Below are 144,179 nucleotides of genomic sequence, written 5' to 3'. Positions count from 1 at the left end.
TATGCTTCCAAGGCTGTCAAAACCAGGAGCTGTTAGAAATCTTGCTCACCAGCAATTTCCAGCATGATTTCTCACTGAATAAATTTAATTCAGAGTCAATTCCTAAATTATAGCTTGATAAAACATCCGTAACAAATATAAAATAGCCTAAAATCTGCCATAAGCCTTAGAATTACATTTTTCATGGAGCAGTTGGAATGTCCAGGCCAACATGAATATACTTTCTTGTGGAGTGTCTGTAAGTTGGATTGAAGATTAGCTAAAACTGGCCACACATCTTTCAACCAGGTTCTGGAATTTGCTGTATCTCTGCAGCAAAATCCAGAGCACTGCAAAAGGGATGGGCCTTAGTAGTTTCTCTTTGAGTCCCTGTAAATAACAGTTATCTTTCCATGTGGAAACATGGAGCTTTAAAAATGGAAGAGGAGAAAACAGAGGTTTTTCCTATAGTCCTGGCACAGGTGTGGTCCCACTCAACATCAGACCTCCCACATTCCCTTCCTATCTACGTACAGATGTCAACAGGAACAACTTACTATCATATTCCAATAATACTTCCAAAAGTAGACAAAGAGCCTGACTCACTCCCCTCTTCATTCAGTACAGAAACATTCTTGCTGTAAGGTTTGGTTAAAGGCCAGTGTTTACAGACTTTAAAACAACAACAACAACAACAACAACAACAAAGCCATTATCTGACTCCAGCCACAGGAACATCCTGAATGCTAAACACAGTGAAAAGGGGCATCCTAAGAGCAATAACATCTGCTCTTTAGAAAGTGACATTTTTGTGCCAGCAACACAGAACATGAGTGAAATGGAATGGAAATGTCACTAATTTCATGTTGACTATGGAGAAGCTCCCAAAGTCCCAAATTCTCCAAGCAAACCCGTACTTTAAGCTCTTTATTTCTGACTTGGAGCATCCTGGTCTAGTGGAAGGTGTCCCTGCCCATGGCAGGGGCTTGGGATGAGGGGGGCTCTAAGACCCCTCCCAACCCCAATGATTTTAGGATTCTATGATGTCAAGCAGTCTGGCTCTAAGCAAACCCAGCACCAGTTCCTTGCGACCACCTACAGCAGCTGAAATATCACTGCTTTGCTGCTGATGTCCTCAGCCAGGTACAAATCCATCAGAGGGAACAGTGCATTGCATGCTGTATGGAGGAACTATCATTTCTGACCATGCCCCATTTCCTTTCAACAGGCTCTGGATAGACTTTCTTTCCAAAATGAAGATTCCAACCAATAGGGATAATCACACCTATGCCACACCTATGGAAACCAGGGACATGGTCCCCCTGAACACCAGCGCCACTCTCCAGACTGGGAATAAACATCCCCAGATGCAGAAGCCTTAATAATATTTTTAATATAAAAGTATAGCTTCGCTTCCTCTATGCTACTTAATTCTGCACTGTGCTCATAGGGTTCCTCAGCAGGGAAGAGGTCAAAGAAAATGAGATTTCATTCAGGGAATCGTTTCATTCTCACGGAGTGTTTTACAGAATGGGACGGAAAAAGATGGAAATGGATATTCCCAGAGGACAGTGATGTAATACTCTTGCATGGACTGATGAGTATCTCAAGAATACAATCCTAAGCAGGAAATATTAATTTTTCTCTGGCTAAACTTAAGTGGTTACCCTTTTGAGGACTATGAGATCCATAATTCAAAATGAGATTTCCTTCACGTTCATTTTTTTCTTCTTTTAAAGTAAAAAATGCAAAATAAATATTTAATATCTGTTGGACTCAATAACCTCAATATTTGCAGATTTCCCATGTTCACCAGCACATTTCTGAATCTATCACTTCATACTAGCCCCAGGAGAACTGCCATACCCTGCCTTTGAGGTAGCTGAGGGTGCTCACATACCTTCACTGCAGCTTTGATGGCTGTCTGGTCCCTCACTGAAGAGGACAAGAATTTAAAAAACACACTTTATTTCCTAAGAAAAATCTATTTCACAGAGGGGGAACTTAGGGTATGGATTCCCTATAGAAGGAGGATTTAATTTACAACATGCCGGTTCAGACAAAACAATCAGGATTCTCTATATTCCTTTGTGGCAAGGAGCTAGAAAAATGGTTAATCAAATTTAGAGTCAAGAACTGGACTCTCAAAGTTCTGATATAGTTTTTCAAAATTAGCATAAAAATTAGACACTATTAAATCCTTTGTTTCTTAAATTGACGTGGGCATAACAGACTGCCATTTTTCCTTGTTCCTCTGACTAAGAACTTCAGAAAGACTCAAGCAAACAAGGTGCTGAGAGCAGGACCTGACCTGCCAGGTGCAGGGATTCTCCAAGCAGCAACACTACACAAACCCCTAGTGCCAAAGCTCCTTGGTTTCCTTGGATGCAGCTCTTCAAGGGGCATTTCAGGGAATGTCTTCTAATCTCAAAGCAAGAGAAGAATCAGATGTAAATTGCTTTGATTTGCTGTTATGGCTGCTGTCATACAAAAAAACGATTAGCATACCTGCAGAAGCACTCACCTCCCTAAAACTGGGACATTCCAAGTCATGGTGTTCAATTTAAGGATATTCTGAATGTTCCCTTCAAAATGCAAAAGACTGGTAAATATAATCATGAAATGCTTCACTTTCTGTACAGACAGACTACGGGAGATGGGAGAAGTTCACCAATTCAACCAATTTTCCTCAGGTTTTCTAGCCATGGCTCCACACTGCTACCCCTTCCCAGAAACTCCAGTGTGTTGTAGTGGAAGGAGAGGAAGGAAAAATCTGGATGAATTAAAAACCCAACTAACTAAATGAAAAAACCCATCCAACAAACCACCTAACACACTAGAAGAGCCCTCCTTCTGCTTCTCCTGAGAATTCCATAACGAAGCAGCCAGCACACCATATCCTACTCCTGGAGGACTTTCTTCTCTCAAATTGTGAGATCCCCTTTTACCTCCTTCAATGAAACAGCAGATCAGAAAGGATTACCACAATGCTGCCTTTCAAACTCTTCTCCCAAAAATGGGGAGGAAATGGACATTTTTTGGGAATGTCAGTCACTTCTGAGAAAAAGTAATTCCTCCCTGATAACATGCATTTAGACCCTGATGCAATTAAAGTGATTACACGTCCACAGCTCCTAAGTGGCCCTGGAAAATGGACAGGTCTGTACTTTCTGAGAGAATTCTCAGAATTCTGAGTTTGGTAGGAGGATACTCAAATCCAGGAAAAATGAACCAGTTTTATACTTCTGAATATAGTTCCAGAAATTCTGAGATCTCTAAAATTAATAGAATTGTTTGTGGTTTCTACAAAAAAAAAAAAATCTTAATTTATAACAGTTAAATTCATGTACAGATACTACTAAAAACAACAAAACTCCTCCATCCAAAAAATAGAAAAAATAATGTTGACATTCAAAACTGAAAAAATCAAATTATTTAAAACCAGATGAAGTGCTTTTAAACAACTTTGGGAGCCGTGGTTTTTTTATCTCTACAAGCCTCTAACACGGGAGGTTTGCCTGTGGTGTGAGTGAGTCCCTGCAAGTCAGATTTAGCTGCAAGAAATTCGTGGAGTTTAGTTGCTTATCTTAGATTGTCCAGACTGCAATGGCCTGGAAACACACAAAGCAGTTTTGCAAGATCAGATTTTTCAAATGAAAATTCCAGTACTGATTGTGTTTCAATCTGGCTGGAAATCTCTCCAGCACAGATTCTTTCATACTGGTTTAATAGTTTCAGCTGAAATCTGGAACTTTAAAAGGGTATTGCAGAATTGAAAATTCTGCTTGAAAATCAGAAAGCCCTCAGATTTGGGTGTGATCTGAGCGGTGACAAAAAACCATACAAAACTCATCTACTTCCCCGTATTTTTTCCTGTCATTTCACTTCCAAGCTCTGCTTCAGGATTGAAGAATTTATCTTAACACTGTGATGCCATTTCCCACCATAAATATTGAAAATATTTCAGACCCCAAGAGCTGTCAGCAGACCAACAATCTTTTAAAGGTAGGGCTGAGAAAAATTGGCAGTCCTCAACGTAAAACCTCTGTAAGTATCCTTAACAGTATCTTTTTCCCATGTAACAGGATTCTACTGCATCAGAAGAAATTATTTGGAAATTATACACTTACACACAAACAGAATCCCAGATCATGGGGTTTTTTCCGTGATTCATGAAAAAGAGGTCAAAATGAAAAGAGGGTATTTTTGACTTAGACGCCTCAAAAAGCCTGCAGCAACCAAAGGTGTCCAGCAACAAAGAATCAAAGTATTCTCTTTGCTGCAAAAATATGAATTCACAGGCTTTACTGAGTAGGCAAAGCTGCATTTCAAGAGCTAAAATTTTACTGTACCTTCGGAAAAAGGGTTTCAGTTGCACAGGGTTACAGCCAGCTCTTTTCATCTCTGACCCAGAAGGCACAACTCCATAATGGGGCAGCTGCCAGAAAAAACTGCAGAGGCAAGAAATCAATCCATCAGGATTCCAGGAAAACACATTTTATTCAGTAAATAGCACTGTTTGCAAGCCTCCTTTCAAATGATGAAGCTCTTCTCTGAGGATATGTACAAGTTACACATGCACCTACCAGAAGTGTTGGAGAAACTTGCCAAACTGTATTAGAAGATATGGCTGAGATAATTATTGAGCAAACCCATCTTTAAACCATCTTTGCAGCACAGAACACATCCGGTGTCTTCCCTGTGCATAATCCCTCCACCTGCTTCTCATCTCTCAGGGACTCCTGGGCGTGTGACAATATAAAGAGTGAGTAGGAGCGAAGGCAGGGCGTCCGGCAATCCCAATAAAACCCAAGCCCTGGAGACACATTCCTTTGGACAATTTCAGGACAACTATTAATCTGTAAAGCACAACAAGACGGGCTGTGCAACAATGCAACAATCACAGAAGCCGTTTGAAAAATCCACTCCTGCATTCGTGAACACCAAAGTGGCAAAAAATAAACAATAAACTGCTACTTAATAGCTTAGAATATCTGAAGTTAGTATTTTAGAATATCAAGCAATTTTTCCAGACTGATAAACTACTCATCAGCCAATTTTTATATGTTTTGCTGGAGACAAAAGTTCAGGCTGATTGGGAATATGCGGAAGAAGGGCAACAAGGCTCGTGCTCTTATAAAGGAGAGTTAGTGAGATTTTAAGTCTTCCCTAAGTATTCCATGAGGCTGGATTTTATTGTGTTTAAAACAATACTACTCCATTAGCATCTCTGGTTTGGCAATACAAAGGGCTAAGGACTGAAAGGGCACAGTTTTCCATAGGAAAGTAGGTACTGCTGCTCAAGCAGTGAAAGGAGCCTGGTCCACACCTTCCGCAGTGCCTGGCAGCTGCTGGAAAGCACCCAAATATCACCTCTCACTGATGCAAATGGGCAGAGAACACAGCAGCAACATAAACAAACCATCCTTGAAAAGCTCCCCAACACGCAGCAAAAAAATGGCCGTTTTTTAAATGCACAAACTGATACCAATCCACAAGAGTTTCCCTTTCAGCAGCTGCCAGGATAAGTTTCCCCTTTAGGCAAATGCTCCAAAACCGGAGCCCATTGTCCATGAGAAATTGCAGCTTGACTTGAGCACACAGTGAAGAAAAAAACCCAGAGAATTCTGCCCAGGGAAATTAATCATTCTCAGCACCTCTGCAGAGCCAGTCTATCCCTTCAGCCCTGACCTACATACTGCACACACAGCACTTCAAAACAGTCTGACATTTAAATCAAAACTCCTCAGCTTCCCGCTCCCTCCCTGCATTCCCAGCGGACGAACGGCCGATTGACTGGCTGCCCTTGAGATAACGGTATTTAGTGGTGCCCCAGAACACCTGCAGTCTCCTCTGGATTTTTTGCACCTTGGGATTGTCCTGAACTGAAGACTGGAGATGTCACCCAGTGGGGAGTTTGTTACACACCAATGGTGTTTCAAAGCATATAGGAAAGGTGGTGGGCAATGGACAGGGAGTATTTAAAAATAATCACAGAGTCCTGGAATGGTCTGGGTTGGAAGGGACCTGAAAGCTCGTCCATGCCATGGGCAGGGAGGGACACCTTTCACCAGACTAGGTTGTTCCAAGCCCGTCCAAAGCAATGGCGTCACACCCACCTGGTTTTTTTGAGTTTCCTTCAGAAGAGGGGTTGCTCAGACGAGAACTTCACCATGCAGCACAGAACCCCTGCAAATTGAAACAAATTTTCCAGTTAAGGTAAAGCAAAGCTGATCAGGGAAACTTTTCCTGATGAATAAGTCAAAGATAATGGACACAGGACAGAGGGAATTAAGTTAAAAGACATGAGGTTTTTTGTTTAGAAGAACGGCATGTGTCAGAATGTTGTTATTTATAGTTCTTTTTTAGTTTTTCACACTAACACAGTAAAGTTACTTATTTAAAATCCCATGTCTTGAGCACTTTTGAGCAGTAGCAGAAAGACACATCATCACTCCGAGCAACTGGTCTTCCAAGCTACAAAGTAACAGCACTTACAGCCGTGGTTCTGCCCACAGAGGGACACAGAAGATACATCGCGACGCGCAGAGGCTTTTTTGCGGAGGGAGGGGGAGTGGGGTGTGTCTCTTATCAATGATGAGACAGTAAAACTTTACACATTTACATTTCCAACTATGCCCACTGCAATATGAAACAAGTATTATCCCAGTGTTAGCGGGGAGAAAGGTCCACTCCTGGGAAATCACTTTTGCTTCCTTTCAGTTAACTGCAAAACCCATAATGCTGAGGCCCATAAAAATGGCATGGAACAAACAGTAGAACATCATGGAAGTGTAACTGTTCGATGAAGAACAACTCCAGCCAGTGTGGCTACGATTGCACACTTTTCCACTGTAAAAAAGAGGAGCCCATCCACATTTTGTAACTCCAGGGGGGATGAGTTCCACATTTCCAGGATTCCCCAGAGCCATAAGCAAGTTGCCTTCACCTGAGGCACTCAGGAGGCAAGGAAAGCTCCTGTACTAAATGATGTACCAGGAGCTTGGAGAGAATCCAAGAATATGGAGTGTTTGTCCAATGCTCTGATCACTCACCATCTCCCTCTTGGTTATCATTTTATTCTTACACTGCTGTTTTGGGATTTATTACAGACTAATTCCTATTGCTTTACCTTTAACTTGCAGAGAGCACTGCTAATGGGCAAAACTTACTGTACCTACAGAGGCTGTTTCCTCTGCTGTTCCACACCCCTCTCCCACAAAAAGAAAGCATTAATTGAAGCACCAACAGTCAGAGCAAGAGCAGTATTTTCCAAAACTGTTTCATTCCCTTCGTTTCACCACTATTAAAAAACGTGTGGCACACTCCATCTGCAGCCCTTGAATTTATTACCTTCCCCCAAATTCTGTGCTGTGAGGAACACCAGTGTGAGAGCCCAGAGTTTTCCTGATATGGAGAGGGGAGAACATGTGCTCACCCAGACCTAGTGCCTACCCGTTCCTGATTGTCCGGTGAATGTTCCAGTGGGAAGCACTGCTTTTCCATGATAGTGGGATCTGCTGTGAAATTGCTGTATTCACACGAGCAGTGACCTTGCAAACAAAGCCTGGAAAGTGTACAACATCCTATGTGCAACATTTTCTATTAAATACCTCAGGATGAAAGCACAGTAAAATGAAATTTCTATAAAGAGTTGTGATTTTAATAATTTCAGTTACTAAGTTCAGTTTTCTGGAGATTTGGCAGGCTTTCCTGGAGTATACTGGGATATCTGAAACCTCTTTTGTTCTCTTTTTCTATTTTTTTTAACTTAGCTATTTGCAACCATCAATGAATAGTGGCAAAACATGGCATTTGGAATTAACCCTGAAATCTTGGAATTGTCTGCTGACCAAAAAACCCAAAGCAGAATGCTTCAGTCTTCAAGCAGAGTATCTTTAATCCTCTTTTAATAACTAGGTTTCACTGTGTCAACGTATTACATTATATCATATCAACCCCTTGATGGCTGACATGCTCCAAGAGCACAAGCGCAAGGTTTTTTACTTCAATGTTTCACAAGAATTTTATGTGTTCATTTTACTGGAATTTACATTAATATCTCTCATTAATTACAAGTTATCTGCTCATTGCAGAGCTTACAAATGGTCTGGAGGCCACAGACCCAAAGTTTTGTGATTTGAATAAAAATAATAAAAAATGCACAGTATCCCTGGTTTTTTTCCAGCCATCAGATGCCTGGATCGGCTGCACATTCCAACACTTTGGAAAGGAGATTCTGCCTCATGTAATAGCTAAAGGAATGTTCCAGTCTCATTGCTGGGGAGGGTGCAGAGGGACGAATGTATTTAGAAAACAACTCGAAGACCTAACCTGTCTATTTTTTCATGAAGTCACCTAAACCCTTGTGTCTCCTGGGTATGTTTTAATCTCCAGGCAGCACAGTTCTGCTCTGTTCTAAGGTGGAACCCCAAGTATTCCAATCCACATCATGCTGCTCAGGCAGCCAAATAGCAGGGAACAGGTCCAAAGCCAGCTTCAATCCACGATTTTAAGTGTGCCCATCACCAAAACGTAAATATAATGGGATACAAACTGCCCTCACTCACCTGACATTAGATATTCCTGCTTTATCTAGTACAGCTATTTTTAAACAACTTTTTATTGAAACAGACTTCTTATCGATAGCAAAATGCAATGATCTAAATAAAATGTGCAAAAAAATAGGCTAAAAATCTGAAAATGCATTCCTTAAACTGCCAATTATCAAGATTTTTGTCAAATTCTGGTTTAATTTGTCTAATTCTGTCATAGTCTGTTGCCTTTAAATGCCAAAATCAATGGAAATTGCCTCCTAAGAGCAGAAGTTCTAAGAGATCAATTCATTTCATCCTTACGCACAATAGGACCTTTTCAACAGACCTATGTAGTCTAAGAGGAATGAAAGCAAGATGTTGTTCATGGGATTTAATAAGGCTCTGAAGAAATTATGAAACCTTGACAAATCAAACAATTAATTAGATTGTGCAGGTTTGAACACCATCGCACAAAACCTGTTCCTAAGGATCTCATTTCCTACCAGATTTGCTCCAGCAATGACGCAGAAAAGGTTATCAATTTCTCCTTATGCTAAAAGCCTTCTCAAATGTGAATCCAGGAGGAAAGATTATCCAAACTGAGTGAAAGCCATTTTTAGGGAGGACGAGCTTGTAAACTTTACCAAGTTCACTATACAGGACCCATGACAGCGGTGTTCCAGAGAGCACCTCTGCAAATATCCTAAAGCCAAGAGCAGGTGTTGGGTCTGGGAACACACTCATGAGGGGCAGACATACTTTGTCCATATCTGACCTGCCATCCCAGCTCCTGCTTCTCCAGGACCAACAGGAAGAATGCCTGAGAGAAGCAGGACTGCAGACAGCTCGCATGTTTGCAATAACTTTGGCAACAAACCTGCAGTCTGAATAAAATCTCCCTCAAGCGCAGCAAAAGCCCCAAAGACTCGGGGTATCGGGAGAAGAGATGCTGGTCCCACCTTTGCTGGGACCTTTTCCTGTGTAAGGAACATGAAGACACCAAGTCTCCAAATGTCACTCCGGGACTTTATGGCAAATTATGAATTGGTTTGGTGCTCAATTTCTAATGTAGCAGAGAAACAAGGTATTTGTATTAAAACTTACATGCGAGCTCCATTTCCCTCTTATAATGTGTGATTCTTAAGTATTGTTAAAGGTCCTCACCGGTTTGCAGCTCTGTTCCAGCTCCATCACTGATCCCACACCAAAGGCACTGGTGTGTGTGGACAGACCACGGGCACACCAATGGAGCAGGAATTAGCCCTGCCCTGATTCTCCTCACACTTCCAGCAGCCAGATGCAGCTCCACACAATTTGGCACTGCGTGCTACTGGGCACTGTGCATGGCTCATGGTGCCACCTGGGCTGGCCTAGTTTGCACTGGGCTAGGAAAATATAATTATCATATTTTCCAGCTTTACTCGAGCTGATCCCCAGAGTAGCAAAGTTTCCACATAAAGCAAACAGTACTTTTTCTTTGTATCCTGCCAGTCCTTGCAAATGGTACAGCTGAGAGCAGGAGTGTTTAAGTGATGAGAGTTCTTCTGAGAAGAAAGGAATAATTTGCTACAAACCTTTTCATGTTTTACCTCAGGCTGGTGTCAGTCTTAGGATAAACAGATGCATCAATCTCCCTAAATATAAAAGTAATGTGCATGAAAGAAGCATATTTTTAATAGTTGAAAGCTGACAAAGAATTTACTGTTTATAAAATAAGAGGCATTTTTCTTGTATACCTGAGAGAAATCAACAGGAAGAAATAAAGACCAGCCTAGTAGTACTTAGTATTCACAGAATGTTTTATTTCTTTGCTCTCTAAGGTCACATTCCCAACAAAACCTGAACTTCCAGTTGACTGGACTTTGCAGAGGCTCATGAAACTCAAGGATTTTGATTTTAAGCAGTGCTTAAACCAGCTGTACACCCTATGGAAGAGTGGGGGAGATGGCTGACCCAGGGTGAAGTAACACTGGTTCTCATCAAGTTTAATTGCCAAAACCATCTTGCACATATCAAAAAGAGAGAGGAAGGAGAGGTCATCCTTGGGCTCTCCCATCTGCTTTTCCGTAAGACTCCTACTTCCTCTTCCAAAGCACTGCACTGTCTCACTTTCCTGCTGGGCTCCAGCCCCAACAACTCCACCAAAGAAGGAGCTGCTGAGGGTGTGCAGAACAGGGGGGAGTACCACCAGTCACATCATCCCATGAGGACTCTATCCTGGATGCACAGTCAGGAACACATCCACCAGGAGATTGGGGGGAGAAACCCACTACATAAATGCACACTACTGTGGCCAGTGTTTAATTTCAAATGGAACATATTTTTCTAAGAAATAACTGAGGCACTGGGGAATGCTGGAATTAAGTCAGAACATGAGATTCATGGGAAGCTTGCCAACCCTAGTAGCAATCCGAGTGAAGGCCACATTTGGCATCTAAAAGGATTGTTTTTCACTCTGATAATAGCAGCGAAAATTGGTCCATCAAGTCCAAACTGGCAATGGTTCTCATGGCCCTGGTGGAACAGACTTCTCATGGTCTGTGAATGCAACGCATGCTGAACTGACATTTGATCCCACCTCCAGGTCCGACACAGAAAGTTAAAAGCCTCCCATGTGGGTCTTGTTTGAAAAGATAGACGGAAAGGCAGGGGACTGAAGAACTATGTATGAACAATGATGGGCCCCATTTTGAGTTAGAGACATCCCCATATAGCTGTGGTACAGATTCACAATGGATTTACCGTTCCTGTTGAACACTAGCTGCCACCAGGAAAAGAGAAGAACACAGTATGGGCCTGGGCCGTGATGGAATCCTGCTATGGGCTGGATCACACTTCCTGGGATTGAGTTTGCAATATAGGAAAGCAAAGTATAGAAAACAAAAACTAGGTGTGAGAAACGGTATCTGTTTTCCATCAGAAAGCCAACCAATGCCTGTCACTAGAGCTGGTCAACATTCCCAGGAATTAAAATCAGGCCCATTTACAAGCAAGAAACAAACACCCGACTCAGAATCAGATATATAAGGTTCATAAACACAGGTGTGGAGGGATTACTGCACAGTTACAGGGAATTTCAGGAGGACATCCCAAGAAGCTCTTGTCCACAGGAGAGACATGATAACTGTCAATATGGACATTCCCATTTCATACTATCAATCAAAAAAAACCCAACCCTGAATACTTATCCCTAAGGACACGTGGCTGGCTCATGGACACCGCAGCCACATCAGCTCAGTTGCAATGAATTTTCAGGATGGAAACAGCCAGATTTCTCTCTTCCATCTTTGATCCCTGTCTTGGGGTGACTGTAGGATACTGTATTCCCTATCGTCTGCCCTATGCCAGACATGAATCCTGTGCCTGTGTCTTTAAGCTGGGTCTGAGAGAAAGGGAGGGGAAACAAAAAAAGGGAAGATGCTTTCCCTTTCCTTCGGGCCCCCACACTGGGCGCCAAAGGCACAGGATTCATGTCCGGCATAGGGCCAGACTGGAAGCTGGAAGTTGCCTGTGAAGTGCAATGACATGAATGATATGGTTGTCACTGACAGCTCTCTCATTTGATCTTGGTGATGTAAGGCGAGACTGAAGTGGGTGCTGCCAATGCTACAAAGCCACATTTTGAACCTGTTTTTCTCTTACAAAGTCAAGGCAGTGCTAGATTCCAATGGCATGGGGCCTTGTCCAACCCTACATTCCCTGTGAGATAAGAAAGGCATTGACTGGGCTTTTAAAATATACACATGGAACTGCCCAGATGCTTCAGCCAAGAGAGCAAAAATGAGACAGAACCAAGTCCTGTTTGTCCATTCACATCCCATCACAGAAAAACTCCCTATCCAGACACACTGCCTATTAACCTAGAACAGACAACTGTGATCCAAATGTCATTTCAGCAGTCAAACAGGGATAGAGCACAAATGATCTACAAAATGAGCTTAATGCAGATACACATTTAGTCACAGCTGCTGTTCAGACTAGACTGGAAGAAATCCAAAAACCAGAAGGAAGTGAGAGCGTTGGTAAATTAGAAGGAGAGATCAAGAGCTTGCTTCTGTGAAGAAATCCCAGCTTTGAAATCCAAAATATTTAATACCAACTACCAATATTTCTTCCAGAGCAATGGGAGGCATCTATAAAGAACACCTGGAGTCTTTGTAGACCATCAAAAGCACAACACAACTTCTGTGTGTCCTTGAACTGAGCCAGCAAATCACAAAACCATGAGCTCGTGCTTATGGTGGCTGCTCAAATTATCCACAAAATCGGAGGCTTTTTAGAGTGAAGAGGAATATTAGTGACTGAAATTCGTACAGATGGAGCACTGCCCATCATATGGGGGAGGATTGGGGTCAATCTTGTTAAGACATAATAGGACTTTATTCATTAGGGATGAAAAGATTCGGCTCCTACCATTATAAGAGAGGATAAGTGCAGCCGTGGTTTAACCAAATTCACAGGAGGTTGAATAAGGCTGCTGAAACAAACTAGACAGCCAACTTCCAAGGGCTGCTGGAATATTTAAGATTCCACCTCGCCTGGAGGATGGATGCCTGCAAAACATAAATGCAATTTCTATTATGAAAAGGATAAAATTTCAAACTGCTGCTGGCTTATATAAGAATTATGGGGCCTATCAATCCATATCATGAAGGCGTAAGCTGATCACCAACCGGGATGAGGAAAAATCCCCTCTGCTCCAAGCCCAACGCAGCGATAGTGCTGGATAATTAACAGGATATTGAGGAGAGGCAGATTAACACCTTGCTTTAAAGCATCCAGAAGTGGGATATTAGGCCAGATGGACAGTTATCTGCTCAACTAATGCAACTTTTCTACTCTTAGAAAAATACACCATTGCTCAACAGAAATTCCCAATTATTCCTGGGTTTTGTACCATATGAATCACTAACCACTTGAACCACTGACATTTCAGTGGTTTTACTACAATCTGTGGCTCCTGCGATGTCTCAAGGTCAGGATCTGTCTTGCCACCCTCACTAATCACAACTGCAAACCAGGGAACAACTGTCTCTGATTGCTATGGCAAAGCCATAAACAGATTACTGAATTCCAGGATGCAGGCCTTCTGAAATCTGTCTGGATTAGGGTACATTACAGTTGCTGCTATTCTGCTCCAAAGAGCGAGCCTGAGTTGTCTAACAGAGAAAAGTTGCCTTTTTTTGAGATAGTCATGTCAAAGAACTTTGAGAGAATAACACACAGCAAGTATTCAGCACACACTAAATTATTTTGGCAACAAAACTGATGAAGAAAAACACAATAAAAATGCTACAAAGAACTTCTCCGAATGTTTCTTTGAAAGAATTTGTATGCAGCCAAGAGCTGCTGATTCCACACCAAATTCCTAGGCCAACCTTTTATTTCTTTCATTTTCTAAATATTTTATTGGTACCTCTAAATTTTCAAGCTTTTTATTAGGCAAAGAGCATGTCTTGCCAATGACTTTTCCTCTACAACTCTGCAAGTTTTGTTTCCAGTGTTTTACCATTATTTTCAAGTATTTTAGGTTGCAAGATCTTCAGATTTTGCACCATTTAACAGTGGCAAGTCTCTGCTAAATGCCTGATACAGCAGTGAAACAGTTATCAGCTTAATTATCAACACCAAGACTGTAAGGGAAGAGTCACCCAAGTAGAAATGAAAACCACCTACCTCAGAATCCCATGACTGCTCACCTGCACTTGGTACCACAGAAAGCAACTGCAGTTCTTGTTTCCTAAAGGAGAAATGTGTTAAAGATTTCCAATTCCACCTTTTCAAGATGGGAGAAGCTCCAGTAAGGTTGATTCTTTCCAGAACCATCTCACTAATGTTATTGCTAATTGTCACCTATTTCCTTCATGTTCATTTTAGACAACTGAAAGGAGCGATTCTATGTTTTTAAAAGACATAAATCCTTCTTGGCTTAAATCTTTCTTGGCTGTTCAGTTGCAATGACAATTTCCTATACATGGGTTTCGAGTGGTAATAAAACTACAGTTCATCAAGACTCTGGTTTAATTTTTCCCCAATAATGTTCGCCTTTAATTCTGTATGAAACGGGACAGGAGTTTTCAAGCTACATTTGTTTCTGGGAAAACTATTTTCTTTTCCTTAGCACAAAATAAATATCTACTTACTTCTATTTTATCTGAAAAAATGTTTTCAGAAAAATGCTTGGGAAATATTCAAATAATGTCATGTAATAAAACTTTACCAGGATATCCTGGAAATTTTAGAAAGCTCCAAGCTGTTCTGGGTCACACAGCGTACAGCAGGCTGTGAAATGTATACAGGGAAAGGCATCATGTATACAGTACTGGGAAAGGTTAGCTTTTAACCACTGTGCTGGATGAGCACAGGACAAGCAAAATTGATTTCAGAAGCTAAAGAGATGAAGTCACGTCGCACTTGAGCTGCACTGAACTTCCTCAGCACTTTGGGGAGCTGTTCTGACCAGTCCCTAAGCTGTGTGTGCCTTCCCTGAAGCAGTTCAGAAGTTCTTCACAGGACCAAAGACATGCTCATACATTCCCTTGAGATTGGGCTCAAAGCAGTGGAATTCTCCTCCCTCCCCCTAAAGCCCTGATGTACAACAAATGACATCTTGCAGGGTTGGGAAAAAATCTTTTTTACCAAACAAATCCTATTGTTTGTTTGATTCTTGTGGTTTCCTGATGCTGGCTGGAGTTCGGGGACAGCAGTAATTCCGTAGGCTCTAAATCAGCCAGTTGGCTGGCTTAGAGGCTGCTCTTACAAGGACACCAAGGAGCCTCTAACCACATTCTAAAGCAGAAACTCTTTCACACAAAAAAAATCTCAAAAATCAAGAATGCTTTCATTAACACCCTGTGTGCTAGTCTGAATTCAGACTCTCTCAAGGATTAGGAGTGCCAGTACAATTCCACAGCAAATGCTGGGAACCACCCCAGAAAACTCTGTGCTGCAAGTTGATACAGTAAATCTGTAAATTCAACACATCTAAACTCAAACTTTTAGTTATGCAATAATATAAGCTGCAGAAACACTTTCCCTGGAACTGTTCAAGGCCAGCTTGGACAGGGCTTGGAGCAAGCTGGTCTAGTGGAAGGTGTCCCTGCCCATGGCAGGGAGGTGGAATGAGACAATCCTTCAAGGTCCCTTCCAACCCAAACCATTCTGTGATTCCATGATAGAACTTACTGCTTACATTTCCTTGGAACTTGCTAAAAACCAGAAGAAGATGGTATATGTTTTAAAATTGGGTCAGCACAATAAATACTAAGTTAGGCAAACGTTAGACTAACCAAGAACTTGAGTCTGCTACCCCCCAGACCACGGTTATTTTTCTAAAGAATTGTTACTTTTGGAAGCACTTATGACGCCCGTCATATTTTTCGGAAATAGAACAACATTTCTTCTATCCTTTATTGGAGGAGACAAAAAATAACAATCCTAAAGAGGTGTGGCCATTAAAAATCATCTGCTATCTTTGGCCAGAGTGTGAGGAGGCAGCTCCAGCAATCAAGCCAGGTCCCCAGGGTAGAAAGAAGAATTCTGTCTCTTATCCACGTCCCAGGTTATTCCAGATCCTGAGTTCTGGCAGATCTAGTAAAAAACTGCACTTGATGACACCTGTAGTTTTGAAGCCAAGTCTTCTCTCTCTGCTACATCATAACTCTCCATAGCAAGGAGAAATTCCTGACTCTTCACTGACATATGGCATTTACTTGTCACCCACGGGCACACACATGGCTACTAAATCATCTCTAAGGTCCCTTCCAACACAAAACCAGCCTATGATCTTAAGAAATAGTTTATTTTCTACAGATATGTACTGTACTGCTATTAAAAAAAAAAAAAAATATATATATATAAACAAAATCTCTCCCTGAAATCCTCACTCAACTACAGGCTTATGCCAGCTATTGGCCTACCAGACAAACATTGCTGAACTACTTCTAAGTTTTGAACTGTATTCTGAACCATTTTAAGACATGTAAATGATTAAGCTTTACATCATAAGATATATATAAAGAAATACAGAGCACTTTGTATCTATTTTCTCCCCTTTCAATGTATATCAAACTGTTCTTCATTTCCAACTTTTATTATCTCCCCTCCTTTTTCTTAAAATCTGCAAGTCTAATTCTCAGGCAGGTTCTTTGTCCTGCTGAAGTCAGAGAAATATACTGACTAAAAGGCCCTTTCCAAGCTTCTCATTCCCCATTAGCTGCCGTAGCCTTCCCCCCCAGATACTCATTTATTTACAGAGACATGTGAATTACAGCACTTCACAATGCTTTAAATAATTGTTACTGAAGAGACATCAGCCAGACAAAGAGCTAAAACCTTGGCTAGGATAGTTCTGCCTCGTCATGACAAGATTTAGTTACTGTGTTCTTTCTGGACAGTGGTAAAAACTCAGAGCTGGGGAAGGATGTAAATATCTTGTCTGGCTGACCTAAGTACTGATGTAGAATACATTTGCTAAATGTTCTAGCAGAGGTTAGAAAATTGCTTGGAATGGCTTGGAAACTGCTCTGAATTAGAGGCAGTTGGTAGAGAAACAGCTTCATGATAATCAAAAAAATATTTACATCCTTAATACATGGAAACACATGGAGGATGACTTGAGAAGTAAAACCTGCAATTTCAAATTTATTTACTGACCTGACTGTAAGAGACTGCTTTTTATTGCAACATTCACAGCCAGATGACACGCATAAAAGAAGAGCATGTGTCAGCACTTCCTCTCCAGATGCTTTCTGTCCCTGCTCACCTCTTGCCTGGCTCCCTGCCTATCTCCTCGCTTCCTCGCACCTGAGACAGTCTCTGCATGGCTTTCTCCCCCTTCTGCTGCATCTTCCAGCCCATCCCTTTTCTACCTGAACAAACACAGGTAATTTCCATTCTGCAGACTGTCAGAATATCTACTGATTTCTCTACTTGTCTAGAGCAACTCAGCCGGGAAATTGGTCTTGGATGCACCAAAATATCTCCAAAGAAAGGCTATAAATCACGGTACTGCTTTCTCAGATACAGAGCAGACAGCACTGAGGCCTCGTGGAATGAGCCTGTTCTCACCTCAGCATAAGGGCTTAAGAAACCTGGGTGATAGTTTGGATAACTGGGTACATTCCTGAAAATGCCACTCTAGCACGAAGTGGAACTTTCTAGAGGCTCTTTTCTTTCATAAATATCACACACACCTGCTGCTGCAGAGGAGACTCAGGTCGTCGAAGGACTAGTACATGACTAGCAATTGTCAAATTTGTGCGATTATCCAGCAACCTGCACCAATTCCGCAGTTTGATTTTCTTCAAAGCTTGGCAGCAAACACAGACTACTCAAGTATTATGTTTCAGGGCCTTCCCCCACCCCTGAGGGATAGAAGACCAGGACCATGACACTGACCAGTGAACATCTGAATTGCAACAATCAAGTGTCCTGGTCATTGTTTAGAGCCAAGGGGTGCTGTAGGCAACCAGAGGAATGGCTCAAAACAGCCAGGTGGGAAGTGAGGCGGAGGGGAACAGGGTGAGCTCTCTGTAGGTAAAGGAGGCAAGCACAGCCACTCCCCTGCGCCTTTGAGCCATTGTCAGCCTCCCGTCCACACGCCATGGCAGAGGATGACTGTGTCGCCTGCCCCAAAAAGGCAGATTAATCTGTGATCTGCCCAGAAACGGCCATGACTGACCCACGGCCTACTGAGAGCCCCACAATGGCAGCGACTGACCCACAGACTGCCCAGAGCCCCAAAATGGCAGCAACTCACCCACAGGCTGTCCCAAAATGCCAGGAACTGACCCACAGCCTGCTGAGAGCCCCAAAATGGCGGCAACTCACCCACAGACTGCTGAGAGTGTCAAAATGGCGGGAACTGACCCACAGCCTGCTGAGAGCCCCAAAATGGTGGCAACTGAACCATATACTGCTCAGAGCCCCAAAATGGTGGGAACTCACCCACAGGCTGTCCCAAAATGCCAGGAACTGATCCACAGACTGCTGAGAGCCCCAACAAGGCTGTGACTGACCCACGGCCTGCTGAGAGCCCCAAAATGTCAGGAACTGACCCAGAGACTGCTGAGAGCCCCCAAATGGCTGTGACTGACCGACAGACTACTGAGAGTGTCAAAATGGCAGCAACTGACCCACAGCCTTCCGAGAGCCCCAAAATGGCAGCAACTCATGCACAGACTGTCCCAAAATGGCGGGAACTGATCCACAGACTGCTGAGAGCCCCAAAATGGCGGTGACTGACCCACAGCCTATTGACAGCCCCAGAATGGCTGGGACTGACTGCTTGGGCCCCACAGTGAACATTAAAATGCAGCCGTGCCTGGAGGAAGCCCCACGAGAATAGAACAGATAAAAGGAAATGACACATGGGTCCAAAGTCTCCACTACCCTGGATTTAATAGCAGCTGAGACCACACTGAATCCTAGCATGATCATGATATACTATCTCTTTCTTTTCTCTCTTTCTTTCCCTCTTTCTTCTCCTACCTTCTCCTTCTCAAAATAATACTGTAAGCCAGACAAAAAAAATCCAGTCAACACCTTAGTAAGTGCCTTGTTGTGTCTGGATAAGTTAAAGTTGGCTGAGTTTAAGTTTGCTACATTAAAGTTTGTGAAGCACCTTACTTTGCCTGGATGTTGTTTTTAAATTTGCCAAGTAACTTTGTCTACCTTTGCAAGTTTGCAAGTAAAAGTTTGTTACTGAAACTCCTGAGAATTTGGTTGTTTCTCTGTACACTGCCCAGAGTAAATCAAACTACATTCCCCTAAACCCACCGAGCAGGTTAGGGCATAATAATCTTTAATTCTGAACTAGTTCCTTATAAAAACAACCAACCAACCAAACCAAACCCAGATCCCACGGGAAGGAAATGTCATCTTTTAAATGGCTTGTGATAAATAACTGCTTTTTATCCCACTCTAGTGTTACCAGGTGCATTATTCCTGGCTCATTTGTGGCATGAGGAACTTAAAAGATGGCTTAGCGGTGTCCTTGTCAGTGCTGGGGCAACAGGTGGACTCAGACCTTGGAGGGCTTTTCCAATCTTAAAACTCTAGGATTCCATGACCAAAAAAGTGTATTTCCCATGTACTCCTTGGGAACCCACCTTCAGGTTCCTTTGGGCAGGGCTGCCTTCTCCTGAGCACTGACTTTGTGCTTCCAACCAGAGTTCTCCTATACTCCAAAACCCCCCAAAGGCACTGCAGGAAGAAAAAAAGGCAAATTACTTGCAGCTGGGTCAGAGAAGTCTATGAAACAATAAAAGGCACTTCATCCTATCAGCTTTAGGAGAAAAAAAATTAGTGTTTCTGAGAGAAAACAGTTAGAAAACACTGATGCAAAAAAAGTGGTTTTGAGGTGCCACAAAATATTTGGAAAGTTGCTTGTTTCAGTTTGAAAACTCCTGGAAGCGTGACAGAGTCCAACAGATGTGCACATCTGGCAATGCAGTGTGAGCTCTACCTGCTGACATACCTGTGCCAGCTTAGCCCACTTTCAGTGAATAAAAACAGTGGAGAAATGAAGCAGCAGGATCATGTGCAAGTGATCAGCCAGGATCATGAGCAAGTTTCACTGAGACTAAAATGATGTAGGTTGCTTTTTTTCTTCAAGAACTCAAATTCTCTCACCAGAGAGAAAACCAGACACCCTGATTCCTTCAGGAATAATTTCTCTACCTTATTAATAACCTTAGCAGGCCAATTAATCACCACCCAAGGAAGAACCTTTAAGAACAGTGAGTACTTTCCTCCCTCCCATCACTTACCACAATACTTTGCCTGGGATTAGTTCCATTTCAGCAAAGAAGTGTCTGAAATTTGGAGGTCAAGCACATAAAAGTCTAAGCTAGAAACCAAGTTTTTTACTAGAGCTTTATATTAGGGCCTAAAATCAAAAAGAACCATGAGAACTGCAGTTTTTCCAATACACTACTAGTATGGAAAATTCGAAAAAAAAAATTCAGGAATGCTTATTGAAAATCTTAATTTGTTTTTTCTAGACAGTAAAACAGTTGGATCAAGTGTTGCTTACGAGACAATCATCTTGAAAATAAATCTGAGAAACTCATTACAAGAAAGCACTTAGAAAAGGGTTGAGAGCAATTATCAAAATTTGCATTTTAGAATGGAAAAAAGAGGAAAAATATATGAAGTATTTTGAAGCTGCAGTTTACCTTTCTTTACAATAGCAGTTTTCCCTTGCAATTCTAGATAGAGACATGAGTTTCCACTACAATACAGTTAAAAATCACAATTTTTTCCTCTTACAGACAAAAATCACCTATTAAATCAGCAGCAAAATTGCAGATTTTCTTAAGGCTCGCACAGGTACAGAAAGATACAGAGAAAAGTGTGTGTGTACATATGTGTATGTGTTTAGGCACTAGAATATACTTACTAGGCCAGTGTTTTCAAACTTCATTTGAAGCCCAGCCATGTCCCTCTCAGCAGTAAGAAGCTTTAGCCTCCCTCCCAGGATAGGCTATTAAAAACAGTGACATCTCTTTGCATACAAACAATGCTGGAATGCTCACCCAGCTGAGGGATCCATTTTCCTGAGCACTCAGACGTGGCTAACGAAGAGCTTAATTCACCCCAGGTATAACTGCAAGGACTGCAACAAGAGAAAAAAGGCCGAACGTGTTTCAAGGTCAAAGCAGATTTTTTCAGAACTTTACAGAACCACTTTTCCCCATCACCTAGGGTTTCTCTCACATGAAAATATCACATCTGCTTTGTTTTTCCTTTTTTTGGTTTTTGTTTTTGTTTGTTTGTAGTTTTGTTTGTTTTGAGGGTTTGTGGGGTTTTTTTGATTTTTGTCTGTTTGCTTGTTTGCTCCCCCCCCCCCCAAAAAAAAAAAAAACCCCAACAAATGCAGCAGTTTTAGCAGTTAACTCTCCTGGGATAAGGGACAGAACTGACTATTTTCTGGCCATATCAAACATGGTCCAACTGCTTCTCAGTTTGGAGCAGTGGAAATGCTCTAATGTTACTGAGGTACCCAACAAGTGGATCCTCATTTCTCTTAATCAGAAAAATCCTGTGTGAGTAAAAAGTACTAGTCCTGAGAAAGAAGCAACGGAGTGACAGAGCAGGCCACCCAGTCATTTGGAGCATTACTCCAGAACTACTCTCTTAAATCCAGGCATCTCACCAATTTCTTTTTTTTTTTAATTTTCATTATTCAGATCCCCTTCTTTGTGTCATTTGCCTCACTGCCCAGGTGATCTCTCCAGGAGAGTCCACACACTGGCACACGGTTGTTCATCCTGGTTCCTGCCATGTCAGCTATCCCTCCACGGACTAATGTCCCAGCATGATTCAGGAAACCTCTCCTAACAAGACAGCTTTGACACAACTCCATCATTACACAATAAAACACACTTTTTGTTTTTAAACCAGGGCTCACATTTGCAGAGCACAGGATCTGTCAATAAAATGGGGTGATAAAGCAATCAATATCATTCTGTCCCAAAGGAAATGGCGAGGAGGAGGAAAATAAAATTAAGGGCAGCTTTCCTTTGAGTGCTTGTATGATACCTGAAATCTTTTGGAGTCGGCCAGGGATCTCTCCCTGCTTCTCAGCAGTGTCCCTGATTCTCCTCTTCCTTCAGCTTTACATAATCCAAACATGAATTCCATGCCCACACTATCAAATAATCACGTATGAAAGGGTGAGAAAGAGCATTTAATGTATAAAAAAATCTCTCTGGAGGGACATTTGATTTTGTTATTGCTTGAATTTACATGAGGAAGCTCAGGAAAATCAGCCTCCAAACCACCTTGATGCATCTGGCAGGAGTCTGTCTGCCTTTCTAGGGAAAGAAATCAGTACAACTGTTTGCTAACCTGATGCTTTTAATGTGAAATTTACCAAAAAGTGAGGGGTTTTTAATGGATTTGAGAGAAGATAAATGCTTTTGGGAATTTATTCACCTAGCAAGTATGAGACAAATACAGCAAACACCAAAATACTGTGGAATTTTCAGTGAAGAGAAGCAGCTACACACAGAGAATACAGGGCCTTCCCTCATATCGGGCATCTCCACCAGGTTGGCATGCATGAAAAATCCCAACAGCAGAAAGCTGGAGTATGGAAGCTCAGCCAAATCTTACCTCGGTCTACATGAAAACCTAGGGTGCTGGGGTTTGGGATAACCCTCATTAACAGGGGGATGGGGCCATCAATGGAAACTAATCCATAATGCCTGTCTCTACCTTTACGTGATGCTGTATCCAGACTTTTAAAGCAATTTCACTCTTGAGAAGTCAAGAGGATCCATGCAAAAAATTTAATACTCCAAAGAGGAAAAAAATTGGTGCTGTGCTTTTTCAACTTGCCAAGTTAAAGGAATGTTATTGAGGACTCTCTTATATAAATGTTCCTCGACCTCTGAATGAACCAACAGGTCTTAAAAACTGCATTAGCCAAAGCAAATTCCCACAGCAAATGAAACATTTAGCCCAGAGTGCATTGGATTTTTCTACAAGCAGCACAAAGAAAACTCCAAATGGCAAGTTAGTGTTTCCTGTTTGGGTCTAAATGAGCCCCATAAACTTGTGATGAGCAGCTGCCAGCATCTAGACAGTAAAACTACACCACACTGATTCCTCCTGGAAGATGGAGCTTAAACTGATGGGAGCAGTTTAAGGCAAGAATGGAATGCCTGAAGTCCAGATTGCTGCTGAACAACCTATTGCTCCTCAAGGAAGGCAGAGAGCATTAGGAAAGCCATCCTAGAACCCCAATCAGGATCTCATTCCAACTTCATCTCCTACAGCATATCCAAGAGCCTCATGCAGTCCATAAACCTCTAAACATCCATTACCCCGTGCATTGAGGCACAGCTGCCAGGAATGAAACTGTCTGTGGCCATTTAACAGTGACATAGATACACAGGCATGAAGAAAACTGCTCTGACACGTTCAATCCTGCAATTTAAATGCTCAGCTCTGCAAAACAAGGGGCTTTTAGCAGTTTTTGGCAAATAAATGTACATCCTTAGGTCACATATCCTCTTTATATCTGGATACAGATAAACATGTACTCTATTAAATAAGAAAAGTCTAATTCAATGAAAACCAACCTGTACCTGGTTATTAAAGAAGAATTTTGCTATCATCCAGATGCACTGATCCAGGATGATCGTTGTATGTCTCAGGAGGTGAATTCATGTCACATATAACATTAATGAGGGTCCCTGAGTAAATTCCTTAGAGCAAAAATGTCTTCTGCACTCAAGAAAACAGCTCTTAGGAGTCAGGTCCTGTTGTTTCCAGGGTTCAGTGAGCTCCTACAACATGCAATAGAAAAACCTGCCTTATGGCTGTCCTTGGGGTGTGAAGGAGCACAAAACCAATAAATAAAACCTGCATTTCAAAATTCCTTAATCAGTTTTGTTTATACTTCCCTACACAAAGCTTTTATGGCATGAGAATCAAGCCTTTGGGGTGGTATATCCTTGGGTTTACAAAGATATTCAGCATTCCAACATCCAATTTTAGTAATAAAAGGCAACAGAGGCTGCAAGCTTGGAACAGCAATTAAGCTTGTTTGCAAAACAAAGCAAGAAGTCCTCATAAAATAAGCTGTGGGAGTTTAATCAGTGATAAAGTTCAGACAGAGCTCACACAGTTGATCCATCAGAGCTTTTCTTTTGCAATTTGAAGGATATTCTGAACTTGAAGAGACCTATGATGAGGAGCAGATTATTTGCTCAGCTTCCTTCCATAAACCAGAAATATTTAGATGGAAACAGCCAGAAAGGATCCTGCTACGCATGCTGGAATGCTTAGCCATAACCCGTACGTTATGGAGAGAAACAAGTGTTTGTTGCTAAATCATTCCAGTATTTTTGGCAGTCATTTTACAGATAAAGCAGGAGACGTATGCTTCCAAATCACGGCATAAGCCAAGGGATTAAGAAAGAAACAATCTTTGTATAATTCTACTCACAGGAGGAAGAAAATGGAGAAAAGGGAGAAAAGAAGAATGAAATATTTATTCCACTGAAATCGGCCACAGAATTCCTGCTGGCAGCAGCAGGTTTGAGACTTCAAAGACTCTCTCTGAAAGGATGCATTTAGATGGATTCAGTCAAATGAAGCACAAAAATCAACACACTTGGCCAAAATTTGGAAAAATTTTGGCCCATAACAAGTCCCAGTGATGCTCATCCAAAGAGCAGTGAGGAAAGACAGAAACCAACCCAAATCCAGGAATGCTGACAGCACAGGAACATGACAGCTCCTTTGCTCAGCCCTGAACCACAAATCCGTGTTTTGCATTATTTAACAGCGTTAGAACATCCTCTCACCTCACAGAACCTGAGGGAGAAATATTATAAAAGGCTAAAGCACCAAACAGATTTCATTTGGCCAGAATAATGGAGTTACTTTTCCCCATATTCAGTATCTCCCTGCCTTTAGGGTTTTTAGAACCTGTTTAGTAGTCAAGGCCTCACTTCTGCAATTCGGCAACTCCCAGATTTCAGTCTGATTTTCCACCAACATCTTCAATCCAAATTTTGCGCTGCCACAAGAGCAAACAGCTTGTGACAGCAAATAACATGATCTAGACTCACACCCGAGCCAGACTATTCTTATTTTGGATCCAATCCTTGGGGAGCTGGCAGCACTGGAAACGCAAACACGCCGAAGCTCCAAGCTCTTGCGGTCTGTCAGCTACACTCTGTTCCAGTTTGACATGCTCATGTCAACATCACCATGCTGCAGCAAGGGGAAACACTGGGAAATAACTAAAACATAGCACTGGGAACTGGAGTTACCTGCAGAACCAGCTGTCAATGTACAGGTATGCTGCATTAAAGCAGTTTAAAGCATCACTGCTCCTATTTCCTCCCAACTTCTACCATTAGTTCACTCTAAACAATCTGCATCTGAAGGGGAAAAGGTCACCATATATTTTTTTTAAAATTGCTGTCATATGCACAGTCAGTCTCTGGGGACTTATTGCTGAAGTCATGACTCTGAATATCTCCAAACAAAGCTTATCTCTTGGCCTTCCAGCAAGAGCATTTAAAGTGGAAAAATGCAAGACTAGCAAAGCTTTTATTAGCAAATTAATCTGAGCTTGTTTACTTTGTAAATACAACAGAATTATTAGTTGCACTCTGGAGCAAGCACTTGGGCAGTAATGAAACAAAAACCATGAACTGCACAGTGATTACAGGGGAAAATCAGGGACTATTGGCAAACAGCCCCACTTGGGAATCAATGGACCCACTTCCAGTCCCTCCCCATTTCCCTTCTGACAAAGCTGCACCTTCTCCACTTACAAAAGTTAATAAGGACCCAGTGCTCAACTGTAACTCTGGCAATGCATTAAAGAAACTCCTGAAAATAAGAAACAGAAATATTTCCAAACAGCTGAGTGAGTATCAAGTACCTCTTTACAGACCCTTCAAAAAAAATATCTTGTTTCATTACGTGGCCAGCTGGACTTTAACAAAATGCACAAAGAACCTGGGTTCTAAACTAAATCTAAATTAAAATCCCTTTAGCTGTACCCACAAGGTTTAGGCTACATTGATATGAAAATTCCAAAAACTTCCTCTCTGACAACTTTTCATTTCCAACTCTTCCTCAAAACAGCAATAACGTGCCTAGAGGACTGCCACTATTTATATTTTACTAGATATACTTCCAAGCAACTGATTTCCCCCAGTAAAAGATTTATCATTTATTTCTAGACAGAAAGGGCTCAAGGTCAGGAATTCGTCCAGAAGAACGTGTCCTCTGCCTGCAGCAGCTCCCACTAAGGTATGCTTGATAAACCTCTGTCAGCAGGACAGAGGTCAGTTTTCTGTTCAAACTCAGGTGCTGAAAGAAAATCATTGCACTTGAGTGTTCTGGTAACTCCACTAGACTTCTCAAATCAAATCCAGCCTTTCAAAACTTCCAGGAAATCCATATTTTAAATGTTATCCTGTCAGAAAAAGTTCACAGTTCACCATTTTCCTAAATGCGTTCCTAAAGTGAGAAACACGCACAAGGACAAAGGGGAATCCATCACATCCCTCAAACAGGAAGAAGGACTAAAGCCAGGCAGATGATCTCCCCTGCTCAAGTTCAAGTATTTCAAAACTTACCATGCCTGAAGATTCCTGGCCCAGCTCAGGTCATCTTAAAACACAAGAGTGGAAAAGCACTTCTTGGCTTGCTTTACTTGGCTGCAAGAGCACGTTTTAACTACGATCCAAAGACCTTCTTGCCCTCTTGCACTTCCAAGGATCCATCATTTACCACGGGTTTGCACTCTACCCCCTCTGGAACAACTGCACGCCACTGAACAACAGTTCCCCGGAAAGTCAAGAAAAATACAATCAGGCCCAAACTCCTGAATCTGAAAGGACCTTTCCTCAGGAATGGATGATGCCGAAGGCTGGCATTTGTTTCCAATTAACATTCTTCCCGTTACAGCATGTGTGGTAGCCATCGACACTCCAAGTGGCTTTTCAACCTCTCTGTCCCCTCCATTTCCCCCATTTGAGCCTCGGATTCATAAAACCAAAATCAAGCTTGTGACAGCATCCCAAGTTCTCAGCTGTTCTCAGCAACAAGTACCAAACCCATCTTTTTACTGCTCAAGTGTGGATACAGGATTTCCCTGCAGGAAGGCAGGATACTTGGCACAGGGCAATGTTTTCCCTACCTGTCTCCAGGCCTGAAAAGGGCAGATAATATTAAGCCTCAGAGAATACAGCACAATACCCCTTATTTTCATGAGGGATTTGAGTCCCAGGGATTCTGGGAGCTGGAAGACTTCGTCCAGAAGCCCAGTCCCTACAAATAAGGCAGTAGTGGTCTCTCCCACTTTCAAAGAAAAGTAGGGGATTACATTAAGTAAAACAGGTTAAAAAAGAGTTATTTACTATTATTCCAATTGCAAAGTTAATTAAAGCAATCAAATTATGAACAGATTATGAACATTATCAACAAATGAGTCCACAAAGCTCAACTCCTTAAATAAAGGAACAGATGGATATGTGCACTCACCTTAATGATGAGCCTAATTTACAGAGGCTTCTTTAAACACCCCTACCCAAACCCGAAGCCCGTAACACCACAGTTGTGTGCAGCAAAAATGGATCAAAATCATCAAGGTGCCAGTGATGTAAAGCACCAATCCCTTACTCTGAATTTTTTTGTGATCCCTGAAACTTAGAAAATAGAGCAAAACATCTCACATCAGGAAAGCAGCAGCTGCTGTTGCTTTTAGCACTATACGGAGCTTCGAAGGAATGAAGATCCTATTTATCATTAGAAATCAGTCAGATTAATTAAATACAGGTAGGCTAATAATATCAAGTGAAAAAAGGAGTCCTGCTGCCAGCTGGCCACATGGCTGCACAAATGGAGGGCTTTGCAAAGACAACCAGGGATTGTTCCAACACCTGCCCGCTTCCCTTTGGCGTCCTCAGCCGCAAAGAGGGAGCAGCAAGCTCAGCAGTGTTGAACACTGGGTTACTTCAAAGGGGCACGGCAGCGAGGTGGAAAAGAAGTGTACACTGTGAAGGACAGCCTGATTAAGTTCTGAAACGGCATCAAGACGAAAGACAGAGAAGAAAAATATTTTAGTCCAATGCTTGCCTGCCTGCCTGTCCTGGATTTTAGAACCTGGCAGCCCTTCAGCTGACAGGAGCTGGAGCACCCCCGTGTGCTCCACGTGAGCAGCGCACTCAACAGTACTTCAACACTTTTTTTCTTTCCAGAAATCATGGAACCATGCCAAAAATTACACTTAGCCCTTGAAAAAAATTCTTGCACTTCAAGGAACCCACCCTAGTAACTGAGCTTTGGATGAAGAGTTTGGATTCCCCGCTAAAACAACCCCAAAGAACAACCAGGTGGACTAGCAAGGTGTCAAATTCTCTGGCAGACAGCAGCATCCCCTCCAGCACCCTGTAAAAGGTGTTGGATCATACTGACATCTCATTCCTGAATGGGACAGGGGCCAACTCACCTCACCTAGAGTATTCCAGGCTAATAATCAGATGGAAGTTAGGAAGGAAACTGCCCTCCTTTCTAAAACCACAATTCTTTTCTTACTACTGGGTTTTGGTCATTTACTTAGAATTTCTTTGTTTTCAGCAAAGCCAGAACAGGAGGCAAACAGGAGAGGTGGAGACAGAGTTAAGCCAAACAGGGCTATAGATCACATTACTTAAAGTGTCATGCACAAAGAATATTGTACAGGCTTTTTTAAGACACTTCAGTCGGGTTTCTCAGAGAACACCTCAAGAGGTATTTTTTTTATTTCTTCTCCAGAAACCTCCCTTGGCCCTTCCACAGTCAACAAGGACTCATTCGACCTGATACACATCATTATACGTATCTTTGCTCCATCTTTGTCTCATCAACATGGAAACTGAAAACAAAATAATTACATCACCATGGGAAGGCAAACAGCAAAGCTCCAATCCTCTTTGCTAGAAACAGCATCAAACACTGAGACAAGGATTTTAGGCCAGACGAAGTATTTGAACAGAGTCACTACTATGGCTGAGAACAGAGGTAAGCTTCTGGGTAAACAAAAGCCCTTTTTCTCCAGGGCACAACCACCAAAGATAAGAAGCATCACAGCCCTACTCTTGAAGTTTACACTGCATCTTCGAGACAGAGAATGAAACATGTATTCTCCAGCCAGGATATTTCAGCACTTCTGAGTTCTGCCAGAACAGAACCCATTCAGGGAACATCTACTTGCCTGATTTCAGTTCCTTAAGTTAAGTCTCCCTCCTAAGTACACGCAGTGTTACAACAACCCTCTTCCAGACCTAAAATAATGCTGTAAGAAATCCACCACCAAATACACTCACTGGAGAAACCTTACTCTCTTTTAACTCCCACTGGCAGGTCTTGGATGTAATTTTATAAGGTAAAAAGTGTGTAAAATAAACATACATAAATGGAGAACTGCAAATATTACAATCTCCTGCACTGAACATCTGGGGTCCTGACAAGAGCTGTGAGGCATTTTTTTCAGTGAGCAGTTTCACAGCCCCCTTTATGCTTCCTAAGAAATCTCATGTTATATTTTTACTACACAAAAGACATAGCTGTTGTCAGCCTGCCCGGTTCACAGGCTGGGAACGTGAGACCCTCTCAGGTGAGACTGCTGAGGAAGGAGAGGTGACTTTCCTCAGCACTGCATGGAGCACCAGCTCCCCCTACCACCAGCTTCCCAGACAAAAATTCACTCCTTTTTGCAGAGTCTTTTTCCAACACCTTTGGCTGAGGCAAAATGACAATACAACATTCAGAGAAATCAGTAAGGCCCTTTAAAAAGCTAGAACATTATCCTACCTGCAATGCAGACCTGGAAAGGGCTTTGTCACATACATTCTGATCTCCTTACCTGCGGATTTTGAATTGTTAGACACCATTAGATGAGATGCTTTTGGCTGTGTTACCTTCAGTTTCACACCTGTTTTGGGGAGGGTTTTTTTTGGTATAAGAATATCCTGGCAGCATCCGGATATAACGCTATCACTGATGTTCTGAGATTCCTAACAGTGAAAACAGTGAAAGACATCAGTGAAACATCCCCACAGGTAAAGTGAAGTGTTATTAGTACAATGACATCTGCACTTTTTCTTCTAAACTGCTGATTTTAGTCAGAAGGTGTATCTCAGCCCTATCTGGAAAGTTCCACTAGGCTATCACAACAATTCAAACAAATGCTTCCAAGTCTGCATTAAAAATTCTGCTTCTGATTTTTGTTAGTTTACATCACAGTAGTAGCTTGGAATCTTATAAAAAGTTCAAGTAAATAATTAATTCCTGATAATTTTAACAAAAAAACCCCCTGAACTTCTTTACCTTCAGGACTTACAGTAAAAAAGAGGCACCGTATATGAGTCACGGTTTTATTTAACACTCACCTGGCCAATTCCTTACGATAATTCAGGAGATAAACCTGGATTTCTGGACTATTGCAACTGCAAAATGACCACACTTGAAACAAAGCTACCCAGTAAAGACACATTTTTGCTGACCAATCCTTCTTTATGGCCAGCCAGTGTTTTATTTGGAAAATAAATATACAGCAAATAAGTACATCTCACTGAAACAGCACTACTTCATTCCTGAGACAGCTCTTCCTGCAGTTCAGTGTCATTTCTTGAAGCTGTACTTAGCAGCCAAGGCAGCCATGATGTCCCTGTAAGGAGTATCCGAGTCGGATTTGGTCCTTGGGATGCAGCACAGCCGGCGGAAGGTGGGAGAGCGCAGCAGGAGGTTGTGGGAGAGTCCCACGAGGCTCGAGGACAGCCAGTACAGCGCCATGGACTGCAACAAGACAAGCACAGGTCAGCTTCCTGGAGGCAAGGAAAACAGCAGGTTTAGGCAACTCCTCCCGAACCACAGCTGTGGGGTACTCCCAGGTATTGATAAAAATAACTCACCTAAAACACTCCTCCTCTCATTTGCAATAATGGCTTCCACGTGAAATGTAACTGTCTGTCTCTGAACTCTTCGGGGGAAAAGTGTCATCTACACTGAGGCTTAACAGGTCTTAAATTAATTCATATTAAACTTGCTTCAAGTTCTGTATTTGAAACTATCTTTGAATGAGCCAAACAACCAGACACTTTGTTTTTGCAAGAATACTCTGCAGTAGAAAACCTGGTAAAAATGAGAAGTGTTTGAAGAAAGATGTGGAAAAGTTCCTAATTTAAGAACTACACTGGTTTCCACTTAACAAACATTTGCCTACGTGTCTTTACATAAGTTTTCCTCTCCTTTTTCAGACTACACGAAGGACATTAAGTCCTTTCAAGGTTGCAAACTCTTCCCTCTTAAACAAAAATATTCCAAAGGCATCAAGATTTAAACATACATATAGACAAAACATGTGATTTGTTTTCAAGCACACAGCAGCAGCAGCAATACGAAACACACGAGGCATTCAGGCTGTCCTTTAAGCACCGACCAGACCAGCCACAGGTGACGTCCCAGAGGTGACCTCGGTACTTACAGAGGGCACCGTGGCAGCAATAGGGATCATCACCACAGACACCACGCGGAAGAAGTTCGTAACAAGCTTCTGGAACCGGGAAACTTGCGGGTTTTTTTGGGAAGCAAAGATCTGAAAGAGGAGAAACTCACAGCTATAAACAACGTCTTTTTGAAATGACCAGACTGAGGATTAACACCCAGAAAGCTCATTAGAGCAGCATTCTAAAAGAAACTTTAGTCAAGACTAAATATTACTGAAGCTCAAGTAGATCTGAGACATGTCACATCAGACTTTGAGGTCTCTGAACAAGACACCTACGCATTAAAGTACACAGAGCAAACAGATTATTTTTCACTTCTGCCCAGTGCATTTAAAGCAGTGATAATCTGCAGCCACCTTTATGTGTTAGCCCTTTGCAGTCACCACTGTTGGTTTATTCCACCAACGTACCTCTACCACCAGCAAATTCACCAGCCCCAGGGAAACGGGCAAAATCCACGTGGAATCGGGTGCCGTGAGGTCCGTAAACCACAGTGCTCCTCCTGATGAAAACTGTTCTTGTACTATAGGAAACATTTCAAGAAAACACAGAATTCAGTATAATTTGCTGTCTCAAGTGAGCCAGAACTGTACCAGGGGTTAAATCATACACCCAAGTTTCTAGGTATGTTTTATCCACATGAGAAATATGATTAAAGCAGAAATCCTTGGTTAAACACTCTGCTACCAATCTGAGTATGAAAAGTGGGAGATACAAGCTGAGACCCATCTTAGCTCATGACAGCCACTGAAAGGTAAATCTGTGATTAAAAACTACTTTGATCTCAAATATTTTACAAGTCAATGAGAAAAATAAGAATGCAGTAACTTACAGTGTTTATTTCCTGATTTTGAAAATACTGTATTTTTCTTAGTAACTCTGTAACTAGCTACATTCTTGCTTAAAAGAACAAACTGTGAACTCTTGTCTAAAAAATTGGTATATATTTTTTTTTAATTTAAAAAACCCTCACACATTCACCTTGTCTACAGTATTTCACATGAAAGAAAAAAAGACAGACTAACAGTGAGTGTGCTGTGGCATGTATAATATTACTTGCTAAATAGGATTATCAGACTACATTAAGTTTAAAACTAATTTCAAATGATATTATCTATTATTTATATTAATTAATTAGATTAAGTTCAAACTATATTAACTTTAAAACCTTAGTAGCTGACTGTTCTTATGTCAGCTTGTACAGCAAGCTCAGGACATTGTGCTCTTTAACCAACAAGGTGTCTGTGGAAGCAGTAGGTGAATAAAAAGGGACAGTGAGAGAAGACAGGTGTCCAGATGCAGCACCTGCTGAGCCCAGGGCACCGACGCTGCAGTTGCGCAGAGCCAGGGACACGCACACCCACATGGGGATCTGCACCCACAGCAGCAGAGTGGCTTTGAAGGGGTGGCAGTTGTCCCGGACGTACAGCTCCGTAACAATCCTCCGCATGTTCTTCGTGAAGTGAAACCTTTCGGAGAGGAAAACAAAAGTTCAGAGCTTTGAAATGCGTAATGCCTGAAAGGGAACAGGATAAATAAATTGTAGGAGGGGAAAGAAAATCTAAGCTTTGGGCAATGGCAGAATCTTCCTGTAAAAGTGTTGTTTGTGGGATCTTCCTTCCTGCCAAGCCTCATTCCGGAACGGGTTCAGGAGGTGTGTACAGTCCCCCTCGTACCTGGCCACCTTTTCAGACCACCCCAGCTGCTTTCCACGCACTGAAACTTCATAGCGAAGGCGCTTGGCGAGTTCCTTAATCTCGGGCTGCAGGTTTTCCAGCTAGCTAAAGGAAAGGAGAACTGTTTGGGCACAGTGGCAGGTAGCAATCGCCTCCTCTCCTCACCTCTGTCATTAGTAATTCAATAGCTGAACAAGTTATTACGCTTATTAAAATATCACTGTAAAATTTAATAGCTGTACAGAAATTAAACATACACATTGCCACTGGATAATTTAATTCCTCTACAGGTATTACACACATTAACTACCCTTGTATGCCAGCACAGGTATCAAACATATTAATTATCACTATAATTTAATACCTGTACAGGTATTAAATGCCTGTGAGGGACAAGACATCTTGTCAATGCCTTGTTCAATATCAATGAACACCTTTTCTCTTCAAACGAAATAACCACGGGAAGGTAACAGCGACAAGTGTTACACTGACAAGTAATTACAGTGACAATCAAAGATACTCCCTTACTACTGCATGAAATGAAAACAGAATTTCAGATTTATCTTTTTAGATTTTATACTTTTTTAAGAAGAAAATGAGTACTATCACAGCTGAAATCAGGGCAATTCTTAACAAGTGTCTTTTTGCCTGCAATCAGGACTTGTGATCAGCTACTTCACTTAAAAAGACCCAGCTTTAATGCCACCTCAATGATAAAAATAAATAAATGACAATAATAAAAATTAATAACAGCCAAATATATATAATAACATACAACTATATATAATAGAAAATGTGTATAATATAATGTATTATTTACGATATACTACATGCAATATATAAATATATTGTGTTACACATGACAGAAATCTATAAATAATAATATAGAGAGAGAAATGAAATAAAGAGTAATAAAATGAAGTCCATCAGGACACAACTCGGCAGTGAACAGTCACTACCCGCAGCATAAGAGACCCCATTATTCGAGAGTGCAATAGACGCTCACTTTTGCAACCAAAACATGCACAAAATATAACGAAATTCTTTTAAAAAACCCGAAACGCCCCTAAAGCCGCTGCAATAAAAGAACTGTGATGTTTATTCCGCGGCCTCCTCAGTCCTTCCCTCACAGCCTCTCCCCGCCTCAGAGCCGCCCGCCCCTCCCGCCCCTCAGCGCCCCCTCAGCCGCCCGCGCTCCCACCTTGGCCAGCAGCCGCCCCTGGTGCGCGGCCAGCGGGAGGGTGACGGCGCTGCGCAGAACGGCGGCCCCGCAGGCGATGGCGGCCCAGCAGGGCAGCCCGGTGGCCTCCTGCAGCGCCGCCAGCCCGCCCTCGGCCCAGTGCACGGGCGCGGACCGCGCCGCCCACTCGTACCAGCCCTCGGGGCCGCCGGGGCCGCCCGGCGCCGCCGCCGCCGCCGCCGCCAGGGCCGGCGGAGCCCGCGCGCCCGCCCGCGCGAGCCGCCACATGCCGACGGCTTCCTCCCGTGCGGCGCATGCGCGGCCCGCGCGCCGCCGGAGCGCGCCACGCCGTGGCCGCCATGGCGGCTGAGGGCACGGGAAGGGCAGCGAGGGCAGGGCAGCACCTCGCTCCATTACCTGCATTATATTGTAACCAGACTGGTACGGGCTGGAATGGAAATTAGAATAGTCCCAACGCCCTCCTGCCATGGGCAGGGACACCTCCCACCACACCACGGAACGCGCGGAGTTGGAAGGGAACCGCGAGGATCAGGGAGTCCAACGCCTGGCCCCTATACAGGACATCCCCAAGGATCACACCACGGGCCCGGGAGCGTTGTCCGAACCCTGCGTGAAGGGTCAAGGTCTTATCCAAACTGCCTTTGAGCCCTTTGAGCCCCAGGGTTGGGGCAATATCTCACCCCTCTTCCAGGAAATATTTCTTCCCAATATCTAGCCTGTTTCCCCTTTTTCCATTTGTACCCATTACTTCTTGTCCTATCACTACAGTTCTGACAAGGAGAAGTCTTGGGCGTGCTTGTTGGCCACTTCAGATACTGTAAGGGTGCCATGACGAATCTACACAACCTTCCCTTCTCCAGGCTCAACAGCCCCAACTCTCACAGCCTAATAATTACATTCACGAGCAATTAATCATTAACGAGCCGTTCTCATTCCACATTAGCAGTGTTCTCCTGCCCAGCCAGGTTCTGAACTGTGTCTCCTTACCCCTTCTGTGGCAAGGAGAGGTCAAAATCCCCCTTAGACCATACACACTCTGCACCGTGCTCTCTTCCTCTCCATGTTTGTCCTAACCCTGGTTCTGTTCCCTTTTCCCAAATAAAGAGCACCTGCCAGCTCCCAAAAGAGTACGTTCCTTGGTTTATTGGACAAATAAAAAGCATTACATTGTGGAAAAATTAAGAAAAAAAAGGCTCTGAGAATAAAAATGGTTCAGTTCCCCCACCCAGGATCTCCCGTGCCCAGCCCACTGCCACAGTGGTGGCATCAAGCCTGCGCTACCGCAGGCATGGACTGAACTGTCAGGTCAACGAAATACTCCGGTTTCATGGCTGTAATAAATAGTGAGCACTACTTCTCAGTGGGATTCGTAATTAATAACCCCAAAAAGCACTAAAGCCTGCAGCAAATGATCGTAGCAGAGGGGAAGGGCACTACACCCACACCACGGTAAGGTGTGAGATGGAGTTTCAATCCTTTTTCTGAGCAGTTCCTCACTTTGGAATTAATTTTGCTACCACCACATCTTTACGGGATGTATTTCAGGTGATCAGGCAGCTGGAAAAAGGAGCTTGCTTTTATTCAGAGCAGCACCTAATGGCAGGTACACAGACTTGGGTATGCAAAAGGCTTGTGGACACCTCAAGTATCACAATAGTTAAAAGGCAGTAGTTTCTGTGGGCATCTGAGGTGTTTTTTCCTGGTTTTCTAAGGAGGAACCATAGTAAAACCAAGTAATACTTCTTAAATCCGAGCTGTAGATCTCCTTTAAATGCTCTGTATGGGAACTGTACAGGGATCCTGACTGAATCTGTGTCACTGCTCACCCAGCCCAGCCTCAGAGGACCACCCCCCCCCCCCGCCAATCTCCTGCTACTGCTGTCCACAGAGGTGACAGCTCCTGACAATGTATAAGGGAATTCCCACTTGGACTTCTCCAAATAAAGCTTGACAGGGCTTATTCTGGAACAGACCTGCATTTTGGAGCCTTTAGCAGGGAAGCTCTCCCCAGTTGTCAAATAGAGAACATATGTATTCCCAAAAAAATCCAACACGCATTTGGAAAACGCCCTCTGATAATGCCTGGGGTGTTTTTATAACTTACTTAAATTACACAAGTAGAAAAGTTATGCTTATTAATAGTTTAATGTATGAAGGAAACATCCAGATTTCTGAATATGAAGGTACATATCTCACATTAATTTAAGTCTACATAAAGTAGAGCCTCTATAACTGACATATTGAAATTTACTTTCTGCTTAGCCATTTGTTATGTAAACAATTGTACATTTATTTGCCATTCTAAAACTTCAGGATCAAGTTTACATAATTTTGCTAAATTTCTGTGTTTGCTCAGAAGCAGTTTACAGTACTAAAACCAACCAGCCAAAGAACAGCTTCAACAGAAAGTTATGTCAAAAAAAAAAAAAAAAAAAAAAGGAGGAGGAAAGGAAAGAAGAAAGTCTAACTAAGTTGAAACATATGATGGTGGGGAATGGGTGGTCACAATGTTCACAGAAAAAGGTCAGTTAGTAAGTTCTTCTGCAAAAAGCCTACACACTTCAGTCAAGCACATCAGTAGAATGATCTGGGAGCACATAAACTGTTTCTGCCAATTGTGGTTTCCTCTGCAAGGAAAGGAATCTCAAGGCCAGCACGTTGATCCCACTCAGCCCAGTTGGTTCATATGCACACTGTTCATGTGAGGTGTCCAAGTTCCAGTCCACACCTGCAACAGAAACCTGCATTAACACCGTGCTTTGGGCTGCTCCAAGCAGGGCACAGCTCACAGGGACACTGTAGGCCTCACGGTTTTCCCCGTCCAGGATAATTATCAGGGCTCTGTGTGTGCAGCAAATGATCTGCAAGCCCAGTTCCCGAAGCCTTCAGCTCCCAGATCAAGAGACTTGCTCTGCTCTTGACCCTGAGTTCAAACAAACAAGAACTTGATTTCTGCTGCCTTATTTTCCCCTAACACCTTCAGCTCTGGGGACAAGTAAAGCTTCTTTGGGGGACAAAGTTTCCTCATTAAACCAGAAATCACCTCGCAGAGATCAGAAGACACATCAGAGCAATACCTGAACTGTGGCCGAACCTCCTCTCCCACACACCTATGGCCTGCCAGAGCTGGGAGCTGCTCCCCACAGCTTGGATCATTCCCAAGCAAATTAAGCCCAGAAACATCTTTATTTAGTAACAGTGTAACAGAGCTCACTGTCTAATTAAACATAATCACAGGACATAATCTAACCAGAGCTACTAACGTTCCATTATAGTATTAGTTCCTGAGTACGAACAAGAGGTTTAGGGGGAATTAATCCCTCTGCCTAAATTATATTCAGTGGACAAGCCAGGCAAGATCAGAGCAGCAAAGAGCTACTTACTCCCTTCCTAAAGAGCTGCTCTTTATGCCCTTCCTCCGTGTGCTCCTAACACAGTCAGGACATCCTAAACTACAGAGCCCAGCAGCAGTCCTGTTGCTGTATTCCCTTCTTGGGAAAGGAAAGCTTAACTAAGAGCACATAAATTGGCTTTTCCTATGAAATTTTGCCCCAAGGTTTCTTTTCCCAAATGCACAACTGCACAGACAGGAATCATGATATATTTTGAGTAAAATACACAGTCCAAAAAAAAAATTGAACAATTACCGTCTGAGGCCCGTTGTTTTCTGTGGAGTTTGAAACCATCTTTATCAGCGAGTTCCAAGATGGGTCAGCAGCATGAGGCCCATTAAAGATGGGGCCTCCAGTACCATCTGTGATGGGGGCTACGGGAGGAATTATGGCGTTCCCATACACAGAAAAAGGCATTCCCTGAGGGGAAGGAAAAGAAACAATCAGGATGCTTTCACGAATGCTACTACAGACAGAAGGACAAAAGGGGGTTCATGCTGCGTATCGGGTCCAAGAAGGTCATTACCCCAACTTTTGGGAAGTCCATGTATCCTGCAGGGACGGGCTGATGGAATGTACCAGAAGGCGTTACGATTCCCGTGCTGTCTCTCTCCATGGCTTGGTGCGAGAACACGCCTGGATCAGACATGGGCCTGTGGATCATGTGGCTCCCCATTCCGCTGTGACACCAGTCCACTTTATCTGCCAGCACAGAGACACAGCGTCATCCACAACACCCCTCACCGCCGCTTTCCAGCCTCCAAGCTTGCTCACCCCGCAGCTCTCAGGCTTCCACCTGCACTAGAGCTCAGGAGCACAGAGGACAGAAGATAGCAGAAATGGCACCTGCAGCCCCCAAGCCAGGAACCCTGAGCCACTGCCAGGAGTTTGGAACAATTACCTGCAACCAGAGCGCTGCCCCTGCAACTTTCCTCCATTTCAACAGCAAAGCTGGAATTTGGGCTAACTCTCCCTCCTCCAAAACCCTCAGATTCTCCAAAAACCTCAATTCCTCGTGCCTTTGGTGCTGTGGAAAGCATATGTGCACTAAGACGACAATTTGCTCTACTTCACTACCGTTCTTCCATTAATTATTTAATATTCTAAGGGACACGGAAGTATCCGTACAAAGCATAACCAGAAAATGACCAGCTGCAGACATAGGCTCATGTTCTAATTCTGCGAATTCACCAGAGGCAGCTTGGTATCAGTGCTACAGTTCAAACCCCAGACATCCAAAAATCAAATTTTCAAAACAAATCGTAAGAAAACTGTATTTGGAGAAGGGGTACAGAAACATTTCTGAGGCACCCTAACACTCAAGTAGAGAAGAGCCAATCCTATTGTGAACTGAAAATCAAAATGTTGAAGTAATTAATAAAAGCAGAAAGCAAGCAGCATTCCAAAAGCCAAGACAGGCACGAAGGACTTTTCCAGCCACACAATGCAAATAAATACTAAATTTTTAAAGCTTTATCTGGGAAAAGACCACTAGCCAAATAAAAAACGGGTTTGTATTTGGGGAAAAACCCGAGCACAGTCAGTCAATTAAAACCTTAAGCTGTCTGCACTCAGTCAAGGGGCAGAACAGATTGCTCTGAGAGGCGGAGCAGTTCCCATCCTTGCAGGTTTTCCAGAGTAGATTGGATAAAGCCCTGAGCAACACAAGCAGAACTCATGGCAAACCCCATTTTGTGCAGGAGGCCGACAGGACTTCCAGACATCCAATCCAACACAGTCTCAATATTCACACCCCCCATCCCAAGCAAAAAACCAAAAGAAATTAAAAATCAACTCAGCACAAAAAACTCCATCAATATGAAAAAAGTTCATCAGTCTCCCAAAACTTGCATCCAAGACTCCTGACAAGTTCAGTGAGAAAAGCCATAACATCACTGACTGAAATTCTTAGTAAAATTCTGAAGTACTAAATTGTGTGTGACTCCAGGAGAGCCAAGAGCCTTGTGCTAGTAGAAAGCAAATGGCTGGAAAGAACAAAGGAAACCCAAATGTGGAATATTATCACTTTATAAAAACACCATCCTCAGCACAAAAGGTTCTACTTTAGCTACAAATTAAATACTAACTCCTACTGTACAATCAATCTCTTTATCAACAAAAAACCCCAGACAGTTATCTTGTGACACCTTAATTTCCCTCCTCCTAAATCGAATGATCCCTATAAACCCTGTTTTTATTTTTCCTGTTCTTACTTGGAATACCGTATCTTCACAGCCAGGACATTTTCAGAAACCCCTGAGGGTTTCAGAAACCTTGTTAAAACAAGTAAGTGGACCGGAAGGCAAAGACAAGTCCCTGCTCCAAATCCTTGGGAAAGAACATTTCAGTATTTTCAGGCACTCGCTTCTGCATCCTCCCGTGCTGAAGACAAGTTTGGCAAACACAATGGTGTGATCAATTCAAGTGCATCTATGAACAACACATACCTTGACTGCCACCTATACCTTCGAAGGACCAGATGCCACTATGTCCCACTGGGGCAGCCAAGTTGCTCCCAATTACGGAAGGAGTAGACGTTCCAGTTTGTCTAATACGTGCAGACCGTTCAGTCCCAATAGGAACAGGAACTTTTCTGTCCTGAGAAACGTTACTGGGTTTTTCTGATCCCAAGGACACTGCTGAAGGGGTGGGAGAAGGTGCTCGTACTCCAGAAGACACGGACTGAGCAGGAGATTCTGCAAGGAGAGCAACAGGAGCACTTAGTGATGGCAGCCAGATCCCACAAACCTATCCTTCAGTGTCCAGCAACTGACAATGGGCAGCTGGTTAATGCCAGGTTCATCCACCTCAGGATAATTTTATTTCCAGATCACGGAGATACTCACCATTGATTTAGTCCCTTATATAAAATACTTATCATGCCCTGGCAGCTCAGCCACTGGACACACACCACATAACCTTAACTAAGCACCACTGTCTATCAGCACAGAGCATTTGAGGATTATATCCTAAACCAGAGCTGAAATAAGCCCACATAAAACCATGTTTCTGTTGGGTTTGTTTTTTATTCTTTTTTTTTTTTTTTTTTTAAGTCTTGCTTTGTTCCCTGAAAGGGTTTTTTGTCATTATTTTTGCCAATGAAACAGACTAACATGTTCCCTAAATAAAGCCAGCACTTAACAGCTTATTTGTTTTCTGTCCAAAGAACTCCAAACTGCAGGGGCCAGAGGTGGAGGAAGGTACCAAAACCTACCCTAAGGATTTTCTCCCGGAATTCCTTACGTGGTTCTGCGAGACAGCTTTATTTATACAGCAGCTTCCCGCTGACCAGAACTCACCATTTGATGCTGATGAACATGGAGGCAATAAACTAAGAGGGGAAAAATGCTGTCTGTTAAAATTAGCAGCTGCAGGCGCTCCACCCAGAGGTGTGCCGGGTGCGTAGATCTGTCCTCCCGACAGGTTCGAGGCAAAGGTCCCCAGGTGTGTAGAAGAAGGTGTTACAGAAGCATAGGGAGAATCCATACTGACAATACCTACAAGAGAAAATGGGCACAAGTGACTCCCAGAACTCCAACATCTCCATCAAGAGGTGGCCCGTATCATGGAAATAAAAAGGAAAAAAGGGAAACTTAAATCCAATCCATCTTTGGGGTTGTGTGTTGCAATTTTCCAAAGGAAACTGGAGTATTAACCTTCACACTCAGCAAGTCTATTCAGTTTGTGGCAGTTGTGCTGTATACATAAATCAAGAATGATTCTCCTTTCATTAACACCAAATGTCACCAAATAGCCAAGATACTCAAAATACAAGAATTACCGCTCCCTTTGTGTCCTCTTCAAGGAAGAAAGGGAAAAATAAAATCTTAGGGATCTAAGACTTACTCTATTGTGTATCTTAGGGGCATACAGGGCCGTAGCCAAAATGCTAACTAGTAAGTATATCAAGATGAAAAAATTCAACACCATCATATTCGCAAAACAGGAAAAAAAGTTCTGTCATATCTCTCAATCCATTAACACCTCAGTGGTCCTACAAAAACAGGCAGAGATGGTCCACACCATGTGTGAACGTTGTGGAAGCTACAGAACAGGTTCTGTGACAACCCCTTGGCCTCTGTTTTGGGCAGAAAGCTCAACACCTCACTAAAAATTTCAGGCAGTGAAGGAAATTACATTTTATGGATCAAATTTAGTAATTAAGACAACACACCTCTTGTAAGTTACAAGTTCACATCAAAACACCACTCTTTTTACCATCCTAACCCTTGGAAGATGCTGCATATTTTTCTGCAGCCTCAGGACAAGGTATCACAAACTAGAACAGTCGCTAGCTGGTAGGGAAGGAAGGTGGAAGTAAGAGTGTTTTAATTATCTCAGCTATTACAGGAGAACAGACCGGAACAGCAAAAATCCTATTTTATCGAGCCCATCAGCTGCCAAATTGTTACTAGATTTGACAGGGCACTTAAAATGAACTCAACTTGACCTAAAAAACATGAGAATAAACTGTATTATTATGGTATGGACACAAGCCAAAAACTTACCTGAGGGACTTGGAGCTGGCCTCTGTAATGGTGGCCTGAAACCTGGGGCTTTGGAAGTGTCAGACTGATGTAACGGATCTGAATTTGGCAAAAATGAGGACTTTGCTGATAGCATGGATTCTGGTGTTGTCTGAGAGGAAACAACAGACCCACCCCAGAAGGCATGAGCAGATGTGGGGCTGTTCTCAAACAACGTACTAAAGGGCCCAAAAGGCAGAGTAGCACTGAAGTTGTTCCCCATGGGCTTGTTCGCCGGGTGGGCCGAATTCTGAGAAGCACTTTGTGTACTTAAGGTAGAAGGAAGCTGCACTGAAGAAGGAACGCTGTGGGGCCTTTTGATGTGGTTAACGTTGAGGACTGCGACAGAGGAGTTTTGCACAGGAGCCGGATTCTTGTGGACGCTGCCGGTTCCATGGACAGGCGGTCTGATGGCCGGGGTTTCCATCTTGGCTGCGGGCTGAGCGGACCCCATGGACGCCTGGGACACGGGGTAGGTCATTGGAGCATTGCTCGCACCTACCACGGGAGCAGATGAGCTCGTTGCTGCTAGATTTGGAGGCACAACCATGCGAGGATCTGGTGCAGGAACCTGAGGTTGCTGGAGAGGGGGCCTGGCCTCTGGCAGAGGAGCTCCCGGGGGCTGCTGATGAGCGGGATGCACAGAGGAGCTGCTGGTCCCAGGATTGGGCTGCCTGCTGCTGGTCGAGCCACCCGCATCCACTGCGGGCGGGCTCCCCGCTTCCGGCTCAGACGGAGGCGCACCTTTATTGGGAGACGCAGCCGCGCAGTCGGAAGGACTGCTCCTGGAGATGCCCGCCGGCTGCGCAGGAGGAGAGGGAGATGAGGGGGAAGATGCAGGGTAGTGTTCTTTGGCAGTAGGAGTTGGATACGTGGCGTTCGTGGGCGCTGTGCTCGTGTTGCTTGCTGTGGTTGTCACGGTGGTGGTGGTGGCGTTGGACGTCTTCACCACTGTGACAAACAGCTGCCTCCTGACCGAAGGGGAGCTCGGGCTACCGCTCGTGGAAGATCCAGGCACAGTAGAAGCCACTGAAGTTGTCGTTGCCGTGGGACTCGTCGTCAAAGAACTTGCTGAATTCACCTGAGAACCGCTGCTGCTCTGGCTGTTATGGCGAGGCACCATGTGAGGTTTCGGCGAGTTCGTAGCTCTCGCAGGGCTCAGCGGCCTGACGGGAAACGGACCCCACGTGGACTGAGCTGGTGGGAAGGTACCTCCGAAGTGCGTCATGGGCAGCCGAGGCGGACGTATCTGCTGGAAAGTCTGAGCAGCAAGGAGCGCGTGTGCAAACTGCGGAGGAGGATATGCCAACGGAAGAGAAACTTGGAAACCAGGCCGCACGTTGTTCACGGGGTTCTTAATGCTTTTGTGAGTGGATGCTGAGGAGATTGCAGGCACGGTGAGCGCGGAGGCGCTCTGAGATGTCGACGAAGCAGCTACGGTGGTCACTTTGATGCCCACGAGAGAACTGTTAGCAGCTGTAGTGGTGGCAGGTGTTGAGGACCCTATTTTGGAATTTACAGTCGAACTTTTCAAACGGTTCTTTGGAATCAGTTCATCGATTTCCTTATCTGGATCCTTAATCAGAGCATTGATCAACTGTGTGGCCTGTCTGGTCGATTCTGTGCCACCCCTACAAAAAGGAAGGACAGGAAAAGTGCATCTAAAGCATTTACACACATTATAGCCAAGGACCTCCCACACATGATCCAGCCTATCTTCCATCACACTAACACAAACAGAAAAATAACCCTCTATCCAAAAAACTGAGCTTGGCACAGTCCTGCTGCAGACAACTACTCAAGAAGTTCAAGCTGAAAATTCCAAATCCCAAAAAACTCAAATGGATAAAACATTTGCTTCCCTCAATATTCCTTCATATTTCAGCAAGTCTAAACAAGCCCAAACACAGAATCCCAACGTTTATGCTTTACCTTATATCACAAGCTGTCTTTTGTACCTGTTGGTGGTTGTACTGTTTCCCCACCCCATTCGTCTCCTCTGCTTTCAAGTGATCTTCCAAGGAACAACCAGATCAAGCCTTTAATCTTCCTGTACAGACAAATGTTCTTCAAGGAGAAAATACCCACAGGAGGGAGCCAATGCAGGATCCTGCTCACCTTATTGTGATTATTCGGTCTCCAGTTTTATCCTTCTGTTTGTCAATGTCTATGTGCGCTCCCGTGCACTCCCGGATCGCGTTGATGTTACATCCTCCTCTGCCAATAACTCTGGAAATCACAGTTGATGGAACAGAAACCTTCTTGGATCTATATAAAAAGGAAACAGTATTAAGTGGGAAACACTTCCATGGCAAGAAGCTGTGGGCAGGTTGGTCAAAAGAATTCCATGTTTTCCAATTCAACCTATGCAACAGCACCTTTGTGAGATCTCAAATCCACTAAAAGAAGGTCATTTAGTAACTCCAGGGAAGGCTACACAAAGGACAGCATCAAAGGGAATTAGGGGAATATTTTGCTTACCTTCTCACAACTTCCTTCCAACCTTCTTCCCTTTTCTGACCACGTTTAGGACTAGCAATGGTTAGCTTTCCATTTGGAGAAGAAAGGGGAGAAGGAGCGGATTTTGTGCAAGTAGACAAGGAATTATTCGTCACTTCATTAATAACTTCAGACAACCTGCAAAAGAAATTAAATGCTGTCATTATGTGGGGGGGAAAAAAAGGATGACTTACACTTTGCATACACGGTCACAGGAACTTACTTGATGGATGACTTGCCAGGGACTGCTTTCCTCTCATCCTTTGGACAAGTGACGAGCACCGACGGTTGCTTTTTGTTGCTCTGTGTGTTAGTGACAGCTGTGGAAGAATGATTGTCACTTTTGTGGCTGCTGTTGCTATTGCTGCTCTCATCGCTACAGCTGGAGATCCTCATATTGTCACTGTCACCACTCTCACTAGTGCTGCTGCTCTTGGATTCCCCATTCACCTTCTCTGGTTGGCTATAGGAAATCGGAAGCTGATCATCAAATATAATCTGAACATTATCAGGGGTTACTTTGTTTTTCCTGTTTTTCCTCTTGGAGCTTGTTGTGGTGATGGTGTTATTCCTCTTCCCATGAGAGCCTGCCAACGTTGTCCAGGTTGCAGATATACCTATGGTGGTGGTGGTGGTAGCACTGGGAGGCTCCATTGGGACCTCGGGATCATCTGATGGAAGAGTAAAGACAAAGCAGGAATAATTTAGCTGGTTTGAGGAAACTTGAGTATTTTGCTTTCCAAATCACACCTGTCCTATCAAACAACTTAGAACTAACTTTTTTACAAAGCTTGACAACGCACACAAAACCCTTGACTATGCAGAGATCCATAAATCTATTACAGTTGTCAGCTCATACAGAATTTCATTCTTTTCTTGGAATAATGCAGTAATCACCTTCAGCTTTTAATTTTTCTTTCTCCTGAGCAGCCTGAAGTTCAAAATTCTCTTTATTTTTTGCTTCTATTTCTTCTAGTTTTCGCCTTTGTTCTTCTTTTTTCTTCCTCCTTTTCTCCTTTCTTTTCTCTCTTTTGGCAGCCAGAGCCAGTCTCCTGCTTTCTTCCCTTAGCTACAAGTCAAGCACATGGAACAGCATTACAGGGTGTCCCATGCATTTCAAGAAATCCAAATGCTTTCTATTTCCATGGACTTTCCTGTTTTATTTCTACTACAGTATACAGTTTCTAGTAAATGAGTCTATTTTCTTACAATTTTGGTCACAAAACAGGGTTTAGACCTAAGATCCATATGAGTATGACTAGAAAATGCCACACTCATTTTTTTTGACAGAATCATATTCAGAAATCCTTCTTTTGGTACAAGACTGGAGAATCCTTCTTCTGGTACAGAGTAAATAGTTCTATTGGCATTTTCTGATCCAATGTCTCTGAATAATATCAAAGTTCAAAGATTACTTGAACAACAAGATGCTCAGACACTCCAATTACGGTGAATACACACACTCCTATACCCCAATAACTACTTTTACCGACCTCATCTTGAAGGAACTCGAAACTGGAATTTTAAGAGAGAAATACTGTCAGTTGCAACTCTTTCCACTTGCCTTCTCCAAGTCCAGTTCCTCTAGCAGAATGCTTGCGTTTTTGTTGGCTTCCGCAGCCTGTCTATCTTTGGCTTGAACAATTGACTCCATACACAGGTGGCACTTCTTCAGCATCTCCTGAAATGACAAAGGACATCGAGTACAAAGCGCCACGTGTTCTCATATCCTGCTGTTTTTCCTCAACAATTCCAATGGGACTCATGCTTTGGCTGAAAGCTGGTGGCCAGTGAGCTAAAGAGAATTCATAACATTGTCTCTGAAGCAGAGACACAACACTGTTCCTTCTCAAGCGTTTTCCTCCCTCCCATCTTACCTTATCAGTAATGGTTGCTATGTATCTCATGCACTCCGAGTCAGATGGGAACTGGTTTACCTCTTTCACCAGGTAACGCACCACTTTCACATGACCCTGCAAAACAAATTTCAAGGTCAACATTTTCTATCAGACCAGCTGCCTCTGCTTTGCTGACAAACACTTCAGTCCCAGCACTCCTTGCAAAATATTTATTTTCAACTGCTCAACACATGAAGCTCTCAACACTTTTTTTGAGATCTTTCTCACCTTCTGAACTAGTGAGGCACATTTCTGACACCAGAGAAGGCAGATAATTACCTCTTGTCAGGTTGCCCTTACTCCAGAAGTATTTTCACAAACTTTTGCCTTTTTCGGGGCAGTCTTCAGATCCCCAGCTCTTAACAGCTTAACAGCTGCAGGCTTCTACAGTCATCTGCAATTTTTCCAGTACTGCAGCACCTCAACTTGCTAACAAAATCATCTGTAGACTCAAATCAGGCTAAACTGCACTTTTTTGGACCAAAGTCCTCATCCTCTCCTGCATAAGGAACCAATCCTATTTCCTCCCAGTTCTATCAGACAGAAACTCGGCAATTTTCACCCCTCACACTCACCAGAACCAGCCTCACACTACACTGCCTGTAAAGCAAATTCCAATAAGAACTGAACACAGATATTACACAGGTGACACACATATCTGTTTCTGAAGATTCAATGCCAAGTATTCAAATTAACCGACATATTATTAAATATGTAGCTTCTGTCAGTACGTTCTACTTCTAAAAGCTGTGTAGGGATGATCAAGACAATCATAGTTAAGAGCCAAGCTGAACTTCACATTCTACCTTTCGGAAGGCTGCCATGAGAGGAGTTATTTTCCTGTTATCAGCTGCATCCACATCAGCTCCAGCCTGGACCAGCAGTTGGACAACATCAAGATGGCCCCCATTTGCTGCCAGCCACAGTGGAGTATTCCCCTTCTTGTTCCGCACGTCGATGTGAGCTCCCCTACAAAACCAAATACATTCCATCAAAACCCTGCATGTGGGCAAAAGGAAGCACTCTGACCCCAAAAAGAACTTCGTTTGAGTAGCTGGGATAAATTAAATTATGTAGTAAAAGTCAACAGACACAGAACCTTTCCTTTAGTGTATATTTGGAAATATTGTTGTATACTGGGAAAACGAAGTCTAAATCCAGCCATATTTTTCTTTAAGTTGCTCACTTGCAAACACAGTACCTGCTAATGAGAAGCTCACAGAACTTGTAGTGCCCTTTGTCTGCTGCAATGGTTAAAGCTGTATCTCTGGATGACGGTACTGGGGGAGCGTTGACATCTGCACCTTTGTCCAGCAGGACCCTGCCCACTTCCGCATATCCCCCAGAAGCTGCTTCCATTAATGGTGTGAGACCAGTCTGGAACAAGCAAGCAGGAGAAAGAAGCCATTAGTGGGGGGCGAGGGGCTTACCTGAGATCTGGTATTTATTTAACTTGCAAACATAATGCATTACTGTCCTTATGCTTGTAAGCACCTGAAGATGGATCAACACCTTTTTGAAGAAGCACATCTTTTGATGAGCTTTGCAACCACCAAAATCTTAGCCCTTAAATGCAGCCATTTTCTTCTATACAGTATCTGGTTCAGTTCGGTTAACTGGACTAGAGAACTGAACTAGAGAAGGTGACTTGCACAAAGGCAAGAAAATCAGGTAACAACAGACACACGATGACTTACAAGCACCTCTTTCTGCAGACCCCTCCAGCTGTTTGCTCTTTACCTTGGCTCTGTGTTCAACGTTAGCTTTTCTATCAAGCAGCAGGCTGACCACCTCAGTTCTTCCTTGGAAACAGGCCAGAGTCAGAGCTGTATTCCTGTTGGTCTCAATCTGGGCATTTATATCAGAGCCCATGTCCAGTAACAGCTTGACAGCAGCAGTGTGCCCATTCATGGCTGCCAGCATCAAGGGAGAAATGCCCAATTTGCTACCAGTTCTGAAAGAGAAGGAAGAAAGAACCAAAACTGCTCTAAAGGTCATTTCAGAAATGTGATTATTATAAACTTATGAAGGCAGAGGACTTATGCAAGACTGAAAAATCAGCTGCACACTAACATCTGCTGAGCCTACAAGGGGTTCTCCACAGCAGCATTGCTTAGGACAAGTACTTCTACTTAGAAACACCACCCATGTTACTTTTTGATTGCTTCAAATTGAAGGGCATCTCTTATGAGGAGCATAACTTGTGCTTGGCCCTTTCCTTTGACCTGTGCAGCTCACACCTGAGCTGTTTTCCACCTCCCAATGGATGCAAAAGCATGACATAGATGCACACACAGAGAGTGAACTACACAGGGAAAACCAAGGGAACACACACACTGTCTTCACGTCACTCACAAGCGAGCCCATGAGATAATGGGTGAAAAGAGAACTTGCCTGGAATTGATTTCTGCCCCAGCATTCAGCAGAATCTTGATAATGTTCACGTAGCCACCTGAGGCGGCGAGGCTCAAAGGTGTGTAATCAGACACGTTCCTGTGCTCCTTGTTTGCCCCTCGAGCTAGCAGCAACTCCACCACCTGCAGTGTTTCAACAAATAACATCTGGTTTTCTCCCAAACTTGCAAATCTATCCAAGACAAATGCTTTTCAAACCTAAATAATCTGTTGGAAGATGTCAATGGTAAGAAAGCCACTTTAATCAGTTGCTTCGCTACACCCCTTGCCTTCATGACCGGATGAGGCAACAACTGTGTTCCCACAGCCAGTGTAAAACTTGCTTTAAAAAAAAAATCAATCATGACTGCTGATTAGTGTGCTTCAACCATTCATACCAAATTGAACAGCAGAGTAAGAAAAGGCAGATCTCTTTATGATTATTTCAGCTGTCTTTAAAGCCTGCCAAACCAGAGATTCAGCTTCAATATGGTGCACAGAGTACTTCTGCTTTTTGTCCTCTCCTGCAGAGGATGTGACAAGAAACCGAACTGTCTAGCAACTTAAAATCACAGTGTACCCTGAGGTGAAAACCCATGGTGTCACTGCCAGTGCAATGTTAAATTTGCTTCTTTTTCAGGTTTTAAGCATTAAAAAAGTTTAGATTAGACATGCACAGCTCTCCATCAGAATGTTTTCCCATGAAATCACAGAACAAATATACTGTCAACCCCAAAAATTTGGGCAGAAGGGTATTCTGACATCATCTCTGCTGCCCAAAGCCCAGCGTTTTCCCTTTTTTTTCCCCCCCAAAACTACGATATGGCTCACATATGGCACCCATTTGTGTCCAGCTACTGATTCTCAGCAAGAACACTCATGGCATTCACTTTCATATCTATACCTAATTATGCTGGTAAAAGTCCCATGATGGGGCACTAATGACTACACTCATGAGGACACCTGCACAGCACCAGTCAAGTTACCGAAATAGAAAAGGCAATCTATGAACACATTGTGATGTCTAAATTGGAAAATGTGAAGCTCTTTGCATCTTTTTTAAACACACATCCTGTGTGACTGTCTCTTCTCTGGAAGATTCCTGTACTGTACTAACACAATATGTCATTCACACACTTCTTCTGAAGATTTAAGGTTTACTTCACCTCTTGCCTCCCTCCTGAACAAGCCAAAGACAAGGGAGTGTCCTTGGTTCTCTCGGACTGGGCTTCAATATCAGCTCCATTATCCAGTAAGATTTCCACAACACCCACATGGCCAGCTGTAGCAGCCAAAATAAGCGGAGTAAACCCTGAAACAGAAAACACTGTTTGAAGAGTCCACGTTCATAAGTGACATGAGTAAAACCACCAGAAAAGCAAGCCTAAAGGTTTCACATGAAGTCTAGGCTTACTGGAGATTTATTTAGTGGGACACACTGGCAAAGCAGACAGGGTTTGTGTACTGCCATGGTGAGATACCCACCTTTCTTGTCCCTGTGTTCAATGTTTGCTCCTCTCTCCAGCAGGGTTTGTACCAGTTCTTCATGGCCACCAGCACAAGCCAGTGTCAAGGCTGTGTCATGGTTACTCTCAGTCTAAACCAAACAGACATACACAGAAGATAAATACTTGCTCCTTCAAGTACAGCCCCTGTTACAGTGCATGTTAGCCAAAACATAATTACACCCATGCCAAAGCAAAAAGCTTCGATAAGCTAAGGGCATGTTTATTGATGCCCCCACAGCTACCTTCTGTGTCCAAGTTCATGACAGGATTCTACCTCTCAAGGCAGCTCTGCTGGGATATTTAAGAAGAAATCCTGACAGGAACTGAAGATTCTTCAAGAACTGAGCTCTCATCTATGCTCTGTTAACCAGATTAACTTCTTTACCACTGCTTGACTGTGACCTTTAGATGGTATAATGAAGGTAAGAATTCTGTCTTTAATTCTTAACACTTCGGTTCAGCCAAAGGCTTCATCACAGCAGAATCCAAGCCAAGTACCACAAGCAACTAAGTAGCAAAGGCTGATTTTCCAGAGGTTTCTCTCCTTTTCTCCACAATGATTTCCTGCCTCTCCTCTACTCCGTGCTGCCCAAACCTTAGTCATGTCATGTATAGCCCAGAGCTGTGCATAGATATATGCCAGTTAGTATGTGTATGCTTTTTGCTGATGGCCAGCTAGCTCCAAGTCAACATAAAGTTGCCCTTTTAACAATAATTTTCATTACAGAAAAGCCTTTCCCTTAGTGGAAGTGAGAGCTTAAATTATTTCCTCCTGCTAAAAAAATCACAGCAATTATTAGTTTCAAGACTTTCACACCTCTGTGATCTCTGGCCAACGATTTGGAAGCACAACCGAAAACTCAGTGTGCAATGCTTTACAGCTTATTTTTGTCTTAGGATATCAGGCCAGAAAACATTTAATTTCTGTCAGCAGACAACTCTGCTGTTTCTCATAATCACACTGACAACAAAGGAATAAGAAATACAAGTGTTTAGTCATTCAGAGACTTTTTTTTTGTTTGGCGAGAGCACAGAGGAAAGTGGGTTGCGACTCTGGGGTGTTGTTCTGGCTTCCTAAAAGCAGCAAATCCAGTCCCCAGACCCCAATCCATTATACAACAGAGCTATTTGCCACCACTGAATTATTCAGGATGCAGAAAAAAACTAGCTTTGTGCATCTGTGAGAGTGGCAGGCTCACCTGGGCATCGATGTCTATAGCAGGGTAGATGGGCAGCATGGCTGAAGGAGAAATGATGGGACTCGGAGTCGGCGTCTGAGGTTGGGACACTGAGGTTGCAATGCTGTGGGTAGGAGTGTTTGACATTGCAGATGCTCTTCCACTCACTGCTGTTGGACAGAAGAACCACACTTAGTCAAAGCAAAACACTTCCCAAGTGTAGCGTGACAATAAAGGGACAGTGGGATGAACTCCCATCGACAGATGGAACTCCTTAAAAAGTGTTGTTTTCCACAAATATATATATATTCCACACATTTAGCCAAATCTTTGAACCTTTAACTCTTAGAATTTGAGCTATGAAAAAGGTTTACTGTATTCAATCAAAGAAAAAGTTTAAGTATTAGATTGACATGTTTTCTACAAGCCCACCACAAGATGATTTTTTTTTTTTAACCCGAAGATCTTTCCTACAACAAATCAGCCATTATTTGGACCTGGAGTTCCATACCTTTGGAAGCAGAGCTGCAGAACAAGTCCAACCAACGGGTATCTACGCAATTTTTCTTAAAACAGTTTGAATGTTTTAACGTAGAAGTCTGTCCAGCCTTCACCCCCACCCCCCATAAACATAAAAAAAAGCAACAGGGCAGGATGCTGACACGGCAGAATTTGCTGAAACCAGAGAAGTGGAAGCTTTGGAACAGCCAGTGTGCAGAGAGTTTGGTCAAGGTGTTAGGTAAGCAAAGGTAACACTGCTCACAGTGATGACAGTGTATGGACACGACACACATAGCACTGACTGCCGCACTCCCTGAAATTCATTCTATACATGGGATGTTTAGAAATACAGACCAAACTTGAGTCTAAAGCAGCCTTTGGGGAAAACACCCATTTTCCTACTTTGCCTCAGAAGAACTCAATGGTTTTTTCCCTGTCACTTCTCCAGTGTTTCTCCAGCTGTTTCTCAGGTGTGACAGTGAAGTGAAGGCCCACACACTTCTGTCCAGTTGACAAAAGCACTTTAAACTGCAAAATGAAACAGTTTTCCAACCAACGCCACAAAACCTGAATCCTAACAGGCCCAGTTGTGTGCTCCCACCATTGCAAGGCAGCTGTGTTTTACATCCATTACTAATTTAATTTCTGGATTTCCTACACAAAATCCCAACAAAGAACCTAAGAAATGGCACCAGCAGAAGCAAAGAACACCCAGCTTCTAACACAGAAAAGTACCATTAACCTTATATTTAAGAGTAAGTCAGAATTCAGAACTCAAACTCCCTTGATCTGTATCTTTGGGTGCCTTTTGAACACTTATCTCACAAATCACACAAGGTATGGATTAAAATAAACATACTGAAGATATGCCCAAATATTTTGACATAAAGTCAAAAACAGCATGTGTTTTAAACAGTTTCTAAGAATTCCTGCTCAAGTCCCAAAAAGGGGACTGGGAAGCATCTTTTGTATTACAGGAGACATTAGTAAATTCTCAGACCAAAAAAAAAAAAATCAAGTTAGTTAAGGAGGTCTCAATTCAGGTAAAGTCTACTTTTTATATTTGCAGTGAGGGGAGGAAAAACCAAACAAAAAAACCCCCCAACCTCCCAATCACCACCCGCTCCCCCCTCCAAAAAATACAAAACAAATGAATAAACCCAAAAAAGAAAGATGTGTGCTTCAGCAGTAATTCACAAATTTAGTTCATATCCCTACAGCAGGAATCACTAGGACATAATATTCATTTTTATGGGTAATCAGTTTGATTATATCTATTTCAACATCACCTGTGTGGAGTTCAAATTTCTACCGAACATGCCAAGGGTGATGAACAGAATTTTTATGGTGCCCAAACTAAAATATTCAAAGTTTTCAATAACCCAAAAGGTTTTCACAGCAGTCCTGAGCACTGCGAAGAGTAACCAACTAGCATGATTCTCCAGGCTAAACACACTGACAATCAAATATTTATCTTTGCACTCTGGTCCTTGTCCTGCTCTAATGGACTAGTGGCAGAGTGAACTGAAGTCTGTACTTCACCACGGAAACATCATTATTTCATGCCTGGGATAACCAAGTCTTCAAAGTTAGTTCACTATTGGAATATTTTAGTACATACATGACTTGGTACAGGACCGCCTACACCACAATCACGTTGGGAAATGAGATCAAGCTTCTTGGTTGGAAGACATCACCAAGCACCATCTGACTGCTCCAGTCTCAGTCTCAGACATTTGCTGGGCTATCAGACAATCAGTTTTGTGCTTACTGATATTTGGAACAGTGCTGCTCTTGATCTTGCTTTCCTTCTGGCCATACCTCAGCCCTCTCTTAGCTAAATGAAGAGAGAACACCCTGAGAGCTGCTCCCTCCTCCCTGTGCTCACTGGCCTCACCAGTGTGACATGCCCTTGGCTTTCACCCTTGTAATCCCCACTTCTCTTCATGTGGACATCACATGTCTCACAAGTGCTGTCTGACTGTGGGCACAGCATTGTCCTTATGCACTGATTCCTCGTCTCTTGTAATGTCAACAGCAGACAGCTAAAAACTGTTCCACATTACACACCAATAAGCCAAGATGAGGGATGGAATAAAAAAATACTTTACAAGAAATGTACGAGACATCTCAGCTTTTTCCAACTGGTTTCAAGCCAACTCCACAGGCTTGTTCTACATCAGTTCCTTCTCTGTCCCCAATTTCTCTGTAGTATCCTCAGTTATTACAAACTGTGTTCCTGCCACACAGGATTAAAATCACGATGGAGCAGTTGAGGTGCAGAACATGCCTCGGACTTTTAACAGTCCAAGTTATGTTCTGAATTGCAACACAAACACACGGCTGCTGCTGTGCAAGAAGGGCTCCATGGATGAAGCCTGAAAACCATTCCACACCTGTAGTCTCTGTAGTTATTAGCTAAAAGTATGCGAAGTCGCCTAAGGCAGGTCAGCCCCACATAAAACCAGCTCCTGCTCAAGTCCCAAGTGGGACACAACCTGATTTGCCTGCGATGCTGGCACTCTACTGTTATTTTTTTCAGTATTGAGTCTACAGCCAAGGCAGACTCTTTCTCATGCATTAATTCAGACAGCTGCATTTCGAACCGATTCATCCCACAAGGTAGCTTCCAGGAACGCATTTTATCAAGTGCTTCAAGATTCTTGAAGTTCTTTGTGAAGCTCTGTGACTGGACAAAATCCTTGGAATAGTTTCCACTTTATAAAAAGGTTGCTATTAAAAACAAGGTGTCTTTTTTCTCTTTAGATCTTTACCACACCACTTAACAGATGCAACGTTTTCATACAAGACTTACATAACTAACCCCAAAAAAAAATTTCTTTTTACGAGCCTCATAGCAAGCAAATAGCTTGCCCAACATCTGAAGCTCAAGAGCAAGCCTTTCACTTGTCCTCAATTCCAGCAGGATCATAAAGGAGCCCAAAGGTAAAAAATGAAGGATTATTTACTACTTACTCATTGTTTTCAACTAATTAAGCACAGAGATGCACATTAAATCAAGTCTGCACAGTCAAGGTGAAGCTTTGTTTCTGTAACTGGTGCTGTAAACGCAGCTCTGCAATGGAACTAAACTCAAGGCATCTCAGAAACAAGAATTTAAATCCGTAAGAATACTCTAGAAGCTTCTCTCAAAGCAGTACATGGAGTTACTGATCAAATACTTAGCTGCTACTTAAATGTTCTGTGTTACACTGAGGCCATTTCTGCTCCACATTAAACCGGGATGTGTGGACTCAGGCTGACACTGAAGTTGTATACTCAGGTCTGTGTCTGTTCTTGCTTAAAAAAACACCCTAAAATCAGCCACTTGACAGAAAACGCATTCAGACTTCCTTCCCAACTGCATGTGTGCACGCATGTACTAACAAGTGGGGCTGAGCAGTACCAAAATATGCACTTAAATTCACACTGGAAATACCTGACTGCCCAAAAAGGCGCACACAGGCATTTGGTTACGCAGCACGTGACCTGAAATCGCACCTTCTCAAGATATGACGTGCAGTTAAACACGTCCCAAACATCCTAACTCCATGTTTAACTTATATTTAAACACAGCTCGAGTGCATTGCACAGATTCTTTATTAAGTTACCAAGAACTGCAATCATCCTAGCTTTTAAATTCATGTTGTCCTGTATCCCAGCAGTTCCACATGAGAAAAATCTTTACTGTCACTGCATGATATATGTCCTTTTATCTACTTTTTCATGCATACATTTGGTTTTTTATCCACTTCCAATCTTTAGGTCTATGCTTCAACTCTTATTAACACGAGATTTCCAGAAAAGTTTCTGTCATCTTTAATGAAGCTTTGCCTGGACACCAGGTCACTGATCAGGTGTCTCATTGCAAAAGTGGTGTTCCAAGTACTTGAAAAAAATCACCACCTGGTAGTTTTAATCATTTACCATACCTTCCATTGACTCTGTACCACTACTGTACTCCACATCTTGCAGTATATGCAGGACCAGCTCTGGACTAACACCTTCTTGGAGACCTGCTTTCCCTCTAGCACACATCCCTCATCCTAACATGCTTTGGAAAGCAGACTTGTTCAGACAGACAGCACTTGTAAAAATGACAGTGCATCAGCTTAACCAAGAGCATCTTGGTCCTTTTTCATCAAGTGACTTTTTTAAGACCATGTGCTACCAATTCATCTGTGTTCAGCTAAAGAGTATTCCAGTGACTGCTTCAGCATGGAAAGGGGAGGAAGCACAACTGAGTGAGGTGTAAACTAAAACAACAGTGACAACTCACATTTAAAACCTGCTTCATTCTTTTATTTCACTGCTTAAGGCCTTAGAACATTCATGTCACTGGTTAAAGAATTCTCCGAAGCGATGACAAGAATTTGGTAAGGCTAAACATGTTTTCTGTTGGCAGTCATTTTTATGAGTAGATGTTTCAAAAAGTCATAGGATTAGCACCTTTTTTTTTTTCCCAAGCAGAAGTAAAAGCTTCCAATAAGTAAGACTACAGAAGGCCAACCAGAGCAGCTCTTACTCTGAAGATAAATCCACAGGTCCCTCACACATTATAGGCTCGTTGTGGTGCTGCAGTTGCTCAGCCTACTGCAGTCAGCTCTCAGCTAGTCCAAAGTACTACCCAGTATCATCATGGTGCTATTCCTGAGCTACAATCAGGTCAAAATACAACTAACACATGAACTCCAATACATGCCTCCCCAAACTATGAAGAGTCAAAAATGCCATTCCACCATACCAACCTGACCAACAGGCACCAGTTAGCTCACCCTGCGAATTGAAAAGTTAAAGCTAATTTTCCCAGCTCCTCAAGACAGGGATCAGAGGGCAAGTGGTACTTGCTGTAGAGCTCGCGGGAATACACAAACACACACACACACATATAAAAAGAAGTGGACATACCCTCAACTGGTCAAGCAAATATTATACCTGCTCATAACAATATAAACCCACCTGCCATGATGTCATCCAGCGTGTCATTGAGCGTCTGAGCAGGGCTGGCTACCATTAACCCTTGCTGTGTTTCTGTCAGTATTCCTTGCCCCAGCCCTGCTAGTTGTGCTTGGCCCAGCACTGGCTGTCCAACTATAACACCTTGCAGTTCTGTAAGATTTGCGATGGACCCTGGAGGTAAGGAACCTGCTGCCAGAGGCAAAGCTTGTGGCATGGCCAGAGGCTGAATTGGTGCAAAACCCGTCTGCGCAGCAGCTTGCTGAGGGTCATCTTTAAGCAAGATGGGGTCCACTTGCTGCAATCGTGCATAGTCTCCCTCTGAGAGTTGTTCTCCTACCCCAACGGGAGTCAGCAGTCCCAGATGCTGGCAAGACTGTTGCTGCTGCTGCTGCTGGAGCTGAATTCTTTGCGCTTTTACCTCTAGATATTGCTTTTTTAGCTGCTGCTGAGTTTTCAGCTGTAACTCTCGCTCCACTTTCTGCAGTTCCTCCAAAATCTTTTGTTTCTTCTGAATTTGTTCCTCTCTCGTTTTGTTCAGCTCCTCAATCTTCTCTTTGGTGAGCTGGTCAGCGTGTGCCAATTCCAGGGACTGCAGCTGAGCGTTCTTCTCTATGGCTTCTTTTATCCTCTGCTCCAGCTCTGTCAACTTGCCCTGAGCCTCTTCTACAATGCTCTCTGGAGACTGATTGGTGATGTAACCCTGTACATCCTGGTTGTTTGTTGGCAAATGACTGCTGGACTTTTGTTTAGAAGCAGCTGTGTGAAAAAGAAACCCCCTCAGAACCAATGGAAGTGCATACGAATGGCATCCTCATTACAGAGCTACTGCTGGGCCGCTGCGTGGCCGGCTACGCACCAGGGCACAGCACCCACAGAAGGTCAGCGCGTCCCGAAGGCCCTCCAAGAACACCTGCCAATTTGTACCCAGCAGTCGGATTGCAATTTAACAGGACACACTACTGCACATGCATCCCACATATCCCTGTGCTACGGTGACAGATCTACTCCAGCAATCGTTATGCTTTTGCCAAAGGAAGCGATTGTCTCGAGCCGCTGTTACCGAGTGCTGCTACAAGAAAACTGGGAACAAAAAGCAAGGATATGCTGTCTCTTTACTTGGTGTTTTGCATCTGGTATGGTGTTGGGACATAAACATATGCTGACAGCCCTGAAAGCGCAGCCCAAGGGATACAAAAACATCTCAAGGACTGGGACTAGGCCGCCGGTTTTGCAACCGACCTGGTACATTTTAAGTGCTACACTTTCTAGAACTAGGCATCCTTTCGCTCCAGGTATCCAGCTTTGCTCAGGTGACAAACAGTGCCAGAACCCAGGATAGTCATTTAGATTTAGCAGGATCTAACAGGGTGTCTTTAGCCACTACGTTTTATCCATAGTAGACATGATTTTGCCTGTTTCAAAACTCAGCTCTCTGCCCAGGCAAGGCAAGTATTTCAGCCTTCCTGCAAGAACAAGCGATGGACTAATCCAATTGGTCTTTTATGCAGAAGTCCCCAGTAACACAGCTGACATGCTCTGCCATACCAGGTGGAGAAGCAACAATCGGTTAATTTTGAAGGGCGATAGGCAAATCAAAACTCAGGATCTGAGGCAGTGGAGGTGCCCAGTTTCTTCCAGCCATCCTCGCTGTATCTCCAGAACAATACAAGTGTACACACAGGATTAATTTTAGGACATGCACGCCTGTATTTCCTACTGCTGATGCTCGATAAAAATTGGTTTTTGAAGAGAATTCTTAAGTACAGAAAGCACTGTCAAAATGGCGAGAGCAAAACAGATGCAAATTTAGTCCTAGGAGGACCTGAGCCTAAAGATCAGACTAAAGATTTTATTCCACAAAAAAATTCCGCCTTCAATCCAATTAGTCAAACCCACTCCCAGACTACTACCCTAAGGAAACACAAGTTATCAAATCAACTATGATATGGAGATTAACATGGGTTTTGCAACTTCCATTATCCAATTTCTATAGACTTCTGGGTGACATTTTGCATTAGTTCAGTGTATCAGACTAGAGATTTTAACGTATTTACTTAGGCAGATTTCTTGACGTTTTATGATTACAGGGTTAGATGACTGATACTTGGTAGATAAGCAAACTCTTAAAAAAAAAAAAAAAAAATTGCAGTTTCCTTGACTGAATCCATAAACACTCTTCATAGGAACTACCCTGCTACAAGTGCAAGCCACTATGCTCTACCTAGGAAGGATATTTAGAAAATAAGCTCCAGAACTACGACTGACCTTTATTTCTGATGGGAAGGGTTGTGGCGACATTAGCAGGGGGTTTGTCAGGCTCCTGGGGTGGGACGACCATGGGCAGCGCCTGCACTGGTACTCGAGGAGCCTAAAACGTTGGATACTAACAGATTACTTTTCTCATATTCTGTGCGAGTTATAGTTCAACAGAAGGTAAACAAAATCGGTTAGAAAAGTAGACTTCAACGGTGACTAAGAACATTTAATAAAGTTTTTAATATGCTGACTTCAGTAATTAACACCTAGACATCATGTGATCTCCACATACTTTGCATTTTTAAGCCAAAAAACTACTTGCCAAACTATACTCGGCACGGTACGGTGTTATACTGTAGTACAGCAAATACAAGCCACAATGGGCTATAAATTCAATTCTGAAGAGTCTCATTTAAGCAGACCTTTGCACTTACTCTTTTTTTCCACCCTCAGTGTTTTTTTCCAATAACATTTCAAGAACAGTAAGAATGATGAAAGCACTACATCATAATGTTCAAAAGTCTTCCCCATTTCCATTACAGCTCAAAGTAACCTTCAGTGTGCTCATCTAGAGTTTATGACCTGACATGACTGACTCTTCTCTCACCTTTAAACTCCCAAGTAAAAAAGTGCAAAAAAGCCCTGCAGATCACCAGCCCTGAAATCTTACCCTGTTTAGATCATGGGATGGTGGGGTCAGCTGAGTGGCATCGGGTGGAGGAGCAGAAAGCAAGTTGTTTGGGTAATCTAGAAGGTAACAAACCACGCTGGTGTGACCACCTTTGGCTGCCTCAATTAGCATAGTTGATCCATCCTGAAGAGGGAAAGATCACAGTGTTAGAGAAGAGCATCATCAAAGCAGCACTGACATCATCAAAACAACACTGCAGCACTCTGGGAGACACAACACAGTACCTATGATGACTGTTTTCTGCTCTAGTAAATACTCCATCTCCACAAGTTCACATCAAAACTTAAAGACTTGATGAAATATTTTAAAAAAAAAAATGTACTTGAAAATTTTTTTTCCTCTTCCACAATCAGGACTTTACAACTGTAGGGCAGTCTTTACATTCACAGTTATCATGAGACCTGCACTAACTCCAACAATATGTACGTGAGCAGAATATCTGCTTGTGGAAACTTCCATTTAAATCATGACAGGTTGGATGAGTTGCAGAGAATCCAAAAAGAGAAAATTCAGTTGAGTATCCTCAGTTTTAGAGGAAAATGAGGCAGCTGAGGGACAAACCTTGAGTCTGTGTGTGGGATCAGCACCATGAGCAAGCAGTAGCTCCACCACTGCCAAGTGACCTCCGGCACAGGCCAGCGACAACACTGTGTGATCGTTGTTTGCTGTGGTCCTGTTCACATTTGCTCCTGCAAAACCAGAAGGGGAAACATCAGCTAAAACAGACTTCAGTGGGTTCACCTCTATCAAAAGTAACAGAATTAACTACTCTGCAATCTACACAGGGAAAATTCCATCCTGCTGGATCGTCCTACTCCGTGCAAAGCAGGGACAAGAAAACTCATGAGAATCAGCCCAAGAGAGACAAAATGGAAATTTCAGGTTTGTATCAAAACATCAAGCAAGCCATAGTCAAAACCTGGAAATCAACAGTCACTTGTAGTTCAGCTCCCAAAGAGAGTGCTCCAAAGCTGCACCAGGAGCATGGAAAACCCAGTGATCCCTACTACTGCTGCTTTTACTAGGAATTAAAGACTGAAATACACTGTTTTCATAACTAGTTGCAGTTCCACTAATCTAATCTCAGCAGAAACCACAGCTAATCATTACATGCCTAGTTGGAGAATCAATTGCCTACTTGAGTTAGGATATTTAAAACAAATCCAAGAAAGTTACACTAGAGCTCTGACACGCCCTTAACATGAAGTGTTTCTAATGTCACGAAAACACAAACCTTCCCACACTCTTACCTTTGCTAATCAAGAACTGAACAGTGCAAACATGACCTGCCCTGGCAGCTTTCATGAGAGGGGTTCTTCCACCTTCTGATTCATGCTCCTAGAACAGATAAAGAAAGGCTTCAAAATCCAAAGTAGCACGTGAAAGGCGGCAAGCCAGCCTTCTGGGTTTTGGAATGCAAAGGTACTAGACATGGAACATCCTTCTCTAGTGTTTCACAAACTTAGACATAAATATTTAGCTAACATTTGAACTGAGGGTATCTTGAAGGCACATGAACCATTCACCACCTGTCTCTGCACAGGTGTGACTCCTGGACAAGAAGCACTGGGGCACATGGTGGGGATTTTAGTTAAACAGGACATCTTCTGACATGCTTAACTTGACTTTTTGATAACACACTGGTACAAGCCTACTGAAAAGTAAAAATCAGTTTACCACCATCACCTTAATTCCATTACAATACACCAAACACACTGTCAACTATCTGACGCATAAGGCATAGAACAGATTTGCAGGTACAAGGACTAACCCAGAATCAGCTCAACAATTTGAAGCTGAATACCATGACAAAAGAATGAAATCCCCTATTTTCCTGTCCAGGCAACCTTGAGTGGCTTGGAAATGCTTTAGACATCAATCACCAGAGGGCTGCAACTGACCTCAGCACTTTAGGGTAATTGAACAGCCTAAAATACATTAAAGAACGTGTAAGTTTTCAGCAATGAACACAGAAACAAACAAAAAGAATATGAGATGTTGATAATTTTATTTCCTACTTAGATTTTTTTAAGAAGGTAAATGACTTACCAGATCTGCACCTGCCTGAAGTAAGACATCTGCTACATCGGTGTGGCCGTTTTCGCAGGCGTACGTCAGTGCCGTATCACCTGTTGCTGTTGTTGCGTGCACATTAGCCCCTGAAATGGTAGTGACAAAACCTTGTAAGCTTTATCATGGGCATTACAGAAAATAGGCAAGCCTCTACAATCTTTACAGGATCAAACAGCAAATTAAACTTCCCCCTTCCAATCCAGCATCTATTAAACTGATAACCTGATCGTACTCTAGAGGAATAAAAACATAAACTACAAGTTAGTTCCAAGCAAGTTTACATCAACTCGATCTTCAAAAGCTAAATTAAGAGTCCAACCAGTAAATTACTTAGGGCTCCAAAGACCTTCACAGTCAACTTCAAGAAGCTGCTCAAGAAAATGTAATGACTATTGAAGAAAGTATTTTTCTCCTAGATTAATCTCCTAGATTAACACTTTACAAAAGTGTTAACCAAATGACTCCATACCTGCAGCTAATAAATATTTAACCAGCTCCAAATGCCCCTCTTGAGCAGCCTCCATCAAAGGTGTGGAACAGCCGAGTTCTATGTCAGCTCCCGCTTTAATGAGAAAATCGGCCACCTCCAAAAACCCTCCACAGCAAGCCAGAGTTAACGCAGTTTCTTGCGTCTCCTCTGTCTGAGCATTGATGTTTGCTCCTTCAAAAAACACAAAACACCAGTTAGAGAAGGCAGGATCAGCAGACAAACCACTTCCACATGCACAAGGCATCTTATTACCAAAGAAAACAAAAATCACAGTAACTTAGTGCTTTTTTCCCCAACATAGGCAGCTGCCTGCTGAGTTCCAGCCTGCAGAAGGCCCCGCAGCAGTTACCTTGCCCAAGTAACAGTGCCACCATCTCCTCGTGGCCTTCTCGGGCTGCCTCCATCAGTGGTGTGTATCCTTCATCATTGACCTCTTCCAAGTTAGCCCCACGTTCAATTAACAAAGCCGCCAGCTCGACGTGCCCGCCACAGGCTGCCAGAGTCAACGGAGACTCAAAGGAGTCCGCGGGCATGTTCACCTGAGCTCCGCTGTCCAGAAGTAATCTTGCCACTTCCACGTGACCATCCTGGAAATGAAAAAAACAAGATCGAAAGACTGACCAAATGGAAAAACTGCTTTTCTCCACAGCTTTGCACAGACTCAAAATTCCCTCAAAAGACACAAAAAGTAATGAGTGAGTAAAATGAGCCCAAAAAATGTAATTAAACTTGCTGTGCAGTTTTCCTGAATATTATCCCTAAGTATTTGGATAAAGGATAAGATCATCTATTGAACAAGCACCCGAAGAAATGCTGAGCATGTTTTACTGAACATGTGCCATTCAAAACTAAAATACGATGAACCTTGTATCAGACCTCTTTGCCAATGCTGTAAGTGACAAGCTGGACGACTTTGTATCAGACTCAAGTTCAGGTGTCTGGGATCAACTTCCTTGGAGTTACTTGGGGGTGGGGGGGAACTCCAAAATAAAGCCCAGACAGTCGAGAGGGAGCTCGCCACTATTTTAGAAGCTTGTCTCCTCCACAAGAAAAATAGTGAGATCCTTTTGCTTCCTCCCTTTCTTAAGAAGCAGCCGTGCACGCTGACCTGGCTTGCCTCATGGCTCCCGCAAAACTACTGCACTGCTCAATTTCACAGCAGAGTCAAGACTTCCTTTCTCCTTCCAACAGAAAAGCCAAAATGAGACCGTTTGTCAGGGGTTCCTTCCACATCCCAGGAGCCACCTGCCTGAGCAACAGCTTTCCCTTGGCAGGATCCTGGCAGGGTTTTCCAGATACCACGATCGTGCTGTCAAACCCGTTCTACCAAAAGGTAGCTCCTAAGTTTGCTTTCTTCCTTTAAAAATACTTGGGCATAGGATCTCCATCGTATTTTCAGTATGCCACAAATTCAGGAACTATTTGAAGTGGCTTTTCAGCTCTGTGTTTACACTGGAGGCCTGACAGTGACACATCCAACTGCCATTCCATTCTGCTTTGTTCAGACAGAAGCAGAGACTGGCTTGGTCGCTGCGCTCCAACAACAGCATAAACTCTCCAAGCTGGTTTTCTCCATGAGAAGATGGCCACCGTTCCAACTCGGAGTAACCATAATCTGACACACCAAACACCAGAGGGCTGCAGCAAATAAACAGCCACTCACCAGGAATACAAGGCTATCCCAAGGTTGTCGCTGAATGAGGTAAGTACACCTTGATCTCAGATTAATTCCTAAGAGGCAGCAAGTCGCAGCCACAGCAGCCGTCCTTGCCAAGCTGGAAACCACGACTCCAAAAAGCTCTTTTCCAGACAAAATACCAAACTGCATCTGACATTTTTCCGCTTCATTTTCTCAAGTGTTTCATACCTTCTTCTGATATCCAGGGAGCAAAACATGGTCTCCTCTCGGAAAAATATCTAGGACATTAACTAGGACATATTCACCTTTTACATGAAATGACAGTACTATTTTAGGGAAAAACTCCAAGACTCCATAGAGAATCTCTCCTCAGGGAAATGCAGAGACCGTGCCTCATCCATCAGGCTCTGGCAAGACAGCTCACCGCTCACCCCCGATCCATGACGGGGATGGCACAACACAGCACCAAGGTTTGCTTCAAAGCTTCCTATGTGGGCCAAGCAGCCTGCAGGAAAACTGCTGGTGCTTCACCACTCAAGGGAATTGGATCCATGTTTCAATAAACCTTGCAACGGGGTGGGACTGTTGAGCTCTCCAAGAAAAGCCTTCCAACTGCTAATAGATCAGAAAAAGTCACCTGAGCAACCTGCACAAGAGCACCAACTGCATTTTAAAGATGAAGCTTTGTGGCCATCAGTCCTTCAGCAAGAGGAAATGCCAACTAGACCAACCTGCTCTTTGCTCCCACAAGGTAAGTGCCATTGCCCAACACCCCACTTGCATTAAATCAATATTAGCTGCCGTCTATAAAAAACTCTTGGGCAGAAGTCATCCTGAACGCCTTGTAGGACAAGATTTAAACCTGTGCTAGCTATGCCACAGACAGACAGATCTGTTAGCATACATTCAAGTTCAATGCTGTTCTAGAGAAGGAAGTCTTCTTGTGCCACTGAAGAGCAGTAACTGTTTCTGCACAAAGAACATGCTGAGATGGAAGTCCTTGCTCTGCTTCATTGCACACTGCAAGCTATTGCACATTGCATACTGCTAGAGAAAGCTGCTCCTTCTCTCGTCAGCAGAGCTGAAGGTATGAGACTCTCAACTATCTGCCAGCTCTGAGCACCAGCCTGGAACTGCCTCCCTAGGAACAGCTTCCTGCAGAAATAAGGGAGAAGCATTTTTTCCTACTGCTCAGTAATTCTTGACAAAAATTAGGCCTTAACATCTCTGTGGGTCCAACGGAATTTTCTTAGTCTATCAGAGGAGTTAAAAGGGCAGAAGAGGATGGCAAGGAAAGGAGGGGTTGATCCACAGCTCCACCACAAAAATATCCTGATGAGAAGGCAACTGCAATATCAAACAAGGTAACTTTACCATCAACTCCCAGGAACTGGCTGCAAGGCCATTGCCAAGGATATTTATGTGGCTGCTCTAGTAAGATTTCAGGGTGAGATAAAGGACAGCTCGAGTTCTGTTTATCTACGTGACTTTCTTTCCAACAACTTTTAAGTAGTATAATGGTTTCTGTTAATCATTCCCCTATCTGAAACCATTAACTTCCTTGAACAGACATAACTGGCTGATTTTAGAACCATTACAGTTTTTTCAGCAAAGGGCAGACTAAATAGGGATTTACTGCCCTGCTCTACAGCCACGGGTTCACAGTGTGACATTACACAAAGCTAATGCCACGAAAATCCCAACGCATGAGGAATCTATTTGGAGACAAGGATAAAAAGGAAATTCAAGAAATTAATTTTCGATTCAACAATTAAGTTCCATATTCAGATGAACACAACCACCTCAGATGGACAAAGCAGCAACATCCAAGTACTCTCACTAGTAAGAATAAACAATTGTCCTTTTAATTTCCTAGTGGCTTCTCAAACAGCTTCTGATCCTGTGTTTTCAAGGAGCACGTGGTTGTGTGAACTATACTGAAACCTTACACACGTAACCACCTGCTTACAAATCCCTTTATCATAATCGAGGTTTGTTAAATGCCTCCAAAAGCCAGGTTATGATCATATTCATTGCCCGTGTTTAGCACATTAGAAATGTTAAAAGCATTCCAACAACTACTGAGAATCTTCCCACTTGAAGTTACCTAATTTCTGAATTCCTATATAAAGTATTTTCCCATTGGTAACTTCCCATCAACTAGACAAGAGAACCGAAACATCACAGCTAGATTCTGCACCAGAAGGAGATGAAAAGGAATCACTTTCCCCATCTTCAGGAAGAAAAGAGAGCCCACACATGCCACTGCTCTAGCCATTCAGCTCTTACCATGCATGCCTCCATGAGAGCAGTGTGCATCTCATCTGTCTTGTGCTCCTGGTCTGCACCAGCTTCCAGCAGAAACCTCACCATTTCCAGATGGCCTGTGTGGAGAAAATAGTTAATAGAGAGAAACTGCTTGACAAAGTGCATTTCAACACTTATAGAAAGGATCTAAAGTACATTATGAAGGCCATGGATGTCCATGTTACAACACAAAAAATCCACTCTGGAAAGGTACGTTTGTATCTCTGCCATCTATGCGCACAGCAACTTAGCAGTGTAGTTGATAAAAAATAAAAATCAAAGGGTACAACCAACTTTTTTTATAAAGGTGCTACACAAGTACCTCAGCTACCAACATCAACTACTCCAAGATGGCAGGGCCTAATAAAACATGTCCTAAGTGACTATAACAGCAGCTGCTGGGCTGTAGGAACATATTTCGCCTCTTAATTAAACATCTTCATCCCTTTCTTGGGCGCTGCAAGTTTGCTGCCTAATGCTCTAAAGGGAAGCAACAAAGGCCTGTTGCCCTGAGCACTGACACCTACAAGGCAAGGTCCTAAATTTTCCATGACTTGCAAGTACCAAGTCCTTTAAAATGAAATAATTTCTGTACTTAAGCAGAGGTACCCAGTATAATACAGTTGTAATACAAAATGTTTAGTTTACTTATTCTGTGATGTAACACATTAGTTCCTTGTCTCTTGATTTGTTTAACAGAGCATCTTCTAAGACATCATAACTCAGACCAAAGGTTTAGATCTTGATACTCAAGACTCTGCACACAGATCATGTTACACACAGCCAGGATAAGAGCACCACAGCTGTCTATTCACAGCTTTCAAATTCCCCTGGTGGTGGGCAGCAAGGCTGAACGAACCCACGTTCGAAGCGACTCTTCGGCCCTGACACTATTGCACACTTGTTACCGTACCTTTGTAGCAAGCCAGCGTTAGCGCGCTCTCCTTGAATTCATTGGAATGCGTATTGATGCCCGCTCCGTTCTCCAGCAGCACCCTGGCCACTTCCACATGGCCAGCGCTCCCAGCTTCCATCAGCGGCGTGTGACCGTTCTCATTGTGGTCCTCAATGCTCGCGCCCGACTCCAGCAGCACCTTCACAACATCCACATAGCCCCCGGCACAGGCATAGGTCAGGGCTGTGTTGCCTAAAGCCAGAGAGAACAAGGGTTGGAAACAGAATGTGATGGTGCTTCTTCACCCAGAACTTCACCTGATGCTCCACTCCATCCCTTTTACCTGGATACCTGATGGAACAGGGTTTTTCAGGCTACAGATGAAGAACTACAGGGAGGGGGAAATAAGTAATGGCACCAAACAGCTCAGTGCTGACAGACCAAGGATCTCCTTGTGCCTGTACTGATGCACCTCTCTTCCCATTTCTAGCGCAGCTTCCGTCACAAAGCCCCATCCGTTTCCCTGCTAATCAGCAGGAGTGCACAATGCTGTAAGAATGAAAGCTCAAAACCAGGAGCAGGATGAGCTGCTGCTTCTAAATCAAGTCTTAAACACCTCCAGGGGCTGGTTCCAAAATGTTCATAGTCTTTACAAGGAGATGAAAACAACTTCAGATGAAAAAATACAAAAACCATGGATCTGCACACAACAGTCAAAGAATCTGCCTTTATGAAAGACACCGTGAAAAAAGTTAAAGGTTAAGGCCGTATTGCTACTGAGAGACCTACTTCACTGAAAAAAATACTAAAAAAAATATAGAAGGTGGCTTCTGGTATCCCCCTCTCCTCCTCACTCAGGGTCAGCTCTCCATTCATCAGTTACTTCTGACTACACACCAACCCTCCACTTCCAGGCTACAAAAACTTTGAAGATTTCCCAATCTGGTCACGTCAACACAAACGGCTAGCAAATTACCTTGGAAAGGCAGGGGGGGAGGGGGGGACCCTCTTCTCATGTTTCCTGTTTCCCCTTGGTTTCCTAGACCTGCCACCAAGTAACTTTTCCACGTACACACAAATTTACCAAACTGTGCTTAAAATGTGACAACAAATCCTATGTACCCAAACACCTTTCAGTTACTAAATGACCTTATGCACCTTTGTATGTCCATACTATTTTATCTGCATCCAACAATATTTCAGAGTTTCACTTAGAAAAGAGAATTTAAACAGCAAAACCACAAGGAAGCATTCTGCCTTGCTGGGCTGAGAGCCACTGCTCCCGAACTTCCACGCCAAGTTCCCTGCACACCACAAATCCCAGCTCTCCAGTTGCTCCCAACACGCTCTTTACCTGTGGATGACTGTGCGTTCACATCAGCACCGTGAGCTAGCAGCAGCTTGACAATTTTGACGTGCCCGCCATTGGCAGCAGCCATTAGAGGTGTGATGTCTCCTTTGATTCCCCGGTCCTCCACATTGGCATGCATTGCCAGGAGAACCTACGAAGAGACAGTGATCAACAACAAAAGTGGAGTGAACACGAACTCTGCCTCTGCACTACAAAACCCCCCCTTCAGTGTTGTGTGAGCAACCCTTGCAGAAAATAAGCACCAAGAATGCATTAGCAACATTCAGTGTATGTGTGAGACTCATGTGCCAGAGAACTGCCATTTCCCACTACTTTAACACCCCTTCCAGTTGCACAAGATGGTAATATATTGATTTACACTTCTTTTTGTACAACATGCACATAGTACAAACAGCCAGGAAACCAACCTGTGCAAGCTCATAATATCCTGCTGAGCAGGCCAAACAAAGGAGGCTTTCCCCTTCTTCTGTGTGCTCATTCACACTCCGGCCTTCAATGAGCAACTTCCGCACAGCATTCACATCTCCTTCGGAACAAGCCTCGGCCAAGCTGCGGCTAACAAGGGAGAAAGCATTGAAAGTGGAAATGGACTGTGCCTGAACTCCAGTGTGCCATGAGGACGCAGTCAGCGAAAAGGAAAACACGAGCCAAAAACGTGCCAACTGCTAATTAAAGAAGTGCCAGTTTTATACTTGAGGTTTCCCAGCTAACTTGGCTGAAAATTGTGTCCATATCCACTCCTGCTATTAATTTTTAACAGAAGTTTACATGAGAAACATATGCAGGATATCCCAGGGCCAGAGGACACTGAAATCACCTTAAGTCTTAAGAAAACTTTATTTGTTCAGCACTGTAACTGTTAATTAAACTAAAACCAATCGCCCACGTCACTCTCCTTCTGTAAGAAACTTAACCATTTCCCCTCTCTCCTGTGCTGAAAATACCAGGATCTTGTAACCAGACACAATTTTAACACATGGAGAATCAGTTCTCATATATGTCTCTTCACTACACGTTGACCTTTTTTTTTAAATTTCCAAGATCCACTGTCCCTGTAACAAGTCTGGCAACCACCACCATTCCCAAGAAAGAGGTGCTGGGGAAAAGAAGGGATGCACACAGAATAGAAGCAGACATAACCCAAAATCATTCTGCTCTTCATGTGTCCTGTTCCCACAGCAAGGGAACAGGAGTTATTCTGTATAGAAGGAACAAACTTCCAACGAGCACAGCAGCACTTGATTGTGCTACTAACACTGTTTCTGCTGCACTGAAGCCTAATGACAGCCTAGAAGGAAACCTTTTTTTTCTTTCCTTCCTGAATACCCCAGTAAGACAAAATCCCACATATAAAGCCACAAAGTCCAGTACAAGAATAGCAACCCCCGGGCTGAGGCTCTCCCCAGGGTCCTGTGTGACGCTGACCACCACGATGGAGCTCCAACCCCTCAAGGCTGTTTCCCTTCCTCAATTAACAAGGCACTCTGAAATTCCCTAAAAGATTTTTTTTATCTGAAATCTTGTTTCATGCTATCACTGAATGACCCATTTTGGGATTCGCAACAGTTCTAAGGCCCATACTACTGAAGAGCTTAGAAATGTTTCTATAGTTGGTCATGATAAACCACTTGCAGTGTCATTCTGGAATTCTAAGCAGCATTAATTGCTTCACTCTCTACTGCAAGACCTGCCAGTCCACAATTATTTAAACAGGAGAAGCACAGGTGACAACTTGGCACCAATTCCACCTGAGTAAGAGTTTCATCATCCCGTAAGCGCAAGTGATAGAACAAGAAAAACTGCTTCTAAAAGTAGCAAAGGGCTGAAAAAGTCCAGGATAAAAGCTGCCTTACTTGTCCGTCTGCCCTGCATTCGCTGTGCTCTCCGCCCTCATCCGGGTCAGCGCAGCGGCAGCTTCATCCAACGCGCAGCTGACCGAGGAGGTCAGCCTGCGGAGCACCTCGGGATCTGCAAAGGCTTTCCCATCCGCTGTCGACAGCTTCCCTATTCCTGCCATTCCAATTCACAACCAACGGGGACACATGCCAGGAAAGGAGAGAACAGACAAGGTGAAATTGAGCCTGTGAGATCTGTCGGCACAAACATTGCAAGCACAGTCAACTACAGCTTCCCAAACGATGGGTTTAACTGTTTTACAACACTCATTTAAAAGCTGCATGTGACTGAAACCCTCCAACCCATAGAAGAAATCAGTTTTCAGCTAGTGAAACTACTTAATACAAGCAACTATTAAAGCTTTTCATACAGCAACTGTTACAAAATAAAGCCTATTTAGCAATTTAGGGTTTGACATAATGGCACAAGCCAGTGACAGGCGTCAATTTTGACTCAGGCTTTTAGAACACCAACATTGGAGAGATCTGATTTGAAGCACCTTCACATGAAATTCTGATTTTCCAAACCTTGAAATACTCTAAAATAAGCTTTTCTCTCTCCCGTGACGCCCTTGCCAAGTCCACCCCGCTGTAGATTTTGCAGTTGTACCATGCTCCTATGGATTAGCCTTATGCAAGTGATTCCAGTACGGACTCTCGTAAGGGCTTCGGGGTTAAACCCGTAGGGGACATGAGGACTTACCCGCAGCTTCAAGTAAAGCTTCTAATCTGGCCTGGGTTTCGGGATCTACTGTTCTCAAGTCAGCACCATCAGCAGTACTTGACAGCAGCAATTTAGAAGCTGTTTCCAACATAGGGTTTTCGAGATCATCCTGATCCAAGATAAATGATTCCACCTGAAAAATAACAGACCTGGTTTAAGAAGGATTTAACTGACCAGAATAGACTTAAAACACAAAAAACCTACAGCTGCAGTTATTATTTAAACATTGTATTTTAAAGTACTTGGTTGGCCCCAGGCATCTCACTTTGGGTCTGATGTCTCCTAACCCAACATCCAAAGAAAACAACCAAAAGGACAAGCAACACTTTCCACATAATATCAACTCCACTACAAAACGACTTCATGTCACAGAATCTTTCTCAAGAAAACATTTACTTTAAACTTTATCTATAGAATACGCAGCTGTGTATCTGCCTTTTTTAGAAAACAGATGCTGAGTTGTCCAAGTCCTTCTGTAGACCCTACTTTCCCATGCTGCCCATTTGCTTTTGCTGCTAAATATGTAGAAATTAAGGAAGAGATGAGCATATTAGAGAGGAAAGCCCTAATACCCATTTGTGTTATCCTGCCTGCTAGAGGACGACTGGGGCAGGTAGTTCAGAGAAGACACTTCTCAGAGAGTTCCATGAACTCACTCCACAGCCTGTGAACTAGTCACCAAAACAATTATCAAATTATAAAGACCAAGTCAAGCATCCCCCTACAAAGCTCAAGAGCTTCCAAAATTCCCAGTTTCAAAACCCAAACCCCAACCCCAATCCAAAATCAAAATCAATTGAAATGCTAGTCTGCCCAACAGAGAAACCATATGTGCCAGCCACCCCTACAACAATTAAAAACCGCAGTCACCTCCGGATAAAAGCAGCCACTGTCTGTATCTACTTCCACATGGAACACACCTCATTAAGACAGAAAATTTTTTTATTCTTAAGTTTCATTTGTGTCTCCAAAGTTTCAAAGCAGTCCCATGAGCATCACAAGTTCAGATTCCTGCAGATAAATTCCCCAAGAATCCATCTATGTGGGCAGATAAACCAGAAGAGCAAGCAGGTCATCTAAGGACTCCTGGAAGGTCCCTCCAGTCTCTCATCCATTCTCTTGTCACAAGTGGAGAGCTCACACAACTTTTGCCTTCTGCCGCCTGTCTCCCGCTCAACACTTCTAGGACACATTCAGCTTCAGCCTAAATGCCTTGTTTGCTAAGGAAGGCAGGCTGAGAACTACTTCCCAAATTTCTTCACTTTATCCCTTCAACGCCACCACTGAGAAACAAAACCTCTGGTCAGTTCTTGGCAGTACACAAACATACATCTCAAGGGCATCTCTAAAGCCTCCCTCCGCTCTTTTGCGGCCTCTCTGTCCTCCTCCTCCTTCAAATCTGGGAATATCGAGATGAAAGGAAGGACTTCCAACTTCAGATCAAAGGGGCTCTGATGCCAAGAGCAGGACAGTCCAGCAGCACTGCCTGTCACTCCTCAGCAGTGTTTTTTTCCAAGTGATACTCACACAGGCTGCTCTCTCCAGTTTGGCAAACTGGTGAAGACAACTCCTAGTTTCCTTCCCAGTCCTAAGGAACAGTTTACTCCTGCCTTGCAAGGGCCCTTTGCCCATCACCGCTCTCTGCACCTACAACACTATTTTAGGCCTGTTTTGGTTCATCTGAGGACTTGCCATTTGTCTTCTTCCAGAGGACAGCCTGCTGTGGCAAGACAGAGGAACCGCTGCGCTGTTCAGGAGCCAAGCGACAGATTTCACCACTGGAAAGGCAAACTCCGAAGCCGTCGCAAGGATTCTTGGCTCACCCAACTCATGCAAAATCCCAACTGCTCAGATTAACTGAAAAAATCTCCTCCAAGTGAAATGATGAACAGCTGGTCATGGTTCTTCCTAACACTATGAAATATTTGCTAAGAAAAAAGTCAAAATAGGAAAACTACTCTCCCCCACACATATCCTCTCCCCAAAATTAGGTCTTGCATGCAGTTTAAGTTGATGGAAAAATCCTCCCATCTTCCTTCCAGCTAAGAATATGTGCATGGTGTGATTAAATAAACAACCCAAGGAGAACAGGGAGAAGCAGAAATCCACCCACAAACAACACAGCACCGAGACACCCACAAGGGACCAGGAGAAAACATCCTCACAATAAAGTTTTGGGAATGTTTATATTATGTGCTGTCTCTGAAAACATTTAGAACAATATCAAGAAATTAACTTACTGGAAAAACACTTTAGACTATTTTTTAATATTAAATACAGAGTAAAAATCTTTCCTATTGCAAGGTAGAAGAGATCCACCTTCAGCCTGCAGCACTTCTCATCTCCTCTGCAGTTTCAGAATTATTATTTACCTTCAGAGTTTCATTAGATGTACAGTCTCATCTTTTCAGTTTTTCTAGCCAACACCAAGTACCATACAGGGATAGTGATAAAGACACAGTGTATCAAAGCAGGAAATAAAAGCATATTTTGGTAGAAGGGAAAACTCTATTTGTGTTTCTCAGAAAATCCTGCCTTCTCCACAGAAGCTACAAACAAAGACAAAGCATTTCCATGTACCAGGTCAAGTAAACAGACATTTCCTTTAAAGGGCTTCAGATATATTTTATTTCCCTTAACTAAAAAAAAGGGTAGAATAGCATACAAATGCTCCACCCTACATATCAGAGTATTTTATTGGCATTCTCCATCAGTATTCCTTCTGAACCAATTGTTCAGACAGGCCCCAACATAAGCCCTTTTACAAGATTTCTCCTACTCTCTCATCCTGCAGTAACAATCTCATGTTCTGTCCTTGCCTAGGTTTGCTTCACTCAAAACAATTTTTTGTATATTTTACGCTTCTACTGTCAAAAAGATGCCAGGAGAACAAAATTCCCAAGTTCTGGCTGCTCTCAAACAGGACTCATGTCTGTACACCCTGAAGACAGCCCTGTAAGATGTCAGTAATTTTGTTTTGACTGCCAAACACCAAATACTGAACATGCATTTCAACAAATGCCAGGTTAGGACAGGAAGACAAAGCACACCTGAGTTTCCCCAACTGGTGTGGCTCTTGCCACCACATAATGCTGAATCAAACAGAGACAGAATTCAGCTCTTGATGCTAACTCTGACTTCATCCATCTCTCTCCATCAAGCCACCTGCACATAAAACTCCCATCAGCACAGATCTCACTGTGGACCCAAGTCCACACATACATAATCCTCCACATCAGCTCACACAGATGTAAACTAAGGTCAAACAATCAACTTCCTCTGAGAGTTTCCCTCACAATAAGACAACAAAAAACCAAGTAACTACACACACATAAAAAACCTCCAAACAAACAAACAAACCCCAGAGAAACAACGCTCATGCATTAAGGACTTGAAGAAAAGCTTTGGGTTATCTACTGATTTCAAATTTACTTCTTTTAAGGCTAAACATGGATTAGCATCTTCCTGATTTTACTTCAGGCCAGGGAGGGAGAAGGGAAGATAGATCCCACCTAAAGACAACTGTCTCTTCATATCATCTCCACTTAGGAGGAAGAAATACAGTACCTAACACCAAGCAGCTCCTCTAGAACCACACCATCAACTAAGGTATCAAGCTAGGCAAGTCTCTTAAATACCAATTTAGGCATTGTATACTCATTTTAACATCACAAGCTTAAAATGACAGCAACTCTAACCTTATTCCCAGCAGAAGAACCTGTCACCAGTACCATTACCTGAGAGCTTTATAATCAGCTGAACTCTATCAGAATAAAAACAACTCTTAAAAACTTGCTCAACGAACAAGGCAGAAGAGACTTGGTTTCCAGCACCCACCACCCTCACCGCAAATGCCACGAGCCCATTATTTATCCTTCTAATCAGTGCATGGCTTTGCTAATTTACAGAGCATCTCTAGCATGTGGGTATCACTGATTCAGTTTTCCTAAATGACATCTTTGCTATAAGGAGAACCCAGAAGCATTAAGAAAAGGCAGTAAAAAATAATTTTCTCCTTCCCATCTCAGGTTCCCTGCCTGATTTCAAGAGCCCATTTTGCTGATCCCATTCCCTGCTCCTTCTCCTTCAGGCCATCCTGCATGCACCCAGTGTTGATGTGCTCCCGGTTTCCCGCATTTAGCCAGAGCAAGCACACTGTCTGAACTATAAAAACTAAAATCATGTCTGTAATGTGCCATGTGGAGGCAGAGCAGCAACAAGTTGCCTAAATGGCACATTTGGGCACTCAGCGTCGTTACCCAGCCCAAACACTTGCTCAGAAGAACCGGAATGGCACCTTTGGCCAAATATCCGGTGACATCTCCCTGGAAGCAATGCAAGTTCCGAGCTGCATTTTAGCCATTTATAATAAGATAGCAGACAGCACGGTATCTCTGTCTCTCAAGGACATGCTCAAAGCATTAGTGAAGAGTTCTTTAAGCAGTACCAAGGAAGCAGTGCACTGCAGTGAAGTGTCTGGCAGCCAGGCTGCACACAACAGCTCTCCACGGCAGTGAAATAGCAAGTCGGGCTTATTAACATAACAGGATTTATTTTTTAAGCTTCAGTGTTTTTAAGCACCATAATATAAAACTGCAGCATCTGAAACTGGATTTGGATGAACCACACTAGCTCAGACAAGTATTAAAAGACACAAAAATCACACCTTTCATAAAAAAATACTTTCTCTGCAGGGTTTTTTCTTATTTTTGGGGCTGGCCCCTAATTTCCAGTCTTAAAATCCAACACAACTGTGTCTCAGCTTTTCGCAGATGAGTCCCATGACTTTTACCATATAGCGGGCACTGAACACAATTTAGAATCTGCTACATTTTTAACTTGGCGTTTGGGCCTTTGGTGTTTGACATCCAGAGGGTGCCAAACGGCTCCTATGAGGACCAGAGCAAAGCCTTGACCAAGAACCTTAAGGACAAGGAACAGCCAGTGGCTATTGCCAAGGTAGCAAAGTGCACCCCCTAAAATAAATCTTACCAGCCACTCCTTTTGGATCAGTTCTCTGCGAGTCACCTACTGCCAATTAGCAAGCACTGTAACAGTTGATTTTTCCCAGCTCCAGAATTTTTGGAGAGCAGCAGAACATTTTAAAAGACAACATTATATTTAGAAAGAAATATCAACTCTGTTAGGTGTTGCAAAGCCATCTTCAGACCAAAACCACAACTGTGACCAGGTCAGTTAATAACCTGCTATGCTAACTTGAGCCCCACTTCCCTGCTTAAAGAGCAAGGAGTTTCAGATTCTTTCCTTACTCAGCTAAAAATGATTCCCTTACAGTGAGCAATTTTAATCCTGATTTCCATAAGGAACTCCTAATGCCTGACCTACAGCCACACTGCTTTGCCTGGTGCTCCAGCAACTCCTGTCCAAGACAATCTCGGCTTTCTCTCCAGAACAATTTCAGCTCTCACACCTCCAAGACACAGCACCAAAAAACAATTAATCTATCTATCTACACTTCATACATTACTGAGCATTTCTTGACAGCATATTTTCCACTGTTCACTTCAGGAATGCACTTGAAGTGTGTTTCACACAGAAATAGCAAGGTTTATATTATTACCTTGCAAGCGGAACACACAAGAGGAAATAAACCCCCATTCCCAGTGCAAGAACAAAGTCCAGCTCTGACTAATAACTAGCTAAATTCACTTTGCAAGACACTGCTAGGTCTTTTTCATGCCTTATATCTAACCATTTGATGCACACCACGGGATTCGTGAGGCAAGACTGAATCAAAACAAAGCAATGATGATTTACAAACTGGGCCAAGTATTTCAAGCACCATTTTTTCACTCTGGGGTCCGAAACACAACATTTAAATAGGCAACCCCAAACCTCTGCAAATCACAAGGTGTAATACCCCATACTACAGCAAGAACTTCATGTCTGCTCTCCCTCGCCCTGCTACCTTTTAGCCTTCAGAATATCACTTCTGATGCTTTCAAAATACATGAGCCCATCTCAGTTTCAGGACTGCTTACTGGGAAAAATACTCTGATTTGAAACACCAAGACAGAGAAATTAACTTACACGTCTTCAAGCGCAACAGTGGGAATGGATTTTGACTTTCGCAAACTAACTATTGAGGCAAAGTATAGGGTTCTGCCTTTTCCCCTACATGTTTTCAGGTGGAACTACCACTTAGGAACAGAGGTTTCAAGGCATTTTAAGATGCAGATCTTCACAGCATTAATAATGCACTACAGAAAGAATTCCATCCAAGGCTTTACTGAAGCCAAGTCTCCAGCAGTGCCTGTCATTTCTGTGGGTCAAACCCTCACCACCACCCCATGTGGATGACATAGCCTGAAGTGAAAGTGATGGTTTCCTGGCTCCTTACACAAGACACCATTTTCTTTAAAGATCAGCTCCCTGGTCACTGCAAGGGAAAGCAGACATGGAAACCAAGTGCAGCAGACGATCAAGTGCCCACTCCATTTCAGCCTTGCAGATTTTGTGCGTTTTCCTCAAATCTTTTTTCTAAGAGGAACAAGCTGTGTGATTCTCACTTGCCCTACCCTGCTACTACAGCAGTACTGTCACCACAGACACCGTCTGACAGCACCACCTCTTCCCTGCACAGTGAGGATTGCTCCCACTTATCTGGGATACACAATCAGATCCTTTGTCTTCCCAACACACACTGACCCTCCCCAAACCAAAATGCCTCGTTCAGCACAAATCTGAAGTCCGGCAGCTGGAACATCTTAACAGTATCTTCTTTCATTTTATTCCTTTAACTGTACACTCCATTTCTCTTGCTGCTCCTACAAAAATTATAAGGGGGAGAGGAGGACAGAGGCGAGAGGAGTAACGTGCTGGTGAAATGGCATAACACGGTCCCCACGACTGGCACCCGCCAAGTCTCTGCTGCAGGGACACCTGCATTAGGACTGCAGTGTGCTTCTGATGACGAGACAGGTGCTGAGGTATTCACAGGAAAATTCCCTCCTCTCCTCCGCACGCTGCATTCCCAGCAGCATACACAGCGATAAAAACAGACAGGCAGGCGTGCTGAAAGCTGTAGCTATAAGAAGGTTGTGAAACCACAAGGAATAATACTCTTTTTCCATTTCAAACCCTTATTCCAAGCACTTGGCATACTTCCACATGAAGCAAATTCATGCATTAACTGGTCTTCAGCTGCAACCGTTCATGCGAGAGAAATTTCATGCCAGTGTAAAAATAACAACACCTCGTCTCACTATCATTTTAAGTTCCCTGCCCCAATTTCACATTTATGTGGGGGGAAAAATGCACTTTTTAGTCTCAAACATGAATAACAAGATGTAAACATCACAATAAAAAATACATTGAAACACATACTCATGCCTCTGAAAGCTGAGCTTCAGACAACACTGTTACATCAACGATATAAAACTGCCACATTTTCAATCCCTTAACACAAATTTGCACCTTCACTCTCCTCCCAACCCTCCCTCAACATGAACTTTTGATAGAAACCCCTTCTTCTGGAGTAGGCTTGGAAAGAACTGAAGACAGAAGCAAAGCTTTGACAGTGTATGAATAACTCATATATATCACCGGAGATGGGGTGGTCCACATCAGAGCCACAGACAAACAGCAACACCTGTAATAAAAGTTCCTCCCATGCTGTTGCAGAACCAAAATGGAAACCAACACCTGCAAAATACCCCTGACAACTGAGGGATACTAAAGGGACAGCTTGAGCCTATGCAGTTTTTGCCATCCTCAGCAAGTCACCTGTCAAGTCTTCCCCACTGTTATGTCTATTTAGCAGAGACAAAGTAAAGGGAAGGAGATGGTGCCACTCGGTTTCCCAGAATCACCCTCTTCCCTTGTCACCAAAATCCCCAAATGTCACACCTGAACAACTGCAGCCCCCTAAGACTTTCCCTCAAGTACCTGAGGTAAGCATCACATAAGCTACTTAACAAATTACTTACAGGGCCACTCAAACCAGAGCCGCCTCACCACAGCCATGAAAAGCTTAAAGGGGTTACGTTCCCTCTGACCTCCCAGACTGTGCCACGGGCTCGGTAACAAGAGCTACAGAAATGGCATTTTAGAGTTTTCCTGAAGGACAGCTCAAGGACTCTAAACCTCCTTGGATAAGCATATCCCAAGGACCATCACCACAGACTCAGACAGATCCTTCAACATGACATGGCCAGCTTCGATGGATTCAGTAGTGAGAAGTAAGGAATGCAAAGCACACAAGTAGTACGGAACAACGTAGTTCTGCGGTAGTTGCTATATGAAGTCATTTCAACTTGGTCAGTTCAATAAGTAGAAACTGGGAAGCACATTAAGCGTGACCATGATCTTAACAGAAGATTTTAGCCATCCACCTGAAACACACCTCATTCGCAGCACCACCAGCATCTCCAGACAGCGTGTGCACCGCTGAGAAATGACTGAGGAGTCCTGCTGTGCACTGTTACGTCCTGTTCCTCACTGCCCTACTTTCAAGGGACTAATTATTCTCTTAAGCCTTGTTTAAGGAAGGTGAGCTCCCAAGAAAGAGAAAATCCTTCTCTAACAGTTGGTCACGTTCCTTTTCCACCGGACTCACCTTTTGTCTTGACTGTCCAAGGATAGATTTGACTAATTCTCAACACAAGACACTTCCAAGCATGCAATGAAGCACACCTTGCTACACTGACAAATCCACACTGACTGACTTAGATCCTTGAAGCATCTTCATTTAAAATGACACCTAAGGAAAAGGTGAAGACCTAAAAGAAACCCCAAACCCCTAAGCTGTTAAAAACACAAATGCATAGTTTCAGTGCTATCTCTACAAGAGCCAAGGTTGAAATCCCAAAGATAATAAATTATCTTTATCAGTGATTAACTTCAGGGGGCTTTTCTACACATTTGTTGCCTGCAGAGTCTTCAAGGAGAAGTACCTTGAGCTTTCTTCTCACAGCTCAATAAGCAGTCATTTCTGTCACTCAGACTTTGCTGCAACAGACCAAGACCCTTCACTAATCCTTTGAGAAGGAAGTTTAGAGTAGCTTTGCACAACTAAAGGTGGACCAACTTCTCACAAATACTTTTTCCGGAATATTTTCCCCTATTCCGTTTCCCCGGCCTCATGCACTGTGTCCAAGTTTCAGCTCAGAACTGCGCACACCCATCCATTTCCAGCTGAAACAAGTTGTTTTTCTAAGGACTGTAGCTCAGCACAGCTGAACAATGGAAACACGACATCTGAACTTGTAAGTGGACAAAGCCAGCAGCAATAAAGCTCTGGGCAGACTCAGCTGTGGAGCCTTGCCTTCACCCAGATTTCCTAACAGCAGAGCTGAAGTGTGTCCATGCAGGAGCAGCTCTCTCCCATCTGAGCACATGATTATTTCTTGCAGTGCAGCCAGCCCTCGGATCAAAGCAGCTCGTCTAGAGTCCATGCCAAGCAAGCTGCTGAACTTAGCAACCATGCAGATCCAGAGGAAAAGAGGACAGGCATTTATAGCTCATCATGTCAGTCACAGGCAAGACCACCCTCCCACCCCTCAATCACAATCATCTATATCCACCCAAAATAAATTTCCCAAAATGAAACCTCTGCATGGTGTGTTTTCCCTGACAGAGCATGCTCCATTTTTAAGGTTAAAGAGAGACAAACCACAGACTTTTCCAGTTTTCAACAAGAAATGCTCTAACTTTTTTACACTGAATGTGCCAGAAAGCATTTCTCAGCCAGCACAAACGTTCAGCAACCAGCCTAGTCAGCTTGGCTGCATTCCTCCTGCTTCCCCAAGTGACTACAGCAGTGGTACAATTCCCATAAGGAGCTTACTCCTGGTTCCTAACTGATGTCAGATGACTTATTTCTGTCTGTTTCCCAATTCTGATCATAAAGTCAAACTCATCCTCAAAACAGAGGGCAGCTCACATGCTGTTACACCACAAAGCTTCCAAACAGAAGACAGACCTCCATTCCATGGAAATTTGATATGCAGATAAGCTATCAAGTCAACAGTATTTTGCTTCAACAATATCAGAAGGCAAGTAAGTAATCCATGTTTGTCCACATATTTTTGTCCCCATGTGCAGATACTTAGATATACAAATTGGTCAGATCACAGGACAAAAGAAACAACAGGAGCAGAAACAAAGGATTCAGTATCTCATATGACGAAGTTATTCTGATTCCTAATGCCCTCTCTTCTGGACTCCAACACTGTGTCTTCCCATCTCTAAGAAACTCCCTGCCCTCCCCAAACCTTCCAAGGCAATAGCTCTGTTTTCTCCTAGGAGGAGGCCCTCCTGACAGCATTTGCAGAAACCCACCACCAGCACCCACCGGACAGGACCAGCTGTCCTCGGCCCTGCAGCAATGAAGAATACCAGGCCCTCCTGTTGTGGGGAAAAAGAGCCCACACCACCACGGTTCTGTGAAAGCATGATCAACCTTTCTGAATCCAACACACACTTAAAAGACTCTGCACCACACCAATTTACTATTCAAATTGGATCTGGGGTGCACACAGACCTGATGCTTTGGAGAATTCCCCTTCCCAACCACAAAGCTGTCCAGTTACCAGCAAAACTAAGAAAAAACAATTTCCCTGCTTCAGGGACAAGCAAATTTTACTTATGTAGTAGCATTTTGAACATTTTCTCATGCCCAAAAACCACCTGGAGAGCTTTCTTTACAACAGCTGAGGCTGTCACCCAACACTGTGGTGTCTCAAAGCTTTAACAACCCCTGTACAACATCAGGCTAACATCAAGCACAAAGCAAAGACACACACACTTTTTTTTAGGCACTGCAAGGATGATGTACCAACCCCAGGGCAACAAAGTGGCATTCTGTAGTAGGAGCACAGTGGGTTGATGAAGCACGGGAAACGAACTGTGGCAAAAAATGCTGTCACACAACACACTCCTGAGCCCTGTCTGTCCCCTCCACAGCAGCAGACTGTCTCCTGGCCTGTGCTCAGAAAAAGGAAGATCGACTTAGGACGAAAAGACATCTCAGTGGCAGACATCCATCTCTCCCAGCACTGCAAGGAAGAAAAGCTCTTCTCCTCCCACTCCAGTCTGCCTGTTTTGCCCACTATGTATAACCCACAAGACCTCTCTTGTGTTCCTCTCCAACAAGACAATGCTGGGGATTAAAAGCCTTCAAAAAAGAATACTGAAAGCACACCTAAGCAGCATATTTCTTCCTCCTTGTTCCTGTGAAAAGGAAATCCTCTTAGATTCTGACTTCTGATCACTCTTGCACACACTCTGCCATGTGCATTTCAGGCAGCAGGTCCACAGTCACCTGTAGGACACACAAATTTATTCAATCATTCACTACAGCCACTGAGCATAAAATGCAGTGAGCAAGTGGCCTAAACTGCACAGCACCAGTTGGGTTTCAAACAGAAATAGTTTTAAGCTGCCCACATGTTTTCTTACACAAATTTGGCAGGCAATCTTTCCCTTCTGTGAGTGGTTTTGGTCGGCTGCTCTTCACAACAGCAAGTAAGTGCTCTGCACTGAAGGATGAGGCAGCAGAAGGGAAGGAGGACATGTGGAGGAGGGACAGGATGAACACACAAACAGCTACTCTGTTCCAGTCCAGCTCAGAATTCCCTTTGGCATGAATGAAACACTGACGTGTGCATGGGCTTCTTCACAGCAATACAGCATCTACTGGTGAGCAGATACGTGTAAAAAAAAAAAAAAAAATTAAAAAAAAAAAGAAAAGAAAAGAAAAAGAAAGAGGAATGCAAGAACAAATTTTTTCATCAAGCAATGCCACGTGTAGCTTGGCTTAGTCAGAGCTTTCCCTTCCCATCATCAAAGCAATTAAGAGCACGAGTTCACTGAAAGGACACCCTAAGAGAGGATTCCATCCCTCTCTGCACGGTCTTAAGGCAAAACACAATTCCAAGGCCTGAAAAAGCCAAAGAAGCGTGCTTTCTTTGCCCCACAACTCATCTTTCTTGACATCACAAGGTAGCTCCTTTACTCAAGCCATGCTACACTGAGTGAGTGATGGACAGAAGATGTCGACGCTAATGCACATCAGAAACAAGAAATATAATACAACATGGTAGAAATTATTGTTACTGGAAGGACAGAGTTTGCAAACATTTCTCTAATAAGCAAAAAAGACGTTGCAGACATGTATTTTGACTCCAGCCTCCCCAAAGTCTAGGGGAAATTGTCAAACCTTTTAGTATATTAAGGTTTAGCTACCATTTCCCTCACCTTTACTTCCCAAGCCAGGAAACAGCAAAGACACAAGCAAAGCTGCTACTGGCCTGAAATTCACCATCACAGCAGAACCTGGACACTCAAGAATGGCTACTTAAGGAAAGTGTTTTAAGTGAGTATCAGGGAAAAGGGTTCACCCCAAAAAATCAAACCCTACGTAAGAGTCAATTTACGGCAAACTACAGAAATCCCTTTTTTCTTCCTGTGCAGATGACTTTTATCAGAACTTGCTTTTATCCTGCCTCCAGAAGTTCTGCAGCCCACATCCAATTTAACCTATCAGGATCGGAAAGCTTCTTAGAGGACATCTACATTTCTTCATGTAATTATCTTGCTGAAATAATTATTGATATTAAAAATTGCTGATATCTGTCATCGTGAAGTATAACCAAGTCCAAGTATTACGTAGAGACATTTAATAATGTTAACCAAAAATAGTTTGGGAGGATATGACTAGTTAGGTCCAGAGCTTTGAAATAACTTCGAGTTATTCCATTATTTAATTCATTGGTATTTATTCCTGTTGTATAAAGTTAAATGAAGAAACAGTTGTGCCACTGTCCCAAACCACCAACCACACTTACGCACACAAAAACGGAGCCCAACAAAGGAGTGAAATGAACCAGCCGAATCGTAACGCAGATTTCCTCTCCTTTTTTGGCATTTACAAGGGAAGTATTTTTTTCACTGAAGGAACCAGTATGGCCTAGTTCACCAATCTTCTCTTACGATGAGAAGTGAAAGGATAAAGTTAAAGCAGGAGACAGTTGGATTCCGTATCTGATTAGAATTCCTATTGTTACTGCCTAGGGAACCGAGCACAGAAGGAATTATTTCTAATAATTTCAACTCATTTGGTTAAAATTCTGACAAGCTTGACAGTCCCTGAATTCCTCCTTCAATACAAACTACTGTTAGGCATACCTAATAAATGAGTTACAAATTTTTTTGCTCTATTTGGCACACCCAACTGAAAGCTGCAGCATATTGAAAGGATTTGAACAGATTTTAACATATGGTAAGTGAACAGACTTGTGAAGGTAGTTAAAGCAAGGCACAAGTATGACTAAATCCAAATATATCTATTTTTCCCCATCTTATCAAAAAGAGGTTCTATTTCAAAAAAATAAATCAGTGTTTAAGGGCAAAGACAGCAAGTTTAAGTGGAGTCCTTCCTTTTCAGTGTTTGCTTCCCATGTTAGATATAAACATCATGTGCCAATTTTCTTCCAATCACCGCCACAATTTTCATTTCTACTCTCCCCTTAGTGCTTCTGATCACATCTGTTCCATGAAGATATTTAATCTTACTTATTCCATATTTACATGGTCATAAAGTGACAGAGAACCACTATTTATACCAGCCAGTTCCCCGGATTTCCTTCTTGCGGGATTCTGATGCCAAGGCAGTGCAACAGGTTGTTTGGAGTGTGGGTTTCAGCTTTAGAGCTTGTGACTTCCTATCAGTCAACACAGCCAGCAAATTCCAGCAAGGCAAAGATCTGAAGAGATTTCAAGCCCATGCAGAAAAAAAGTAACAAGCACCTTGGCCATGGAAACAACCTCTTTACACATTTCTATGAACATTTAAAGACAGGATGTATGAAGGGGTAGGAAAAAAAAAATCTAAATAAATCCACCTGTCTGAAATTCCCTCACTGGTTTTGATTAAGTACTCAATTTGAGCCAAGAGTTTAAAAGATGAAGAGCCTGGGTCCAAAGAGACCTTTGCTGATGAAGTGATCCCACCTGCTAGTCAAGTCCTTGGCTAAGACTTCCCAGTTAGTAAGACCCTCACTGGCAGACCCAACTGCTGAATGATACTGACCTTTTAAACACAGTTACCCAGTATGAAGTTAGTTACTTAAGAGGTTTCTCACACAATAATTGCATTTTCATATTACTGTTACTGAAAAAGATAAAGCAATAAAGAATAAATAACACGAATGGTTCCGAATTATACCATTAAGTCTGTAACCTCTTCCTGCAAGTCAAGAAGAAACAGCTTAAGACTCAGAGAAATTCCATCTACCAGATTTTCCGTCCCATTTGTCACACAAAGGAACCCAGAACCAGCTCCCTACTCCACACAACAGTTTTACCGAATCACCTGGAAGGAGGAAAGTAACAGAAATCCAAGATAGGATTTGCTTTCCTAGGAAGATTCAACACATGCTTGTTCCAAGCTCTTTGCCTCATGTCCCAGGAAACATAGGCAGAGGAGGCAGTAGGAGGCAGAGAGCAATTCCAAGGGAAGTGGAATCACCTTCCCGTGGTTCGTTTGAAAGCATTAGACAATGAAGGAGCCCTTGGGAACCACCAAAACTTCACCGCAAGGACGTTTTCTCCTGGTCCCGTGTGGGTGTCTCGGTGCTGCGTTGTTTGTGGGGGCATTGCTGCTTCTCCTCCTCATACTATAACCTTGGATGCAGGAACATCAGCTTCCAAAATTCATCTCCTGGGGCTGGGACTAGATGTGGCCTAGACTTAGTAATGGGGCCTCAACAAAAGGGATACTACAGCAGGGCTCCAACTTACTTGAAAATAATGCAGAGAGAGGCTGTCCCGAAACCTACGAACAACTGCAACAACTCAGATGGGTTTTGAGCTGGACTTCAGTGGGGAGTGAGACTTCAACGGGACCCTGTGGGTCCCTTCCAACTCAGGATATTCTGTGACTGAAATCACCAGGAAATACTGGAGCACATTAGTAGCCAACACCAACTTCACATGGGCAAACTCTTTTTAAAACCAGGAAAACAGGTAAAAAGTAAACCAGACAAGATTACTAAGAGAAACTGTAAGAAAGAAAACAGGGAAAGGATTAGCCTGTTTGAGAGCTGGAACGTGGGAAAGCTACTAATGCCCAAACACTGCAATATAATGCTGATTTTAATCTTCAGACCAAGAGACTACAATGTTTATAAATATTAAAAGACTTGGCCTGTTAAAGAAAAGAAAAATTGCATTGCAGAGGCCTCCCTGATCTCTGAACATGCACTGTAGATACAACTCCACTATTCAGTGTTTGCTCTCCCTTCCACCAGTGTTTCATGGAGCACCTGTGTGCTCAAGCAGGGCAGTGTCTGCTCTGTGGAAGTCTTGTGGTCACCACCTTAACTATGCTCTCCTGCCCTCACTGTGGCTCAGCTAGACAATTTAAGGCATAACACCCGATCCTTTCATATTACCTCACCTCTTAGCTACACCACTGGCAGCTACAAAGCAACCAAGGTAGGATCATGGACATTATCAAATTATCCCCATTACTCCAGTACAAAATCAAATTAAAAAATCCCTTCTGCAGTCAGGAAATACTCCCACAATCACAGTAACAAACCAAGTTTTTCTCACAGTGATTTTGAGTTTCATTTCAAGGTAGGTGGAAGACATCCACTTTAAGCTACAAAGCCGAAGGACGTAAAAGCACTTGCTAAGGACATAAAGCAAGCGCCACACGTGGGCCTGCGCTAGACTCCAGTCTGTCTCCCTAAAGCCAAGCACAAACGAGCTTTCAAAGAACCTGAAGGTCAGAGCACGCGGCTGCTGCTCTTGAAAAACCTCAAATCAACACAGGGAATATAAATTTACCCCTCCACTGTGATAAGCTTCCTAAGTGGATTTCTGAGCTACGAGTTCAGCGCACAACACAGACCACATCCTCATCTGTCAGGACAGAACTTACCTCCTATTCTCTGACCCGACAGAGTGATTATCTTGACTAACTCAAGCATCAGAAACACAACTACAGGTTTACACCTACTTTGAACACCATACTAAGGTCTCCTGTAACATAATAACTCCTTCACTGGCACACACAAGCCAAAACCTGGAAGCTTAAACCAACAAAAAAAGCCTTGCGTCAGTGAAGTCACACATCAACAAATAAGTATGGTCAAGATACAGGAGCAAAAGAACCAAATGAACAGAAGCTAACTGCAGGTTAACGCCACAGTGCCGAAATTTTATTCACCTGTATTCCCACACAAAGCTTTCAATGCCAGAGTCAAGTGACAGAGCCAAGACAATGCTCATCTTCAGCTGAAAGTAGCAAAGCCAGCTACAGTTCTCCACCAAGTGCACCTTCTTTGAAGGTGGCCTAAGCACAGGGCAGCCAAGATGCTATGTGAAATCCTCTGGGCTGATAGCCATGTCTGCCTCCAGCTGCATTAAATTTGCTGAAGACTTATTTTTGTTTTATCATTCAGAAGTGATTTTGGCCCCAGAAGCACCCCTTGCAGTAAGGGGCCTCTAACACCGTCTGAACCTCGGTCTCTTCAGTAACTCAACATAACTAGCACACTACAGAAAAACACCTTTTTTTCTTGCTTTAAATTATAACCAACTTAGAGGGAAAAAATTCTTGAAGATTTTATGAAAAGGCAAGGTTAAATACTAAGCAGTACCAAGTAAGTTCAAAACAAGAGAGATGACAGATCCTTGCCCAAGCAAGAACAGTTCTCTCCATCTTCACACTGCTGTCTTTGAATGAGCATCAGAAACTGCTCCATGGGAGAAAAAGAGCCCTGAAATGGGAAAATAACACACACACTGTAAACAGACTGCCCAAAGTTACAACAGAAACAAGTTTGGAGGGAACTATAAACTGTACTTCTGGACACGTCCTGGAACGCAAGAGAATTACATGGCTTCTGGTGATGCGCTAAGAAATGATGAACAGATTGCACTGCTACCAGAGTACCTGAGACATTCATGAACTGACTCAGCCATAGTTCACACATATCTAAAGCCAGACAAGCCATGCCTGATTCCTGAGGATGTCTTTTACCTGGATCCAGCTGGTGTTGAGAACAGGAAGTGAATGTGTGACAAAATTATCAAAAGAAAAACCACCACATCCCACCGAGAAGCAAGATGTAATTGCTCGGTTCATGCAACAACTCCAAAATTCTGTTATACTGATAAAATTAACTTCCCAACTGCCCTTCCAAACTGGACTATTGATAAGCACCACATACCTTATTAATTTGACATATTATGCAGCTGCATATGGCAACTGTGGTTAAAATAAAGAACAAAAAAAAGAAAAGCTTTCAGTATGCAATGATGCAAGTGAAGTACTGAAATATTTGTTTGATGGCACAAAGCCCAGTTCACTATTGCTCTTCCTACCTCCCCACACAAACTCAGCCACACACACAGATACTGGTGAGAATGTCTTGCTCATACATCTGTGCCAGTTTATTCAGCACAAAGTGAACAGCTGAGTTAATATTCTGGATGTAATTATGTTAAACAGTTCTGAAGTCCACAAAGAAGTTAATACCAAGGATTCCTATCGATCAAAAATTTTAGGGCAACCTACATGTGGCTGCTGTGGGAAAAAGCCTACAGAACAAGCATCAGTGGAAACACTATTTTGTCGGAATTCTGACAGCAGCTAATAAGGATGCAGCTTCTTGTTACAATAAAGAATGCATGCAAATATTTTGACAAGTCATCTGGCAGCGAAATCATGTTTTTGCTTGCAAAACCTGAAAAACCACAGGAACAAGAAAAGGTATTTCATAGAACCATAGAATGGTTTGGAAGCTCATCTTGTTCCACTCCCCTGCGATGGGCAGGGACACCTTCCACTAGCCCAGGTTGCTGCAAACCTCATCCAACCTGGCCTTGGACAGTTTCAGGGATCCAGGGACGGCCACAGCTTCTCTGGGCAACCTGTGCCAGGGAACATTTCCTTGAACTACTATAGCAAATATAAGCTGTAATAGAGACCTGTTTCACTCTATGATTTCTAGGCTGGCCTCTCCATTTGGCTGAAAGGGCACTTCCAGCTTACCCTCACAGGAAGGGATGTAATTTATTTCGTAAGAAATTACTGCTGCAGAGGGAGATCTACTGTAGAGGAAGCAAGAACAGGCTACATTTAGACAATTGGAAATGCAGTAAGAGAAATTACATACTGCAAAAAAAAGTGCCTCTCTGCTCTGCTGAGACCCCACCTCGAGTCTTGCCTCCAGCTCTGGAGTCCCCAGTACATGAAAGACATGGAGCTGTTGGAGCAAGTCCAGAGGAGGCCACCAAGGTGATCAGAGGGATGGAGCCTCTTTGCTATGAAGAAAGGCTGAGAGAATTGGGATTGTTCAGTTCAGGGAAAAAAAAGGCTTCAGGGTGACCCATTTGCGGCCTTCCAGCAACTGAAGGGAACTTGCAGGAAAAACGAGGAGAGACTACTTACAAGAGTGTGTAGTGACAGGACGAGTGGGAATGGATTCAAATTGATTGAGAGTACGTTTAGATATTAGGAAGAAATCCTTCCCTGTGAGGGTGGGGAGACCCTGGCACAGGTTGCCCAGAGAAGCTGTGGCTGCCCCTGGATCCCTGGAAGTGTCCAAGGCCAGGTTGGATGGGGCTTGCAGCAACCTGGGACAGTGGAAGGTGTCCCTGCCCATGGCACAGGGCTGGAATAAGATGATCTTCAGGGTCCCTTCCAACCCAAGCCATTCTGTGATTCCACGATTCTATGAAACGGAAACACTGGCACAAATAAAGAGTAAAAGAGAGTTAGTTATGGCAGGCAGTGGCTGAAATCTCCGATAATGTGACCGCAATGTCACCGCCGGGGGTGCGTGTTCCGGACCCCTCCCGGCGCGGGGGGAACGCCGGTGCCCGGCCCCGTTCGCCCGGGCCCCACCGAGCGCCGCAGCCCCAACGGCCGGGGCCGGGGGGCGGCCCCAAGGCCCCCCGCGATCCCCCGGCCCCCTTTGTTTGTGCCCCGGCCGTACCTCCAGGATGTCCTCCAGCACGTACGCCTCCATCGCGGCCGCCCGCGCCCCGCCTCACCGCGCCGCCGCCATGCCCCGCCGCCCCCTCCCTCACGGCCGGGCTCCCCCCGCCGCCGGCACGGGAACAGGAAATGGACCGTTCCACCCCGTGCGCGCCCGGCGCCTACCACCCGCGTGCGGGGGGGGGCTGCGCACCGCGCCGCGCCGCTCCCCAACGCCCATCCTGCGCCCCTCCGCCAGTATCTCACGGCTGGAAAAACAGAATAAAAAACGTAAAAAACCCGAGCAGAACCAGCTCATTTTTACGTGTCCCATAGATCATTTCACCTCCTTCCCTGCCGTGAACTCGCAGAAACCCCAGCCCTCAGATTAGGCAGATCCGTGCCATGCCACATTTGTTTCTGTGCTATGACCTGTCTTCCCATTACACCAAAACCTCCTGAACCTCTTTCAAGTGTTGCTCCATCAGCTGCCGTGTTTCCAACTGCCCTCAACCCTTCCTCCTCCACCCAGCTCCAGGGTGGCAGGAATTCCAGAAACAGGCTATATGACACCAATAGAAAAAGGTACTGACCTCATGCAGCAAGGTCTCCACAACGTAGCTTTGAGAAACATCATTATCTACCCACCTAGGTGAGTATTCAGTTCTTACCAACACACTTCTCTGCTTAACCCAAAACATCAAATGGACCAAAAGATGATATCTTACATATTCCATAACCCTAGGTAACAAGGATACCAATTCTGCACGCAGCAGGTCAAAATCACCGAGCAATCATATCTGCAGCTCTCAACTCATTTTCCAGTTCAAAACATGCAGCATAATAGACCTTGTCAACCCCACAAAAATCTCCTCTCTCATGATGTCGTTTTAGCAGAGCACAAAGGAGTCCAATGGCCAAAGGAATTAAACCCACATTTTTACTTGAAGAAACATTCAGAGTAATCACCTACTTTAATCAATCCTATCTTTTCCCAAAAAATACTCTAATGGTTAAAAACACGCACTTAAGAGCAACAATAGTCTTACCTGGATTTAGAAAGCTGGCCAGACTGGCAAGTAACATCACAAAGAGAAATTCCAGTTGATCGCTATAAATTTTCGGCATAGCTACATTCTTCCATTTAAAAATGTTATTTAACCTCCACAAATGGGAATTATGTCCTACTCACCTATTACATTTTACACAAACTCAACACCTGCCCAGGCTGCCCATACTATTTTTCCACTTTAGGGAACACCCCAGATTTTACACTGTTTTACAAGAATTAATTCAAGGAAGAACCACAGAACAATATTCCATGGTTCCTCTGGAGTCATGCTTTTAGGATGGCATTTCCACCATCCCCAGCAGCCCCTTGCAACTGTTCTCATGTACATGAAATCCAGCAATAATGCACCAACAGTAGCCCAGTACAAAGCTGTCCCTGACAGCTTGAAGGATTTCTTTGTGTATATATAAAAAAAGAAAAAAGAAAAACCAGCCACCACCTCCCACATAACACTCATGTCTCAAAAGACAAGTTATTCAGTCTTCTGAGCCTCAGAAAGAATTAACAGATACCTTATATCACACCAAAAAAACGGGAAAAAAAAGCTTAAAACACACAACTTAGCACTGAGCTAGAGATACTTCACATGACACCACTGAAAACATTTTCAAATGGAAAGACAGCATTACACAGGAACAAAAGCAGTTCTGCTCCACACAGGGCAAACTGAACAGCATCATCTCCTCCAGCTCTACAAAACAAGCCCAAGATTTTCAGGAGAAGAAGGAACACAGTTACCTTCAGAGCTGAACCATTTCCTGTTCCGCTTGGGAAACTACGGAGTCCTGCCTGCAACAGCATCACTTGATTTACAAAACCCTAAGCCAAAGAGTAATTCAGAGCTTCCCTTATACCAAGAGCAAGGCAAGGACTCGGGTTCTACATGTGAGCCCTGAGGGCAAGTGGAGAACCGTCCTGGCACAGAAAGCAAGTCACCCTCAACATCTGTTTGAGGGCAACAAACAAAACATTCCAAATTTCACACTCAGAACCTCAATACCCAACCCCTCCTCCTCTCCCTTGGCCCACCTTAATCTGCAGTTCTCTGGTGCTGGCTTAGAAAGAAGCATTTGTTTGCCAAATGAGATATCACACTTTTTTTTGTACCTCAAAAATATTTACAGTATGGAATACCAAATTCCAAAAAGCCCACCCCTAACTCCTTATGTTTTACTGAAGATCTCACAGTGGTGTAAAGTAAAGGCTTTAACGCATGCTTCCATTCTGTTCCTGACAAATAAAGAAAGAAATAAAAAAGAACTTTCTAGGGGAAAACCAAAACAAGATTTAGACCCTTGTGATTAATTTCTTCTGTATTTCTACTGTGTGATTTTGGTTTTTACACACAGGTCAGGAAATACATCTTTAATTCTGCACAGGTAAACACAAACCCATTTCTTCCTCGCTTTCAAGTCCAGCTCCAGGAATTACTTGAACCGTTTGATTAGAAAAGATAAGACACATTATCTCTTCGAAACATCTCTCAGTTTTCAAGTTAGCTACTTGAAAGCTAACCATCTTTATTTAGCGTTATGCTGAAGGGCACGATCCACTCAGTACCCTCATTTATTACCATCAGCCTTTTCTCCTGACCAAGAGGTACCCTGAAGCCACGCAGCTGTCTGAGCTGCGTCCATCATGTCCCTTACACTCTGTGAGCCTGAAACACACAAAACCCTTCTGGTTCTCCACGCAGAAGGTGGGAGAGAGAACACCTGAAGTGCAGCTTGATGAGACAGTCTTAAAAATGGGGAACAAAGTCCTGTTTCAAGCCACATGAAGCGTGTTAAGCCAAGCTAGGAATGGGTACAAATCAAGGCTGGTTTACTCTGAACTGTGTTCCCCACACAGCACTGGTAACTATGTGGAAATGACCAAAGGGAGGATAAAAACCTCCAAAAGAACACAGTTGTTCATGCAGAGCAGAACTGTACACACTCAAGAGCTTGCAGACAGTTTTTAGGAGGATCTTTCATTCCCACCTTCCAGTACCATGCAAGCCACCATGAATTTTGAACTGGCATCACGTCACCATGAAGCACAAGCATTTCAACCATTGATCCGAGACAGATTCTGGCACCCAGAAATGCGAGCATTGAACAATTGATCAGACAATTCCCACTCTTATATCACAAAAGCACATTGTTATCTATTTACAGCTGATCAAGCAGTACTGGTCACCAACTGTCCCAAAGCATATAAACACACTTTTTTGTGTGTTTTCAGAGCCACAGAGCAGAGTGTCAAGGTAGGGTTGTTTAAACCCTGTCCCATGCAGCTACTAACACTTTATTCAGCAAAATCATAAGGTGCATTAATTACTAAAAAAACCAAATCATTCTGAGAAGAAAAAAAGGAGACTTGAAAACAGGCCCTCAATACAGAACAAATTATCACTCAGTTATCCCCTTTAGCATGCTTTCCCAAGGATTTCCCTTTCCAGAAGTGGGTAAACAGTCAGACAGAATCCAAAAGTTCCTGAGACAGTTAAGACCAAAAAATAGAGTGGGTTTCCAGCCCAAATTTTGTGACATTCTGATTATCTGCTAGAGTGCCAAGAAGCAAAAACCCCCACCAGTCATATGGACAACTGAGGTTTCACCCATCACAATGAAAAATCCAAACAAGATACACTTACAAACACAAGATGAGCATTTTACATTAATTAGAAATACCCTTAAAATCAGAAAACTCAGTTAAATCACCAAGGGAAAAATTCCATCATTAAAACATTCAAATGACCACGTTTGCTCTTCTAACATGAAAAAAAACCCATGATGATATCCAAGAAAAATACTCGGTGCAAGAAATATCCACACAGATTTTTCAAAGGCTGCTTCATACTTGTGTTGGGCCCAATTCTTCCTTTTTTAGAGTGATGATACTCCCACCTATGTTCATTTGAACTGAGCGCAGTTCCTCATATCTGCTCTTAGAATAAAAACAGTTTTGCAGACCCCTTCACAAATAAGGCAGAACTGAACGTTTCCCCAGACAGACACCCCTGAGGGTATTCACTGCTGCAGATAAATGCACGAGGATTCACCAACCTTCATTAGGAACTGCAGTCCCAGCTGTGCCTATAACTTGCAGCTCTCCATCATACCCGTATAACCACCAAGACACTAAAAACTTTCTTCTCTGCTATTTCTTGTAGCCTCTTTTCTAAATACAAAAATCTTGTTATACCCCAAAAGCATAATCTCTTTGTGGCAGTTTGCATCAGTCACCACTGGGTGCAATTTTTAAGGTCCCTTAGTGCTGTGTCAATACAAAACTAAATGAGCTTTAAACCTACTGCTTCAGGTTCTCCCTCCAGAGAGATTGATCCAACTCCTTCTTCTAGATTCTTGGTGGTTACATAAAAACAAGTCAGTCCAAACCCAAACCTCAGGCATCACCTGAAGTCACGACCTCCATCCGTTTTTTCTAATTTCACATTGTGTATTGGTTTCTTTTTCTTCACTTCTTGCAGCAATCACAGCTCTGCAGTTGTCAGCCTGACTAAATTTCCAACATCCTTCAGGCAGATGCTTTAGTGAATTTCAAATAAAAGAAACCTACTTCCTTCCTTTCATTTTCATTATTGGGGTGGGATGTGCAGGGATGATGGGCTTTAACCTGATAAATACTGAAGACATACTTTTATTCTGATTTTTTTATTCCCTTAGCCATATAATTCAGTGTCTCTCTCTGAGCATTTCAGACTTTCCTGCCAAAAGCTGAAGTGGAGCTTTCACGTGAGTTTTACAGTCACAAGATGATCCTTGCTGCCCATTCTCATTATCACACCCCCCTTGATTCAGCTCCGTTACCTCCCACAGACAAGGAAACTTCGATAACAAAGCCACATATTTTTCTTCTCTAACGACCATGTAACAACTTTTTTTGACCATTCAACATGATTTCCTACTCAAAAACCAATTTTTCTGCCAAGATGGATCTTCCATTTCTCTCCAGCCTATTCTTCCCTTGGTCTAGGGCAGCAGCAAGACATTCCGGACCTTTCTGACACATTCAGTGTTTTCTGTTCAGTTAGTGTTACTCATTTTGGTAAAGAGACAAAGCTGGAAAGGATGAAGTACTATTCCTTATGGTATCCTTGAGATCTAGGTTTTCCACAGCTCCAGGGAAACTAGAATCTTGAAAAGGTGTCTGACTTAACTACCTTTGAAAGCACCACAATTCACACATACTGAGGTTTTTTATGTCAATTTAAAAGACTGCATAACACTAAAAAGGTTTTAAGACTAAGTGTTGACAGACTCAGATAGTTATGACCTATCTGATGGAGTAACTTCCCCAGTTCCCTTTATAAAACCCTCCTCTGGTCTGTTCTCCCTAAACAGAAGCACTATGCTACGGAAGCTGACTTAGCAGCTTGCATGAACTGTCAGGATGTGGTGGGATCAGGGAATATAAGGACTCCATGCCCGAGGAAGCCTTCTTAAAGAGGTGGAGACCTCCTCCCAGTAATAGCTGGGCAATTAAAAATTTCAGCATTCCAGCTGCATTACCATTTCATAGGCAATTTCTCATTCAAGGGTCAATACAAAAAGGCAATTAATTCCACAAATGAATTACAAGTTAGCACCATCATGCCAGGAAGTTAAGAGAAATATAAGGATTCACCAACAGATCATACAAGCTCAGTCCAAAAGCACTCAGTTTGTAGCACTTTTCCCTGGAACCTGAAGACAGAGAACATCAAAAGCAAGCTCATTCTGGAAGGAGACTGCAACACTCCGGTCAAGAGTCGTGAGCTAACGATCTTCACTTTATCAGGAGCCTCTTATTCTCACACCATCCATCTCAAGACAGAAGCTAGATGCACAACATAAAAACCATTTCCGAATTAAGTCTTTATCTCTGCCTAAATGCATCTGACACCTGAGCAGAGTTTTATAGCCCAGCAAGCAAGCAGCATCCTGGCACAGAGAGAGACAAACCCTGCTCATCAGCCAGGAGCCTTCCGCCCTGGTCAGTGCTTACATCAGCCCTATTCTTTTGGATTTCAACTCCCTAAGGCAAACCTAAGCATGGAAAAAGGAGGAAAGAAACTATCTTGATTCCTCCACAGCACTGCCCTGAAGATGAACTGAACCAGAACACGTGAAGATAGCCCCTATGATTTTGCTATGGAGGAACTGCCCAATGCAAATCCAAATGCACCTGACAAAAGGTGAAAAAGGGAGACAAAATTACATTAATATTTTAAAAGGGTTTTTCTGCAGAAGTGTAAAATTACTGGCACACATTCTTGTCTAAGAGGAGCTTTCTAAAAGAGGTCTTCCTTTAAGTAATCCATACAGTAAACCCAGTAAGTTTTCACTGGGTAATACAATGCTTCAAGTCCTTAGGCCAAGGACTTGGAACACACTGAAGATCCCTGGTTTTGGGACAAACACAAGTGCAATGAGGGACATGTTCAGAAAACACAACTTGGGACATGGAAGATCCTTCTTCCAACGAATGAACTTATATTCCTTTCTCATTCCACATGTGAAATACTGATGACAGAAAAGCTGTGTGAAATGAAGCAGCATGTACAGTCCAACATCATTCATACTAACACCTCTCAAACCGTAAAGCAGGTACTAATCCAAGATATCTCCATACTAGAACATGAAAATTTGAGTGCAAGTTCTTAAAAAATTTTTAAGTGCAGACACATTCCCTGCCAAGAATTAGGAAACCTTAGAGCAGGAAAAGCCATTTTTTAGGACAAAATCTCCTCCTTTTCATTTGGCCTCATCCAGCATTTACTTGCATGCATAAATTCTAATTAAGTGAATATTATATTAAGTATTTTCACGTCAAATTCTAATCCAGGACCTGCTGGATTGGGATGTCCCTGTCTTCCTTTTCCTGGCTGTGAACCAGATGGTTGTTTCAACAGCTCTATATTCAGGCTGTTCATAATGAATTTGGACTTGGTTGATACCAGATTTTGAAACCTATTCCAAAAGCAGGAACCGTAATAATGTACTTGATGTTTCTTTCTTTTACAAAACTCTCAATAATCAGAGTTACCCAGCTGGCATCTTCAAATTTACAGACTAAAATGGCTGGAAAACCTACTCCATTCATTGACAGCACTATCAAGCCTGGAATTTAACAGAGCAAGCTGTTGGATAAGGCTGAAGAAGGAAAAATACATAAATGGAATAAAAAATGAAATACTAATGTGATCTCTGTTTTCATTTAATATGGTTGTTCATTTCCTTTTTCATCTGAGGTTACCTGGAAGACCAAGACAGACTGGGGACCACACAGCACAACTCCCAGCATTTACTGCCAGTGTAGTTGGACCAGCTGCCAGATGGAAACACTTCCAGCTGAACACTGGAGTTCAGTACCTCCTGTTCCCCATCTCTTCTTTGTTGGGTCTTCAGAAATAAAATCACAGATTGAGTTTATCTCAGATTACCAGAAGATACAACATTTAACTTGCAAACATTTGCCCTCAATTCAAGATGTACTTGCAGTAAGAGCTTACTCCTTAAGAGTAAATTTAGGTTTAGCCCAAGACTAACCCTAAAGGCATTCAACAGTCCAAACCAAAAAATCTTAAACCCTCCTCAACAGCATGGCTAAACCCCTCACTACCCTAGCAGGCGAGCTGAGGCTCCCTGTCAACCCAACACACAGGCACACCCCTCCAGCAGCAGAACCTCTTCCCCTCCACCACATTTAAATTACATCATACACACAGAGCCCGAAGGAATTATTTAACTACGACCAAGTTTAATAAATGCTTTGGAAGTTGACAAAAAGTTTTTTAAAAAATTAAGTATCTTCTTGACTGGGTGCGCAATACTTTTGTTACGAAATCAATTGCTTGAGTTATTTCTATTAGCAAGTATTCCAGTGGTTTTTGGAACGGCTGTGTACTCTGTAATAGCCAATTCTGGATTACAACGAAAGCCACCATCAAAGACATCTGCCTTTCTTGAAAACATTTTGGCAATTTTTTTAATGTAAAGGTTTTTTTAAAAATAAATTTCATTGAGAGTTCTACTAGTAATGAACTTACTTCAAGTCTAACTCACTCAAGGAAGTGCTTCCTGGGTGTCACGACTTCACACATTTCTTCAAAGCCAGTAAATTATCACTACTGTAGGATTTTTCAAGGCCTAACCAACGTTCTGGCCATACTCTGACGTAACTAAACGGTGCTGGGACACAACAGTCCACAGCTGTTCCAAAGCACAGGAGGAATTAGCATCCGTATCAACTTTCATAACAAACACGGCCCTTGGCACAGCTGTTCCACCAGTGCTCAGCTACAGAGGGCACAGAGGGAGAGATTCCCCCCCTCTGGGCAGAAGTAAGCTGCTAAGTCAGCCCATCACACTGTGCCATTCTCTATCCTAAATATTTTTGCAGAACCCTGCTGTGGTGCAGGTACTAGCATGTTTCTAAAACCCACCTCAACTTAAAGACACTAGTAAATTTTCTCAACTTGAAGACACAAGTGCATTTAGAGTGATTTTACACAGAACTGGAGACATTTCCCCATGATGCAAGCGCCAGAAAGGCCCTTTTCTGATGTTTAGTACAGAAAGTTGGCCACTATATTTATCCCTGAGGAGTTCCTTGATCAAGCTGATTCTCCACAAAAATACCAGCATGCTGTTATGCCAACTTTCACTTCTGTTCGTGACGGAGATGGACAGAAGGCATATGTTCATCCACGGAGCAGACTGTTACGTTCAAAGTGCGTTTTTTCTTTAAGCCAGCTTGGTTTTTTGTGTTATTATTACCATCACAATTGTGCTTTGTGACTTTTTTTGTCAGTCTCCAAAGTGACTCCTTTGCTGCACTGCACTAAATGACACAAAAGTGATGGTGATAAAACAAAACACTGCAGTACTTCAATAAAATCCTGCTTAATTCCTCTCTTTCTCCCTATCCTTAATACACTGCTTTCAAGAACTTGAACAAATACCAGAGACAAAAGTCAGTCCTGATTTTATCTGAAGAAGCTCTAAGTTTTTAAGCTACACCCAAAAAAAAGAAAAAAAGAATTCTGTGTGATTTATCTGTTCCAGCCACTTCCAAACAGAAGATCCAGAGGAAGTGTCAAGAGGACTAGTTTGTCCGCGGAAGAGAAAAATTCTCGCTGATCTGTACCATTCCTACCAATTGCAGTCCTCAGAAACAATGCAAGTGTTTTCTGTGACAAGCATTTAAACGAATTATCTCACCGAGAGAGGCAGTGCTCATCCTCCTCCCTGCCCGAGTTCCTGCTCTTCGCTGTGTCAGCACAAGCTCTTGTGCCTGACAAACTGGATCCAGGAACTGATCAACTGGAAACGTGGTTTTTCTCTTGCTGAGGTTTTTTTTCAACGAGATCATTTCCCAAGTGGCTGGGAGGAGCACTGAATGCCTTTTTTTTTTTTTTTTTCCCTTCCTCCAAGCCCAACTCCCCCAGCTGCAGTACGTTTAGTACCCACACTGACGCAGGGGCTGAACAGCACTGAGAACTTAGAGAAAAAATCTAAGTCACATCATGACTTGAAAATTTAAACTTCATTAAAGCATTGTTCCCCATTCTGTGGAGGAGAACAGTTCACACCTGCAGAACAGCATCAAGAGGAAAATTCCACTGGCAAAGCATTTCAGGACAAGACCGAACAAAAGGCAAGGATACCTGAAGTTTGGAAATGGGAAAGCTCCAGGACAGGAAAACATGTGAGTCACCTGCCAGACACAGATGCACAAGGGTGCCCCAGCTTCTCCTTCAAGTGTTTAGTTTTTTTCTTGTGTGTGGGAAGAACTGGGAGGTACAGCTGGGAGGCTAAGAGCGACCTTCCTCCTCTTATCTCTGAATCACTCCGTGCCCGAGAGGGGGCTTTCAGATACTCCCCTTCTGCTGGGGTTGTAATCCCTGAAACTGTTCCTGCACAGCTGGACAGATGTATACAGACTTAGAAATAACCATTCCTTGTTCATTAGGGCAAGGGGAAGCAAACCTGAGACCAAATACAAGGCAGCCCCCTCAGCAGCAGTTTAAACTTGTATTACTGTGTGCAAGATGCTTTCAATTTTAACCTAAAAAATAAAGAATCTAGACACTTTGTGGTTGTTTCAAGTTGAACCTGAGGAGAATGGAAACTAAAACCCCAAACTGATATTCTAAATAGCAATATTTCATTATATTTCTTAATGTTCCAACATCTTTCTAGCTCTGTTTTCTAGCTCTGAGCAGCTGCCTATTTGGACACGTTATCCACTCTTGATTAAATACCACATCAGCTACTGGGGTGGGGCAGGGAAAAGCATAAAATCAAGGTTTACTTCAGCTCATTTCCTAAACCACACCATTATACTCCTGGAATTTGAGGATGCAGGTAAAATACAGAAGAGGAATAACTCGTGTACATCAAACACCAGTAATCTGAACTTGTCAAAAACTGCTTTGGGTAACGCCAACAAAACCATCCTACTGACAACATCCAGCCTAAAAGAAAATACTGCAAGCACAAACAAGGATGTATTGAAGACATGCTTGGCTTTGCAGCTGATTTTTAGCCTGGTGTACAACTATTGCCTCCTGTGAAAATAAGGTGACACAAGAGTTAAGTAACACCTCCACGTGGCTTTAGCTCTTGGCAGAGTCAAGAGTTTAGGATGGTGTATGGGGGATAACCTGGCTGAAAAACATCTGGAATAGCGAGATAACCTCTCCCAGTACCGATTAACACAAATCATTGCTTAGTGGAAACAGAGAGGAAATGCTGCCCTTCATTGGTCAACAATGGATTTTTTTTTTTCCAGAATTCCTGTGGACACTGCACAATGGCTGGATGGAGGTCACCAGAATTCCCACACTAACACCAAGACATACTGATACTCACTGGTAAAGGTAACTTCATGTTAAGGAAGACTTTTTCCCTAAGTACACATTAGCTAAATGACCTTACCCAAACCATTTGCCAGCATCAGTCCTTCCTCACCAATGGTTTTCTTTCTCAACAGATCAAAAGTTATGGATATGACAAAAGAAGTCTCATGCAGATGCAGAAGCTCTACAGACACAGCACATCTTCAGGATGTCATTTCAGTTGAGTCACCTACAAAGCCACACCATCAAGAAACCAGAAGCACAGCATTTCATAAAAAAACACACCATGTCTACCAAGGCAGCCATGGATTCGCTCAGATGGCCTGAAGACACTAATAGCAAATTTGGGCAATTTTAATTTAACACCAAGTTAAAAGGGCTTGTTCCCTTAACCCCCAAAACAAAGGCTTCTTGCTTATCTTGGATCTGCAGCATTGATTTTTCAATTCTTAAATCCAATTGCAAATCAGCTATATCCTAAATAAGCACCAACAGTTTTGGTTTTAAAACACCGATAGAGGGAAAGAAACAAACACACATAATCCCATTTGCCTTCAACCTTGACAGATGAGCTAAATCTCTTCCAGAGAAACCATTCTCTTTACAGAACTGAATTACTGGCTTAAAACATGGGGTGTTTGGCTCCAGCCTGCACATGGGTATTATGTTTATAAGGACATTTCCTGAAGAAATATCTAAGGAAGTAAACAAATTCACATGGTGCCGCCAATATTGAATTCCACCTTCTGTAGTGGTCACTTTATGCTTGGGGGTTTCTTTTTCAACCCAGATATTCACTTATTACTTGAATTAAATAAAGCACACACAAAATATAGCAATAATTAAGAATGTTTTTAAAAATGCATTAGGTCTAATCAAACTGATTTTGCTGGAACCTAGGAAGGAATAGTTTTGACTAATGCTTCCTGGAGTCAACTACAGTAGATTTCACTAATGTGAAACCTTGCTGTGGGATTCCCCTACCAACAGCCCTGGGATCAGCCCTGAGATTTCAGGGATTTTTGAGAACCATCCTAAGGTATTTCTCTCTTATTTCCTCTTTTGAATCGAAGAAACAAAATGGTACAGGCAAAACACAGCTGAAATACAGAAAAAAAAAATTAGAAGATAAACAATGCAGCAGAATCTGAGACTGAACTGCACCCTGGGATGTCACACACTCACAAGGACAGGGCCCAATTGGTTGCATGCTCAGTCACATCTGTGAGGACCCAAGGACATGAAAGTAATGGCAGTGAACGCATCACACAGTGGTCAAGACAGAGATACTGGCCCTGCAGAATCCAAAGGCCTTATTCCGGGATTCTAATGAAGACTGTTAGGGTTAAAAAAAAGAAAAATATTTATAAAACAAATTCTGTGTTTCAAATCAGCTCATTTGAACACTTAAGCTCTTTAAGTCTTTTCCAATTTAAATGTTACAGCTGTGTGCCTGCGATGCTCTTGAAACCACACCAGGACGCCCAAGTTTTCTGATTAACACCTTAATCTGAATCCAAGGGATTCAGAGTAGCTTCTTCTGCATGATGAAATTTTAGAGGACTGGTGGTGGTGTTTTGTTGTTCTACTTACTTCATCTTACTAGCTCAGTTCAATTACTAATTCAACTGCAGCTGAAAAAACAAAAATGAACTTTTACTTACAGGAGGCCCAAGTGAAAGCAAGGATGGTTAAAAAATAGCCAAAACATCTCAAAAAGCATACTTTGCATAGGGCAGCACTTTCAGGCATAGTTAACTGAGGATTGTATTCTGGAAGGCTAATTTGCACAGCACATAAGAATCCAGTCACAGAAAAGGTAATAAATACGCACAAATCCAACATGGATCTACACCTCAGATCATCCCAAGATTCATGGACAAAATGTAACTTACAAACTCTTAAGATGGATATAAATTATAAAAGGACAATTATAAATTTCACTGCCAGCAGCAAACATCCTCCAAGTTCAAAGACTTGAAATAAGCTTGTAAACAATTTTTATTACACAGCTGAACCTTTCAGTGTTAAATAAGAGAAGCCCTAATGCACTCTGGACATCTGGTTTCTAAGCAGCAACTTGCTATGAGGACCTGCTCATTTTTTACACTATTTCACTGTGAACTGAAGTGTTAAACAAAATTTGTATGTACAAGAACACTTTCAAGGAACTTGAAAGCTGACCTCCCCTGCTATCTAACTCCCACGGTCATATTTCTCATACCTTAAGATTCCTCTTCCCATATACCGAGAAAAGTTGCCATTTTTTAACAACTGTTTTTTAGGGAAAAGGCAATTTACCATTTACAGACAACACTGGACCCAACTACCTAAAATCTTGGGGTTTTGCAGTAATTTGCTGCAATTTAAAACATCAACCTTGGAGGTTGCCATGAACAGTGTCATAGGAGCTCATAAAGTTGTTGGTATGAAATTTCCGTTAAACTTCTCCCAAAGCTCTCCACTGTGCCTGTATTTCCACACTGAGATCTGATGGAGTTTAGACACGGACATGAAAACAGCTGATTACAACTCTCTATTCCATTCCATCAGGTCAGCAACAACTAAGCCAAACAACGTCTTTCTACTCCTGGGGTTTCTGTGACTCAGGATGCACCAGGTTTTCCTTTAGAACTCCTTTGACTTGTTGCTACTGTACTCCTGATTTTTAGAAGCTGTCTCATCAGCAGTCAAATGTAGAAGCACTTTACTTCAGAGATTAGAGAAGTCTTAATGTATTAAGCATAGGAAGGGCAAAAAATAGCCTAAGACAAACTGTCTTAAGTTTACAGAGATAATGAAGGGAATGGTTAGGAGGGAACACCAGCTTCTGCAGCGTTCCCACAGTAGTTTCAATTTACAGCAAAAGCAGCAACTTACACTTCTTTGTGTTTTTCATTTTATGTGCTTTCCAGACTGCCCGTGGTCAGAAGACCACAATCCAACTGCAGAGCTGGGCACAACTCAAGAAAATCTGAAATAAAAAAAAAATTTAACCCCCACACAACTAAAAAAGCTTTGGTTTCTACAGTGGGATTTTTTTTAAGCTTCTAAAAGCCAAAAGTTCCTTCAAAAACCAGGTTCCTTTCAGACAAGGAAACCTCCCTTTCACTGAAAACACTCAAAACACATTTCCTCCCCAGGAGCTGCTGGGAATGACTTTCAAGTTGGATGCCCTGCTCCATTAATCAGGCCATCCCCATGTTCACGTTCCTAAAAACTGTGATTTCAGCCGTGCATATTCTACAAGCTGCATCATTTTATCCTGAAGTCACTCAGAGACAGACTAGAACAGATTTTTGCAAGCAACCGGCATGATCAAGAACAGCTATAAATGAAGCATGCAGCGTATATTTTGTTGTGAATCCTGAACTTCATCATCTCAGTATTGTTCACTTGCTTACTTAGCCCTGCTTAATATTTAATACCAAACCACCCAGCCTGGGAAAGCCTTCACTTAGTATAAGATGAAACCATCAGGGAAGCTTCCAGATGCCCAAAATGCCTTCACAAGCTGCCTGTATCAGTATCTATAGCACATGTCACTCTGTCAAAAAAAAAAAAAAAAAAAAAAAGTGAAGTATTCTGCTGCCTCATGATTTTTAATGATCATTGGCATTTTTTCCTCTCTGCAGGTCTCGAAGCATGTGAAACAGGTGCCCATGGTTCTGTAAGGCACAGCATGTGGGAAAAGCCTCGACTCAACTAGGGATTTCCTCAACAGCTACCTGTAACTCCTCAGCTGTCTCTGCCCTTCTTGTCCTGCTGCACACACGATTTCACCTGAAAGCTCCCAGTACAACAAGCCATCGGGAAGAATGGCTGTGGATGAATAAATAAAACCTGCCTGTGACTTTGCCAGTAGGTCTCGCTTGACACAAATTCTGTTGAATGTTTCCATCACACGCAACTGATCTCAGGGCTTGTCAACTGATACATCGAAGCCACTCAAGGGCCTCCATCCCTTCACCACACATCACTGCAAAACTCAAAGACCTGTGCTCAGCAGAGATCTCCAAGCATCTGCAGGACTGCTGGACAACACAGTTCAGCAGCAAACCAGTTATCCTACAAGTCTTACACCACAAAAACTTCTACCTACACAATGATACTGACTTTCCCAAAAATCAACACCCCAGAAACAAAATACCCAGCAGAATGACTTGTTGAGACATGCGCGCTGCGTGCAATTTATCTCAAACAGCTGGATAAAATGCTTCTTGTATCAACTTCAACAGGAATAAAATGCAGGGTGCTGCTTAAGCAAGGAAAAATCTATCACCATCCTAGCCCAGCCCTTCCTTGAACCTATCAGACTCTTCCTTCCTGCCCAATTTCTAACAGAACTGTAGATATATCACTTGAAAGCCAAACCACTTGGAAAGCAAGTTCAAAGAAAATCTAAAAAACTTCAAGTGGGCTTTTTTTGTGGACACTACTCAGAAAAAAAAAGCAGAAGTGAATGTTCAGCTGGGGAGGTTACAGAATTAAAACCATTCAGCAAAGCAACCCTGTGTGACTTCATATGCAAATAAGGTGCTCCCAGCCTCACCAGTCTTTTCCAGTGACACCTAACTGAAAAACCTTACACTAGACAAAATCGAGTTATTACTGCTTCCCTGGGCTTGTTTCTGCATTGCACGGAATCAGGGCGGCTGTCAGGTTCGGAGAAAGCATCATACAGCAGTTCAACACCCTGGGCACTCTGGCAGCCTTTGCCTGGCTGCACCTTCACCTGCTTTAGCTGCACCTTCACCTGCTTTAGCTGCACGCTCTCTCCAAGACGACCTATTCCCACCACTGGGCGCGCCAACACCTTTCCAACCACGCAGCCAGTACTCCGGCCTATCTCCGGAGCCTCATCCCGGCCTTGCCAGCAGCATTCCCACCGCTAGCCTCTCCCTCTCCCGGCTCCCATATCCACCGCGATACAGCACATGGCACACAGCACGGCGGCAGAGAGCACCTGCAGCAGCTCCTGGCCCTTTCCCTTCGGAATAAAGCCACATCAGGAATGAAGGCGGCCGCTGGCTGCGGCTCCCAGGGAGCCTCCGACCCGTGGGGAAAACCGGGGGACACTGGCCCCGTACCCCGGCGAGCAGGGGGACCCGCGCCTGCTCACCGAGGCGGGGGCTGACCGGAGGCCGGGATCGGCCGTGCCCCCACCACGAGGTGCTGTCCCTTCCCGGCTCTGCCGCAGGGCCGAGGGCGGGGGAGCCGGGAGCGGGCTGGAATTATGAAACCGGATCAGCAGGGAAACCCCGGGGCCTCCCCCGCGCCGTACCTCGGAGACCTCCTCTTCCTCCTCCTCCTCCTCCTCGTCTTCCTCCTCCTCCTCCTCCTCCTCCTCCTCCTCGTCGTCGCTACCGTTGTTGCTGCTCTCGCTGCCGCCGCCGCCGCTCTCGCTGCTGCTGGCCGGCCGGGCCGCCCGCCCGCCGCGCTTCGCCTTGCCCGGCACCGCCTTCTTCTTCAGCAGGAGGTCGCACACCCGCACCAGCCCCGCGGCCCCGGGCCCGCACGGCGATGGGGGCGGCGGGGCCGCTCGGCCCCTCCGGGGGACCGGGCCCTGCTGTGGCGCTGCCGGCCTCGCCGCCGCCGCCCTCACCGCCTCCCTCCTCCGCCGTCACCGCTACCGCCGCGCCGACCGCCTTCTCCATGGCCGGAGAGGAAGGAAAAGGAGGAGGAGGAGAAGAAGAAGGAGGAGGAGGAAAAAGAGGAGGAGGCCGCCCGCGGCCGCCGCTGCCTCGGTCACCTCTAGCGCCGGCGCCGCCGCCGCGCCAACTCTCGCGATACTTCCTGTGGCCGCCGCTGGCGCCGCTCTCGCTCCCCTCGCGCCGCGCGCTCTCGCTCTCCCCTCACGCCGCTCGCTCCCGCTCCCCTCGCGTCCCTGCCCCGTTCCCCGCAATGGGACCGCGGCGGCGGCGGCGGCGGTGAAACACCCCCTCCCTCCGCTTCCTTCCCTTCCTTCCGCCCGCGCCGCCGCCTCGGTCACCGCCCCGGCGCCGGAACCGCCGCGCGCGTCATCACCCTCAGCCTTCAACCCGCTCCGCCTCGGTAAGGGCACCGGGTACCCCGGCCTAGCCTCCCTCGGGAACCTTCCGCCAGAGCCTCCCGTGGGCACGGAGGTGCCGAGTTACCCCGCAAGGGCCCGGCGAGCCGCCGCGGTCTGTGAGGGCAGCGCTGCCCTCAGAGCCTGAGGGAGCACGCCGAGGGCGGGAAGCCCCCGTGAGGGAACGGCCCGTGTTGAAACCCCACAACCCGCAGAATTCCACTTAGAAGCGATGGTCTCTCACAGTGCGGACAATATGCATTAAAAAGCAACCTCCAAACCTCTCTTATAATAGAAATTGGTGGGGCTTCGCTGAAAGGGTAAAAAGAAAAAAAAATTGGTAGAGTATCACTAAAAGTCGTGGTCAGTGAAACCGCAGGGCGCAGAATTCCAGTTAAAAGTGATGTCCAAGGAACGACTGGACATGGTAGTCAGTGCTCTGGTCAAGTTGACAAGGTGGTGATCAGTCAAAGGTTGAAGTCGGTGGTCTTGGAGGTCTTTTCCAGCTCAAGTGTTTCTGGGGTTCTGTGTTCTTCCACATAGTTCATTCTCACCAGGAGCTCTGCATTCAAAGGTAACCTCCAAACCCCCGGTTTACAACAATTTTCTTACGATATCACTAAAAATTACAAACATTAAGATGCCTATGTCAATTCGACCATATTTCTTTAATGAAACCATTGAAATGCGTCATCGTGCCCTGATTCAGCCCTCAGGCCTCCTACCCAGATTTTCATCCCCAAAGTGTATGTGGGATATTAATACTGTTGCCTCCATTGGGGGCAGGCCAAGTCCTGCAGTAACCAAAGTTAAATATAAGTTAAATATGTTAAATATTTAAATTGTGGCTTTCTCATTGGAGAAATGGGCTTTTTCTGTTTTACTCTTTAGACCTGTTGGAAATAAAAATTATTTTAAGCACAGAAACACATGAGTGTAAAGATCATAGTGGCTCTATGCACTGGTACACTGTGGATGTTTTGGAATTGGTGTTTCAAAACAACAATGCCTATTCCAGTTATATTTTACAGAAATGAAAAGCGATTGTTGTTATTTGACTACTTGGGTGTTGTTTCTCTTATTTGGCTGACATTGGAGAACACCAGTCAGGTCTGCAGCTCCTCTGAAATTCTGCATTGCTTTTTAAAAAAATCCTCAACCGGTGCTCATCATGGAGTCTGCACATCTTCATGTTGCCGAAATCCCACCAAAACATCCTGATACGTGCCTCTGTATGTTCTTAATAAAATGTAAGAGCCCCACTGTTAAATTCCATTATTTCCAGGTCATCTGGAAATTACTGACACAGACTCTTAACCTTCTAGTTCAGAAGATTAACCTCTAATCTTCAGGTACAAGGTCTAAACTGAACAATACCTTTATAAATATCTCTGCAGATGATAGTTTGGTGTGATACAGGAGGAATAAACTGCATGTTCTAGCCACTCACCTCCTACTTCCTGGTGTGACTGCACAGAAATCTTATGCCACACCAGCATGAGATGTGTGATGGCAGATCAGTGGCAATAATGCTTTTATCCTCTTAATTTTTTTTTTTTTTTGCATTAAAATTAACGCAAATGCATAGATTTTTACTGGTTTCTATCGGGGTGCAAGCACGGATTAAAGATTTGTTATTTGTTATTATTGCATATAACATTATATATGTTATTTAGCATTTTTTATATATATTATTTGTTGTCATCACAAGAGGCAGAAAAGAGAACCGTAAGTGAATTTAGGTAATCTCAGCCCTACCACCTGAGATTTGTGGCGTGGTGTGACAAGGATGTCACTTTTCCAATGGATAAGCCTGGAAAAGTGACCTAATCTTCATCATTTGATCCGAGAGGTGACTGTCTTTAAACAAAACACGTCTGTGATTGCTCTGGCTGTACAAGCAGCTGAACAGGTCGTCCAAATGCACCACATTCACCCACCCGGGTCCGGGAAGGGTGGTTGCAGAGCTGGATTTTGCCCTTTGAGCTGTTTGCTGCCCTCTCTCTGTCCCTTCCCAGGATGGTGGAAGGTGGGAAATGGCCTCGAAGGGTTCTGCCGCAGAGCTGGGGCTGCGGTTACTCTCAGCTACATCGTATCACAAATCTGCCTTTGATACTGGGGACATTTGCACCTTATTCCAAGTATCCATTCAGGTTGTTAGACTTGGAAAGGGTCCAGTTTCTTATTAATGAAAGCAACGGTAGTATTTTATCTCTGTGTGTCGTATTCCCAAAGCCCGGATCAGATGGAGCAGTTACCAGCACCGCTTGTGTTGGCACAGGCAGAGCGGCCTGTCAGAGACTGTTTGTTCCGTTTCTTTTATGGTGGTGACCTCTGTTCTGATCAAAGAGTGGCGCCTCCTCATTTTGCACTGCAGAGCAAGTCCTTTTCCTCCATTTCATAGCATCCAGTTTACCCCTGCTTTCCCTGCCCTTCCAAAGAAGGGCAATGGAGCTGGAGAAGGGTCTAGAGTAAATCGTGAGGAGTGGCCGAGGGACCTGGGGGGGTCAGCCGGGAGAAAAGGAGGCTCAGGGAATGTTCTCGCTCTCTGAAACTCCCTGACAGGAGGGTGCAGTCAGGTTGGGCTCTGCTCCCAGGTAACAAGCAATAGAACAAGAAGAAACAAGCTTCAAGTTGTGCCAGGGGAGGTTCAGGTTGGAATTCAGGAAGAATTTCTTCACAGAAAGGGTTGTCAAGCATTGGAACTCTCAGGGAAGTGGTGGAGTTGCCATCCTTGGAGGTGTTCAAGGGACAACTGGATGGGGTACTCAGTGCTTTGGTCTGGTTGACAAGCTGGAGATTGGTCACAGGTTGGACTCGATGGTCTTGGAGGTCTTTTCCAGCCTAAATGACTCTGGGATTCTGTGAGTGCAACAGCAAACTCAGTTTCTTTACAGAAACTTGGTTTTAGGTCCACGGGCCTTATAAGGTTTGTTTTTGTCGTGAGCAAAAGCTGCTAACACGAGTCTGCTCCTAATCTTGGGATGGTTTCAATGCCTTGGGAAGGTGTGAAACTTCTCCAGCACTTTGTATTTTAGAAACCCAAACTAAAACATTCTTGTAAATACTATGATAATCATCAAGACATAATGAAGGACTAAATAATCAAGATTTGTTTTTTAATTAGGGGTTTTTTTTGTGTGTCCCAGTTTCCACAAGGGTGTATGACCCATAGCTGTGTTTCCCTGTTCATAGGGCTCTTAGGGAATGGATTGCATACCACTGAAAAGTCAGTGTAAGCTCTAGTTAGGGAAGTAATACCTAAAAAACACATTTCTTTCTTTTGGTGAGTCTGTGGAGTTGGTTAACTTTGGACACTTGAGTTTGTTGGTAGCATAAAGCTGCAGGAAATGATGGAATCATAGAATCACAGACTGGTTTGGGTTGGGAGGGATGTTAAAGATCATCCAGTTCCAGCTCCCTGTCATGGGCAAGCACACCTTTCACTAGCCCAGGTTGCTCCAAGCCCTGTCCAAGCTGGCCTTGGACACTTTCAGGGATGGGGCAGCCACAGCTTCTCTGGGCAACCTGTTCTGGGGCCTCACTACTGTCCTAAATCTTGAGAAAAATAATAATCCTTTGTTATCTCTTTCATCTGTGACTTCTGTATTTATTCAATTTCCTCTGGATTATTGATCACTCCACTGAGCACTCCATAGGAGTAGTGGGAAAGCTTGATGTCTGGATTCAGTGAATACTTTCAGGACCTGTCCCCTGTGTGCCAGATTCCTTAAAAAGTTCTACAGGTCAAACAAGGTGTTGAAACCTCTGCTGTGGTATAATTATCCTCATGGATCTGCTTTCAGTTTCATTTATAGCTGCTGGAAGCAGTGTCATCATCAAGCTCAGGAAGTAGGGAGCGAGGGAGCGTGAGTTTAGTTTGCAATTAATACAGGGACTGAAAAACATTCATAACTTCTTGAATTTTTAACCCCAGCTCGGGACTACTACAACTTCCACAAGGCTACCAAGCTGATCATCCAAATAAACTTTAAAATTAATCCAAACCCCAAATCCTGCCATTCTCACTGGTGAATGCTTTGGTTATCTTTGATACGTACAGTTTTGCCATTGTTGCAGCTTCTATATGTGCTGGATTGTTTTTATTCGTATCATTCAGGGAACTGTGAACCCCAGATTGTATTGTTGCAACACACATACAAAAGGGATTGCCTCACTGGACCTCCTTGGTGCATAGCATGGAAGATCCAGCTGAAATGGGAGGCAAGGTAAACTAAAATTAGACCACCATGACTTATTTTAAACAGAAGTAATACAATTGAAGTTGTTCAGCAGTTATGCAATTACTGTTGTCCAAGGCAAAGGGAGAAAGAAGGAAAAGAACACAAATGTTTGTACATTCAGTGAAGTACAGTTTTCTGTGATACACACTTTTAGCCTTGTCTAAACCACTCAGATTTAATCCCTGTAAATAGCACATGCAAAAGAATGATTAAAAACATATTTTATGTAGCCATGGCATTTTCTTTAAATTACATTTTTGTACTGTCTCTCTTTCTTCATTACAGCAAGTTTGCTGTGAGCATCTCAAGTGGTGTGGCCTTGTGAGTAAAGGAAGTAAAGGCAGCCCAGACAGATCAAGAATTTAGGAGCAGCAGCGCTAGCCCAGGAGAAGTGCTTAGAGCTACAGCAGAAGGTAAATCTACATTACCATTAACACTCAAACTGCATTTACATTACTGTTAACACCCAAACCTTTCCGGTCTGAAAGCCCCTTTGGGATCGACTTCTGCCTGTTTGGTGTGGTAAATCAGGTGATTTTGCCTTTGGCTGTCCCTAGCCCTGATCAGTGTCGTTGGAAATACGCATTATATCCTGCTCAAGTGTCTTGCAAATCATTTGTGTTCTATCTCAGATACTGATATTGCATGTTCTGTTAGTTGCTCTTAAGACATCATGCCAGCTTTGACCACTTCCTCACAGGGAGAACTGTGAAAGGCAAAACAAGTCCAGAAAGCAAAACCTTTCAACAATTGATTCAATGAAGAAATCTGCAAGTGCTCTGTTAAAAAACAAAACATGTGTTCTGTAATATATTTAGTACTTTGGGAGTCTTAGTTAAGCAATGGCTTAAGCACTTGAAATGCTAAAATGCATTAGTACTATGTGAGCCTTACATTTTAACATGCATAAATGATTCTGAAGGTGTGTTTCAGGCTCCTAATTTGCTTGATAAGCTTTCAAAATGATTATCCTTTGTGAGTATAAAACTGAAAAACACCATGGCAAATAGAGACAAAGGGCATCTAGACAAGATTTTGGATTCTTTGTCATTCTCTTCAAGTGCAGTCAAAGGTAAAATAGAACAAAAACAGGACATAAGATCATACGATCATAAGATAAAGTGAATTTTTTTGTATATTTCGTGTATAATGGATTTGTAATTCAAAACTGTAAATGAGACCTCTCAAGCCAAAGCTGCATCACCTGTATTTGAATATCAAAGTTTGTATGTCAAATTAACGTTTTGCTGTTTGGGCTTTTTTTTTATTGCTGACATTTAAGGCAGCATCAGCTGTGGGCTGCACAGGAGTCAGCTAGAAGGTTAAACATTTCTTACACTTTGTGTTTTGCCTGAGTTCAGCCAATCCATAATGATAATTTCTATAGTAACCACTTTTTAAGTAAACAATTGATTAGTTCTGAAATTAGTCCTTGAAACCGCTTCTCTTGGAGCAGCTTGGAAGATCTCAATGCAGGCAGCCTTCTGCTGGCACGCAGAACAACAAGGCTCAGGCTGTTTTTTCTATCCTCATATAGAATGTGCCTTGAAAATATTTATCCTTCCAGAGTAGTTTTATCTCTGGGTAAGGAAGGGAGTGGGAATCTCCACATAAAACTCGGTAAGACCTTGGATTCAGTGAAGGCAGTGTAAGAAATGCCTTTGATATCTCAGAAAGGCGCTTAAAGTGGAAGAATAATGTTTTTTTCAGAGTTCAAATTAGAACTAGAAAAACTGTGTCTAAGTTTTTGATAGTCTAAAATTCCCTAACCCCCAAGGTCCCGTGGAGCCTCTGGTTTTCAAACAGAACCTGCCTTCACTGGTTTACTGTGTGCTGTTTCACTTATTGGCTACACGTTGTAGGTTCTGCTCTGTTTCAGGGGGCCGTTGGGGTAGGGTTTTTAAGAACAGAGAAGAGCTCAATAGTTGGACTCAGTAGGTGGAGCTAAAACAGCTCACTCAGGCAACTCACCTGCAGCTAAAACTAGTCTGATTTTAACTCTTTCCAGTGCTTTGGAAATGAATTTTTACTAAAGCGTTTGATTCTTAGTATGTATGTCTTAAGGGTTTTTTTTATTTGACAGTAAATATAAAGTGATTTTTTGTGTGTAATTTATTTCCGGCAGACTAAACAAGGATTTTCTGTCTGTGTGTGACATTTACAATGCCATTGACTTTATTGCTAGCTAATTACAAAGTTAGGAGCTGCCTTGAGCAGCTTTGTGTTCCTGAATTAGTGACCTTTTCAATAAGGAGAAAAAGTGCTGGTGAGTGAATTTTCTTTGTGTCACTTGTCATTCTCTTATTTTCTTCTTCATGCCTCTGAGGTCATTTATATTTTTAAATGAGAAAATATCTCAAATGTAAAGCTTGTAACTGTCTGGTGAGTGAGCCTATGAGTGTGTTGAAAGGTAAATCTGGATCTTTTATTCTCATTCATGAATTTTGATGCACAGACTCAGCTCAGTCTTCTCAAGTGTGTAATTTTCAATTACAGACAATATATTAATATGCAATACTTAACATTGTATTCCAGAACTCAGTTTGAACACAAATTCCAAGCTCACCTTCAGACATCACTACAGTCTCTCCATGTTCACCAAAGCTCTCAAATGCCACTTAATTTCAGTCCGTTTTAAACCTGGATTCAGCAAAGCACTTTGTGTGTAACATTTATGTATCCTAATTCCAAATCCTGCGCATCTCTTTGTTAGATAGTGACTGTCACAAGCCAGAAAAGCTGTCCAGAATTTTTGGAGTGCTTTATCAGCATTAGCTCATATATTAAGGAACTTCTCACATTCTGTATTTCTGATAGGTTTCTTTAATTTGAAAAGACTCGTGTAAGGACAATGAAAACATTCTTCAGAAAAAGCACTTGCATAAGCATTTCACAAATACTTTGCAATAAGGGCACCGAATGAGTCACGCATCATTACTAATCATCAGGCTGAGTTTTCTCTCCATTATTAATCAAACCCCAGTGAGACCTGATCTCTTTTTTAGACACATCGTTATGGCAATTCTCTAAGATTCTCACTTTCTTTGCCCACAGGAACACTAAATTTTTCTCAGTTTCGAGGTCCCCGGCCTCTTTGTGCAAATAGTTTTGTTAACAGTAGGTGGCAGATTTCTCCCACCTGAGAGCTTGGAAAATGCTTCATCGGGCTAGTTCTCATGGAATGCTGATAGCTGTTTATTCAGGACACACCGTGGCTTTCCCCACCAGAGCTCTCTTTTAGGAAAAGATTAGGCTTGAACATCAGTTTTAGAGTAATCTGGGTATTACCTGAGCTACACCTGCTTTTTGCAGGTATATTTCCTACTCTTCCACTAACCCGTCTAAAAACATTGCTCTGATTTGATATGAAATAACTTCCTTAAAATATTGTATGGAGTGTTGAAAATCTGCATGGAAAGATCCAAGATACAATCTTCCTTTTATCAAGCTTGTTTTCCAGTGAAGTCAGGCAAGTTTTGGCGCTGACCTTGATGTGACCAGAATTAGGCCAATGCTGAATATATTTCAAAATCCTGCATAGAGGACCTGGTAACCTTAGTGAGTTGCCAAAGAGCTCCTTAAGCAATATCAGTGCCCAAGAGACAGGAGTCTCTGCTTTGTCTCGCTTTAAATCAGTTCTTTCCCAGCCTAAAGTGCATTTATGTACTAAAAGGAGGAAGGGAGAACTTGATTTTCCTTTCAGAAGTGGAAGCAGATAGATTGCCTAGCTGATAAGAAAGAATCAAATAAAATAACCTTGCTTTTCTTTGAAAACTAACTAAATAAATAATACACAGGAGTTCCTTGGCAAATTGTCCCAAACGAGTGTGCTTGAGATCACTCAAAAAAGAACTGAGCCTAGTCTCAATTTCGACTTCTCCACACAATAATTTTTAATTACGATGTTACGTTGTTCTGGATTCAATTTTATGACCAGATTGAGTGTGAAGTTTTCTTCTTGTGGGTGGAACCTAAGCCCATGTGAGTGGCGCTTCTGTTTTGGGATAGCGGGATAGTGGGAATGGCATGGAACATTCTATAGTCATGGGTCTCTGGGGCCTGATGGCACACATCCCAAGGTCCTGGGCAAACCGGCTGATGTGGTCTCCAAGCCACTCTCCGTCATATTGGAAAAGTCACAGCTGTCAGGTGAAATCCCTGGTGACTTGGAAAAGGAAAACTTTTTATGAAAGGGTTAGGAAGGAAGACCTAGGGAACTATAGACCAGTGAGCCTTACCTCTGTGCTGGGGAAGACCTTGGAGCAGATCTTCATGGAAGCAATGTCGAGGCACATGCAAGACAGAGAAGAGATCCAGGGCAGCCACCACAGCTTCACTAAGGGCAAATTGTGCCTGTCCAATCTGGTCCCTTTATGATCATCAAATCCAACCATTAACCCAGCACTGGGAAAGGCACCAACGAAGCATGTGAGTTAACTGAATCCAAAGTGTTTCACTGGAAACATCAGAGTACTGATAGACTTCTATAAAATCCAGTTATATTTCCGTATTGGCTCTGACAGACCTGCAGGGAAGGCATGCTTTGTACTTGAGAAATTTCTGTCAAGTGATGCAAGAACATTTGTATTCTAGGATGTCAAAGGATCCATCCCAAAACTCCTAATTTTGCTGACAGCAAAGAGGCTGCGGTGCCCAGCAGTGCAGCAGGACCTTAGAAACCATGAGACTTGTGCTCGTATTGGACTCTCAGCATTTTCAAGCTTCCTGGGCTCACCAGGAACGGTGTTCTCAGTCTTGACTTAGCACTAGGCTCTCTTCTCTGCCAATAGGAGCTGGGAGAAATTTGATTCAACGCATAATTTGCCCAGCTTCCAATTTCCCGGTCCAGGGAGCCAGGAATCTTCCTAGATTTGCACTGGCTTTAAGGGAAGCCTTCCACTGGGAATAGCTCCAGTGCCTAGATACCCACTCCGTGTTTCCCGCACTCACAGTCAAGGAAGAAAGTCAGAAACCCAAGTTCGCTCTAAGCTGAAAGTGCCAGGTAAGGGTGCTGCTACATTAATTGTTATAATTTAATTTCCTGAGTTATTTTTGAGACCTGCGAATCGGCTGTGGATGTGCCTGACTGGCAATATTGAAGCACTGTCGGTATGACCAGTAAAGGCCTCTGGGCAGAAGGCAAATGTCAAGGATAGTCAGCATGGGGTTGGAGGGCACCACAGAGGAATGGCCTCGCGAGTGTAGCCTCTGCCTAATTGATCCAAAAGACAACACCAAAAGCTTCATGTACAAAGAGTTTGTTAATATTTCTTTGCACTATGACTTAAGAAGCATTCTCAGTTTAGTGTTCAAATTTTAAAAAAACAAACCAAACTTCGCAGCTATTCAGGCTTTGCACAGCCACAGATCCGCCTGATAGATCTCTTTAGTTCCTCTGATGTATGGACCAATCTTTTGGTAACTTATGTAAGAGATCCACAAGAACTATACAGATCTTTGCTAAGCTCAATAGCAGTTTTTGGTCTCTGATGTAATTTTTCTGATTCTGGGAATGTACTGAGGAACCTTTCTTCTAAAATCAGGTCTTCCTGAAGGCCCTCAAATTCAGAGAGATTGAATTTCAAACCCAATCATTTGTCTTCTTCAAAAATCAGAGTTTACAAGCACTACTCTAAAGAAAAAGAAACAAATAAACCAAGCAACATTTCCTCAGTTTTGTATTATTTTTAGTCACTTCCTTAACAATGGGAATCCCAGTTTCCAGTGTTACGTGTCATAGGGTAACAAATCCAGGTAAAGGAGAACATGGGAAGGAAAACAGCAACCTGAAGAAAGACAATGTTTTGTTGCTGCTGCTGCAAATCCAGTTCTCTTCTAAGAGATCATTACATCCTGGTAATATCACTGGGAATCTGATTCACATTGAAGGAAGTACTGAACCTGGAACTACAAGCCAGAGCTCACCTAACAAATGTGGTCTGGTTGAATGCTGCTTGAAAAACCATTGATTTTTACAATGGAAAAGTACAGGTGCTTGGATTTGACTAACTGAACTTTGCTTCATAGGCTAAGGCAGAAATGTGGAAATATTTCACTGTGCCTTTGGATTTCACTTGTGGGGACAGGATGCTTCACATTTCATTCATGGGGCCTCAGAATTCATAATTGCAGCATAATATGCAGAAGCGGATTATCTTTTTATGTCACCAAGTAAATGACAGTGCCAAATTTTAAATTATCTTGTCCTGCCTGCTCCAGTAACAAGGACCTAGAAATGGCCTACAAACTTTTCTTCTCCTGCTAAGGTGCCACCTGAGGCCCTGACTCCCAGCTAAAGAAATTCCAAAGACAGTAGGGGATATTTGAGGTGGAAAATTCTATTCTTACTCCAGGACTTCATTTAAAATTACTATCTTTTCCTTTTTCAAAGTAGTGAGGGCTTTGTCTTAAGGAATTGTTTGCTCAGGAATAGGGGAAAGGCTGAGAAGAGAATCACTCCCTTTATCTCCTTAATGCTCGAACATTTACAAGTTGTCTTAAATGGATGAACTGGGATCTTCCCAAGAAAGAAACCAACATAAAAAACCCCAAGGCCCGAACAGAAGAAACAGCACAAGAGAGCAATTATAGCAGTAAAACAGATTCTGTTTCTATGGAGGTGAACGTGAAAGAGAAAATATTTATCAGCTTGGCAGTTTTTAGTCCAGAATGGGAAAACCATAAGTTTACAATGAAACTAAATGAAAAATAAGGCAAAGTAAGAGTGTCAGCACTGCCAGTGATGCAGTAACATTGTGGGGGCAGCTGCAAAATGGCAAAAATTTTCCACAAGTCCTAAAGCCCCTCTAGTTAGACAGGATTTTTTTCAACTCTTAAAGTGTTTCAAGAGAGAAAGAGAGAAACCCAGTGGCTCCCAGAATCGTTAGTTCATTTTACGCATACTTCGTTTCTGATTTTAGCAAATACACCTGCTTACACTTAGAGAAAAGAAGTTTGTAGCCACGTTTTTTATAGATATTGGAGGTTACAGATCAATGGCCTAAAGAAATTCAAAACAAAAAAACCCTCCAAACATTTCCTGCTGTTCCTCAAAAGTTTGCAATATTTCTTTTATTGCTAAAGCTGAAGTACTCCAAACCTAGGGAAGAAATATTAACAATCTCTTGCCAAACAAAAGCTGTCATCTTTGGCTCTTGACTGTACCACATTAAATGGCTCTTCTCTCCTGCCAAAGGCCATCAGGTAGCATAGCAGAGCAGCATAGAAATTGGAAACTGAGTGCCAAAAAGTTTCTAGGGCACAAGTGAATGCACTGGATTCCAAAGGCCTCTGGGACTTATGTAAGAGGAAGAAGAAAGATCCCCACCGACAGTTCTATCATGAGCCAAACATCAATCACACCACTGCAACGATTTCAGTTCCAGAGACAATTATCAAAGGCATTATAAGAAACCCTGAAGAAAAAAATCTTCATGAGGAAGACTTCCTGAAGAGAGCAGTGCTGCACCTTGGGTATTTCTTTCCCAATAATAATTTAGATACAAAATTGAGATACATCCATACCAAGATATAACACTGATTTTTTTTTGAGGGATTTAGAAATGGATAATAGATTAAGCCAATATTCATCTATTTTGTGGATTACCTACTTCAACTGGCAGCAAAAAAAGTCGTAGGGACATGGAAAAAAGAGACAAGTTCTGAGAAGTCCCAGGATTGATACCCTCAAAAAGCACTGAGGCTGTATATTTGGATATGTTCAAGCAATTGAATGCTTAATAGGCAAAGCAAAGTTGTTCTTGTACCTGCTGCCAAAGAATGATGTTGGCAAATGGTAGTTTAATGAGGAAAACAGCTACATCACCACATTGTGGCCTTGTGAGACAAAGGGGTAGGGATGGTAGAATGGCCTAGGGATCAAATGTACAGGATCAGCAGGAATAGTCATTCTTGTTGATTCAGAAATCCTTATTTAAATGATCGAGAACTCACTAACACTGCAGGTGAGCGGCTGATGCCAGAAGATGAACTGTAAAGTATCAGAACTCATTGATGATATGCCCAGGAGACACATCTGACATGGAATGCTGTTAGCTGCACCTGAGCAGGTCTCTCCCTGTTCTGCCACAGTGATCAAATCCTTTCTGTCTTTATGTTTGCTTGTTTTATGTCAATGAGTCCATCTCTGTTCAAACAAAAGCCGTATATCTGAGATGTTTGACTCGTTCTGCACAGGAGCCAAACATCAGTGATAAGAAAGGCAAACATCATGCACCAGAGCAGGAAAAAAAAGTAATACCTGATACCTGTCCACATGTCCAGGGCTACAGACATTTAGAGCTACAGACATTTATTTAGAAGTATACTGATCATTACAGTTACTAAAAAAAATAGCTGCTCACTGTGGCTACTGGCACAGGAATGTCTCTAGGTTTGGTGCGTTTCATGGTCCAGTCCCACAAACAGAACTGTAGGTCTTGAAAAAAACAGAAACAGCAGTAAATAAAATTGAGGGCCACAAAAGTAAAGGATTTCTTGTGTTCTTTGCGTTTTGAGAGATTACTTTGAAAAGGACTTACTTGCCAAAAGGGCTCTGACAGTTGTTCTTATGATATATCACATTTGTTTCTCGAGAGCCTCATGTCATATTAGTACATCTTGCTCCACTTTGTTTCTGCTCTTCCACTTTGCACAGGCTGGTATGATGAAATATTTTTAAATTATGCATCCTTTTTATTTCCAGGTCAATTACTCTTGGAATTACTGTCCTTTGGTTCCACACACCTGGAATAAAACTAGTTATCAACAGTAACTTTAGGCATAAATGAGTGTGAAAATGGATCATCTTAAAATGCCATTGATAAATTCCTTTCTCTAATACCAGGACAATTTTGTTGGAGTGAACTCAACACAGTATGAAAGCATTGAGTAACAGGAAGCTCAGTATAATATTTAATATTGTTAAACAAACATGAGCATTGGAGTTCAGCTCTCAGCAGTTATATGAACCATTGGCATGAAGTACAGGACAGACAACAGAAGATATCTAGAAATAAACATGGACCCTGTATTCCAAACTTACATATTAACTCCAGGGGACCAGGAGTGAGTGTTCTTGCTAACACTGCACAATGCCACAAGGGAAAATTCCAGAGAGCTTTCAAGGTGCCACATTGCATTCGTTGTGCTGTATTTCAGCTTTGCCCTCCCATCCCTTAGCTGTAGTTTTCTGGAGACTTCTTTGGTATGGCCTGAGAGCATCTCAGGAGCTGTTCTAAGACATCATTCACCAATACCACAGTTGTTTACCTACCTTGTGGTTATCCACAAAATACCTGAACATGTGTTTCTGTCCCACTGAATGCTCCCTTAAGATTTGAAAGGACATGGATCTTCTCTGACAGAGGGATATGGTCAGTAAAATAATTACAGACTGAATTAACAGGATCTTTCCTCAGATTTTGTTAGGCTAAAGCAGCACAGGTCTGAAAGGTCCAGATTGTTCATCCTAATTCCCATCATTCTCCAGAAATGTGGGATTTTGCTACAACCACCTGGAAACAATCCCAATGTCTAACATTATGACGTTTCTAACATTGCTTTTCTCCCAACCTAGCTTTCCTGCACCATCCTTCAGTAAGAGTTATCCAAATAACTTTTTAATTCCCAAAATAGAACCTTGTTCATTTAAATCACTAACAGAATGCTGGTTTTTACCTACAGAAATACCAGGAGCAGACTCAGGAAAATGCAAAAATTTTTTGCAACAGCAGCAGCCAGTAGAAATTTCATTGTATCACACTACTCTGTGAACTCATCTCAGTTTTATGTGGTTATTCCTGGAGAACAGAACAGCCTTTCTGAAACACAAGATGCATTGCCTTGGCATTTTCCTGAATGAAAACTGCCTGCAAATATTTTGAGCTTAGACATGTCATTTGCTTTATTTCAAATGTCTTTAAAAACTCACACTCAGAAATAAAAGGAAGTATTATGCATGTACTTATTTATTTAGGCAAATTTCCAGAAAACCAATCATGGAATTGTTCTTGCTATTCCCGTTAGGAATAATACAGAGTTATGGCAAAACTGCCCGCCTGAGGAAGAAAAACAGAGTAGAAAAGGGAACCTTAAGGACTAAGGAAGTGTTTGGAGACCACATACTCAGCTCTACCATGTGGGTGCTCGCAAAGCAAAGAGTTGCAAGGCAGCACACAACCTGCAGTTGTGTGGGTTGACATCCAGACACTGGGGACATAAATTCATTAAAATAAATGATAGTATTTCCCACTGGGATGCTACATCACTTTGCACTCAGCAAGGATTCAACCTTATACTTGCTTGGGATTTTTTGAAGCATCTCTCTAGGTATCCTAGAAAAGTAATTTCACTTTTATTCCATGTCCTGGGGCTCTGTGAAAACTGCACGTTTCTTCCTGTGTCTGATCTCCTAAGTTACTGCCTAATCAATAGGAACTTTTTCTGGGAGGAGAGCGATGCTTAATTAAGACATTACTCTTCGGAGGATGTCAGTACAAATGAGAAATTGTCTGAAATGACAGCTCTTGCACATGTTTACCCATGTGTTTGGCTGTTTTCTGGATATTGGTGAACAGCAGTACCCACAGAAAACCAGAACAGGACCTAACAAATTCAGGTGCTCAAATCAGCCCTAGATGTCTAGATTAGCCATCTCATCTTAACAAAGTGATTTAAAATTAAAATTCTCTAATGTCAAGTGGACTGAGTCCTATCTGAGTGAGTTGTTACTATACAATACCAACATGCATTGCTTTTGAACAAATACTAGCAAAATAAAGGCTATAGAATTAGCCCTGATGACTTTTTTGTCTGATGCCTTGAACTCCTTGTTTGTCATTTGATAAGGAAATTTACGCAAAACTTTTATCTTTTTTGGGTGCTGGAAGGTTCAACCTCTTCAGGACAAAAAGGCCCAGAGTAACAACACAGAATAAATAACTAATATCAAATTAATTTTTGGCAAGGGCAGCTGAAGTTTTGTAATCTTCTTCAGGCCAAATGGAAATCTACAAATGCCAGCTTGAGGGTTAATATTTTACAAGCATGGGTAGTGAAGGGTATATAAGCAAATTCTCTTCTTTCAATCTTCCTAGCATTTTTGAGCAATTTTGCTCACATCATAACCTGAAACCATGAAGTGGTTAGCATTAATTTCATTTCTTTTTCTCCTAAGTTCTGCCAGATCCAGGAATCTGCAAAGAACTGCACGAGATGCAGGTAAGAAAGGACTAATTAGTTCTCTTGGAAGTCTTTGTTCTATCAATTTAACGTTTTAAATACAGTTTCACAATTTGTGGGAGCCTGATCCATATTGAACAGAAAAATATTATTGACTTGAAACTAAATGAAGAGACAATGGGGAGATGGGTAGGACGCTCAGGACAACTTAACTGGGCGAGTGAGTGTGGTGCCATCCCTCTGCAACGTCTATGTGGTGCATGAACAGATGTTAATGACTCAGGATCTGTTCCTTCCTTTCCAACATGGAAAAAGCAGGTGCACTGTGCTTTTGGAAGTTCTGTCTTTTGACAAGCTAGTAACTTAGTGTTCCCAAGAAGAATGTTTGCTCTAATCAAGCAGCAGCCACATTGCTTTATTTGCAGTGTTTGGTGGTGGTGGTTACTCAAAGGACACATTTGCTAACCCTGGATAGTAAGTCCCAGCAGTCTTTTTGAACATCTGAATTAAGTAGCTGCTTACAGAGTTAAATATTGTATTAGAATTATGAAAATCATATGCTTGTGTTCCTTCAAAAAGACAAGCAAACATAAGAGTTGGGTATCTGCAGACAAACAAACAAGAAAGAGTTCAAATTCTTACGCTCTTAAGTATAAGAGTTGGGTGAATGCTGAACCCTTGTGAAAATCTGGCCCTTGGTGCCCAGAATGTATTTTTCGGGGTCCAGCACAGACGGTGTGACAGTGAGCGTCACTTGTCCCTTTGTTTGTCTTCCTAGACCACAAGAGTCCGATTGCCCACCGCTTCAAAGACTTGAAGGAGGAGACATTTAAGGCAGTGTAAGTGAACATTCAGCTTCCAGCTTCTGATTGTTTTTCTGTCTCTCTTGATATTGTACCGAAAAGGGAAAGTAAGACACACTGTATGGGCTCACAAGGAGTGTGTATGTCTCACTGAAACATTGAGTTAGCCCCTTACTGTTACTGTGCAAAACCTAGAAATATTTTAAGGCCTGCAAATGTCACAATGACTTTATTGCACTCTGGAAAAAAAAATTCCTTGCAAGCCTTGTGAAAAGGCCTCTGGTTCCTTCTCTGAAAATAAAATAGGCATGAGGAATACAGGTTTGATATCCTTAGAATGAAATTATGCTGCATTGAGACATTGCCAGAAAAAAACACAAACAAACTACCAACCTCAAAAAACAAACCTGCAGCAGGTTTTCTGAGACAATTCAGTGGTTTTCATTTGAAACTGGTTTTGGGAAAGACAGAGGGCCCTGACAGACACATAAGTACTGAGAGAAGGCAGCCTGAAGATCTCAGTGACCAAATCCAGCTTAGGTTATGGCATTTATGAGTTTGCTGGTAAAAGTGACAGAAAACTCCAGTCACAGTCTTTTCTGGTTTTTTTCTAATTTATTATGCAAGGCTTCTTTTATTGGGAAGGTAAAAAGGTTATTGGGAAGGTTAAAAACATGTTCAGAAAGGAGGTGAGAAGAAGACAGATGTGGGATCTGGCACTATGCTCTGCATGGTGTTCTAGTTAGCCTTTGTGCATGTCATTTGAACAAACAAGTTTAATTCAGAAGCACGTTTGAAAATATTGCCTGGTATGTTTCTCATTTTCATATTCCAAACTTTTCAGTACCATGATCACGTTTGCCCAGTACCTCCAGAGATGTTCCTACGAGGGGCTGTCTAAGCTGGTGAAGGATGTTGTTGATTTGGCACACAAGTGTGTGGCCAATGAGGATGCTCCCGAGTGCTCAAAACCACTGGTAGGCAGTGAATCCTTCAGTATTGTATTTCTCTTCGCTCTGTGCAGCTGCCAGGATCACCCTCCTTGAGGACTTATACCTGAACCTTTTGGGTGTGGCTATTGTCACTGGCCAATGCTCAGATTTTAGTGCTTAGAGAACTTGTTTTTGTCAGGTTCTAAAACTGTGCCTTTGAGAAATGCCTAGATGATCCATGGAGCCATATATTGGAGACCAAACACCACGCTTTGGCACATTCAACTTAGTTAGCATTGCCTGAAAATAAACGTTAGCATTTTGTACAAAACCCCAGCTGTAACGTAGAGGCCTAATTCTAGGTATTAAAGTGACCCAAGCGTGTGGATTTCCACACTGGGGTGACTTGAAAAGGTGTGTGTGCTAATTTAAGGCACTTAGTTTATGAGGGTTTGAAAAAATTCTTCTAAAATCAGGTAACAAAAGAAGTTTGCAGGTATTTAGGATCCCTGAATGTCTAACAGGTTCAGCTAGACATTAGTTCTCCCTAAAGACTTCCCAAACTGCTCATCAAGTAGAATTCCAAATCCTACTTCAATTAATCTGAAAATTCAGTTTAGTCAAATTATAAGTAAAAGGAGAGTATCTCTGTCTTGCAGAGAGTATTTCAAATTATAAATTTTTTTTCAGTAAAGCATTGGAACCATTTTGATATCGGACTACATAAAATAAAACTTTATAAAATTATGTGAAAAGCAGTAGATTATTTTGATTTATGGTCTAAATCTTGCTCAGTAAAAATATATTTACTATTCAGCCTGGGTTTTCTTTTGCAGATAAATAGACAATACATTCCACTGTCTATAAACACTAATTCTGACCCCTGGCACCTCCCTTACAGCCCTCCATTTTCCTGGATGAAATCTGCCAAGTTGACAAGCTCCGCGACTCATATGGTGACATGGCTGACTGCTGTGGTAAAGCTGATCCCGAAAGAAATCAGTGCTTCCTGTCCTTCAAAGTTCACCAACCAGACTTCATTCCACCATACCAGAGACCAGCTGCTGATGTGATATGCAACAAGTACAAGGACGAACGGGTGTCACTCCTGGGACAGTAAGGAAAACAGCCACTTCTACTTTCTTATCCTGATCACATTTTCTCATTTCATGCAAGAGCAGGTTTTTGCATTTGAAACAGGGGTTAAAGATCACATTTCATAAATCTTGGATGACTTTTCTTCCCCAAACCTGCTGAAAACTCACCGTGTCTCCAGTACTGATTTAATAACCTACTTGCTCCAGCTTCCCACTACCATAGGTGTAATTGGCAAGAATGAAGAAAGATAACAGTAAGAAGAATAAAAATTGGCAATAAAATCTTGGCGAAAGGGCCATAGATGTATTTTTCACTCTGAAAATCAGAATTTTCCAGTATTGGACAATACATTTTAAAAAACCAGCTATACATCAAACCAGATGGCTGACAACATCAGGAGCTCACCCTTCACTCACAGTTACTGAGTCCTGCCTTGGGAAGAGTGAGATTTAGCAGAGCATTTCCTATCAGTAGGCATTATGTTTTGAAAGTAGATTACTAAATTAGATTTCTAAAGTAGATTTCTAAACTAGGAAAAAGTTAGAGAAGCTGCAAGAGGTTTAAGGCCATTTGCTATTGTCACTGGAACGTGGAACTTACGCTTTCCTTTTCCTTCTAGTTTCATCTATACTGTTGCAAGAAGAAACCCCTTCTTGCATGCCCCAGCGATCCTGGGTCTGGCTGCTGAGTATGAAAATGCACTTAAAAGCTGTTGCCCAGAGAGTGATATTGGTGCTTGCTTGGATGCAAAGGTACAGCAAATTTGTCCCTGTGGATGAACACTAAGCAACTGAGTGAGAAACAGGCAGAATTCTCCTGTCTATGCAAATCTTTGCATGAAGAACTTGAAGAGACAGGTCAGAATTAATTGTATCCCTTGGATGTAATCAGTTTAATGTGATAATGTGTGTCCTGTTACCGCAGGCAGTTGTCATCAAGGAAAGAGCCAAGCTTATAGGAGTGAAGCAGCAGCATGGATGTCGAATCCTCGACAAGTATGGTGAGAGGACTTTCCAAGCAAGGTAAGTTCCAATCACGTTTTTGGATGAAATGTAGGCTTGTCACCCTGTGAGTGAGACCTAGGAAAAAGCTCAGCTGTGAGAGTTGCAGAGCAATGAAACCATCTCTGGAACCAGTCCAGAAGATGTAGAATTAACTGTTGGAGTGTCACTCGGAACCAGAGATTACAGTGTGTTCCAATGCCAACAGCTTTCAGTGATGGACACATACACAGTCAGCAAAGTAAGGTGCTAGTTTGAACCTTAAGCCAACCAAAAAGTCAGATTTGGCAGAATCACAGTTGTTAAAACATTTGTTTGTAAGATAAAGAAAAGCTTTAACAATTAATAAGTGGATCATCTGTCTGGGCACTGAGAGGTGCTTTCATTCTGTGGCCAGTCTGATACACTAACATTGACTAGGACTATCTTATAGATGTAGTCAGCTTTGATTTAAAGGTATAATCAGGACTATATCTATCTGTGCCAAGTAATCTGGAGTGCTTTCCAGTCGCTCAAGAGTGATCGGGAATTCTAGAGTGTGAGTTTTACAGTTCAGGCAGAACAGAAGAACCACAAATTTGTTCCTTTCTGGCTTTACTGGTGTAGATGTTGATGCTCTTTTTTTTCAGCCACCAGAAATAAGTTGAGAAGAATGAGTATTTTCTTGAAACAATCCTGATCTACCATATCATGTGTTAATGACTTACAAGGTTTCTGTTCCCTACAGTGCTTTAAAACAAGTGTCTTTTTCTCCTTTTCTACCCAGTAAACTTGTTCGTATGAGCCAGAAATACCCCCAGGCTCCATTTCCAGAACTTGTTAAGATGGTCCATGATGTGAAGGATGTCTACAAAGAGTGCTGTGAAGGGGACATGGTAGAATGTGTGGATGACTGGGTAAGCTCACTCACTATTTTAAACAATGTTTGCATATTTGAAAAATGTTTAGAGATAGTAATTTGTGCAGCTGCTCATTCACAGTCCAGGGAACTTAAACTTGTACTCAGCCCTGCTGGAAGGTTCCTCAAGCACTGAAAAGCTCAGGATCAGCACAGCTGACTGTTACTGGCAGTAGGTTTCAGCACAGCTCTGGATATAGCCCTGTCTGATCATGAGGACAAGGAGCTGTTGCTTACAGTCTACCAAGTGTGTTTGGCTGAAATCAGAACACTTAGCAGGGAGGTTGTTTGATGGTATTTATTCACTTCAACTCAATCATAAATAAAGCAAAAGAAAGGAGAGGCAAAAAGGCTGCAATTTTTTCTCCTGTCCTGTCGAGTGTACTGCCGTTAATCCAGCTTTCCTGTAGTGCCAATGAATGCTAGAGAACAGATTAACAAACCTCTGCAATAGTGAGATGATTTCAATATTGCCTGGCTGACTGAAACTTGGACACACTTGTTGAGCCAGCTGGTTCCAGTGCTCTGGGGTTTTATCATGTTTTGTCCTCTTTCAGACCTGGGCATCTTATCAGGACTGACAAGATCCATCAGACATCCCTGTGACAGAGCACTCAGTGATGTGCCCTGGCTTTCCAGAGTTTGTATTCTCAGAGTTTCTAGGATCAGGGAGGGAACCATTCACCCTGCACACCGTGTTCAGCACACACAGGGCATGCTCATGCCCCAGTTATTTCTCTTTGTATGAAGGCAGCATTTTTTTTCGCAAAGCGCTAAGTAAATAGGTGACGTGAGTGAAAAGGAAAGAGTCTGAAGCGGAGAGAGCAGATCAATTAATCTGTCTTTAAATTATAATTTCATAGCTTGTCTGATACTATGTTTTAATTTTACAGTCAGAGCTCGTGACCTCTTTGTGCTCTAAACAAGATATTTTCTCAAGTAAAATCAAGCCTTGCTGCGAGAAGCCAGTAGTGGAACGGACCAGGTGCATCATAGAGGCAGATTTTGATGACAAACCTGACAATCTTCCCTCTCTAGTTGAAAAATATATTCAAGATAAGGAAGTGTGTAAAAGCTATGAGCCAAACCATGATGCATTCCTGTCAGAGTAAGTAGTACCAACAGCATTCCAAGCTCATTGTCCACCTGAGGAAATGTCCTTGTTATTACTGCACTGTGCTTGATGAAAGCAGCACATTATTCAGGAGCTCTGTCTGCTCACGTGCCTTTCAGGTTTGTTTATGAATATTCACGAAGACACCCCGAGTTCTCCACACAGCTGATTATGAGGATTACTAAGGGATATGAAACACTCCTGGATAAGTGCTGCAAGACAGACAACCCTGCTGAGTGCTACGGAAACGCTGTAGGTGCAAAGCTTTGTTTGCAGATGACTAGAATGCTTGATTGGTACCTGTCATGAAAGAATTGGGTTGAGAAGCTCCTACAGAAGAGCAGACAGAAAGCTTTTGGAGAGAGTAATCCCAAGGGAAGTTAATGTCCTGGTGGAAGATGAAGCAGTCCATGGCCCATGGCAAGGATACAGGGTTATCTCAGATCACAGAGTAATTTCATTGGTCACATTACAGTATTTCAGACTAGTCTCACTCAGCTGTCTGATGCCTCTGTATCTCAGAAGTGGTTCTGCTTGTCCTGAGGCTGACAATTAATAGCTCAGTTATACTCTGAGCTCCACTGCCTACATTGAGTATGGCTGCTCATGGATTGTGATGGGAATGTGCATGGCCAGCACATAAGAGACCCCTCAACTTAAGTCTGATCTGCAACTCAGTCACACACAAGACACAGCATAAGTTGAGTCCCTGAAAGCTTTGGCCAAGAGATGTTCCCCCTCATGGATGATAGTAATTTGAAATATTTACTTGATTTAAACAAATAAACATAAACCCCCACTGTTTAGAAAGTAAGTCCAACAGGTAATTAATTTAAATTAAATTTTTAAAATGTGGCTGCCTTTTTCAAGGAAATTTCTGTTAGAACTTAAGACCCACAAGGGAGTCAAATCCTGCCTACACCATCCTGGCTATATGGAAGTGATCAACTTTGCAAAATGAGCATTTTGTAGTTAAGAGGTTTAGAAGAGATCAAAAGTTACATTTGTATGACTGTAACTGATGCCTTGGAGTGGCTACCTGGAAACAGAGGCTAGACAAGATTATGAGAATAAAAGCAGGTATTTATTTGATGGGCCTTCAAAGGTACACCTTGGGAGTCAAAAGCCTCCGAGGGGCTCCACCCAAGATGGACGCTGGGTTGCAGGTTTTTCACACTTTTATAAGTTTGGTCCATTTGCATATCAGGGTTAATTCTCCAATTATAATTTCAGGTAGTGATGTCATTATCCCCAGTTTGCTCCCCCTGTCAGAGGCTTTAGTTTACATATTTTGGGGCCTGGGACAGCAAGGTGTCCTTGAAGTGCAAACCTAGAGAGGGTTTTTTATGTCCAACCAGCATGAGAGGACAGTAGCTGACAGGCTGTATGAAGTTTCAGAGTTACATACTAAGCAGTACAGGATTTGAAAAATATAAAAGTTAAAACCTAAGGCATCGTTAACAGCAAGTCCTGCTCTAATATTACTAATAAGTTTGTACTTGTTTCCAGCAAGAGGACCTGAACAAGCATATCAAGGAAACTGAGGATGTTGTGAAGACAAACTGTGAGCTGTTCAATACCCATGGCGAGGCAGACTTCCTTAAAGGGTGAGCAGCTCATGATAAATATTCTGGAGTGTAATGAATTACACTGGCTGCTTTGGGCAGATTGATTTGATCTTCACTTCTGTTTTCCCTTCAGTGGGCCAGATGTGCTCACATTTGAAGAATGCTCTACTAACAGTCATTTTAATTTGTCTTTGTCAGAATTCTGGTCCGCTACACTAAGAAAATGCCTCAGGTATCAACTGACACCTTGCTTGAAATTGGGAAGAAAATGACAGCCGTTGGCAACAAGTGCTGCAGTCTTCCTGAGGAGAAACGCATGTCTTGTTCTGAGCACTATGTGAGTACACAGATTTATTCTTCTCCCTTCTTCTCTTTGAGATTTTTCCCGTTTGCAAAAATACTGAATTCTGGCGAGATAGCAAACACAGTGATTTTTCATAAACACCATGGTAAGCATCTGCCTAACAGAATTCCCAGTCTGTTCATTTTTTAATGGATGTGGGAGCCTAAATAGCTATCTGATGGTAGCTTGTGAAAATTTTAGTTAAACTTTGCTTTCCCTCAGAAAGCAAAAGTAAGTTCATAGAATCATAGAATCAGGAATCATAGAACCATAGAATGGCCTGGGTTGGAAGGAACCTTAAAGATCATCCAGTGCCAACAGCCTGCCATGGGCAGGGACACCTTCCACTGGACCAGGTTGCCCAGAACTCCATGATTGAGACTGTGGCAGGTAGTATTTGGAAAAGCTAAGCAGTGTCTTGAAACCTTCAAACCTACTGATTGTAGCCCAATGCCCAGACCGTTTGCAGATGAAGAAATGCCTTAGTCCAGGAAAACCTATTTATTTTAAATTTCAAACATATGCCATTTCCCAGCAGGTGTTAGATCCAATAGCTCCCTCTTCCAGCTGTGCTCTCGTAACACAAACATCACCTAGTTCCTGTGGTTTTGGGAAGATGTAACTCACCTTTGCCCTTTTCTTTTCAGCTGAGCATCATCATTGAAGATATGTGCAAGAGGCAGGAGAGCACCCCTATCAATGACCAGGTTTCACAGTGCTGCAACGAACTCTACTCTTACAGGAGACCATGTTTCACTGCCATGGGTGTAGATACCAAATATGTGCCTCCACCATTTGACCCCATGATGTTCAATTTTGATGAGAAAATGTGCAGTGCTCCTCCTGCTGAGCGCGAAGAAGGGCAGCTGAAGTAAGCTCCAAGAAATACCTTGTAGGAAAGCTTTTGAAGTGTAGCACTTATGGGGGTGCAGAAGGAAGCTACAGACACTCTGTTTTGTCATCTGACTGGGGCTTCACTAGTGACAGAGAAAACCAGTTGGAACTATGTGTTTGCACTGACCTGGTCAGCATATAACATCATGTAGTTTGGAAGAGGAAAAATAGGATTTTTTTCTTCACGTAAAATCACTCTCTTAACTGACCAGTTTCATGTAGGCCCGCTGCCTGTGCAAGTCTTGAGATGTACTTAATTAAGACAACATACAGATCATTTCTCTAAGTTTTTCCCCACCTGTAACTGAGTTAACACAAAGCAAACAGATGGTTGTGTTAGACTGGAAGTTAGGAGTCACCAACAGGCACAGGCTCATCTAGGCATGACAAAAAAAACCCTCATAAATGAGCTGTGCCTGGGGGGGAATGGTGTCTTGTAAACTGGGGAATCCAACTACAGCAGGCAACGTTAACTGTGTCTTGTGGCTTTGTTTTCAGATTGCTCGTCAACCTCATCAAGCGCAAGCCCCAGATGACAGAAGAACAACTAAAGACAATTGCTGGGGGTTTCACTGCCATGATGGAAAAGTGCTGCAAGCAGTCAGATATTGATGCGTGCCTTGGGGAAGAGGTACTTTCTATCTCCTTTTTTAAAAGAAACAAAACAAAAAACCACACACACACACAAGAAAAACCCAAACCAAAAAAAAAACCAAACCACGTATACAGGAACCTGGAAACTGTGCACTAGAAGTGGTTCTGCAAACTGCTATGGTCACTTGTCTGTGTGCCCTTAAAATAAATGTGCAGAGCTTAATGTACATCTTGGCTGCACAGATGATAGTCACTGAACAATTTCACGTAGAGAGGTTGTTCTGGAGGTAATTTAGGCAAACCACATGCTCAAAGCACATCTAAATCCTAGATTAGATGAAGTTCTTCAGGGCCTTGTCAGAAGAGCCAAGTATCTACAAGCCACAGTTGAAAAATACCCATGTGCAGAATTTAAACTTTATCTCTAGCATACATAAACTTCTTTTTGTGCTACAGATCCTTACAGAACTCTTGGATTACCAGTAAAATGTGCATCTGGATCAATTCTCAGAACTGCCTAGCAATTAGATATATTGAGAGTTCAGCTGATCATGTCACAGAAAAAGTTTATCTAGAGCCATATTGCATTGCCAGGTTTCCAGTAGCAACCTCATTATAATGTAGTAGAACTATTACTAATATCTTAAACTGCTTATTAATTGAATTATTTTTTATTTATATCTGAAGTATTGCATAGGTAAATATATTGAGAAAACTTAGGAAAGAATTATTTTGTCTCTAATCCATTCCAAAAGTTTCTTTTCTACTTTGGCAAAATTGAAAGATACCCAACATCCAGGGGCACGTGGGTTCTAGGGTCAGGAAGTACCATTAGAATTATCATTTGAACCATAATTCAGGCACGAGTTTAAGTTTCTAACAGTTCCTTCTCAAGCACAAGCTACTTTGCTCCTTAGTTGCTCTCTCACAACTGTCTGTGTTCCTTTTCCTAGGGTGCTGCCCTAATAGTCCAGAGCAGAGCCACATTGGGAATTGGTGCTTAACCTAAGGTAGGTTACTGCAGTAATGCACATTTGTCCGTCAGTCTGTCTGCCCCTCCCTGCCCACCCTTCTTCCATCCACTTAACTTCTTCATCCCCGAAAAGCATCCAGCTTCCCTTTAACCACCACCTCTGCTTTCCCTAATATTTTATCATCTGCCACTGCACAGGGCACAAAAAGTTGAAGTACTACCAGTATGCTGCCATTTTACAGAATACTCCCTTTTGTCTCTCCAATCTAGGTTGCCAGTGGGAAAAATATGAAGAAAAAAAACCCTTCCATGTAACTTCTCCCACCCCTTACCCCTTTTCCTTTGGTACTGAATGAATATTTCATGAATCTTCTGTGTTTTGTCAAACTATGTGCTTTTCAATTCCTTTACTTAAAAAAAAAAAAAAAGAATAATAAATAAAGGCTTTATAAAATTGCACCTGTCCTTGTCTGCTAGTCACTACCATAAGGCAAAGCTCTGTAGTGCTCCCTACACCAAATGGCTACTCTAAGTAGAATATATGGGCAAAGAGTCTATATTTCAGATTTTTTTCCTGTTTATTGCTCTTGGAAAGTTTGTATGAAAGAATATGAAAGATGGTGAGACGTTTATCTAGACTTTAACACCCTTGATTTTAGGTTGATTTTAGGCTTTACTTCAGCCATTGTAATTACATATTAAGAAAGGTTTCAAAAGTACTGTTCGATCTCAGTAAGATGACTAGCAAGGCGCTCTTCTACAAAAAAAGATTATTTTTACACCAGCCACAAATCAAGCATCTCTTCATTTGCAAAGAGTTGCAAATAGCCCTGCTTTAAGACACTTTTAATGTCTTAATTAGTTTTTTAAAAAATGTTTTAAATTTTCTTCTGAAAAGCTCACCACCTAAATCATGCCCTTCACTCCAGGTAACTCCCCAGAGAGACATTTCCTGGTCCTATGCCACCAAAGCAGTGCTATTTTCTAGGACATATTTCATTTCATTACACAAACCCCCCCCAGTCTTGACTTCAACAGAGCCCCTTGCACTGTTAGAAGGGCCCTTGTGTAACGAGGCATTTCACAAGGGCAGGTTTCTTGGCCTTAAGAAGCTTTGTGCCTGTGGTTCCTGAACCAGGAGTACTCTACAGGCTGTGGGATGAAATATTCAGAGATACTGGGTCGAAACTTGAACAGAAAGACTCACCAATCTTGTTACACTTGAAAGATTTGAACATTCAGCCACTAAAAGTCACGGCTACATATTGGTTTAGAGAGTTGATGTGGCCAAGAGGCACTCACAAACATCAAGATTCCAAGTTTTGTGAATTTGAGGAGCAATACTTAGCAGTTACAGTTGAACTTTTTCCCTTAGTTTAAAGGAACACAAACTTCTTATAAAGACCATTCCCATATCTAATTCATGCAAAAGTCTGACAGTCATTCCCTGCAGCTAAAACCAACCTGCTCTTGGAGCAGTGAGGCCGTAGCTAATTAGTACAAGTTAAGCCTATTGGAAGGGTTTTGGGGAAGATTCTGAGGCACAGAATTTGGGCCCACAAATCTGTCTGTAGGTTTTCTCATCAGATTTCCAGCTGATCCCCACAGCATTCCACATCACAGTTTTTACATGTGCCTGTTCCTTTCCTGTCACAACTGGTGTGGCTTTTCAATTGACCAAATCCAAATGCAAAGCAGGTTAAGGATTCCATCCATTAAGCTTTAGTAATTGAAAATGTGTTTATAATTCTTGTGGCTGTCATTTTGCTGTCTCCAGAGAGAGACAGAATTAATAGAGAAATTATTTCCAGGCTGCATTTATCATTTATTGATGCGGAAAAGAGGAATGTGTCAAGAGAATAAAATTGAGTCAAATGCCAATATACCAAAAATTTGTGAAAACAATTGATTTTGCTGGATCCCACTCCCATTGCTACAATCCATAGGCACTCATGTGTTTCCCTTGCACGTCACAGTGTCTTTCAGTTGGCATAAAGACAGACCTGTGCAGTCAAGCCGCAGCCCTTAAAGCAGCATCTCAAGCCTTAGTGTTGACACAGTTTTGAAAATCACTTCCCAAGAGCTCTGGGTCCCATGCTGATCAACATTGCTTCTATTCCCAGGGCTCTCTTTTGGGCTGGGGCTTTCCACGGCTGATATTTGTTGCCCACCTGGGTTAGTTTCTAATGAACTGAACTTCCTTTTTCTCTTGTAGAGTCTGCGTTGAGAAGGAGAAGGACCAAGCACCATCTGCAGCCGTACCCAAGACTGGCACAAAGTGTTCTTGAACCACTTCAGCGTTCCCTGAAGAGGTAGGGAAGCCTCTCCCTGGTTCCCTGGAGCTTGTTTAATCTCTGCTGCCCGTGGGCAGAGAGAGCCAGTTCCCTGCCTTGCCCACAGGTGCTGAGCAAGCAGGTCACTGCAACCCAGGCTTGCCTCGTGCTGAGATAACGCGTTTGGACAGGCAGCCCCAGGGGTTCACTTGGCCAGGCCACCACGCCTCCGGGGGCCAGATAAGCCGAGGACAGGTTGTAAATGTCACCCTTTGTACTCTGTCATGTCCAGTTCAGTTGCAATCGGCCTGCGGTGGGATTTGGAACAGAGATAAAAGCAGGAGTGCCCTGCTTAGGAGGCTAAGGGGATGGCGAGTCAGAGAGCGTTTAAACTTGAGGAATTTCTTTCTTCTTCCATCCCAGGTGTTGTAGGTTCATTTCATGCTCTTAAATGATCTGGCAGGTAGGGTTTGCCTCCCAAAAAAGGGCACGCGGTGTCAGTAACAAGCACATACGCAGCAGCCTCTACAGACATCGCTCCTTTAAAGCTTTCACATTTGAAACTGGGCTGCAGATTCCCCTCCCAATAGCCAGAACCTCCCAGGATCAATTATTAATTCCTTCCTCCTTCTTAGAGGGTAATAACGACGTCGTTCCAGACTCTCCAGAAAGACATTCATTGCACGAGCACAGAAAGCAGAAGAGCCTCTCCTCACCTGAGGCAGGACAAGGCTGTATTCAAGGAAACCGTTTCACTGTGGTGTGAAGGGAAGCATCCTACAGCACAGAAGCAGACACCCAGTTCTCTTGCTCGAGGCCTGCTGGCACCAACACCACTCTCTGAACTAGACTGGGGCTTCAGCTCCCAAACAGAGGGGTCAGTCCTCCAAGTCCAAAGCAGGGATCAATTTTCTCTATTTTTTGTACTATCAAAAATGTTTGTTACAGAAGAGGTGGCCTCTGAGGCAGCCCATAGGTCCTAGAGTTACTGGAATGCTTCTTTTCTACTCCGTGGGATAAGTGTGTTTTGCTTTTGCCGTGGCTCTGGAATTAAAAGGCAGAGAAGGAGTAGGGCAGGGTGGAAATGTGAGTAGGGAAACTCACAGGGTACAACTCTGTCCTCATGTCTCAGGGGTGACCAAATTGCACTTCAGAGAGAACCTGGACATCCCACACAGACGAGTCCTCCTGGGACACTTGGCAGGTGATTCCCAACACTGGGACCACGCCAAGCACCCGCTGCACTTCCCCCCCACGTGCCAGTGGCACGCAACGCGTATCCAACACGTCCTCGCGAGCCCGGAGGCAGCCGGGATGGAGGGAAGCGCTGCTGGAAAAGCAGTGAGGAAGGAAAGGTGTTTCGTTCCCAGCCCCGTGGCTCGGAGGAGCCGCGGGACGGCGGGATTTGCTGCCGGCTGTACGGCAGCGCGGAGCTGCGGGGGCCTGGGCGCGCTGCCGTGGTACTGCCAGAGGTTATCCTGTCCCCTGTGCCAGCACGCTCACACCACCTCAGGGGACAATCCCAGGACAAGGACTCCAGGAAAAGCCGTCACGTTCCAGCAGAACGACAGACCACACAGAGCACCTCAGAGTGACTGAAAACAAGGGAGAAAACAGACATGGACGGACTTTTTTGTTCCCCGAGGTGAAAAGAATTGGAGTGGGATTCTTTTGAGCGAGATAATTATGGTCTGGATTACACCCTGTGCAGCTTTTCAACGTCCCCCAGCCAAAGGATGGCTGGGGAACAAGAGAATTGCCAAAAATTGCCTGGTTTGCATGAGACAAGTCACACTCTGCGTGGATAGTCCATACATTTATAAAGCCTTTTAAAACCATCAGGCTCTGGACTACAGGTAGAGTCAGAAAAGAGGTTAAGAGATGCACTTTTGACAAAATACATCCACTCAGGAAATCATCTCCAGGTCCAACAGAAGTTCCTAAGCGATTCTGATACAACTGGTTGCTGGCAGGGGCTGAAAAGAGCAATTCCTGCCATCAGACTCCCCAGCACAGCCAAGGAATCACAGAATCAGCAGCAGCAATGAAGTGGACAACTTGGATTTCCTTCCTGCATTGCCTCCAGGCCTCACACTCCAGAAAGGATTTGTTGAGTAGACAGGTAACGAGCTTTTATCCACCACATCCCTGCCACACCTTGGGTTTTGAGGCACAGATTCTGCGAGTGTCACGCTGCCCCGAGTGATCTGAAGGGAAAACCTTCCCTCTCTCCAGAAGCTCCCAAGGAGACGCTGGAAGCCAAGCAGAAACCCCTGCTTGTCTCAGTGAGCCTCGAGCTGTTACACTCCAGCCGAAGGAGTGGATTAGGCTGGATCTGAGCCAAACTGCCACAGAATGCACAGTAAATTCCCTGTATTCCAGCAAGAGGAGCTGAGCACTGTTCCAGCTCAGAGCACATGCAATCCCATTCACACCTGTACAGGAAGGCAGAGAACTGGTGTTGATTTTTGAGCTAAATATTTGCAGAAAAGGCTCAAATGTGTTGTATGAAAGTGAGTTTTCTTAGGCAATCTGCAATTACCTATTTGAATCACATGGAAAAGCTGAAATGGTTTTGGCTTTCCATGGAAAATTCACATATTCAACCACAAAGCAATTCCTGGAAGATGAGGAGGACAGGAATCAGGTTTTGCAATGGAAGCTGAACAAAGCAAACCTGCAAAAATGAACCAGACTTTCTTTGTAGCCTTTTTAGCATGGAAAACAATACTTATCTCCTTTGATTTTCAAATCCCTGCATTGCAACTTGTTGGTCTTCCTTAGCAGAGAATTATTCCTCATTTTCCAAGAGATCGCTTCTGTAAATTTAAACCAAGCACTCAGCCAGGGATGTTGGTTTCACAGGGCCATAAAAGAGCACTAAAACAAGACATATTCCAAAACACATGTTCAGATAAAGTCCAGCCATCTTTCTTTCATTACATTTCCATGTAAAAACACAAACACAAACCATGTTTTCCTTAAAAAGCAGTTTGTAAAGTTCCAACATGTCTCTTAAACATGGCATCCCAGTGCTGAAATGAACCATGTCAGATATGAAGGTACTTGAAGGTACAAACCAGCTGCAGGTTTGTGTAGCTGCATTTGGCATGCCATGAGCACGGCTCAGCAGAGCACCGTGCTCCAGTGTCAGGGCACCAGCACCACTCCTGCTGGCCTCCGTGGTGTGTTGGACAGAAGCTAACATTCCTTCTGGGAACGTGCTGATACCCGCTCAGGACGAAGCTGATACCCCTAACTTACTGCCTGAGGTGAAAAATACTATCCAGAGTAATTACCCCAACAAATGTATCAGAAATAGAAATAATAACTGCAATGCCAATATTGCATTACTTTAAACATTCTGTCTCTCCCCCCAGAGTTCTCCTAGGAAGGCAGGCCAGCCCAGGCCCTGCAGTGATTGTGTTTAGCGGCAGCATAAGGAGAACCGACAGCCACCGTTCCCTCCCCCGTTATTCAGTGTAGCAGCACACCCAAACGGAGCTTGGAACATATATATTCACTGGGTAATTTCTGTATCGCATTAACGAGTTTTGACACTAATGCTAATGCTTCATTAGAAGAAACATGACGAGTAGGCTGGTTCAATGTGCATTTAGCACTGAAAGATTTCTAGCACACGCAGTGAGACTTTTATTGCTGTCTGACAGCTTTGGCTATCTCAAGTCTCTGCTCAGTTGCAGGGGAGGTGCAGCCAGCAGTGCTGCTTTCCCTCCCTTGGCTGCACCGGGGTCCTGGTGCAGAGCCCGATTCTTTGCGTACGGGCACGGACATTTAATCTTGAGGCCTGTTTCGTTCGGGGTCTCCCTCGGCAGACGCTGCAGAGGAGCACAGAAACGGGGGACGGTGGCTTTGCTGGGCTGTCGAATGGGGCAACAAAGCCAACACTCCTGACACTGCGGAGGCTGCAGAGAGTTTGGAGGGGGGAAGTTGTTGCCGTCTCGTATGTGGCAACCCGACCTGAATCACCGAAGCTTAACAGCACCGCGATGAAGCGGCAGGAAAACTTGTGTTCATAGCAGCAAAACCCGCCCGAGCCGGGGCGTCTCGGAGCGGTGGCAGCTCGGGCAGGAGGGCGCCGGGGCCGGCCGGGCCCCTCCCACCCGGCGCAGGTGTTCGACAGCGAGGAAGGGAGCCGGCAACGAAGGAAGGGAGCCGGGAGCGAAGGAAGGGAGCCGGCGGCGAAGGAAGGGAGCCGGCGGCGAAGGAAGGGAGCCGGGAGCGAAGGAAGGGAGCCGGCAACGAAGGAAGGGAGCCGGCGGCGAAGGAAGGGAGCCGGGAGCGAAGGAAGGGAGCCGGCAGCGAAGGAAGGGAGCCGGGAGCGAAGGCAGGGAGCCGGGAGCGAAGGAAGGGAGCCGGCAACGAAGGAAGGGAGCCGGGAGCGAAGGAAGGGAGCCGGCGGCGAAGGAAGGGAGCCGGCAACGAAGGAAGGGAGCCGGGAGCGAAGGCAGGGAGCCGGCAACGAAGGAAGGGAGCCGGCGGCGAAGGAAGGGAGCCGGCAACGAAGGAAGGGAGCCGGCGGCCAGCCGGGAGCGGACACGCGTCCTTGGGCGGCGAAGCGGGGCTGCCCGGGACAGGGACCGCTCGGGACAGCGACTCCCCGGCCGCGGCGTGCGCGGGGCTCGCGTGGCCGGCGGGGCCGCGCTCCGCGGACTGGAATAAAGCTCAGGCTCGCGTCAGTCAGGGAGCTCTCGGTCGCAGGCACCTCTGTGTTTGCAGAGCCTGGGGGAGCTGGTGCAGACCTGGCTGACAGCTCCCGTCACGCCCGGCCAGAAGATGCTTTTCAGCTCTCCGGCACGCCGGGAGAGGGGGAAACACAGACACCACGCACGGCCACAGGGCCCTGGCAGCTCCTTCCCAGCCTGTGCTTTCTGATTGCCAGAGATTATAGGGACTGCCTGTCCCAGAGGATGCTCAGAGAAACAGGTTTCCTGTGGCTGGGTGCAACATACCACTTTGGCAAGACAGTAAAATCACCTCGGTTTCAGGTCACCGTGATTCAGGCTTTTTCACATCAGCGGCAGCTTTTTGCCAACAGGTTCATCACATCCCTAAGCACCATATCCATCAGCCCAAACTGCTCCACAGCTGCAGCTGTCAGCAGAAGGGTGGATTTCCGCTTTGTAGTGCCCTGCGGTGAGCGGTCAGGAGGCCGATGCTCCGGCTGGTGCCCAGGCCCAGCCCTCGTTCCCCGTGGCAGGGATGTGGCAGGTGCTTGCTAACGTGGCCGTGCTTCCTGCTTCCAGCTGGACTCTGGGGCTGAGCCAGGGAGAAACACCCTGGTCTAAGCTACACGGAATACTAAAGCCTTGTGTGCACAGCTGGAATTAAAGCACTCGCACCCTCCAGGACTAACTGGCTGTCCCTCAATTACGTGACTGAGTTTCCTCTCTCTTTGAAGGGCCGGAATTGTGATAGGTTTCTCTCCTGTTTCTGACTTCTTTCCAGGCCGTGGAGATGCACATACAACCCCTGGCACAGCCACGCCGAGCTCCTTTCTGCTGCACTGGCTGGGAAGCTGTCCGACAGAGCCACTCAGACAGCTGGTGAGTGGCTGTGGCCTTCCTGGAGACGTGCAGGGCACACAGTCCTTCACAGAGGTAAAGGAGACTTTTTCCCTTCGGCTCTGAGCTTCTCCTCCCAGTTGTTGCAGTGCACCGTGGGCAGCGGGTGCGGGCTAAAGGATCACACGGGGCGTGGACAGCAGGGCTTTGTCCCATCCGAGTACAGGCGGCCGCGTTCGGGCCTCTGTCTGTGACACCGGCACTGCCAGGACAAACCCCGCTCCCTCCCGTGACCGAGGCAGGAGCTGAGACACCCAGACTTCCAAGTTGCTCCCCATTTCCCGTGTGGGTGCCCACTCCTCCTTATCTCCTGGAGGAACAGATTGCTCTGGATAGTTTTAGTTCCATTTTTTCCAGAGAAACTTTGATCCTCCAGGAGGAAGGCTCTGCCCAGCTCATAAGTGTTGCCTGCCGGGGCCTGGCTTCCCATCCGCGCGATGCCGGCTGCCCCGCCGGCCCTTCCTCTCCTGGTGCCCGCTGCAGAAGGCAGCCCCTTGCAGGCAGCCCTGGCACGCCGCGCTCCCCGAGAGGCTGGGGGAGCTGGTGCAGCCCGGGGAAAAACTCTGACTTGTCAGTTTGGTCTGTCCCTGCCAGGAGACTTCGGTTTTCCTCCGGCCTTTTTTTATTTTGGGTTGGATTTGTCCATTTATTGTATTTCTAGGTTTGTTAGTGTTATCTTGATGATAGCTTTGGTTTCTGTTGCAGTTTCTGCAGGGCAGGTCTCCGGGGGATCCCCATTTCGGGAGTTTAGGGGATGAGGTCCATCCCTGTGCCCCCAGACGTGCTGTGGTCAAGCTCCCTCACCCCCGAGGTGTGACGGGGAGGCTTTGCCTGGGGTAATTCTTGCCCCACAAGACTGAACCACCCCGGCGTGGTGGTTCTTGCTCCCGGCACCCGATGTCCACCTCAGGGGGACACTTGCTCATGAGGCTTTTTCCAAGGCTTGTGCCCTGCTGATGCTCCACTCCCCGGGGAGCAGCGATGCCTCTCATGAGGAATCGTGAGTGAGCCGAGCTCGGCCGAACCGAACGAGCTCAGCCGAACGCAGCCTCCGGCTCTCCTGACCATTAATTAGCGCGAGTGCAGTCCCCGCCTAATGAACTCCGGCCCGACGCCGCGCTCCCGTTCGTATCCGTGCGATGGCCGGGCCGCCCGCGGGACTCGGCAGCGGGAAAACCCCGAGCTTTGGGTGTTCGACGCCGGGCGGCCGCCGCTTCCCCGCGCAGCGCCTCGGCCCGGCCCGCGCCGCCCGCAGGGAGCCGAGCCGAGCTCGGCCGAAGGCAGCGAGCGGCACCGGGCTCGGCCGAACCGAGCCGAGTCTAGCCGAAAACAAAGCTTACGGGTCAGGGATGGTTTGTTAAAGCTCCGTTAAGGAATACAGTAAAGGGAGGGACATGAGAGAAGTAGGGAAAAGCGGATTTACTGCACGGTAAAGAGGAACCAAAGCAGTTTTGGGGTATGAAGTTCAGCGGGCTGAAACAGCGGGGGCAAGGCAAGAGGGAAACAGAGGCAGGAGGATAAACAGGGAAAATGCTTTGCTCTAAAAGGCCATCCCTCGCGCTAATTACTGGTCACGAGAGCAGGAGGGTGGGTTCGGTGGAGTTCGGTTCGCCTCGGTTGGGCCGAGCGCGGCTCGGTTCGGCTGAACAGGGCTCGGTTCGGCTCGGCTTCGCACCAAGGACTGGTCTCATGTGAAATGTGACTCGGCCACCCCCTCTCCAAGCCGGGCCTCTCTGACAGCAGCGGCCGTTCCGGAGCGGGGAGAGCTGGGATCGCTTCTCACCGGGAACGATCAGGGACCAAGCCTGGGTGCCGCTGTGGGGTGCCGCACGGACCATGGTGGGAGCCCTACAGGACACGGGGCCGGGGACGGGAGGGGCTGTTCCCCTCGGCCGCCGCGCTGGGCCCCGCCGCGGGCAGCGGCTGAGAAGGGCCGCGGCTGCGGCACCTCAGCCCTGGCCCGGCCCGCGTCCGGCGTTCGAACCGCGCAGCGAGTGCCGGACGAGCTCAGCGCCGCTCTAACTCAGAAAGCGCCGCCGTGGGGCCCGCAGCAGCGGCTGTGATTCGGCAGAATGCGCTATAGGGCTGCTCTAGGGGCGCTTTCCACAGTACCGGGTTGGCTTTGGCGGGATGCGCCGTAGGGGCGCTCCCTGCAGCACCGATCTGATCTCGGCAGGATTCGCTCCAGGGGCACTCTAGGGACACTATAGGGACGCTCCAGGGACGCTCTAGGGACGCTCTAGGGACACTATAGGGGCGCTCTAGGGGCACTATAGGGACACTATAGGGGCACTATAGGGGCGCTCCAGGGGTGCTCCAGGGGCACTATAGGGACGCTCTAGGGACACTATAGGGACACTATAGGGGCACTATAGGGGTGCTCCAGGGGCACTCCAGGGGCGCTCCAGGGCGCTCCCCGCAGTAGCGGGGCCAGTCCCGCAGGGGCCGCAGCTGCGCTCGGGGCGCCGGGCGGGGGCGGAGCGGCGGTACCGAGGCCCCGCCCGGGGCATGCGCAGTGCGCGCCGCGCGGCCTTTTCCCGGCGGGACGGCGGGGCCCTGACGGGAGCTGCGGTTCCCGCGGTTTCCCGGGGCGGGGTCCGGGCTGTGGCGAGGAGCCGGACGCTGCCCGGGCGGGTGGTCGGGGCTGCCGCTTGGGGCAGGGGAGCCGCCGCTGGCGAAGGGGCCGGGCTGGGGCTCCTGTGCCGGGAGCCGGTTTGCGCCCCCCGGCAGCGCCGTGCGCGCGGAGAGACCTCGGGACGTGTGCGGGGATGGACGAGGCGTTCCGGAGCTCGGGCCCGGCGTGAGTACGAGCTCTCCCACCTCGGGGCTGTGCCGGCCTGCGGCTCCCGGCCGGGATGGCAGGAGCGGCCGTGCCGGGGCCGTGCCGGGAGCTCGGGGCTGCCCCCGGGCCGGGGCCTGTCCCGCAGGAAAGCGTGACGTGGTAGAGAAGGGAGCCAGCGGTGCTCTGGAACTTGGAACCCGCACCAGTGTTTTCCAGATGTACTCGCAGAGATTCGGCCGTGGGGAAGCTGCAGAGAAGGCTGCCCGGCACAGCTCCCCCGAATGGGCCTTCCCCGACTGAGCTCTCCCGGAGGACGGGGCGCTTGCAGCCGCCTGGTCCTTCCTGTGAAATTCG

The 144,179-nt window shown here is 43.8% G+C and overlaps 3 protein-coding genes across 6 annotated transcripts; 1 reads left to right on the top strand and 2 right to left on the bottom strand.

Moving 5' to 3' along the window:
* Nucleotides 1-28,764: 28,764 nt before the first annotated feature.
* Nucleotides 28,765-34,672, bottom strand: LOC120409895 (cytochrome c oxidase assembly protein COX18, mitochondrial). Its single transcript, XM_039550937.1, has 6 exons — nucleotides 34,421-34,672; nucleotides 33,220-33,324; nucleotides 32,849-33,012; nucleotides 31,954-32,066; nucleotides 31,522-31,632; nucleotides 28,765-30,833 (listed from the first exon to the last, which is right to left on the bottom strand). Exons 3-6 carry the CDS (start codon nucleotides 32,991-32,993, stop codon nucleotides 30,660-30,662), a joined length of 543 nt encoding a protein of 180 aa, XP_039406871.1. The 5' UTR covers nucleotides 32,994-33,012; nucleotides 33,220-33,324; nucleotides 34,421-34,672; the 3' UTR covers nucleotides 28,765-30,659.
* Nucleotides 34,673-36,546: 1,874 nt separating this feature from the next.
* ANKRD17 (ankyrin repeat domain 17) lies at nucleotides 36,547-90,653 on the bottom strand. 4 transcript variants are annotated; one of them, XM_039550342.1, is made up of 34 exons: nucleotides 90,591-90,653; nucleotides 71,596-71,749; nucleotides 70,851-71,007; nucleotides 69,405-69,552; nucleotides 68,980-69,127; nucleotides 67,644-67,877; nucleotides 66,713-66,807; nucleotides 63,134-63,371; nucleotides 62,764-62,955; nucleotides 62,271-62,380; nucleotides 61,472-61,559; nucleotides 60,783-60,910; nucleotides 60,201-60,344; nucleotides 59,540-59,642; nucleotides 57,275-58,030; nucleotides 51,836-51,984; nucleotides 50,614-50,725; nucleotides 50,295-50,440; nucleotides 49,130-49,272; nucleotides 48,476-48,689; nucleotides 47,937-48,112; nucleotides 47,542-47,704; nucleotides 46,715-46,810; nucleotides 46,402-46,518; nucleotides 45,735-45,906; nucleotides 45,061-45,508; nucleotides 44,820-44,975; nucleotides 44,457-44,606; nucleotides 42,321-43,969; nucleotides 41,112-41,309; nucleotides 40,260-40,508; nucleotides 38,339-38,514; nucleotides 38,068-38,232; nucleotides 36,547-37,148 (listed from the first exon to the last, which is right to left on the bottom strand). In XM_039550342.1, the coding sequence occupies exons 1-34, from the start codon at nucleotides 90,621-90,623 to the stop codon at nucleotides 37,089-37,091; spliced, it is 7,467 nt and encodes a 2,488-aa protein (XP_039406276.1). In that variant the 5' UTR covers nucleotides 90,624-90,653; the 3' UTR covers nucleotides 36,547-37,088. The 4 variants fall into 4 exon arrangements, with proteins under 4 accessions (XP_039406276.1, XP_039406277.1, XP_039406278.1 ...); XM_039550343.1 differs by having other exon boundaries at nucleotides 51,836-51,981; XM_039550344.1 differs by lacking the exon at nucleotides 57,275-58,030 and having other exon boundaries at nucleotides 90,591-90,651.
* A 32,221-nt stretch (nucleotides 90,654-122,874) lies between these two features.
* Nucleotides 122,875-133,644, top strand: ALB (albumin). Its single transcript, XM_039550941.1, has 15 exons — nucleotides 122,875-123,006; nucleotides 123,746-123,806; nucleotides 124,615-124,747; nucleotides 125,604-125,818; nucleotides 126,420-126,552; nucleotides 126,725-126,822; nucleotides 127,568-127,697; nucleotides 128,593-128,807; nucleotides 128,933-129,065; nucleotides 130,323-130,420; nucleotides 130,580-130,718; nucleotides 131,372-131,595; nucleotides 132,117-132,249; nucleotides 133,166-133,222; nucleotides 133,456-133,644. The coding sequence occupies exons 1-14, from the start codon at nucleotides 122,922-122,924 to the stop codon at nucleotides 133,214-133,216; spliced, it is 1,848 nt and encodes a 615-aa protein (XP_039406875.1). The 5' UTR covers nucleotides 122,875-122,921; the 3' UTR covers nucleotides 133,217-133,222; nucleotides 133,456-133,644.
* Nucleotides 133,645-144,179: the final 10,535 nt, after the last annotated feature.

Source organism: Corvus cornix, chromosome 4 (genome assembly GCF_000738735.6).
Source record: "Corvus cornix cornix isolate S_Up_H32 chromosome 4, ASM73873v5, whole genome shotgun sequence".
NCBI lineage: Eukaryota > Metazoa > Chordata > Aves > Passeriformes > Corvidae > Corvus > Corvus cornix.
This window is presented reverse-complemented; position numbering and strand designations above follow the sequence as displayed.

Bases quoted from the DNA above. Each gene is read 5' to 3' on its own strand.
- ALB (XM_039550941.1), top strand. From the start codon at position 122,922: ATGAAGTGGTTAGCATTAATTTCATTTCTTTTTCTCCTAAGTTCTGCC. The intron at 127,698-128,592 runs GTAAGCTCACTC...TTAATTTTACAG, and splicing joins TAGAATGTGTGGATGACTGG to TCAGAGCTCGTGACCTCTTT. The intron at 130,421-130,579 runs GTGAGCAGCTCA...TGTCTTTGTCAG, and splicing joins GAGGCAGACTTCCTTAAAGG to AATTCTGGTCCGCTACACTA.
- LOC120409895 (XM_039550937.1), bottom strand. From the start codon at position 32,993: ATGCGGAGGATTGTTACGGAGCTGTACGTCCGGGACAACTGCCACCCC. The intron at 32,067-32,848 runs GTGCTGCATCTG...TGTTTCCTATAG, and splicing joins CGGTGCCCTGGGCTCAGCAG to TACAAGAACAGTTTTCATCA. The intron at 31,633-31,953 runs GTACGTTGGTGG...CTCCTCTTTCAG, and splicing joins TGAATTTGCTGGTGGTAGAG to ATCTTTGCTTCCCAAAAAAA.
- ANKRD17 (XM_039550342.1), bottom strand. From the start codon at position 90,623: ATGGAGGCGTACGTGCTGGAGGACATCCTGGAG. The intron at 61,560-62,270 runs GTAAGTCATTTA...TATCTGTTCTAG, and splicing joins TTCAGGCAGGTGCAGATCTG to GAGCATGAATCAGAAGGTGG. The intron at 51,985-57,274 runs GTGGGTTTATAT...TCTGTCCAACAG, and splicing joins GCTGGATGACATCATGGCAG to CAGTGAGTGGAAGAGCATCT.